This window comes from Chiloscyllium punctatum, chromosome 37 (assembly GCF_047496795.1).
Source record: "Chiloscyllium punctatum isolate Juve2018m chromosome 37, sChiPun1.3, whole genome shotgun sequence".
Lineage (NCBI taxonomy): Eukaryota > Metazoa > Chordata > Chondrichthyes > Orectolobiformes > Hemiscylliidae > Chiloscyllium > Chiloscyllium punctatum.
In genome coordinates this window covers 30,859,732-31,003,910 of record NC_092775.1, presented here as the reverse complement: position 1 = coordinate 31,003,910, position 144,179 = coordinate 30,859,732, and the positions used below count along the sequence as shown (strand labels likewise).

The window sequence follows — 144,179 nt, the reverse complement described above, 5'->3', positions numbered from 1 at the left end:
CTTGCTTATCACCAGATTCCAGATACTCAAAGAACACGTTGTGAGTTCTCTTAACTCTTTCCCACTCATTTTTTTAGAACCTTCTGGGACAGTGGTGATGCTGTTTGACATTTTCTTTTGTATTACATCCCATGTAATATGGATCACAGATAGTTAAGTTGTGCCTTGAGCTTATTTAGAATACTAATTATTTGCAAGGTTGTAAAGATTGGAAATTTATAGGGTTCTGCGCAAGGTGATCCATGGTGAAATGCATGGCAGAATTTACCAACCCTTCACAACCATTTCCACTATTCACTGGCAGTGTCACAGTGTCACTGGTACAGATTGGCATGCGATTAGCACTGAAAAGCTGAAGCAGGGGCACTCTGTGGAAATGGACAACCGCTCAGCTCACAAGCTGGGCTCAGCTTCATCTTCGGATTGTACACTTGCTCTTACTCACTACCTGTATGATCATAGCATCTTTTCTCTGCTGTGCTTCGCTGTGCCAATTAGTGCAGTCACAAAAACAGACAGTCTACCTTGCTGCTAAACAGTTTAGGAGATGTGTACTTTGTATATAGCAAGATGGTGGCAGCAGAGTAGGCAGACTCCGGTCTCTGAGTGCGGGGCTTGTCCACTCTGTTCCTTTTCTCTCTTTTCTTTCTCTTCTTTTCTCATTTTTTTTTAGTTTTTTTTCAGCTTTATTTAAAGTTTACCTTCTGGTGAGAGTTCAGTCATGGAGGTATATTCATATTGGGGTCTGGAATGTGACAGTGGCTGAGGTCTAAATGGGGACTTTGGCGCTTGGCGATGAGGTGGCTAGTGAGGCGGGTGGAACTCAAGTGATTGGTGGCATTCTGGCTGGTGAGCCTGGGTGACAGTTGGTGGCAGAGCAGCTGGGTCTGGGCGCGACTCTGGCAGTGGTTGGCAAGACGGCAGCGTGGGTGAGACATCGAGTCATCACGGGGAGTGTGAGCCCTCGTGGGGAAAGCCCAGCGTGGATCATCTGTAGACCCATGGTTAAAGAAAGAATATAATGCTAATATTATAACTTTCTTTCTTTATTTTTCTACTTTGTTCGAAGTTTGTAAGAAGATTTGTAGCTTGGGTGCTCGTTGTTGTGGTTCTTTTCGCCGAGCTGAGAATTTGAGTTGCAGACGTTTCGTCCCCTGTCTAGGTGACATCCTCAGTGCTTGGGAGCCTCCTGTGAAGCGCTTCGGTGATGTTTCCTCCTGCATTTATAGTGATTTGTACCTGCCACTTCCGGTTGTCAGTTCCAGCTGTCCGCTGCAGTGGTTGGTATATTGGGTCCAGGTCGATGTGCTTATTGATTGAATCTGTGGATGAATGCCATGCCTCTAGGAATTCCCTGGCTGTTCTCTGTTTGGCTTGTCCTATAATAGTAGTGTTGTCCCAGTCGAACTCATGTTGCCTATCATCTGAGTGTGTGGCTACTAAGGATAGCTGGTCGTGTCGTTTCATGGCTAGTTGGTGTTCATGGATGCGGATCATTAGCTGTCTTCCTGTTTGTCCTATGTAGTGTTTTGTGCAGTCCTTGCATGGGATTTTGTACACTACATTGTTTTTGCTCATGCTGGGTATCAGGTCCTTTGTTCTGGTGAGTTGTTGTCTGAGAGTGGCAATGTTGGTTTGTGTGCTGTTATGAGTCCTAGTGGTCACAGTAGTCTGGCTGTCAGTTTGGAAATGCTCTTGATGTATGGTAGTGTGGCGAGTCCTTTGGGTTGCGGCATGTCCTCGTTCCATTGTCTTTCCCTTACGCATCTGTTGATGAAATTGTGCGGGTATCTATTTTTGGCGAATACATTGTATAGGTGTTCTTCCTCCTCTTTTTGCAGTTCTGGTGTACTGCAGTGTGTTGTGGCCCTTTTGAATAGTGTCTTGATGCAACTTCTTTTGTGTGTGTTGGGGTGATTGCTTTCGTAGTTCATAACAGCAGGCTCCAATGTGGGGCTAGCACCCAAGTAAATCCATGATGCCGGTGAATGTAGCATACAGAATTAAAATCAGGGTTAGCAGCCTGCACCATTCACAACATTAGATTTTCATTCTCCCTCAGTCCAATATGGCAACAGCACATCAACAAGATGCATTGCAACAACTCACAGAGGCTTCTTTTACAGCATCTCGCCAAACCCACACCCTTCATCACCTATAAGGTCAATGAAGGCAGGTGAGTGGAAACACCACCATCATGTTCCCTTCTGAGTCATATAATCCCCGCAAGGAACAATAGCACTGTCCCTTCCTTATCAGGTAGGTCAAATTCCTGCAACTTCCACCATAATCGAATGCTAGAGGTGACTCTGCTGTTGTGTGTGAGGGTAGCTTTAAGTTGAAAGTGGTATTGTGGATAAGGATAGCCACCTTTCTGGTCTAACTACAAGAATCTGGTTGAGTAAATGGTGGATATTTATTACATTACTGCAACAATTTGCTGATTACGTGAATATGACATAAATTACTACAGAGAAACGGTTGGGAACACCCTTACCTTAGGTGTGTCTCTTACCAGGCCATTCTTTACCCTGACCAAATCCTTGTAACATTATCATGGTGCTTACTAGATTTAATCAAATATTAACTGTATCACAGCCTTTTAACTCCATGTACAAAATTAACCACATGGATTGCAGTAGAATAAGAAGCAGTTAAAAAGGGGCAATAAGTGTTAGCCTAAGCAGAAAGATGTACATCCTATGAGTAAATATCTTTTTAACAATGCCCTCTTAGGATCAGGATTAGCCAGAAGAAGCATTCTTAAGCTTTCTGCTGCTTCTGGCCCACTTAAAGGTAAGGTTAAAAAAGAGTAAATATACTTTATGTTGGCAGTTTCTAACAGTTACTGATTAGGACACTGTAGACATTAATACTCTGTCCTCTTGCACTAAATTTTAGAGAGTAATCCTAACACTGTGAGTAGGACCCGAATCAGCACCTTCATCAGCCTACCATCTGCTTCAAGTGGAATCTGCCCTGGAAATTTGAAAATTGCTGGATTCCAATTTGATGGTTGCTTTACACTGGGGAAGACCAGGTGTAAGAGACTGTCCTTGAATACTGGTCCTTTTAAGTTAAATTTACCACTCAAAAAAGGCATGATGGGAACCAATTTCCCGACATTAGTGCAAAATACATGCATTGTACAGTGACCTGTAAATTCTGTATATACTTATAGGTGAAACATCAATCAGACCCATTGCCCCACAATTAGATTATACACATGCTACAACAGCTAGAATGTAATGAAGCAAATACAGAAGGAAATATTGCAGTTCCAAATACTTCTGGGAATCACAACATATTTTGAACAATTTAGATTTTAAAACATTTTAAAGATTCTTTTCTTTTTCAATTTATTCTCTTCTCTCCCCACTGACTTCTTGATAAAATATAGTTCCATGGGCACATGTTATGCTTCTGTACCTTCCGTCAGTGATGACTATTCACATGTACATCATTGGGTGATTCAACAGCAGGCAACATTAGCTCAGTCTCACTTGTAACTGCATCATATGACCTGTGGTGGTGTGTTACAGATGATTCAGGAAGCTTCAGTTGCTGCGGTAACATGTGCATGTGTGTTGGATATGATGCTAGCTACTTCAACTTTCTTTCCATCACATTGCTGACCAGGAGATTCTCCTGCATGTGTTAGAAGGATTTGCAGGTTGATAATCAACTTGCTTGACTTCATTATCGATGCACCTACCTTGGCCATCAAATCCTGAGGTGGGATTTGAACCTACAGCTTCTAATACACAGAGAGCTGCACTCATGTTATTAAAATTACCAAATGAACCTTAATCCTCAGCAAAGAAAATATGACACAAAACAGGGTCTGGCACCTGCTGGTCTGCCCTAACCTGATTCAATTGGATTTGATAAAGCAACACTTGCTTCAGGCAATCTCTGATACCTTATTGATTAATGTATAACTTGCATTTGTTTTCTTTGAATTTCTCCTTTTGTGTTCGTAACTTCACAGGAAGTACAGTAGAAATATGGTTAACTTGCAGTAGAGTTTTAGTGACAAAATGAGAATGACTTCAAGGAAATTTTAGCCCTTTGTTGGTATGGTACTATATTGATTTTTCTGCTGCTGAAGTGTATTATACTAATCATTGGTTTGCAGTGGTGATTACAATATAGACAAAAAGAGAAATTGCCAAACAAAAGTATTGGAAGTCAAAGCACCCTGAACCACCTACAAAAGAACAAAAAAAAATTGCAAATTAGAGGGAAATTGACTGTCCCATGACTTGACTGGAGAATTCAGTGCTGAACTCATGGTTAATTGTCACAGTCTCTTCCCACAAATTACACATTTTCTAATTTAGCCATAAACAAGTTTAATTCTCAACCTGTCTATTAGAATTACACATTACCCAAACACTGAATCTTCACTTCATAAATCTCGTAGATTAGAAGTTGTTGTGTGCCTGTTTCTTTGTGTTAATTGTGTCATACCTCTGGTGGGATTAGCGCACTGGAAATCAAGCCCCAATATTCCATATATTTTCATGTGTAACGTACGAACAATTCAACCACGAGAAAGGTTGGTGCTTAACTCTGACTGCTATCTAAGATAAAAGAAACTCACACAAGACTCCATTAGTAAATAAGAAAGCAAAAACTTACTAATTAAGACAAACCCATTCGGTAACATGCAGCAGAAACAGATTACTAATTATTAATATGTAAACTTAAACTATAACCCCTTTAAATCCAAACACAGGCACATGTTGCTGGTAAGTTACATTTTTATCCCCAAAGACACTTGATGTTAGTGTCTCCCACAAAAAATATCTTGATCTAGCTTCCAGTAAAGTTATATATTGTTGTGTAACCATTAAGTTAAAATTCACACAACACCAGGTTATAGTCCAACAGGTTTAATTGGAAGCACACTAACTTTTGGAGTGATGCTCCTTCATCAGGTGGTTGTGCCATTGTAACCATTAAGTGACCATACAGTTCCACTTTTCCTTTGAGATGTGAAAAAAGAGTAACAAATAATCCAAACTGTCATTTTCCATTTTATATGTACAAATAAAATCTGTGTAGTCTTTACCGTTGACTTTACATGGCCTTAATTTGGAGGGTTGATGAATGGAATGGGGAGCGTGATTTACACAAGGGGGTAAATATCAGTAACAATTTCTACTTTTAATGGACATTTAGAAGCCATTAGCTGGAAGTAAGTAAGTGTATATTTTCAGTGATAACTTGACTATATGGACTACAATTGAAAGGCCAAATTAACTACTGAAATTATTAATTGAAATTCAATCTGTAGGTCAACACCCATAAATAACAATTAGGTAAATAAAGAGTGAATTTGCTTTGGTGGTCTTGATTTTGTCTTGATTTAATCCTTAACTCAGTTTGGTGGTGATAGGCATTGGGAAACTTCCCCTGCTCTTCTTCAACTTGATTTTTCTTACTTCTAAATTGAATAGGCAAACATGGCTATGATTTTGACTCTTAGCTAAAGGATGCCATTTGACATTGCAACATTAGTTCTGTAATTCAGCTGAATGATGAGTAGGATTTTGCATTATATTTTAATTTACTGCATATTTTAATTTACTTTGCATCAGTAGCACATGTAATGCAGAGTAATCAAAGTTTCATTTATGATCTTTGTTGTGTTCATAAGTCACTTGGAACAATTCTGTTATGTTTGATGAAAATCTAATAACAAATCTATCTGCTAATTTGTTATTAATTTCCAAGTGATTTAATATTGTTCAAACTCTTTGGTTTAGATTTATTTTGTTATCTTAGACTCATAAATTCAACCACTGATACATTTGCTGGAGAATTATCCTTAAATAGAATCAAATGAATTATTCTACCCTTATTAGGCATTATAAAAAGGATCTACGATGAAAAAAAATCACTAATGATATAATATACAAAAGAAAGAGACTCATTAAAAACCTAGAACTCACCCTCGATCATCATCTTTCCATAGCTAGGTGATAATAGTGTAAATTAAATGCAGTGATCTCTAAATCAGAGATGGAATATAAAAGTATTTAATCCTTGTAAAAATACTTTGACTGTAATTTCAGTGTGACTCAGTCTGATGCAGACATTATGTGAAGTGCATGATAAAATGACCTAAGGATTTAGGGTAGGCTGTAGTGTTTAGTGTAAAACATTGCTGGACAAGTGGCTGAATTGGCTTTTCAACTGAAATTTAAGCCTTTTTACCTGATTAATAACGTATAGGAACTATTTATTAAGTGCAGGCATATCAGTAACTGTGATCAAAGTTTCTGCTTTGCTGGCAATCAGTGAACATAATGCAAATTGAAATGAGTTTTTATTTCTCCTGAGTTTATACGCAAGTGCAGTTACATCACAAAATTAACTATAGAGGATGCAGACAGCATTTAACAATATACTATAAGAATAGAATTTTATTTCAAGATTATTTCTTGAGATCTCTAAATGCAGCAAATTGGTATGTTTGATTATACCAGCAAAAAATAAGCATTTAAATCACAGTGTCAATTTACTATCTGAGTTACTCAGTAACAGATTTTAAATTTCTGAAGTTTTGTTTTGACACAGATGGTTATTAAACAAGGCTTGACATGAAGAGACATTCGAGAGATATTGGAGCCAATGACTTTGAGTAAACCAATTTTAAATTCCTGAGGATGATATTTTAAAAAGACACAAAAGTATTTTCTAGTTAGCCAAGTACAGTTTGGTTAGTTTCACTTGATTCCTGATGAAGGGCTTATGCCCGAAACATTGATTCTCCTGCTCCTCAGTTGCTGCCTGACCTGCTGTGCTTTTGCAGCACCACACTCTTGACATAGTTTCACGAGTAAATTTTGTAGGGGAACAACTTCCTCCATCATGATAGATTTAAAGACCACACAAACTTGAGCTTGTGCTTACACAACTTGTGCTTAAAATTCCACAATCTTTTGTGCAAGTTATACTGGCATCAGGGAAAAACAACAATGCACTTGAATAGAACCTCAGACCACAGTGTTACTTTTATACTGACTGCATCAGCTGTGATTCAGCTAGTAGCACTCTGACTCATGAGGTTGTACGTTCTGCACATCAAAAGTACTTTATTGACTCGAATGTGCTATGAACATTGTTAAGCCTGTAATTACACGATTTTATTTAATTTCAGTAAAAAAAAGGACATGAATAAAATCATTATTAATCAGCCAATGGTCCACACAGCAGCTATACTTTACTGAACAAACATTCTTCTTTAAGCCACCTTTGTTTAAGCTATCTTTTTTTTGACAAATAAAAATAATTAGATTACTTACAGTGTAGAAACAGGCCCTTCGGCCCAACAAGTCCACACCGACCCGCATACCACCTAGACCACAGACAATTTAGCATGGTCAATTCACCTAACCTGCACATTTTTGGATTGTGGGAGGAAACCGGAGCACCTAGAGGAAACCCACGCAGACAATGTGCAAACTCCACAAAGAGAGTCGCCTGAGGCAGGAATTGAATCCCGGGTCTCTGGTGCTGTGAGGTAGCAGTGCTAACCACTGTGCCACCATGCCGCCCAGCAATTGTGATGAAACAAAAATTGCCTTGAGTAACTCTACACAAAGATACTTTTATTCATTTGCTAGTAACATAATTAATCAATTTGACAGAAATATTATACCATCTATCATCCAATGTATTCCATTACCTGGCCAATACATATTAGTACTTTAAATGGAGGCTTTTGAATATTCACAATTGCTACCAAACTCCAGAGTAAAATTATTAGGATCAGTTTTTCAGTCGTTGGCATTTGATGGTGATCTTGAAGAAAGAAGCCCAAAAAGATTTCTTTGTGGTGTTGTTTTGACCTTTCCAGATGGCTGTTTGTATTTGTCACGTCAAGAGGTTTCAGCAATAATATCAGCAAGCAGCTGAATAACATTATATTGAAGCATTTTTACACAGAAAAGTATTCAGTTAAAAGAAATTTTTATACAAATTTTCAGGTAGCAAAATAAATAATTAACATTAGGCTAAAATGGAAGCTGAAATGAAGATGAACACTATTAAGAAAGAATTTTCAAATATATGTGGCTTTTAAAAATGTCCATAATGCAGAAATGTCACTTCACCGGCATGAAATTGGATTCTCAGGAATATTGGCTGTGATCAGATAGTAATCCTTTCATCTGATTCACAAGGTTGGGGTTCAGAGTTTCACTCCCCAAGAGACCTGAGCATAAACTTCAGTCCATTGCTGAGGGAATGCTACAATGTTGGAGGTGTAGTCTCTTGGATGAGATGTTAAACTGAGACATGTCTGCTTTCTTAGATGCACATAAAAACCCATAGAACCGAAGACTAGTTATCCTTAATATCCAGGCCAATATTTATCACCCAGTCAACATCTCAAGAATGGATAATCTGGCCATAATCATGCTATTGATCTTTGTGGGAATTTGCTGTGGGCAAACTGGAAGCTGTGGTTCTGATATTACAACAGAGTCTGCACTTCAAAAAGACTTTATTTTGTGTAAAGCAGTCTGAAATGCCTTGTGGTTCGGAGATGGTATATAAATGCGAGTCTCCCTGTTCCTTTTAAAATAGAAGCTATAAATTTTGTACAATTAAAACCAGTTACACTTGGGCTAACTAACTCTTTTCACATACTAAGAGTTGAAATTCTCATCAATTTCATTGATTTCTCAGTGATCGCAATCTGGGAGTATGTCAACAACTTAGCTTATGTAGAAGTGTAGAATCCCAGGCAGCAATATTTGGAGTTCTGTGCATTGGCGGGCTCCCTCACTGTTGCTGTCAGCTTTGCTGGAGTAATGATAGTTGACACTGATGGTTTCACCAAAATTACCAATTCAAAATCTTGGCCACTTAGTGTGGGGGAATTATAAATTCCAGCAACCAAGTATATTGCCAAGTAAAGCAACAACTGAAAACCTAAATTCTGAGAGCAGAAAATAATACTACTAGTAAATTTTACACCTACACTGACAATGCATTTTAGTGATGTAAAGTGTATTCAAACACAGAATGTTCTAATGTTAATATTCTTAAGATTTCTTAATAATGAGAAACCTAATGGAAGAAGAAAAGTACATTACGTGAACTGTACAGGCTGAAAGAAGAAAGTTTCTTGCAAGTATTAATTGCATTGAATATTGTCATTAACAGGCTACAAAAACTTATTTGTGAACAGCAATACATTAGCATTAGGTGGATTTAATATGTACTGGTGACTCTCCCATAGACTTTAGGTTTGACAGGAAATCATAACTTTGCAAGTGAACTGAGATTTGCCATTCATGCACAAATTGCATTTTGAACATTGATCAACAATTTGACAGTTTTATTCAAAAGTTTTATTGCTTGTTAATAACTCTACCTATGACCACAAACATGCATGGGGCAGCATGTTGGCTCAGTGCTTAGCACTGCTGCCTTACAACACCAGAGTTTGATTCCACGGTTGGGTGACTGTCTGTGTGTAGTTTGCACATTCTCCCATGTCTATGTGGGTTTCCTCTGGGTACTTTGGTTTCCTCCAAAGATGTACATGTTGGTATCCAGGGATGTGTGGGTTTGGTGGATTAGCCATGGGAAATGGGGTTACAAGGATAGGGTAGGGGTAGTTGGTCCAGGTGAGATGCTATTTGGAGGGTTGGTGTGGACTTGATGGGCTGAATGGCCTGCTTCCACATCACAGGGATTCTATGATTCTAGAACATGCACTTCCAAACAACAGTCACTGTGTGATGATTGAGTGCAAACTAATATTTCCTCCTCTAAAGGTGGTCAAGGTCAATTGTAGAGACCCGGTTAAGGTAAGTTAATTTAGTACAGACAGGGTTAAATTTAGTTTTTTTTAATTGTAACCCCTGCTGGACAACTCATCACACAGCTAATATATCAGAAGACCCTGCAGGCATTAAGCCTTATGTGTGTAAATGAGAGGCTCATTTTGGGTCATATGTCCTTCAAGTGTCTTTAGGATACAGAGCATTTCCCCAAAATTGGGCCTCATTATATTCATTTTACAACCCACTATAAGGCAAAACAAGCTACAATTTCTGTCATGAAATCTCTTTTGTACACAGGTCTCTACAAGTGCTCATTTTGTGTTCAGCCTATATCCACATTGCTACTCACTTTTACAAAATGAAAGCATAGTGTATAGCATATAAATATTTCACCAAGTCTCACTGGAAAAGAAGAGTGATTTGTTAGCCTGTTGAAAGGGTCATTTTCATTTGTGACAAATCAGAATTATCCTGTCTTTTTGGTTCATTGTTCTAACTTGCCCAATAAACAAATTTTTGCAAGTTAACAGTTGTACTGCTTGAACCATAATTAGTATTTTTTGAAAAATGAAAAAACACAATTGTTCTATGTATTAATTTCCAAATGTTCCTAGATAATATGTTTTCTACAAAATATTCACATAAAATTGTTTCAAGATGGATAATTTATAGCAGGTGCAGTCAAGACTTTTCATCTCATCAAAATAAATTGCCAATTAGTTTTTATTTAATTATAGGAATGTATCCGTGATAAGGCAAATGCTTTCTTTAGCAAAATGTCTGCCATCAACATCTGGTATCCAGCAATATGTACTTTACATCTTTCATAGAACATACAGCTTATTAACTTTATTTTGTTATGACAGTCGCTTTTCACTTATCCTAATTTTGAGTCCACGGTACTAACAGCAGCTATCTAAGGAATTGGCTTTCTTGTTGCATCAGTAAATATTCCCAACATATGTAAAGAAACAATTTTAATTAGCTGAACACCAAATCATAACAATCAACTCTTTAATTTAAACCTCTAAGTGGGTTGTCTTGGGCAGTATTGAGACACTGCAAAGAATTACAATTATGAATTAAACAGCTTGTCTATTGCTCAGGGGAAATAAAGAACTGTTCCAGCCTGCAACTTGAAGTCAGTGTACTATGTATTGAATCATTTTGAACATGACACTCGAAGTAATTAACAGCTGCCTTATGACTGTAAAATGTAAAATGTTGAAAACAGCAAAGATATTTAATTTATAGTCAAATAGTTCAAAATCTACTTGTTAAACATAATCTTCTAATTAGGTCAGCTGTGGAAGAAGTACACATTTGCTATTGAAACTAATTTAACTTCTATTTAAAATGACAATTAAATTGAAAGTTTGATTGCTAAGCAAATAATATAAAATATTCAAGTATACAGTCAATCCCCGGGATGTGAACAGGTTCCGTTCTGCATGTCAATTTATATGCAAACTGAAACTTAGTGCAGGACAATGTAAAGGGGAGGTGATATCCTAGTGATATTAAGGCTAGACTATTAATCTAGAAACCTTACTAATGCTCTGATTTGTGGGTTCAAATACTGCCACAGCAGATGGTGGAATTTGAATTCTGGAATTAAGAGTCAACTGACAAACATGAAACGCTTGTTAGAAAAACTCATCCAGTTCACTAATGTCCTTCAAGGAAGGAAATCTGCCATCTTTACCTGGTCTGGCCTGCACATGACGCCAGATCCAGAGTAATGTGGTTATAATTCTGTCCCCAGAATATCCTAGCAAGCCACTCAGTTGTATCATTTGCTATGAGATCTCAACAAACAAATGAAACTAGATGGACCAATTGGCATTGACCTAGGCACTGGAAAAGATAATAGCAATAAGAGTCCTGTTGACTGCAAAGTCTTCCTTACTGACATCTGGGACACAATTGGGAGAGCTGTCTCAAGCAGTAGCCTGACATAGTCATACTCAGGAATCATATCTGACAGACAATGTCCCAGACACCCCCATCACCATCCCTGGATATGTCTTGTCCCACTGGCAGGACAGATACAGCAGAGCTGATGGCACAATGGTATACAGTCAGGAGGAAGTTGCACTGGAGGAATTCAATATTGACTCCCATAACGTCTCATGGCTTCAGGTTAAACATGCACAATTAAATTTCCTGCTGATAACTAGACACTGTCCTACCTCAGGTAATGAATCAGTAATCCACCATGTTGTGCAAAACTTGGAGGAAGTACTGAGGGTGGCAAGGGCAAAATGTACTATGAGCACCAATGGCTGAAACAATAACATGCGATTCTGTGTGTATTTCCTGCACCCGTTGAGTGTTCTGCTGGATTTGGTTCTTCATAGCAGCAGCAGTCAATCTGACCATCCAGACAGACAGATGCATGCATGCTGGAGCTAGCACAGTACTGATAACATTTTTGGCTCCTCAAACCTTCACCCCAGTTTCCCAAGTATATCTCGAACCTGCAGCTCGAGTGTCAGATTGTACAATTCAATGTAGTCCTCTCCTGCCTGAGGCAGAGCTGATGCCTGCTCTCCAATGTTCCCTGATGCCAGTGACTTAGTCACTTCTTCCATTGTGGACCAGTTGTGGACATGTGCCCGTGATCTTCTGACTAGATTGTGCTCTCAACTAATCTAGATAAAGTACCCATTGAGGTGGAAGTCTCTAAGCAGGAAAAAGCATTGCCAGTGCATGCTCTTCAGGGGTCTGTGGTTTCTTCCTCGGAGGTGGATGAGAAGTTGAAGGGCTAAGGGGCTGGCCTTTTTGAGATGAGGCTGTGATGGTGCTGCTGGTGCCTTCATAAAAAGAGAGGGAATTAGTAGTGGAATAGCAGTAGAAGTTTGAGCATGTTCAGAATATCTCCACAGTGGCGGCAATGGGAGATCACAGCAAAGCACAACAGAGTTCCAAAGACATCATACATCACTCAAAATGTTAATTCTGTTCCTCTGTCCATAGATGGCCAGCTTCTCCAGCAATCTGTGTTTGCTTCATACTTCCAACATCCGCAATATTTTGATTTTACTTGGAACATCTTTTGGGCAAAACAATGGTATACCTTGGGATTTAAAATGCATTGTCATGTAGGATTCCCTGAATAAGAGTTGACCAAGGTGCACATAAGGTCATGGACGCAATGTCTGAAAGACCCATGAGTCATGGAATTTTGAAAGAATTAACATGATTTATGATTAGTGTTAGATAACATTTCTATCAGGCAGTCAGAGCAGACAGATGTTAAGTTTAACAAATTCAATGGAATTTAATCATTCTAATTTCAGTATTCACATATGTAACTAAAGAAAGCAAGTTGCTTTTATGTAAACAAATATTATGAACTTTCAATCAATTACCAATATAGGTAATGCATTTTAACATACATTAACAACCTAGATTTTTGGGCATTATTTCTTGGATGATGTAATATTCAAATAAAAGAAGGAAAATAAAAAGATTTCAGAAGGATATAGACAGACTAATAAAATGGGTAGTATGTGGCAGGTTAAAATTTGATGCAGAAAAGTGTGAAGTGATACATTTTGGAAGGAAGAATGAGTGAGGCATTACTAAATGGTATAATTTTGAATAGGGTCCAGGGACAGAATGTTGTATGTGTTTACAGATTTGAAGGTGAGAGGACAAGCTGGTAAGGCTGTCGAAATATTTTATGAAATCCTTTCCTTTTTAATGGAACATACAGTACAAAAATGAAGAAGATCCTAAACCGCACTGGTATGGCCTTAGCTGGAATGTTGTGTCCAGCATTGGACATCAATTTGCCAAGGCCCCAGTCAGCATGCATTGGAGATTGACTAGATTTTATGTAGAGACTTAATATTCTAGGTTTATTGTTTTTAGAGCAGAAAATATTAAGTGACTCTTTAGAGATGCCCAAAACCAGAATACATTCAGATAGTGTAAGGCAAAACTCTTCCAACTGGCAGAAAGTCATGTAACCAGAGGACACAAATTAAAGGTAATTGCTGAAAAAAGGTTAGATATGTTCTTTTCAAATTATCGACTTGCAGTCAGAACAGAACAAGTCAAGAATGAACTATTTGTGTCTGCTAATAACACACTTTTGTTCACTCTTATATTTGCTTCCATGGGAACAGAAAAATAAGATCTGCAATTCTTCTTCCAGAGATGAATCACAGGGCCAAAGCTGACAATAGCAGTTATGTGCATTGGGGGAGTTAAGGAGATTGTGTTAGTGGAGGGGACATTTGTGATCGCAAAGGTAGAGACCCATTTATAAGGATGGGATGTTCGAAGATCATGATTACAAGATTCAGAAGGTTCCAATCCTGGAAGAAAAGCCAGATCTTGATTTAGGCTGGAAGGTGGTAGGGAGGTGTCTTGTTATGGTCAGAAAGTCATATGGCCATTGAGGGGAGGAACCAGACAGATCATGATGGTCAGGGAACGGAGGGAGGAGGTAGTGGTGTTAGTCTCAGTCTGCACATTTAATCCACCAAAGCCTGGGAAGACTAGCCACCAGTTTTTGATACTAAACCTTTTTGTTATCAATTCTTTCATAGGATGTGAGCATCGCTGGCTGGCTGCCAGCATCTACTGCCCATCCTTAGTTGCCCTTGAGAAAGTCTTCTTGAACCTCTGCAGTCCATTTGCTGAATGTAGACCCATAATGCCATTAGGGACAGAGATCCAGTCCCAGTAATATTGAATGAACAGTGATATATTTCTAAGTCAGGATGGTGAGTGGCTTGGAAGGAAACTTTAAGGTGTTGGTGTTCCCATGTTTTTGATGCCCTTGTTCTTCTAGATGGGAATGGTTGGAAACTTCTGGAAGTGCATCTTGTAAGTGGTACACACTGCTGCTATTGAGCATTGCTGGTGGATGTTTGTGGATGTGATGCCAAACACGTAGGCTGCTGAATGGTGTCTGGCTTTTTGAGTGAGATGACGAGTTGAAGATAGTTGGGCCTAGGACAAAGTTTGTGAGGAACTCCTGCAGAGATGTTCTGGAGCTCAAGTGGCTGAACTCCAACAACTACAACACTTTCCTTTGTACCAAGTGTAACTGCAACCCGCTGAAAGCTTTCCCCTGATTCCCACGTGACTCTACTTTTGCCAGGGCTCCTTGATACTAAATACGGTCAAATGTGGCTGTGTTGTCAAGGTCACTCTCACCTCTGAAATTCAGCTGTTTTGTCCATGTTTGAACAAGGTTGTAATGAGGTCAGAAGCTGAGTGGCCCTAGCAGAATCCAAATTGAGCATCAGTGAACATATATTTGCAAAGCAAATGCTGTTTGATAGCATTATTGATGACATTTTCCATTGCTTTACTGATAATTGATGGGCCAGTAATTGTCCAGGTTGGTTTTGGCCTGCATTTTTGCCAGGCAAATACTAGTGTTATAGCTGTACTGAAACACCTTGGCTAAGGGTGTGATGAGTGATGGAGCACAAATCTTTCACATTATTGCTGGAATGTTGTCTTGGCCCACAGCCTTTTAGTATCCAACACCTCCAACCATTTCCTGATATCCCGTGGAATGAATTGAAATGGCTACAGATTGGAATCTGTGATGCTGGGGACCGCTGGAGCGATCATGATAAATACTTCTGGCTGAAGATTGTTGTGAATATTTCAGTTTTATCTTTCACACTGACGTGCTGGGCTCCCCCATCATTGAGGATGGGATAGTTGTGGAGCCTCCTCCTCCTGTGAGTTGTTTAATCGTTTAAGACTTAATGTGGCTGGAATGCAGAGCTTAGATCTGATCAGCTGATTGTGAAATTGCTTAACTCTGTTTAGTACTTGCTGCCATTTGGCATCTAAGTAATTTCATTTTGTAGTTTCATCAGGTTAACACCTTAGTTTTATATAAGCCTGGTGCTGTTTCTGTTTTGTCTGCCTGTACTCTTCATTAAACCAAAGTTGATTTTCTGGCTTGATGGCAAAGTAGAGCTAAGGTTATGACAGGCCATGAGATTGCAGGTTGGAATAAAATTTTGTTGCTGTTGCTGGCCCAGCGCATCTCATGGATGTCCAGTCTCGAACTGCTAGCTCTCTTCATGGTTTGCCCCCATTTAGCACGGTGCCACACGACATGATATAAGGTATTAGTAATGAGAAAGTGAGACTTTGTCTCCACTTTCCAGGACTGTGTGGTGGTCACTCTTACTGGTACTGTCATGGACAGATGAATCTGCAGCAGGCAGATTGATGAAGATGAGGTCAAGTGTGTTTTCCTTCTCATTTGCTTTCTCAGCACCTGCCACAAGCCCAGGCTAGCAGCAATGTCCTTTAGGACCCGACCGGCCCAATCACGAATGCTGCTGCTGAGCCACTTTTGATGTTGGATGGTGGATGGTCAGAGTACATTCTCTGTTCTTGGTACCCTCCAAATGCTGTTCAACATTGGCCAGGGCAAGGGGCATGCTGGGACATGATAGTGCAACGTGGTAATCAGGAGGAAGTTCCCTTACTCCTGTTTGAGCTGATGCCATCAGACGTTATGGAGTCAATGTTGAGGACTCCCAGGGCTGCTCTTCCTGCCTGTATACCACTGTACCACCACATCCTGCTAGCAGAGCAGGACACAGTGTTAGATGGTGATGATAGTGTCTGGGATATTTGTTTAAAATATGATCTTGTGAGTATGACTAGGTCAGGCTGTTGTTTGATTAGTCTGTGTGACGTTTCTCCCTGTGTTGGCACTAGCCCTTAGATGTTAGTAAGGAGGACTTTACAGGCTCGATTGAGCTGTGTTTGCCATTGTCATTTCCAATGCCTTAGACAATGCCAGGAGACACGTCCAATTTCATTTGTTTTTTCCTTTTAGCAGCAGAGACAATCGAATGGCTATCCAGAGCATTTCGCAGGGCAGTGGAGTGTTAACTCTGTTCTTGTGAATCTAGAGTCACATGTAGGCCAGACCAATGCATGGCAATTTCATTGGCAAAAATTGGTCAAGTTTCTCCCAAGGGACATTCGAACATGTATACAAACGTATGAATTAGGAGAGAAAATAGCCCTACAGGCCAGTTCGACCATTCAGTAAAATCATGGCTGATCTGTTTGGGTTCTGAATTCCACAATCCCATCTATCCCCAAAAACCTTTTATTGTCTTGACTAATAAGAATCTATCTCTGCCTCCACAACCTCCTGAAGCAGAGCGTTTCACATACACTGGGCATAGAAAACTGTGACTAGCCTTGTAGTTACCTTCTTGAGGTCCATTTTGGATCAAAGCCAGCAGCAGAATATGCAACTGAACTAAGTGACAGACAATACCATTGGTATTAATAGAGTTCTCAACTCCCCAGTGCAGCTGATTTTCATTTCCATGAGTGACTGTCTTACATTGTATTCTTACTATGCCATCCCAACCTGTTTCTCACAACTGTTTTTGCTTCTGGATTACAAATAATCTTTGCTGCGTCTAAGAATCAAAGTCATTGCCACTGAAGTGTATCTTGCTCGAAACTAAGGAATAGAATGTGTCAGTGAAGAATTGAAGTGTCATCAATGAAGCATTTACAAAAACAATTCTGTGGCACAGACAAAGAAAATTTTCACAAGACTGGCACAAATCCCTGTTAAACAGGCAGCAACTAATTTTCAGCTATGAGCACATAAAAATTTATTCTTGAGGAAAATAATTTAAACACAGAATTATCAAATTTTTGAGGTAATTTTTGTTACTTGAATAAATAAACATCAGTAGTATTGTTTATGTTATACAGCTGAATGAAATCACTCAGTATATCCCTGCAGAAGTGCTGTTTTACAAGCTGCCTTTCCAAATTAAATATTTATTCATTGCATTTGGATTTTAAAATCATAAATGGATATTCACAATCAGGATAGCTGCTGAGGCAGTTTAATTTGCACAGCTGAAAAAACAAATATGGACTGAATACTGGACAATGTCTCCTGAGGTGATTTGCGCAAATGCACCAGAGGCAACATGAGGCAAAACTGTCTTTACATAGAGAATGATTGGGATTTGGAACTCACTGCCTCAGAGTTGGTGGAGGCAGATTTAGTGATAAGCTTTAAAAAAAGGAATTGGATAATTATCTGAAGAGAAAGGTTTTGCAGAACTATCAGGAGAAAGCTGGGAAGTTAGACCAGCTGAGTTGATTAGATTAGATTACTTACAGTGTGGAAACAGGCCCTTCAGCCCAACTTGTCCACACCGACCTGTTGAAGCACAACCCACCCAGACCCATTCCCCTACGCCTAACACTACTGGCAATTTAGCATGGCCAATTCACCTAATCTGCACATTTTTGGACCGTGGGAGCAAACCGGAGCACCCGGAGAAACCTACGCAGACACGGGGAGAATGTGCAAACTCCACACAGACAGTCGCCTGAGGCGGGAATTGAACCCGGGTCTCTGGTACTGTGAGGCAGCAGATGTCAGAGATGCTGAGCTGAATGGCCTCCTTCTGTGCAGCACGAATAATTCTATCATTCTTTGATCTGCAAGTACAAAATGACTGTAATCATCGCTGCCTTTGTAATTCAAAGTAACATCCCCAAGGGTATTTCAATGATGGCAGAGCTTTTGGATAAATGACTTGCATACTTTACCAATGCTTTCATGTAAAAATACTGACAGATGATGACCTTCATAATCTGAATCACAACCAAAACTGATTTTATCACATTAAACAAAAATCTCTAATACAAAATAATTAGAACAGAAGCTGGTAAAGGAATGTTAAAGATAGGAGACCATATGTTGATATGAGTTTTGTTCTGATGATTAAGGATTTTAAGCATTTCCACTGAGTGATTAATTGTTTGACTGATTGATTTATTTCACAAAGTATTAGTAATTTGGGGCAGGGACCAATGGACTGAAATTCCAAATCAGGCCTGCAGACTAATAGGTTATTAGTTTAGCATGGTAACGACTTATATTTCACAACATTTTTGGTTATTAAGATGTCATTGGGAACACTGAACCTTCCAAAGAGTAAGTGTTAGTCTCATCATACAACAATATCTGTATAAATACATTTCTTCATTGAATAACTTCCCTATCCAAGAGGGGCATTTTACAATCACAGTCCTCAGCTACTGAAATTTCTGAATAATTTCTCAGGAATTACATTGTTGTGTATGTCCATACACTTAGATCTTGGGGAAAAAGAAATACTTTCAGTTCCAATGAAGTAAATCTATTGCATTTCATTTTCCTTTTATTTTATTTGGGATTGGAATTTACTTTTCAAAATATCGACCAATTTGAAATACAGCACAGGGAAACAAAACACGGAACAGTTTATTAAAGACAAAGGAGAGTTTAAAATTTGCTCAATGGAGTGAAACAGGAAATGTCTAAATAAAGACCCCTTATTCAGAGTGTGAAATCAGATTGACAGCAAAGTTATTTGGGCAGTACAAGTGCTGTTTTGTGTCCAAAATTGTGTCCAAAATATTTAGATCAAGTCACAGAGGACACCACATTAGTGAGTGTGTGAGAGTGGTGTAAATAATTGCTGGTAGTATGCAGAGTCAGCAGATCATGCCATCAATCAGCATGAACTCTGATTTCACACCAGCATTGCCATTTTGGAGCTCAAAGCTCCAGCTAACACCTATCTTCACTTTATCTCAGACATTTGAACATGCATTCAGCAGCAGATAGGATATCCCACCAAACCATTTAAAGAGATGATTAACTACTTTCAGATTAGCTGCTGATTGAATCATTCTGGTTGTTTCTTCAATCCCACAACTGTTTGATGCATCCTCTGTGTGCTTTAAGTGGCAAAAGTTCACTAGACATGGTGCAGCAGAGCTTTAAGGATTTTTTGCTTATAACAGTGCTTCTGCATCAAACCAGCTTCTGTCTGATATGAGTGCATTAGTAACCATTCTCCTGGAAATGAAGTGTAACCTGGAGAATAAACAGCACCACAAGCTTTTCGAAGTGGGAAGTGGAGGGGAGAGAAAGGCTCTCAGCAGGAAGCCATGCCCTCCCAGGGTATTCAAGGAGCAATTCTCGATTCTGAACATCAGAGAGGAACAGTATATATAATATTTACTTTTCATAAAGAGGTGCTTCCTAAAATTGGTCAATTGTTGTAGTCACACTGCCGAACTCTGAGGTGGGGAAGAACAGCATTGCCAACAGATGTGGCACTGATGAACTTATATGAATAGGCCTCTTGCAGGCCTTGGAGATATTTGTAGCACCTCATAGTTGTCTACGATGTCATTAGAGGGGTATCTCATGCTTTGCATTCATTGACGACTGCTACATTTCATTTTGTCTTATCAGAAAGAAGCAGCTAGAGAAAGCACACAACTTGGTGAGATTACAATTTTCCCAACTATGTGGGGTGCAATTGACTGCCTGGACATCATTTTGCAGATTCCACCTATCAACTCCATCCTCCATTAGAACTGAAAATACTTTCATTTTTTCATGGTCCAGTCTATATGCAGCAAATCATACAGTCCACATACAGTATACTGTATACTGGCAGCATCTGATGATTTCTTCATTCTGCAGTAGTCCACTGTGCTGGCTGTATTTGAGCAACACCAGGAAAGGGTGACTGTTGGGCAACAAGGGATATCCATTGACCACATGGCTGGTGACCCACTATATGATTATAACAAATGTAACTCTTTCAAACAAACTGTGATAGAGCACTATTAGCGTGCAGCAAGATTACTTTGTACTGCCATGATTATGCTGCAGGAATCCTGCAGGTCTCGACCAGGGACACAAACCTTAGACTTCATATCCATGAGGGGTCAGCCCTTGCCAGCAACATTATGGGGTACCTTTGAGCAACTGGAACATGTGGAGGAAAAAGGAGAGAAGAAGACATACCCTTTCTGTTCATGAAAGTCTTATCAGAGTGTGATACTGATAACTGTTGCTCCAACTTTCCATTTACTTTAATCCAGCTCCTTTTCTTTGTCATTGACCGTCGCAACATTCTATACTCAGGACTATGGTGAAGCTGCTTGTGTGACATGACTCTGGCCATCAGATGCCACACCACAGCTGGATTTGCAAGTGAGGGGACGAAGTTGACTGCCATTATCATGCTGAAGAGCATGGGCTTCCAGATTTGTACATATACTTGGATTCCTCCATGCTAATGAACACCAACCACAGACTTTCTGACAGCTTCCCAAAGGGAAAAGTACTGAGCCATGCATTTTCAACAGTGTTCTTCTCTTGTTTGCCACAACATGGTCTTCATCCGAAACCTCTACTGCAGAACTCATCTGTGACCTGGCCGTAGGACATGTTGACAGGGGCATCCTTGTCGCTTGTCTTTTGTGTGTGCCACTCATGTCTGTTGTCTCACCACGTGCAGATCCTGCCTTTAATCTATTCTCTAAATTAATGCAATGTCAATAATTTAACTGTTGGCTGTGACTGGGAAATCGAGTGATGATGTGCCTTCACAGTGAGGGGGTAGAAAATGAGAATGTATATAAAACAAAAGTATACTATTATCTGTATGGTTTTAGCATTTGTCTCCATGATACCAGCAGTGGATGTCCCAATAACGACCAATCCATCTCCTCTATGATACTCAGGACTGGCTGGCAATCTCCCCATAATAAAAATGTGGATTTGGACTCTATTCTAAAACATATAAATTTTAGTGTATAACAAGGTAAAGCCTATGAATGCTTGGTCTGAGTCTTAAAAGATGAGGATTGCTGGTGGGTAAATGAATGGACTGTGGTAAGAATTACACAATTTCTGAGCTTTGTGTTCTAGATGGTTATTTTTGACATTTGAGGGTGCATCCACTGACCTTGTGAGGTTATTGAACCATTGTGGTGCTGCACCTAGATCCTTGGGGGCTGCTGTCATTGGCCCTCTCCATCTGCTCACATTGTCTTTGAGTATTTGACTGGAAGGACTCTGCGGACACGGACATATTTCCTTTCCATCACTTCAGGCAAGGTTCCCAGTACAGCATCTGCTAATCTTGGAAATTATAGTTATTTTAATCAACATGTTTGAACATGTTCTGACACACATTTGATGTAGATGAGACTTGAATCTGAATATTCATGTCCAGGTGTAGGGGCACTATCAGGGTCACAAGCGCCCTGTCCTTGAAAATTGTAAACTCTCCCCTGTGCTTTGCTTACAGGCCCAATTTATTTCAGAATGATTCTTTCCAGTCACAAAGCATGTCTCCTTTAAGCAGTGCAGCCAGCTGTAGCCGGGCCTGGTAACACCTGCTTATAACAGCTCCCAGTTAATCAGTGGTGGGACTAGCACTGGCCGGATGCTGTAACTGTTCAAAGCTGCATGCAGCAGGGAGTTGGCCTGGTGCCTGTCATACAATCAATGGATAGAGTTTCATTGCACTTCAATATCCCATCCTCTTGATGTGACGGTATTGACCTTAAACCTCCTACTAACTTCCTTCCTCTGCTTGCCCATCTGAGTTTCCCTTTCATGCAATAACTAATCAGATGCAACATATCTGTGACTGGTTAGATAGTATGTTTTACACCATTTCCCCAAGTTACAACTTCCCCCGGGTATGATCACTGAGTACTTTGGGATATGTTTGCTTTCCACGTTAATATTAATTACTAAATTGGGCAGCAGTAGCGAATCTTTAATTTTCAGTTGTAAATTTCAGAGATGATAAAAAAGCAATTTTAAATGAGGTAAAGAACATTACAAAATTGATTTGTGCAAATGATTTGTTGCTGTAAAACATGTATATGGTCCAGTCTTAAAGTTATGCCAATGCTGCTTATAGCAAAATCATTAGTAATGGATATTAGTCTCATGCTTTGTGGAATAGCAGTGTAAATGTATCACCACATTAAAATAAAACAATTCCTGTATAATTAAAGTTACATTTAATTGGTTATTTTAAGGTGTGACATTTGCAACACTATGGAAACACAAAATGAGAAAGAGAGGGTGAAATGTTGTATGGTCCTGAACAAAGTATGGTGAGAAATCTGGGAGGCTTGTGCAAGAAATCTAATAAGGCTGTTCTTGGCATTGTGAGAAACTCTTTGTATTTTTTTAATTAAGTTCCCAACATTGAAATGAGAGTCTCACTAGGCAGCAGCATGTTGTATATTAAGTAGGATTACTGCTTTTTAATGACTTTATTAACTGTAAATCGTGCCACATTAATACCTATTGATAGCTTTCCATTGTATTCTCTGTGAGCAAACTGGATGGCAACAAGTCTCTATGTGGAAGTCAGAGTAGGTGCCTGGTGACTCCAGCTCACAGCACGTTGCAAAGAAACTCCATGTTGGTCACCAGACCCCAACATCTCAGCACACGCTCCATGGGCATTGATCAACACGCACCTCACATCTACAGGCATTGTCAGCTGACATTGCCAGCCTCTAAGAACCCTCATGGCACGTCTCCAAATTACATACTGCACATCAGTGCTGAACCTTAGGCTGCACTGGTAACTTCCATTATAATGCTGCAGCAAGGACACTTTGCTCTCACGAGCACGCACCTAGCTCATGGAATGGTCCTTGTTGCATTACAGGGCAGTTTGCTGGCTCTCTTATTACTCACTCACTTTGAGCCTAACTCAGTGCTCATGGCATCCCTAGCTTGCCTTGATTTTTTGCAACCTGTCCCTCAGTCAAGGATATGAGACTCACATTTATCCCTGTATTATCAAACTGTTTAGTACAGACTCAAGACCTGGAGCTTGCCATGGTTGTCAGCAGTTCTCAGTGATGTCAAGAGAGATAGCTCTCAGTCAGGTGCTCCTGGTACAGCAAGTTTGAACCAGTGTCTGACAGGAATCCAGCAGCTTGGGTCTAGTCAGTCAGCCCCCTCAGGCTGTTCATATAAGGGCTGAGAAGCTGAATGTTAGGCTTCTCCTTTTAACTATTTTTGCCTTATGGGAAACTGCTTCTTTTTGGAAGGAGAGTGAGGCAGGTTTTAAGGGAGATAAAAACAGGTGGCACAGCTAATACTTTTGATGCACATGGGAGGTGTCCCAAGGGGGCAGGCGGCATTGAGGGCATGCATGTCAGTGTTAGGGAGGGTGATAGAGAGTGAGGAACAATGTTGCAGGCAATAATGAGAATGGTAGAACATAAGCGGCACGGTGGCACAGTGGTTAGCACTGTTGCCTCACAGCGCCAGAGATCTGGGTTCATTTCCCGCCTCAGGCGACTAACTGTGTGGAGTTTGCACGTTCTCCCTGTGTCTGCGTGGGTTTCCTCTGGGTGTTCCGGTTTCCTCCCACAGTCCAAAGATGTGCAGGTCAGGTGAATTGGCCATGCTAAATTGCCCGTAGTGTTAGGTAAGGGGTAAATATAGGGGTATGGGTGGGTTGCGCTTCGGCGGGGCGGTGTGGACTTGTTGGGCCAAAGGGCCTGTTTCCACACTGTAAGTAATCTAATCTAATCTAATCTAATCTAATCTAATCTAATCTAATCTAAGCCTTGCTGGGAAGTTGGCACTGAGGCAGAGATAAAGTGAGCATGAGGTATCAGAGAGAAGAAGGTGGCACTTAAGCTGGCACCTCCACTGCTGTTTTTAGGGGAAAAGTATGACCTGTTTGTGCAGCACTCTGCCAGAAGTGCCTTTAGGTCCCTGTTCTCAAAGGGACCAATTTTCCTTCCTCTGTCATGTCTAGAATGAATGCCAGGAACCACACAGGGCAGCTACAAATTGACAGCGCTTGTCTGGGTGCACATGGGGATTTTAAAGATCATGGTGGCACTAGGAATGTTGAACCATCCTTGGGATTCCCGGCAGTGGTGAGTTGTGGCGGGTATGGAAGGTGGTAGAATTGTGCTAGACAGACACAAGAGTGCCAAAGGGGCAGGATAGGTAGGCAATAAAGGACAAGTTTGTAATATGTAGTAAAAAAAACTTCACAAACTGGACACTTAGTGAAATTAATTTATAATCAGACCTGTGAGAAATATTGTTCTGATGCATACCAAACTCCCTCATAACTTAGTGCTCCTTACTTTGAAACTTAAAATATCATTGATGGAACATTTAATAGGAGTCACACAACATTGGTAACTGCTGTTTAACTGGAGTGTACTCCATCCAAACAAAGGGATCAGGACTCATTATGAAGTCAAGCAAGTAAGGCAGATCTGCATTTAAACAAGAAGAAATGTGGGTGACATTTCAGGAACTGGGGTCTCCGCATAGTCTTCTCTACTGCTGCCTCATGGGCTCCGCAGTCACTACCAGTCTCCAATATTAATCTGTCAAGGATATTATTCCCAAGCTCTCTCAGCTTTAAGGGAATTTTTGGCACTGACCCCTGAGAGTAAGATGATTCAACATGATATAGATTTGGCAATGAAGGGATTGTTGGGTGAGGACATAAGTCAAGGGAAAGAAAGAATACAGCTGCCAGTAATAACACACTATGAAAAAAAAACGGCATTCCACAGAGGTGCTTGGTCGAAGGTGCATTTGTTGCTTGGAGCTTGCTGCCAGTACTTGCCTCTCTAACTGGAATTAGAACCTTTCACAATGTGAAATTACACTTACTAGGAGCTTTGTTACAGTTCAGGGATATGATCCAACTCTCTTTCACAATGAAACAAACTACAGAATATTAAAAGTATTGAATGTCTTGAATGACCATAGCTTATGTACATACTCAACATCACAGGGTGCTCACTCAGAAATTTGTACTATATTCATGGTCAAGCAGCATTGAGCAGCTGCTATGTACTTATTGCTAATTAATTCTCCTGAATTTACTTTCATTGATCCTTATTAATTTGTAGCATTAAGTTGTATAATTCCATAATAATCAACAGAATTCCAGAAACAGCAGACACTATGCATGAAAAATTGATTTAACTGAACGGATTTTTAAAAAAAGTCAGAGAGGAATATGGCGTGAGTGTGCCATGGAACCAAGGCTTCACCATAAACTTGAATTCATCCAAATCTCGCTGGTCTTATCCTTGCTCAAAGAATTTTCAACACAGCACATGTGATCCTAATGGGAAAGAATGGATGTACTCCTTGAATCAACGTTGCTCTATTTCCCTTTGATTCTTTGGAGCTGTTACCAACAAACTTCACAAGAACACAAACTTGATTTTAAAAAAACATTCCAAATGAAAGGAGACATTAGGACTCGAGTAAAAGCTTAGTCAAAATAGATAGATTAAAGGGAGATCTGTGGATAGGTTTGGTTGTGAATCCCAGAGTTTAACACCTAGGCACCTGAATTATGTGACTGGGAAGTTTAACAGAGATTAAGAGTGGTTAACTCCTAAGGAGATTTGATTACATGGATTGGAATTTTAAATTTAGTTTTGAGCCAGAGGTCAGAGAGCACAGTGATGGGACTCAGGCCAGATAAAATATTGATGCACCTTGAGCCATTCTGTTAAGTCAAAGGCATTATATAAGTTCAACTTATTATTGTACATTAAAACATTCTTATCACGTGATTTTGGATTTTGCAGAAAAATACAGCTTATGTAGATCATTGATTTATAAGGTGCTTTTCTTCAAGTCCATTACCATGTTAGTTATTACAAATTTTGAGAATCATTTATATTTTTTGCCATTTCTAGTCTATTGTATCTCTCTGTGTAGTGAAATTTAAAGATTTCATTTTCTTGTAACTGGTGTATAAATTAATAAGGATCAATGAAAGTAAATTCAGGAGAATTAATTAACAGTAAGTACATAGCAGCTGCTCAATGCTGCTTGACCATGAATATAGTACAACATTTGCCTGCAGCTACATCCTCTGATAATTAGATTTCCGACAAAGAAGGCACAGAATTTTTACTTGGCAGTGGTTACTGGCAAAAGAAAATTAAGTTGACAGCATTCGCTTCCTTCCCAATTTCCTGTTTGTCATCACTGTGCACACTTTGTACACTCTTGTCCTCCCTACAATTCTTAATGTTCAGCAACTGTTATTAAAAAGAGACACCTGCAGGGATCAATTTTCAAACCAGACGATAATCAGAGTGTAAAGAAAAGATATTATTATAACATGTCTAATTCCTGAAGCCACGTTGGTGTACTCTCTGCAGCTGCTTAATTGCTAGGCTTTAAGGATTGGACCCCCACTAGGAGCCTTAAGCTTTAGGGGAGGACAGAGCAATTCAAGGCCTAAGGAAGATTTCTGCATCTGTATTTTTCAAGCTGCTAATCACGTAGAAGTTCCTTGAAGGACTTTTATAATCGAGTGTTAAAGTCTGCCACATCGCACGTATTAGCATTGAATTGTCCTTTCACGCAGAATACAGCATGAACTTTCAACTCTTATCAGATTAATTATTTCTGCTTTAACAAAAACAGAAGTTGCTGGAAAAGCTCAGCAGGTCTGTCAGCATCCGTGAAGAGAAATCAAAAAGTTAATATTTCAGGTCTGGTGATCCTTCCTACGAAAAGTAGCTACCACCAGTTCTGGGGAAGGGTCACCAGACCCGTAACGTTAACTTTGATTTCTCCTCAAAGATGCTGCTGGACCTGCTGAACTTTCCCAGCAACCTCAGTTTTTGTTACTGATTTACAGCATCCACAGTTCTTTTGTTTTTTATTTGCTTTAGTTTTGTTCTAGTTCTCAGATATACCATTAGGGGGAGGTAGAGAGCAAAGGTGAGGCATTAAAGTTTGACAAGTTGCTAAGCAAGTTCCGGCAAGGGTGCACTCTGGGTTACTTAGCAACTGGTTACTGTAGAATTGGCAAAAGGATGGAAGATTGCTTGCTAACTTTCGCAGATGAAAAATGGTTCATGATGCAGAGGGAAAAAAGAAAATAACAGAGTTGAAGCTATATGATAACACTTCATAAAGCTTGACCTAATTTCTAAGAGAGGCGTTTGACAGATATGGTGCCCAACTAGGGGAGAGAACAAGGGTATTCTAAGGGCAGACTTCTCAAAATAACTACAGCTATTAGTATTTTTAGTCTCCAGAATGATAGAGTGCAAAAGGGTACCAAAAATTAAACACATTTAGTGTACTGTTCAATCAATTAATTCACTTGCTTTTGCTGTAATAAATTAGGTTGGTTATTAAAGGAAAGTCACCTTTTTTTAAATTAAGAAGGAATACAAAGTCATTGTAATTAAGTAATAAAACCTTTTTAGTGGAAGTGTAACAATGGTTCAAGCACATTATTTAAGCTATTTAGAAAAATACATCAATTTAATTCCATTGTCTCCATGCAAACATAGTCTGCCATGTCACATAATTGTATACTTTTAAAACAAATCTAACTGCTGTAAAAAAATCAGTAGTGATTATGCCACCTTATCACAAAGAACTGTAGTGTAGAATTTATCTTCAACTGCTGGATATCGGAAGTCCCTTGCTGTATCACTTTAGCCCTGTAATTCTTTTCCTTTCAATTGTTCCCTTTGAAAGTTGCTATTGTAATTTCAACAATCCCCCTTTGCAGGTAATGCATTCCAGATGACAACTCGCTATGCAACAAATTGTTTCCTGAAGTTATCTTTAATTGTACTTGAGCAACATCAAGGAGGGAGGGACAGTGACTGGACTCTGTTAGGATGCAGATATTGAGCTAGATGTATGTATTAACAAAGAAAGGACAAAATCAGTGTATTTTGGGTTCAGTGAAAGTTATGGGAACATTGAAGAAAATAGCTGAAGAAATTGAAATCATATGGCCATCTGTCGCAGAGTAAAGAAGAAATATGGCAAGTTGGGAAAAAGCTGCTACAAAGAAGAGGAGGAAGGCCTAAGACTAATATAGTGGTGGGAAATTTAAATGTAGCAGTATTGGACGAGGAGCAGGAGACCAATAGGACAAGATAGTTAAGTATGATCAACTGGTATTGTGGTGACCCCAAGAAGAATGGAAGAAGCTCAAAGAAGTTACCTCAGTTTAGAACAGGATCTTGACCAGATGGGCCAATGGGCTGAGAAGTGGCAGATGGAGTTTAATTCAGATAAATGTGAGGTGCTGCATTTTGGGAAAGCAAATCTTAGCAAGATTTATACATGTAATGGTAAGGTTCTAGGGATTGTTGCTGCATAAAGAGACCTTGGAGTGCAGGTTCATAGCTTCTTGAAAGTGAAGTCGCAGGTTGATAGGACAGTGAAGAAGGCATTTGGTATGCTTTCCTTTATTGGTCAGAGTATTGAGTACAGGAGTTGGGAGGTCATGTTGTGGCTGTACAGCACATTGGTTAGGCCACTGTTGGAATATTGCATGCAAATCTGGTCTCCTTCCTATTGGAAAGATGTGAAACTTGAAAGGGTTCAGAAAAGATTTACAAGGATGTTGCCAGGGTTGGAGGATTTGAGCTATAGGGAGAGGCTGAACAGGCTGGGGCTTTTTTCCTTGAGGGGTGACTATGAGGCAACAATACTGACCACTGAGCCAGCATTTTGCCATAGTGCTTTAATGATTTAACGTAACTTCCTTTCTTTTATGCTCAATTCTTCTATTAATGAAGCCAAAGATCTTTTGTTTGCAGATATACCAGTATATATAAAAATATTGCAACACATTCTTTTTTTGAATTTGGAGATGTCAGTGTTGGACTGGGGTGTACAAAGTTAAAAATCACACAACACCAGGTTATAGTCCAACAGGTTTACTTGGAAGCACACTAGCTTTCGGAGGGTCGCTGAAAGAGCAGCGTTCCAAAAGCTAGTGTGCTTCCAATTAAACCTGTTGGACTATAATCTGGTGTTGTGTGATTTTTATCTTTATTTGAAGATATCATTCAACGATCATTGATAAGTTTAAAACAATTAAACTGTCTATTTCTTTTGAGAAGCACATGAAAACAGTCACTTTTCAAAAGTGATTAACTTAGTTTTGTCATGTGTTATAACATGTAGGTCAGAAAAGCAAAAGCCTTTCTTATCCTGCGTTATTCTGACAGCTAAAAATACTGAAGTTGAATAGCTTCAGTTATTTAGGGATATCTCTGCTCTCAAGACCTGATGTTCTTATTATCTTCTCCAAGTTGAACATCTTTCCTGTCCACTTTTTATTTTAATTTCTAGGATTGAGAATATATTGGAACCTGGCCTTTATGACAAATGGCACTCATTTTTTTTTTGAGTACATGTACTGGAGGTTTTGATGATAGAGGTGCTAAGAAAATGTCTCATATAAGCAGGAGGGATGGATTCACAATCCAAAGGCAGCAAGATAGATAGCTGTGAGAGTCTAGGTGAGGCCTAAAGGCAGGAGGCGGTGAGGACTGCAGATGCTGGAGATCAGAGTTGAGAGTGTTTTGCTGGAAAAGCACAGCAAGTCAGGCAGCATCCAAGGAGCAGGAGAGTTGACATTTTGGGCAAAAGCCCTTCATCAGGAATGAGGCTGGAGCCTTGGGGGTGAAGAAATAAATGGGAGGGGGATGGGGCTGGGGAGAAGGTAGCTGAGAGTGTGATAGGTGGATGGAGGGCAGGTAAAGGTGATAGGTCAGAGAGGAGGGTGGAGTGGATAGGTGGGAAGGAAGATTGACAGGTGGGACATGTCCTGAGGGCAGTGTTGAGCTGGAAGGTTGGAACTGGGGTAATGTGGGGGGAGGGGAAATAAGGAAACTAGTGAAGTCCACATTGATGCCCTGATGTTGAAGGGTTCCAAAGCAGAAGATGAGGTGTTCTTCCTCCAGGCATCAGGTGGTGAGGGAGTGGGGATGGAGGAGACCCAGGACCTGCATGTTTCAGCAGAGTGGGAGGGGGAGTTGAAGTGTTCAGCCATGGAGCAGTGGGGTTGGTAGGTGCGGGTGTCCCAAAGGTGTTCTCTAAAGCGCTCTGTAAGAAGGCGGCCAGTCTCCCCAATGTAGAAAAGACCACATCAGGAGCAACGGATATAATAAATGACATGTGTGGAAGTGCAGGTGAAACTTTGATGGATGTGGCAGGCTCCTTTGGGGCCTTGGATGGAGGTAACCTTATATGATTAGTGAAGGTCAGTGAATTAAACTTCAAGTGTTACATTGCACCTCTGAACAGTAATGTGATTCTGAACAGTAACAGTGATTGGAACCAAGTGGATCTTATTGACTATGCGATCCTTGATTTGGGTTGTTAACCTGGGCCAGGAAGCCCCGGCTGACCAATACAACAGAAGATTCAGAATTTCCTCAGTTCAGGGACTGACTCCAAGTCAGCCAGTATATTGTGCACATGTAAATAAAGGGTGACTTGGTGATGGGATATTGGCCTCTGTGCAGTTATTTCAGGGGACAAAGTTTGGTGCTGGAATCATGGAAGTGGCGAGGTTGATGTGAGGTCAGGTCCTTTGACTTACAAAGTTTGGGTAATGAGGTGGTCCTGAACAAACATGTGGATCACCTGAAAGCTGCTACTTTGCAAATTGGGCAGGAGCAAAACCTGTCTAGCCCCTCAGAACAGCCAGAAGGTCTGTCAGAAACCATGGGTTCTCCGGTATGTCTAGTGTTGAGGAAACCTCAAAGTCCAAGATGGATGCAGCCTGAATACCAGAAGAAGAGGGGGAAACTCTCCCGAGACACTCTGGATGCAAAAGACCGACTACGGTCCAATGCACACCACCTGTGTCGGAGTCCAAGTCAGAGGAACTGGACCTGGGGTGAAAGTATCGAAGGAAAAGCAAAATCGAATATCAAATATCAAGCTAAAGACCAGGCCTACATTCCCGGACTTAATGGGGGAAGGATGTAGTGATTGGAACCAGGTGGCTCTCATTGACTATGAGATCCTGGATTGAGATTGTTAACCTGGGCCAATCAGGACTGACTCAGGCCAGTGCACTGTGCACATGTAAATAAGGGAGACTTGTCCACCCTGTTCAGGGAGGCTAACCAGAGAGTGACAATGAAGACACAGTGCTTAACTTCACACTTGCCTCCACAAGCTCAGACACTGATGCCGTGTGTATCAAGCAAGTTTAGCTCAGAAGGATTGCAGAAGTGCAGGTGTAGCAGAGTGCGCATCTTCCAAATCTGTGATTCATTGAGGCAACCCACAAAAGAACATTGATGGTTCTGCATAATGAAATGCTTGAAGCATTGAGAAGCTTACTAGAAATTCAAAGAGCAAAGAGAAATATTGAACTAATGTAGCACAAAGTTTGGAGCTCATCTTTTCAGGTATGGCAGTGTTGACGATTACCAGCAGCAGATGTTTCAATCAACACATGATAATAGTGTTTGATCAGCATTGTTGTAGTTTCCAGTGCAGCACAGGTGGTTTCTACCCAATATCTGGCTGCTTCAATGGATACTCAGACTGAAGTAAATTTAGGCTACTACCATACCATGTTAGCCTACTGCTATTGTGACTGTAGATTAGTGAACACAAAAGAGCTTGCAGAGTGCACATCAATCCTGTAGGTAAAATCAATGACTGTAGATGCTGGAAACTAGATTCTGGATTAGTGGTGCTGGAAGAGCACAGCAGTTCAGGCAGCAGCCAAGTAGCTTCGAAATCGACATTTCAGGCAAAAGCCCTTCATCAGGAATAAAGGCAGTGAGCCTGAAGCGTGGAGAGATAAGCTAGAGGAGGGTGGGGGGTGGGGAGAAAGTAGCATAGAGTACAATGGGTGAGTGGGGGAGGGGATGAAGGTGATAGGTCAAGGAGGAGAGGGTGGAGTGGATAGGTGGAAAAGAAGATAGGCAGGTAGGACCCACCTCACCCTAGTTCTAATCTTCCCCCACCTCACCCTAGTTCTAATCTTCCAGCTCAGTAACTGTCCCCTTGACTTGTCCGACCTGCCTATCTTCTTTTCCACCTATCCACTCCACCCTCTCCTCCTTGACCAATCACCTTAATCCCCTCCCCCACTCACCCATTGTACTCTATGCTACTTTCTCCCCACCCCCACCCTCCTCTAGTTTATCAATCCTGTAATCTGTCTGCCAAATGGCTACTGATAGTTCTGAGATGCCATCTTGGGGGAGTAGCCATGCCTTTGGATCACAATCCTGCTTTCCTTCAGGAAGACAGTATTCATACTCCTATTTGTACTGCCATGCAGTGTCCTCGCTGCATCTGACAATCAATCATCCCAGATTGCTGCTGCCTTTTCTGAGATGGTGCAGTTTAGAGATGACCTTTCTAGCATGGAACTACTCAAGGGTGTCTTGGAAGACCATCTACAGACTGGTCAGTAAACATGATGATTCACCAGCTGTAGCTACTGAGATAGCACAAAATAGGAGCACTAGATTAGGTAAAACTAATGGAAGACAGGCACAAGGGAATTGCAGAATGGTGATGAGTTGACTTTTGAATGTAATTCATTGGTAAGTTTGTTTTTGGAATGGTATTTTGTTCCAGTTTTTACTTTTGCTTTGTAACAATGGGATGTTGTAATGGTCAGTGACAAAGAGAAGGTAATAAATAAGAATCAAACCATAGAATGCCAGAGAAATTCAGCAAGTCTGGCAGCAGCTGTGGAGAGAGAAACAGAGTTTACATTTCAAATCTGGTATGACTCTTCGTCAGAACTTGTGAATGAGAATGTTTGTAAATAAAGAGCTAAGTTTGTACTTCATTTGAATTATTTCTCCTTTTCACACTTTCATCTATACCCATTTTACATCTCTATTACACTTTCACCATAGTTATCAACCCTTATGTCGTTTAGTCTGGACTCCCTTGCCAACTGTTCTGCTTGCTCCTCCTTCCCTTTTATAACAGCATAGAAACCACAATTTTCCAACTAGTTTGAAGAATTATATCAGACTCAAATGGATACTGGCAGACCTGCTGCATTTGTTTGTTATATTTCGGATTTCCAGAACCTGCAGTATTTTACTTTCAATTCCAACGATCTTTGTCATATTTGGTTTTGTGATACCAGTCATTCGCAGCTTGTGGCTCGGGTAATTTGATACCACCAACTGAGTCCTAACAAGATATTGGCATAGCGGTATTGCCACTAGGCTCAAACTGATGGTCTGAGGCTAAGTGTTTAAATCCCGCAATGGCAGCTGGTGGAATTTAAATTTAACAAAAAAATCTGGAATCTAAAACGCTAATATCAGTATTGATAACCATGAAACTCTCATTGATTTTTGCAAACATTTATTTGATTCACTAATGTCTTTTAGGGAAGAAAATTTACAGTCCTTACCTGGTTTGGTCTGGTATAGATGTGATTTTGACCAGCAGCATTGTAGTTGATTCAAACTGCCCTCTGATTTAGGAAGTCATTCAAGGCGAGGGAAAATAGGGATAGACAACAAGTGTTACCTGGGGGCTCTTGTGGTGTAGTGAAAGTGACCCTACCTCTGGGGCTAGCGGGTCTGGGCTCAAATCCCAACAGCTCCAGAGGTATGTCAGGTTGGTTGAAAATAAAATGCTGCCATTGTCAGTAACATCACATCCCATGAGAGAATAACAAGTTCCTTAAACAAGATGTGGTGTATTGCATGATAGCAATCGGGTACAAGTTACATTCGTAAAAATAAACGTCATCAGTAAGACTACATGAAGATGTATGTATATAGGTTTGCACTCCACGAGGTCATAAATTGTTTTGTCTTATCCCTCCACAAACCCGTACGATATCTCACAATGGGTGAACTTTAATATGGTGTCCAACATTAAACCTTTCAGAACTATGGTACAACAATCTGCAGCTCCAGCCTGGAAGATGCCCAACATGTAAAAGTTGATTGGCACAATCCCCTTTCCAGCCATTGGCAATGAGGCCATTGCTTTGCTCTGAGACTACAATTGTGGCTGCAGAAACTAGCAGGTAATATCTTTAACTGACATGCAGCCACTGCACATGGTATTCTGAGATGATACTCAGCTAGAAGAATTGCTCCCTGAAAGTCTGAATTGTGGATAACGTCTTCTCATTTTCCTTTCTCACTCTCTTATCCCTCCATCATCTCGACATTCGCTGTGTGGGTCTCTAATCATTTTTCAAATCATACGATATTCCAGGAGAATGCCTGCTAATGTTTGGGAGTAAGTGGTCTCTGAAGAAGCCTTGAAGGTCAGCAAAATATCCTTCAGCACTTGTCACACTACTCCCTACATACTTTGTAAACTGAATCAACTGTGGAAAGCAGCGAATGCAGGCAGTAGAAATCAATCAGCAACTAAGCTGTACGGGTTGCTTATCCTATTGAAGAGAACTGGTGAAGGGATCTTTCTGTTGTTGAATGTGTGTTGAATTGTGAATAATTAAGAAATGGTCAAGGCTGGAGCTTAGTGTTCCACTGATGTGGGTTGACATCTTAATCTGTTTGCTCTGTAGAATGCTAACAGACACTCCTTGCGGTGCCCTAGTAGAGGCAACAATATGCATTTACCCTATAACGCTATACTACAACTCTATTATTGAATCTTGTGACATTGTACTTGCAGTTTTATGTGCAGCTTTTGTCCCCTTACAAGGGGCAAGAGTATAATTTTGGCAGAGAGTGCAGTGGGATTCATCAGACTAATTCTCAGAATGCTGTGACTGTTTCATAAGGTGTGATTGAGCACTGTGTTATTTACAATTTAGAAGTATTAGATGTGATTTGATTAACAGCATATTTTAAGAAAATAGTTGCAGAAGGGCTGTCTCTGTCATTTTAAGTCTGACACGAGGAACATAGAACATAGAATATTACAGCACAGTACAGGTCCTTCGGCCCTTGATGTTGCGCCAATCTGTGGAACCAATCTGAAGCCTATCTAACCTACACTATTGCATTTTCATCAATATATTTATCTAATGACCATTTAAGTGCCTTGTGAGTCTACTGCTGTTGCAGGCAGGGCAAAGAATTTCTTCACTTAGACGTAGTCAGTCTTGGAATTGTCTACCCAGAGAGCTATGGAAACACAGATTTTGAGATTGCTTGGAACAGAGATTGATAGATTTAATGATACAAATGACATCAAGGGGCTGAATAGCCTGCTCCTGATCCTATACTGTTATACTGTCTGAAGGCCTAATGGTACTAATCACACCCAAAGAAAACAAGCATGAACAAGTTCATTTTCTCAAGTAATAGAAATATTTAAAATTAGTGATGATTGAAGTAACATACCTTTCAAACCCTTCAGTCGCTTGATTTGTTTTTACTCATAAATGCCGATAAGTAATTTGCCCTTAAGTACATTCCACATGGACTCATATAAGATACTTATTGTCATCACAGATGCTGTTCACAGGCTTTTCCATTAAGCAGCAACTCACAAAAAAAAATTCTGACAATAGCTTTCATCTTAACTTAATAACTCATGCAAAACAGACTGCTGGTATCAGTTGACATTGATATCTGCTCAGAGAGGCACAGGGACCTAAGATTCCAGTTTCACTACTGACACTACTGACACTAACTACCAGCCAACAGAAATAGTTCTGCGTTTGTGTGCTCATATGTATCTAAAGCCAACATTGATGTCTAAAACCAAGCCGTGCCATTCATGGATCTTTGTCCAAATGTGAAGATAGAATTATACCTCAGCTTGTGCTTGTGCAAAGGTGAAGGTAAAAATGAACAGCTTTCTCAAATTTGATTTGTTTTCATGATTTACATGACACAGATTAGATCAAAATTAAAATTGTTTTGCATTGATTTCAATTGTGTGGTGTATCAGGTAAATAAGAATCTCGACTATATTGAAACAATTTGGAGTCACTTTACCTTGGATTGTTGTTATAGCTTTTTGTTTTATTAATTAGGTCATATACCAAACGTGCTGGCGAATTAACTTGGTTATTCAACTGAGAAGGGCATTATCATTCCAGTAATGATTTTGCTTTTCACAGGCTGTATGCAATATGGATTCAGAGGTTTTAACCTCAGTTTCAATATTCAGTTTCAAAAGACAGAGGAAAAACAGCCTATTTGTTCGGATAATGATCTGGTTTTTACATTGAAATTAGTTGCCAATTCGCTGACAGGAGCATTGGTCAATGCTACAGATGAAGGATTTGATTTTATGGTAAATCTTGAGTCTTGTACAAGTTGGAAATTGAAAGTAACCCTTTCAAAATCATTTTCAGAATTATTAATTCTTAGATGTGGGATTCAAAATTCCATCAGCTTGGTCCTGTAAGGGTTCACCCAATTTTACCTTTTTTTTTGTTCTGGCAGATGTAGGGTTATTGAATTTTCAATCACTCAGACTTATTATGCAGTATCACAAAACTTTAATATATCCTTTGCACTGAACAGTTTCATTAATGTGCACTGAAATGTGGTTCCTTTTCTGTCTTTAAGACTAGTCAACATTCAACCCATAGGAACAAATCATGTATTCACATCTAAGCACCTAAAACAGCTGTTACAATATATATCCTACTGACCTCAGCCAAATCTATGTAATACAACCCATTGTGTTTAATGATTGCCTGTCTCAAAGTATGCCAGTGTATAATGATTACTGCAGAATTAAAATAATTAAATGTTATATTTTACATATTATTGATGTTTGACTCCTATAGTTTCTACATAAACTAGCTTGACACCAGGACTTGTACTTTTAAATTACTGCCAATATTCAAGTAACGGTTAATCTCATGTGAAAGCCTAACTTGTCCCTTGACTTTTAATTAAAAAACTGCAAAATCTATGTACTTACCACCCAGTATCACTTTGTCCTTTTGTAAACCTACTGAAAAGAATCGTAAAACACTGTACCTTTGAAGGTAATTGTTCAGCTCCTTTCGTCTGTGCACATACCTTTGGCTCTATTTGCTCTAAGGTTTGGCAGGAATAGTCTCCAACCTGTCAGCTCTGTGGTATCAAGTTGAGGGAAAAGGATGCATTTCAACCTCTCTAAAATGTCACTTGTGTAAAAGTCGAGTTTTAAGACTAACCTTTCGGCCAAAAGTAAAATGGGAGGGGGGGGCAGGTGGCGCAGAGGTAGATGGGGAAGGAGCGTAGTATGACTTTTACCCAGGTATATAAGATAGAACTCAAAATTACAAACAAATGCAGTTGATCTGTGAGTTTTTGGGAAAAAAGTTAAGGTGTCAGATGGAAACCATTTCTCAAAATAATTGTATTTTTCTCTTCTGCAATGTTAAATCTTGTTTATATTACCAATGAATTGTTGTATTACACGTCGATAGGATAATGGAAGGACAATCACTCACCAGTTATTACAAACTATTTACCTTTTGGATTTTAGAATACTATCAACTATGTTTAAACAATCTTAGAGATAAAGTTATGTCATAAATTCCAATCATCAGTAGGACATTCTTCCAATCCCATAAAAATACCTCAGTCACTGGTCAGTCCTGAGTTAATTCGTCTATCTGAAATGTTACAATTGATTTCAGTCCTTCAAAAATGAAAAGGGAGTAAAACAGAAACACATTGTCCAGTGTTACATTTAGTGAACTTTGCTACAAGCTGTGACCCTCAGCTTTCTCTTCCAGTCAAAAGGTCATAGTTTAAACCCTGCTATCCAGTCCTAACACGAGTACCTATGAAGTATCAAGACTGGTAATTGCAGTGTTGAGAGAACGTAACATTTTTACCACACCCTATAAGGCACTGTTTTGTCTTTTATGGCAGACAGAAATTCCATGGGAACACCATGGGAACATGCATAAATCTGGGTGAGATGGTCTTAGGAGGTTTGGTACAAATGCAAGGGCCAAATAGCCTTTTCTGCACTGTAGGAATTCTATGATTCCATGAGTTGTTCCACTATGCAGCCTTTGAAAGGTTATCAGTTACAATGGCCTCTTAGCATGGTGTTCGGCCGTCTGGGCTTCCTGGCTGACAGGATAGGCTAATGGCAGTCGTGAAAAGATAGGGACAAGACTGGCAGCATTGGCATTCAGATATTCCTGCTCTGTGATGTTTATCATAGTACATAGGATTTCAGACATCATTTTTAACATATCAAGTGTGATCCTTTATTCAGTCTTGAAAAATACACTTAAGAGACACTGGAGAGTGTTTAACAGCTGTTAAACCACACTCCAGCAAGGAATCAGTGTTATAGGAAAAAATTGGAGTGGGGAGAAAATACTAATAGAAATAATAGATACATATACAATTAAACTAATTCCATAGACATTACAGTCTCTGGAATCCATTTGTAGTGGACATGAACAGTAAAGTTTCCAAATGTGTCAAAATTAATTCATGCTTTGTTGGATATCATGATCAGGAATGTCAGTTGATCTGCAAATTTCTTTGATTAAATTATCTATAATTGCAGGAAATGAAAAGTGAATTAGCCCTACCATGTCTCTATCAGGAATCATTTTTCTCCCTATGGTGTTAATCAAACGATGCATGTTTATCTTTCAGAGATTTTCATCTGCATCTGTAAGCAGTAATTTGTGGTTTGTCATCTCATGGTTTCACAATTCGTATCTGACACGAGAAGTCAAGATGAGAAAAAAAAACTAACAAACAGCTACGTGAGTGGACTTTTAAAGATTTTGAAGAACTAAAACCAACAAACAGCACATCTGGTTACTTATCTTTTTTTGTGGGATGTGCTTTGTGCAATTACAAATTGTGTTTATCTAATAATAATTACAAAATTTCAAAAGTGGAGAAGTAATTGGGATTGTTAAAACTGCTTATACAAATCTCGACCCTTTCTCTTTTAGCCATGATAACAGTCATAACAGTCTTTTCCATAGCTACAGCAGGTACAGGCTACTCCAGATAAAAATCAAGGAAGGTTGCATGACTCCATTAAACAGGCTTACTTTCAACTGTGCCTGAAAGGTAATATAGTGAAATGCTGAGAAAGTTTGATGAGACATTCTGGGCTAATAATATATATATACTATGAGAATCCTCTCACATTGGCAGATCGCTGACAAAGATAGCATTTCTATTCATGTTGAGTTGATAAACTGCTTCAATCCAGCTATTTGTTCAGAGAAGCCACCAGGATAATTGCATTGCTGTTGAAAGAAGGTTCAAAAGGTCATTGCACGATAATATCCCAGAGATGTGGAGAAGAGCAAGGCAGTTATTCATCAGCATTCTATTGTTTCACTACTTTTCCGTATATAAGAGCCCATTTATACATGAAAGTGAATGTTGAAGAAAACTGCCACTTAATGAGGTGTTTTTTGGGCATAGATAAAAGCTAGAGACCAGAATAGAAATGTTAGCTAATGCCTTGATTCTTTCTGGTTATTGGTGCAGGTTCTGACTTATGATTACATTGGTATTGTATTGATCTCACTATTCACATTGGGTGCTTTATCTTTTGTTGAAATGTGGAATGTCTATGCATACAACCGGGACTATCCTTCAAAAGTACCTAACTATTTCTGAGGAGCTTTGGACATCTCAAGATGATGAAAGTTGTTGCATTATTATATGTTCTTTCTTTGTTTGTTCTTGCGAACATTTGTAAAGTTTGGAAAAGTGACGCTATTTCTTACACAAAAATGAAGAGTAATGAGCAAGTGTGCTATCTATGACAACTTGTCTTTTTTCAGAAGACTTTTCAGACACCTGAAGAGTTGCATTTATAATGATTAACATATTTAAACCTCACAATGTCATGGCATGTAAAGATTTTTGTCGAAAGTGTGGTGCTGGAAAGGCAGCATCCAAGGAGCAGGAAAATTAACATTTTGGGTAAAAGCCCTTCATCAGGAATGAGGCTGGGAGCCTTGGGGGTGGAGAGATAAATGGGAGGGGTGGGGGTGGGGGGAAGGTAGCTGAGAGTGCGATAGATGGATGGAGGTGGGGGTAAAGGTGATAGGTTGGAGGGGAGGGTGGAGCGGATAGGTGGGAAGGAAGATGGACAGACGGGATGGGTCATGAGGGCGGTGCTGAGCTGGAAGATTGGAACTGGGATAAGGTGGGGGGATGGGAAATGAGGAAACTGGTGAAATCCACATTGATGTTATGGGGTTAGAAGGTCCCGAGGCAGAAATGAGGCTTTCTTCCTCCAGGTGTCAGGTGGTGAGGGAGCGGCGATGGAGGAGGCCCAGGACCTGCATGTTTTTGGCAGAGTGGGAGGGAGGGTTGAAGTGTTCAGCCATGGGGTGGTGGGGTTGGTTGGTGCAGGGATCCTGGAGATGTTCTCTGAAGCGCTCTGCAAGTAGGCGTCCTGTCTCCCCTGTGTAGAGGAGACCGTGTTAGGAGCAACGGATATAGTAAATGACGTGTGGAAGTGCAGATGAAACTTTGATGGATGTGGAAGACTCCTTTGGGGTCTTTGAAGGAAGTGAGAGAGGAGGTGTGGGCACTAGTTTTGCAATTCCTGCAGTGGCAGGGGAAGATCCCGGACGTGGAGGGTGGGTTGTGGGGGCCTTGGACCTGATGAGGTAGTTGCAGAGGGAATGGTCTTTGTGGAAAGCAGTTAGGGGTGGGGAAGGAAATATATCTCTGGTGGTGAGGTCTGTTTGTAGTTAGCAGAAATGGCAGAGTATGATGCGATATATATGAAGGTTGGTGGGGTGGAAGGTGAAGACGGGGGCATTCTGTCCTTGTTGCAGTTGGAGGGGTGGAGTTTGAGGGTGGAGGTGCATCATCAACCACGTGGGAGGTGAAATTGCAGTCTTTAAAGAAGGAGGCCGTATGGTGTGTTCTGTGGTAGAACTGGTCTTCCTGGGAGCAGATGCGGCGGAGGTGGAGGATTTGGGAATAAGGATAGCACTTTTACAGGAGGCAGAGTAGGAGGAGGTGTAATCCAGGTAGCTGTGGGAGTCGGTGGGTTTGTAGAAAATGTCAGTGTTGAGTCAGTCGCCGTTGATGGAGATGGAGAGGTCCAGGAATGGGAGGGAGTTGTCTGAGATGGTCCAGGTAAATTTAAGGTCGTGGTAGAATGTATTGGTGAATTTGATGAACTGTTCAACCTCTTCATGGGAGCACGAGGTGGCGCTGATGCAGTCATCAATGTAGCGGAGGAAAAGGTGGGGCGTGGTGCCTGTGTAACTGTGGAAGACAGACTGTTCCACATAGCCAACAAAGACACAAGCATAGCTGGTCCCATGCGGGTGCCCATGGCTATCTCTTTCATCTGGAGGAAGTGGGAGGATTCAGAGGAGAAATTATTGAGAGTGAGGACCAGTTCAGCCAAGCTTATGAGAGTGTCAGTGGAAGGATACTGGTTGGGACATCAGGAGAGGAAGAAACAGAGGGCTTGGAGGCCCTGGTCATGGTGGATGGAGATGTACAGGGACTGGATGTCCATGGTAAAGATGAAGCGCTGGATCCCAGGGAAACTAAAGTCTTGGAGGAGGTGGAGGGCATGAGTGGTGTCCTGAACGTATGTGGAGAGTTCCTAGACCTGGGGGATAGAACAGTATCGAGGTATGTGGTGATGAGTTTGGTTGGGGCAGGAACAGGCTGAGACAATGGGTCGGCTGGGGCAGTCAGACTTATGGATCTTGCGCAGGAGGTCGAACCGGGCAGTGCGGGGTTCCCAAACTGTGAGGTTGGAAGCTGTGGGTGGGAGATCCCCTGACTTAATGAGGTTGTGTATGGTCTGAGAGATGATGGTTTGGTGATGGGAGGTGAGGTCGTGGTCGAGGGGTGGTAGGAAAAGGTGACTTCAAGTTGACGCCTGGCTTCAGCAGTGTAGAGGTCATTGCGCAAAACTACCAGTGCATCCCCCTCGTCCTCTGGTTTGATGGTGAGGTTGGGGTTGGAGCGGAGGGAGTGGAGGGCTGCGCGTTGTGAGGGTGAGAGGTTGGAGTGGGTGATAGGAGTGGACAGGTTGAGGTGGTCAATGTCCCGGCGACATTTGGAAATAAAGAGATTGAGGGCAGGTAACAGACAGGCACGGGGTATTGGAGGTGTGGATGGTGTATGTTGGAGGTAGGCGAAGGGATCCTCAGAAGGTGGGCGGGAGTCTGAATGGAAAAAGTACGTTCGGAGGCGGTGGAAGAAGTGTTTGATGTCACAACGTGCATTGAATTCATTGATCTGGGAGTAGACGGGGATGACGGTAAGGCCTTTCCTGAGGAGTGATCGTTTGTCCTTAGTGAACTGGGAGGTCGGGGGAGCTGATGGAAACTCAGCAGGGCTGGGAGCTAGGACATTGTGTTGGGCTGGAGCTGGGACTTGGGGAGGAGACTGTAACTGGAGTGGGCGTGGAAGTGGGGGGAACAGGGGTGACATCATTAATGGAAGTGACACACACCCTGGGCATCGGGGGGCGGAGGTGGTGACTGTGGGATCTACAGGGGGCTTGTTGGCAATGTTCAGGTGAGTGGCATCAGTGGGGGCGGAAGTGGTTGTGATGATGGTGGCTGCAGAAGTGGAAGAGGCATAACAATAGCGTAGGTGATGAAGGTTTATAAAAGATGTAAAGATTTTTTGCAACATTCAGAGTGAACTGATATTGCATCACCAAATCTTTATTGTAGACTAGCCTAAAGCATAAGGAAAGTGATTTAAAATCCCCATCAGGGCCCAGCCAAAAAGCACCTAACTGCAATTGCAAGGTGACATACATTTTGAATTGGAAATTTCAAAGAGTTCCATTTAATATCCGAATATAAATTCCATTGTAGTTTAGTACTTGATGAGAAGCACAAATGTTATCTTTATGCACACTTAGCATCGAATTGCTGAAATCATGAGCTTTTTCTGTTCTCTACAAGGAATTGAGATATTTTTCTGGCATTTAATCTTCAGATTTATGAGAACCTCAGGTACAAATCCAAATTCGTTGGGAAGACATCCAATTTGAAAATCTAAATGACCCTATCTCAACAAGATCAAAATGAATGGTGTAGGTTCTGCCATGTATCTCTTGCTCTTGAAGAGGGACTGTGGAAATTCTAACCTCAAATGATTAGAAGATTTCTGTTTTTATAAAATTACTGCCAAAAGTAAACATCTCTACAGATTCTACTCTATACAGTTATGCATTCACGTTGCAATTATCTCCTCAGGTACAGACCATACTTAATGGAATTATGATATTAATAGCCCTTTCCTCTCTTCTGCAATGGTTATACTTTGTTCTTTATAAAAATAATATGTTTGCTATCAGAATTGTTTTATAAAAATTGTATTGAAGGAAATAAACTATCTGAGCACGGACTTGCGTTATCTGCTTGTAAATTATATTGAAATATGGTTGAACCTTATTACTGTAACTCATTAAAACTATTGATCAAAGGAGTCGGGTAAAAGAGAGGGTAAGAAGAATTGGGAAGTATTGAGAGAGATTATGCTTTTTTTTGTTATACAGCTCCAACTTGTACCTCATATGAAGACCAAAAGGAACAGGACCACCAGCATCAGCTGCATTCTCCTGAGCCAAATGCCACTTTAAGGGGCAAAGGAGAGGAACTCGAGATCCGGTACAAAGGAGGTGAGGCCTCCAACACAGCATCTGGGGTAGAGGATCAACTCACTTGATATTGAGAAGCTCCAAAGCCTCAGGAGGTACAGACTCTCACAATAGATCACTGCTGACATCTGCAGTCTCCTGCAGCAAGACCTACTCTGTGTGGAGCAGCTGGGTATGCACTGCCAGTGCCCTCTGAGATGCCTGTAATTGGAGGCCAACCTCACAGGGCTCTGGCTCTTCTCAATAATAGTGGTCTCCTTTTCCTTCAGAAGAAAAGTAGAGAGATGTAATTATTAGAAATGGCCTGTGGGGAGAGGAAGGAAGGACACTGCTGTGAAGGTGACTTTAAGGCATGAGTGTAAATGAAGACATTGTGTGAGGGAAAGCATGATTGCCAATTGTTGAAATAGGGATGGGAGGTGTCTCATGTCGAGTTGCAAGGTGTGTTATTCTAAGGAATGCTGCATAGGAGGATGGTGGAAGAGTTAGAATGTGAGGATTATCCATCAAAGGTGTTGTTTCATTCATCCTTCCCAACCTCCTGCGATCCTTGATCCTTGTGATATGCTGTTTCCAGGTTGTGGGAGAGGGAGGTGGGGAGACATGTGATACTTCCATCAGTGCCTTTCGTTGAAGATGTTATCCCCTTCCTCCAATCCTTGAGAAAGATCGACTCAGTCCAGCCCCTCAGGTCGCACAGCAGGACTTTAGGAAGTCCTCTCAGCTCTCTTCTTCATTACTGTGGTTACCTCAAAAAAAGCATGTATAAATCAGCGTTCTGACAATGCCGGCATCATTAAAATCCTCCTCTGACAAATCCAGTTTGTCATTGCCCCCACTCAACTCCCCCTCCCATCCTAGCCACCACCACACCCCAACGTACTTCTTTCCAGAATGGACAGGGATCTCCAAGATGGGATGCAATCATTGTGGTCAGCAAAGCCCACAGAAGATTCTAACAGTTTCCCAACTCAGTAATGGTTTCACCATTTAGCCAGGAATTATCAGTTGAAAATTCTGACTAGAAAGATGGAAGCAAGGATCAATTTCAAGAGAATCAATAAAGAAACGACATGAAAGTAAGGATTTGTTTGAAAAATCTTATAAGAATTAATGCACAGAAGAATTAGACTCCAAAGTTTCGATTTGTTACTTTTTGAGTTGAGCATTTTAAACTGCATTGTAGACATGTTAATCTCTTCTCTCTGTGATAACCTCAACAGGAAATTAACATGTAAATATGGCAATTTATTCAAATTTGCAGGGAGCTGGAGGACAAGTTATTGTTTTTGTAAGATTAATGGGCAGTAAGGTAAACCATCCAAAAGTTGTGGCAGTGTATAATTTATGGCATAGCTCTTTCTGTGCACAAGTTGCTGGATGAATAATGAGAATAATGAGAACCATGAAACTCACCATTATTTTGCCACAATGTTTGTACAATATTTTTGAACTCTTCACTATTGATTCACAATTATCTTTCTGATAATGAGGTTTTGGAATATGGTAAATTGACAAATTAGAAAATTAGTCTCATTAAACTGCAAATTTGACAAATACACAGATGTTAAGAGAAAATGACATCTGGCAATGTTGGCTATGGAAAGGTAACTGCAGAAGGAATTTTGAAATTAATTGTACATTTCCTCCAAATGTTGATGGTCATTAAAAAAAAACAGAATTAAACTGGTAATAAAAACGGTAATAGATGTGGCTTTCATATTGCCATGACCTTGGTTTTGCACCGTATAACAGAGAGATGGGAAAACATGGTTTAAAATCTTTATAGGTTTTCACATGATTGAGGAGAATCCCAAGCTTTTTTAATATATGTATGTAAAAGGCAAGAGGGTAGCCAGGGAATAGGTTGGCCCATTCAAGGACAAAGGAGGGAATGTATGTTTGGAGCCAGAAGAGATAGGTGAGGTCTTGGACGAATAATTTTTATTAGTATTCACCAAACAGAAGGACTTGGTGGAGGATGATCTCAGGAAGGGAGTGTCAAATTTCTAAGCCAAGTTGCTATTAAAAAGGAAGAAGTGTGGTGCGTCTTAAAAAGTACTAAGATAGATAAGTCCCGGGTCCTGATGGGATCTATCCCAGAATATGGAGGGAGGCAAGAGAACAAATTGCTGGAGCATTAACAGCCATCTTTGTATCCTCTTTGGCCACACGTGAGGCCCCAGAGGCCTGGAGAATAGCTAATGTTGTCTCATTGTTTAAAAAAGGAAAACAGGCATAATCCAGGAAATTACAGGCCCATGAATCTCACAGCAGTGGTCAGGAAATTATTGGAAAAGCTTCTCAGAGACAAGATCTATAAGCATTTAGAAGCAAATAGTGATAAATAGCATAGTTTTGTTATGGGGGAGGTAGTGCCTCACTAACTTGATCGAGTTTTTTGAGGAGGTGATGAAGATGATTGATGAGGGAAAAGTGGTTGATGATGTCTACATGGACTTTAGTAAAGCTTTTGATAAGGTCCCTCGTGGCAGACTGGTACAAAAGGTGAAGTCACATGGTATTGGGTGAGTAGGCGCGATGGATACAAAACTGGTTTAGTCATGAATTTGGAGGAAAATGTAGCCAATCTAATTAGTAAGTTTGCAGATGATACAAAGATTGGTGGAGTTGTGGATAATAAGGAGGATTGTCAGAGGATACAGCAGGATACAGATCAGTTGGAGGCAGGAGTGGAAAAATGGCAGATGAAGTTTAATCAGGACAAATGTGAGATGATGCACTTTGGATGGTCACGCACAGGTGAAAATTATGCAGTGAATGGTAGAACCCTTAAAAGTATTGATATGCAGAGAGATCTGGGTGTGCAGGTCCACAGATCACTGAAGATACCAGTAAAGGTAGATAATGTAGTAAAAAAAGGCCTATGTCATGCTTGTCTTAATTGAAAGGGGCATTGAGTATATGGATAGACAAGTTATGCTGCAGTTTTATAGAACTTTAGTTAGGCCACACTTAGAATATTGCATGTAGTTCTGGTCACCACACTACCAGAAGGATGTGGATGGTTTGGAAAAGATACAGGAAAAGTTACCAGGATGTTGCCTGGTATGGGGGATTTAGCTGTGAAGAAAGGTTGGGTAGACTGGGCTTGTTTTCACTGAATGTAGGAGATTGAGGGATGACCTGATAGAAGTTTGGTATAGAGAGAGTGGAAGGTATGATGCCTTTTTCCAGGATGGAGGGGCCAATTACTAGGGGATACAGGTACAAGGTGTGAGGAGGGGAAGTTTAAAAGAAATGTGCAAGGCAAGTCTTTCACACAAAAGGTAGTGAATGCCTGAAACATATTGCCGGAGGAGGTGATGAAGGCAGCCACAATAGCAGCATTTTAGAAGTGCTTAGGCAAATACAGGAATGGGAAGCAAATAGAGGGATATGGATCTTGTAAGTGAAGCCAATTTTAATATGTAAGAGCAAAATGTGTCAGTGCAGGCTTGGAGGCCTGAAAGATCTGTTCCTGTCCTGTATTATCTTTGTTCTTTGTTCTATTACAACATTTTGCATGGGAAAAGATAAAAAAGGTGTACTGAATTTTCATTCAGAATGGGTGTATTTACACGGAAGGACAATGCCAGCTGTTAGCATGATTGTTTAGAATGTGTTAAAGGAGAAAGTGAGGACTGCAGATGCTGGAGATCGGAGCTGAAAATTTGTTGCTGGAAAAGCGCAGCAGGTCAGGCAGCATCCAAGGAACAGGAGAATCGATGTTTCGGGCATCAGCCCTTCTTCAGGAATGAGGAAAGTGTGTCCAGCAGGCTAAGATAAAAGGTAGGGAGGAGGGACTTGGGGGAGGGGCGTTGGAAATGCGATAGGTAGAAGGAGGTCAAGGTGAGGGTGATAGGCCGGAGTGGGAAGGGGGCGGAGAGGTCAGGAAGAAGATTGCAGGTTAGGAAGGCGGTGCTGAGTTCGAGGGATTTGACTGAGACAAAGTGGGGGGAGGGGAAATGAGGAAACTGGAGAAATCTGAGTTCTTCCACAGCTACACTGGCACCACCCTCCATCTTTTTCTCCGCTACATCGATGACTGTATCGGCGCTGCCTCGTGCTCCCACGAGGAGGTTGAACAGTTCATCCACTTTACCAACACCTTCCACCCCGACCTCAAATTCACCTGGACCATCTCAGACTCATCCCTCCCCTTCCTAGACCTTTCCATTTCTATCTCGGGCGACCGAATCAACACGGACATTTACTATAAACCGACCGACTCCCACAGCTACCTAGACTACACCTCCTCCCACCCTGCCCCCTGTAAAAACGCCATCCCATATTCCCAATTTCTTTCGTCTCCGCCGCATCTGCTCCCAGGAGGACCAGTTCCAAAACCGTACAACCCAGATGGCCTCCTTCTTCAAGGACCGCAATATCCCCCCAGACGCGGTCGATGATTCCCTCCACCGCATCTCTTCCACTTCCCGCTCCTCCGCCCTTGACCCCTGCCCCTCCAACCGCCACCAGGACAGAACCCCACTGGTCCTCACCTACCACCCCACCAACCTCCATGTACAGCGTATCATCCGCCGTCATTTCCACTACCTCCAAACGGACCCCACCACCAGGGATGTATTTCCATTCCCTCCCCTATCAGCGTTCCGAAAAGACCACTCCCTCATCAGGTCCACACCCCCCACCAACGCAACCTCCACTCCCGGCACCTTCCCCTGCAACCGCAAGAAATGCAAAACTTGCGCCCACACCTCCTCCCTTACTTCCCTCCAAGGCCCCAAGGGATACTTCCATATCCGCCACAAATTGACCTGCACCTCCACACACATCATCTATTGCATCCGCTGCACCCGATGTGGCCTCCTCTATATTGGGGAGACAGGCCGCCTACTTGCGGAACGTTTCAGAGAACACCTCTGGGACACCCGGACCAACCAACCCAACCACCCCGTAGCCCAACACTTCAACTCCCCCTCCCACTCCACCAAGGACATGCAGGTCCTTGGACTCCTCCATTGCCAGACCATGGCAACATGACGGTTGGAGGAAAAGCACCTCATCTTCCGCCTAGGAACCCTCCAACCACAAGGGATGAACTCAGATTTCTCCAGTTTCCTCATTTCCCCTCCCCCCACCTTGTCTCAGTCAAATCCCTCGAACTCAGCACCGCCTTCCTAACCTGCAATCTTCTTCCTGACCTCTCCGCCCCCACCCCATTCCGGCCTATCACCCTCACCTTGACCTCCTTCCACCTATCGCATTTCCAACGCCTCTCCCCCAAGTCCCTTCTCCCTACCTTTTATCTTAGCCTGCTGGACACACTTTCCTCATTCCTGAAGAAGGGCTTGTGCCCGAAACGTCGATTCTCCTGTTCTTTGGATGCTACCTGACCTGCTGCGCTTTTCCAGCAATACATTTTCAGCTAGAATGTGTTAAAGTTTGATCTATTATTGACACTTACTGTACTTAGATTATGTTTACTTCCCTTTAGTCCTTTCAAAGTAGGGAAGTGATCCCAGCTGATGTTAATAGTGAACAAGTCAGAACCCAGACAGAAATCTAGCTAGCTGGATCCTATATTTTGGTTTTAATGAGGTGGTCTTTCACCAAAACACAAGCACAGAATGCTGCAGATTTTGTTTTAGCAACAAAAGGGAAGTTTGTTGTGCACAAATTATAAATAAAATTCAATAAGCCAAACTGTTTCCATATTACACAAATTAAAACAAAACTGTGAATACAATCTAATCAATCCCAAAATATCCTTTACAGTACTCCTACCAGAGAAAATTCCCCTTCTCTTTGACATCTATTGAATACAAGAGTCAGGACGTCATGTTGCAGCTTTATTAGACTTTGATTGGCCACACTTAGAGTATTGCGTTCAATTATGGATGCCACATTACAGGAAGGATGTGGAGGCTCTGGAGAGGCTGCAGAAGAGGTTTAGCAGGGTGCTGCCTGGATTAGAGGCTAAAAGGAGAGGCTAGAAAACTTTGGTTATTTTCTCTGGAGTGGTGGAGACTGAGGGATATCTTGATTGAAGTCTATAAATTTGTGACATGCCTAGATGGAGTTGATGGTCAGAATCATTTTCTCAGAGTTGAAATGGCTAATACTAGGGGACATGCACTTAAGGTGAGGGAGAAAGTTTAAACGAGATGTGAAGAACAGATTTTTTACACAAAGAGTGGTGGGAGTGTGGAATGTGCTGTGGTGAAGGCAGATGCAATAGTGGCATTTAAGGGACTTTTAGATAAGCAGATGAATATGCAAGGAATGGGGGGATATGGACCATAGGCAGGCAGAAGGGATTAGTTTAATTTGGCTTGATATTCAGCACAACATCGTGGGCTTAAGGGCCCATTCCTGTCCTGTACATTTTTATGTTCTATGTTCTTTCTATTGGCTTTAATTTAATTGTAACTTCAATTGCAGACAGGAGAATCTAGTAGCCTCCTGTGTAAACCTTCACGTTAATGTGCTTATATTTTCTCAGCTCGAAATAAACCTTCAGGGTTTTAACCAAACACTTCTGGCTTAGACTTTCAAACTAAGCCCTTATACTGAGGTAACCTATTTCTTGAAATTCTAAACCATTTCCTTTCATCAGGAGCAACTGGTTTGCACATCTCACTTTAGCAAAGACTATTTCAAAACTACCAAATAAAACTCAAAAAGGTTTTCTTTAAGCTTTGGGTTTTTTCATAATTGAAAGGAAAAGAATCTCCAACCTTCTAAACTGATTTCTCGGACCTTTGACTATAAGAGTTGGGATGTCATGCTTTCTGCCCATATTCGCCTTTCTCCTGCAATGTTACTACAAAATATCCACAGGGAATTGTCCCAAACTCCTAGCCAACAATCAGTCCTCAAGTAACACAACTAGAAGAAATTATGACACTGCTTTAAACCACTCAAAACATTCCATTTGCACAGTTAGAACAAGTTTTAGGGGTAAAATTTCCCTAAAAGCTTGTGGACCCCATTATTTGACTCAAATATATGTTAGAAGTCTGCGTTATTTTAGAAACAGTCAATTTCACACAATGGCCATTGGATAGTGGGTAGGCTTTTGAACATGGAAGACTAATCATGGCCTTTCTAGCTAGAAAGCAGCATCCAAATGACATATTAGTTCAAGGGAAAAGAAGTTAAAAATGGAAGTTCACGAGTTTTAAACTATTAGTGGCCTTTTCAGCCAAGCATTAAAATCACAAAATGAACTCTGCACCTGGAGTTGTTTATGGATTCTATGGGCTGCTGCCTAAATGACATGAATTGTAGCTACTGAATACAGAAGTTTAGTTTTTTTTGATCACTTGTTCAGACAAGTTATGAAGCATCTTCAAAGCAGATAGGACTTGAATCCAGTCCATCTGGTCCAGAGGTAGGGACGCTACCACTATATCATAACAGTCTACTAAACTGTCTCTGAATTATTAACCTGGTCCATATTTTTTTTTTGGAGAGCTCTTAGCTCTTTAGCTATTGATCCTGATATTCTAAGTCTGTGAGGACCTTTGTCCCCATTCGCTAAGCAATTCTTAATGGCTTGTCTATCTGCATTGGACACACCTAAAGCTACAAACAATAACTTTGTACATTGTTTAAACATGTTAAATTTTCTTCGCAAATCTCTGATGTCCTGATTAAAATTAGGACATTTTATGCAGTTTCAGACAATCTACTTTCAACATTCCTTTGTTTGCATTGATCCGGCACGCACCCTGAGTGCTTTACTTTCTCAAGTGAGTTAAACTGGGCACTCAATTAGGATTTATCTGCTTACTAGCAAGTTACATGTTCATCACTCTCGGACGCAGAGACAAATGGAGACATCACAGGTTGTCTCATGCACTTCAGCCTGATCTAAGACTGTTGACCACATGTTTTACCTGTGGATCATTTTGCTTACCGACTATTCAAGCATGATAGGCCTCAACAGTATGATCTTTCCATTGTTGTCCACCATGTCAGGTCATGATAATACTTTGACGATCCATCACTTACCAGAAATTGACTTCATTGATTAGCTTATTGAAAGCAATAAAATATGTTACAAGTCATGAAGCAGAACTAACTGATTTCTATGTGTGTAGTTTGAAAACCCAAAGCAGTCTGTTCAGGCAGAGTTCCAATATTGTATGCACAGAGCACATGCAGTCCTTAAAGATGAAATCTCTTAATGTCAAGATACACATATTAAAAATTTGCCTTCAGAACGAAATAATTCAGCTTCAGTGAGATTTATCAGGATAACCATTAATGTTTTTCAAGTGTCCTGACATAATGCACACTCTCTGCAACATTTTCCTCATGGTTTCTGATATTCTTGGGTCTTGATTTCTATCTCCATGGTAGGTTGCATTGTTCACCATAGCGCCAACCCTGTCAAAATTCTTGTGATGCTTTCATCTGCTACTTCCCCATGTTCCCAACCTATGCCACATAATTGTATTCTCTCTTGACCTGTCTCATCAATCCACTTCCCATGCGGAGCACAATCATTTGCCCTCTAGCCTGGTTGCTGATTTACCCCCGTCTTAGAAAAGATTTGTCATGTTCTTGGCAGCCATTCCGTTTATATATTTCATTTTATATTGCATATAGTATACTTGCTAGGACAGTAAAAAATGCTTTGCCATTGCCTTGTGCTGCAGGAATGAGATAAAGGTGGCAAAAAAATCAAGACTTTGCATTGATTCTAAAATTATCTCAGGTTTTTTTGCTGAGTTGGCACTGAAGGACTACCAGTGGTTTAAGCTGGTTCTTTTTAACATATGCAAGGGCATTGAAGTGGAGGAGATGGAGAAGTGTCCACATGTCTGGATGTTGTACTATTGATACTTTGCCATTCTAGTTTTCTTTAAGGATCTGCAGCAGAAGGCAGTAATAAGCTAAAAGTGACATCTGCTTTTGATGCAGCTTTGTTAAGCTTCTGGCTTTATCCTTTATTGTTCCATGTTATTTTTTGAATAAAGTATGTCTCCTGTGCCAGCGAGCGGAAGGTTCTTTTGAATCAAGTTCAAGTATTGTGTGGGATTTGTTGAGTGATGAGCCCTGAGTAGCAGCTTTTAAGTAAAAAAAATAAATCAACAGACGTTTGTTTCAATCATTTTGGTCCCAGTCACATAATTGGAGGTGTTTGTCATCCTGTCGTGTTCAAATTTAGAGAATCTTATCCAACATATAAGAATACATATGAAGAGGAAACCAAAAAACTGCATGTATCTCAGCCATGATAGTATTAACTCAACATTATTACAGTTATTAACTCAACATTATTACAGTTATGCAGCTCTTCCTTGAGGTTTTTCCTGGCTGATCAATGCTTTGTGAATACAAAGCTGAAAAACTATGTACATTAATAATTTTCAGCTTGTTGAGAAGGACTCAGGCCATAGCAGCAGAAGTACACTGGGAGAAAGGATAATATGCAATTGGAAACTAAAGTTGGATTGTGGAATCAGAGGGGTGAAAATAGATGATTACCTGGCAGTAGTTTCCATTTAGAGTAATAGAGTAATATACAGTACGGAAGCAGACCTTTCAGTCCAACTCATCCATGCCGACCAGATATCCTAAATAAATCTAGTCACATTGCCAGCATTTGGCCCATATCCCTCTAAACCTTTCCTATTCATATACCCATCCAGATGCCTTTAAAATGTTGTAATTGTACCTCCTCTGGCAGCTTATTTCATACACCCACGACCCTCTGCATGAAAACATTGCCCTTTTGATCCCTTTTCAATCCTCCTCTCAACTTAAACCTGTGGCCTCTAGATTTGGACTACCCCAGCCTGCTCAGCGAACATACTCAATCAAGTTTGTGAGACATGTTTTCCCACGCACAAAGCCATGTTGACTACCCCAATCAGTCCTTGTCTTTCCAAATACACGTAAACTCTGACCCTCAGGATTCCCTCTAACAACCTGCCCACCACTGATGTCAGGTTCACTGGTCTGTGGTTCCCTGGCTTTTCCTTACCACCTTTCTGAAATATTGGCACCATGTTAGCCAACCTCCAGTCTTCTGGCACTTTACCCATGGCAGTGTTACAAATATCTCAGCAAACAGCCCATCGATCACTTCCCTACCTTTCCATAGAGATCTAAGGTGCATCTGATCAAGTCCTGTGGATTTATCTACCTTTATGTGTTTTAAGACATCCAGCACCTCCTCCTCTGTAATAAGGATATTTTTCAAGATGTTGCTATTTATTTCCCCACATTTTCTACCTTTCATACCCTTCTCCACAGTAAACACTGATGCAAAATACTTGTTTATAATTTCCCTCATCTCCTGCATTCCACACGTAGATGACCTTGCTGATCATTAAGGGGCCCTATTCTCCTTTAGTTTCCCTTTTGTCCTTAACACATTTGTGGAATCCCTTTGGATTCTCCTTAACTATATATGCCAGGGCAATCTCACATCCCCTTTTTGGCCTCCTGATTTGCCTCTTAAGTATACTCCTATTGCTTTTATACTCGTCTAGGGAATCATTAACGTTTTTCGAAATAAGCAAAGTTTAACTTGGGTAATTATTAAAATAATAACAATTATAATAAGCACCATGATCTTTGTTTTTAGGTACCATTTAGTTCTATTGGTAAAACATATTAAGTGTTAATGTATTGGTATTTGTAACGTGTAAAAGCCTTATCACCATGAAGTATCTAGTCAGCTCAGTGGGACTATGAACAAAGGGGTAAAAACAATGACTGCAGATGCTGGAAACCAGATTCTGGATTAGTGGTGCTGGAAGAGCACAGCAGTTCAGGCAGCATCCAAGGAGCAGCGAAATGGACGTTTCAGGCAAAAGCTCTTCATCGGGAATAAAGGCAGAGAGCCTGAAGCGTGGAGAGATAAGCTAGAGGAGGGTGGGGGTGGGGAGAAAGTAGCATAGAGTACAATAGATGAGTGGGGGAGGGGATGAAGGTGATAGGTCAGGGAGGAGAGGGTGGAGTGGATAGGTGGAAAAGGAGATAGGCAGGTAGGACAAGTCCGGACAAGTCATGGGGATCGTGCTGAGCTGGAAGTTTGGAACTAGGGTGAGGTGGGGAAGGGGAAATGAGGAAACTGTTGAAGTCCACATTGATGCCCTGGGGTTGAAGTGTTCCAAGGCGGAGGATGAGGCGTTCTTCCTCCAGGCATCTGGTGGTGAGGGAGCGGCGGTGAAAGAGGCCCAGGACCTTCATGTCCTCGGCAGAGTGGGAGGGGGAGTTGAAATGTTGGGCCACGGGGCGGTGTGGTTGATTAGTGCGGGTGTCCCGGACATGTTCCCTAAAGCCCTCTGCTAGGAGGTGCCCAGTCTCTTTAGAGACTGCAATTTCCCTTCCCACATGTTTAAAGATGCCCTCCAACGCATATCGTCCACATCCCGCACCTCCGCCTTCAGACCCCACCCCTCCAACCGTAACAAGGACAGAATGCCCCTGGCGCTCACCTTCCACCCTACCAACCTTCGCATAAACCAAATCATTCACCAACATTTCCGCCACCTCCAAACAGACCCCAACACCAGGGATATATTTCCCTCCCCATCCCTTTCCACCTTCCGCAAAGACCATTCCCTCATGACTACCTGGTCAGGTCCACGCCCCCCTACAACCCACCCTCCCATCCTGGCACTTTCCCCTGCCACCGCAGGAACTGTAAAACCTGCGCCCACATCTCCTCCCTCACCTCTATCCAAGGCCTTAAAGGAGCCTTCCACATCCATCAAAGTTTAATTGCACATCCACTAATATCATTTATTGTATCCGTTGCTCCCGATGCGGTCTCCTCTACGTTGGGGAGACTGGGCGCCTCCTAGCAGAGCGCTTTAGGGAACATCTCCGGGACACCTGCACCAATGAACCACACCGCCCCGTGGCCCAACATTTCAACTCCCCCTCCCACTCTGCCGAGGACATGGAGGTCCTGGGCCTCCTTCACTGCCGCTCCCTCACCACCAGACGCCTGGAGGAAGAACGCCTCATCTTCCGCCTTGGAACACTTCAACTCCAGGGCATCAATGTGGACTTCAACAGTTTCCTCATTTCCCCTTCCTCCACCTCACCCTAGTTCCAAACTTCCAGCTCAGCACGATCCCCATGACTTGTCCGGACTTGTCCTACCTGCCTATCTCCTTTTCCACCTATCCACTCCACCCTCTCCTCCCTGACCTATCACCTTCATCCCCTCCCCCACTCACCTATTGTACTTATGCTACTTTCTCCTCACCCCCACCCTCCTCTGGCTTATCTCTCCACGCTTCAGGCTCTCTGCCTTTATTCCTCATGAAGGGCTTTTGCCCAAAACGTCAATTTCGCTGCCCCTATGAACAAAGGGGTTAAGGTCAATGTGATTCTTAGGGTCTAAAATAGTCCATGATTAATGGTAAGGTCAATAAAATATATAAAAAAGGAAGATAAATAATTGAATAACATAATTAAATAATTAATGAAAACACAGTTAACATGATAGGACAAGAAATGTGTTGCAACTGCAGCATATGGGCACTCTTGGATGACAATAGACAATAGACAATAGACAATAGATGCAGGAGTAGGCCATTCAGCCCTTCGAGCCTGCACCGCCATTCAATATGATCATGGCTGATCATTCCTAATCAGTATCCTGTTCCAGCCTTATCTCCATACCCCTTGACTTCACTATCTTTAAGAGCTCTATCCAATTCTTTCTTAAATGAATCCAGAGACTGGGCCTCCACTGCCCTCTGGGGCAGAGCATTCCACACAGCCACCACTCTCTGGGTGAAGTAGTTTCTCCTCATCTCTGTCCTAAATGGTCTACCCCGTATCTTTAAGTTGTGTCCTCTGCTTCGGCACTCCCCCAACAACGGAAATATGTTCCCTCCTGCCAGAGTGTCCAGTCCTTTCATAATCCTATACGTTTCAATCAGATCCCCTCTCAGTCTTCTAAACTCAAGGGTATACAAGCCCAGTCGCTTCAGTCTTTCCGTGTAAGGCAATCCTGCCATTCCAGGAATTGACCTCGTGAACCTACGCTGCACTCCCTCAATAGCCAGAATGTCTTTCCTCAAATTTGGAGACCAGAACTGTACACAGTACTCCAGGTGTGGTCTCACCAGGGCCCTGTACAGCTGCAGAAGCACCTCTTTGCTTCTATACTCAATTCCTCTTGTTATGAAGGCCAGCATGCTATTAGCCTTCTTCACGACCTGCTGTACCTGCATGCTTGCCTTCATTGACTGGTGGACAAGAACACCCAGATCTCTCTGAACAGCCCCTTTACCTAATTTGATACCATTGAGTTTGAACAAAGGCAATCATATCTGCCATCAATGTTTGCAGCTCATATTAATGAACTGGAGGTTGGGCTAAGGGAAAGGAAGCGAGGAGGATGTGCACGGGAGCCCTCTTAATAAAATATGTTATTATTTCAATAAAGAGAGATGATCTATGTTCAGGGAACCAGGATGTAGAAATAATTTGGGCAGAATTGTAAATTGATAGATATAGGAATTCATTTGTAGGGATGTTCTTCATGTCTTTAAACAGTAACCACAGAGCAGGATGAAGTCTAAAGAAATAATGGGAGTTTTTCAGAAAAGTACGATGATAATCACAGGGAATTTTAATCCACATATAGACTGGAAAAATCAGATGGACAAAAGCAGCCAAGATAAAAAGTTCATAAAATGTTTTCAGAATGGTTTCTTTGAACAGCATGTTCTGGAACCAATCATGCAGGAGGCAGTACTAGACCTGGTACAATGCAATGAGATAGCTTTAATTAACAACTTAGTAGTGGAAGGCCCTTGGTAGCAGTAATTAACAAAGATCAAAGAATCTTCCAGCACAGGAATAACCCCTTCAGTCCACCAAGCATGATGCCTTATTAGAAACCATTTGCCTCTGTGTGGTTAACACCCCTCTATCCCCTACCTACTCATGTGTCTGTCAAGATGCCCCACTTAAATGTTGCTATTTTATCTGCCTCCATCACCTCCTCTGGAAGTGCATTCCAGGTATTTACCACTCCCTGTGTAAAAAATAAATGGCCTCTAACATCTCTTTTAAACTTTCCCCCTTTTATCTTAAACCTATGTCCCCTAATAATTGACACTTCTACTCTGGAAAAAAAGACAGACTAACCATTCTATCCTTGCCTCTCATAATTTGTTAACCTCTATCAGATCACCCCTCTGTCTCTGATCTTAAAGTGAAAACAAACTGAGTTTGTCTAATCTCTCTTCATAGCAAATACCGTCCAACATTCTGGTAAGCCTTTTCTATACCATCTCTAAGACCTCCACATTCCTTCTGGTAGTGTAATGACCAAAACAGTACATAATATTCCAAATGTGGACTAATTGAAGTTCTATACAGCTGCACCATGACTTGCCAATTTTAATACTCTATGCCCTGACTGATGAAGGCAAGCATGCCAAATGCCTTCTTAATCACCTTATCCACTTGTGTTGCCACTTTCAGGGAATAGTGTACCTGTATGTTGAGATCCCTCTTTATGTTAATGGTGCTAAGGGTTCTGCCATTTACTGTATACTTCTTTCTTGCATTTGACTTTCCAAAATGCATCACCTCACATTTGTCTGGATTAAATTCCATCTGCCATTTCTTAACCCAAGTTTCCAGCCCATCTATTTCCTGCTATATCCCCGCCAATCTTCCTCACTATTTGCAGCTTCCTAATCTTTGTGTCATCCGCAATTTTACAAATCAGACTATCTACATTATGCCTTCAAAGCATTTACATATTTCACAAACAACAGGAGTCCCAACTTTGATTCCTGTGGAACACCATTGGTCACAGATCTCGATTTCCAGTCAGATAAGCACACTTCCACCACTACTCACTGTCTTTTATGACCATCCACCATGTCCTTCTTTGTAAATATTGATACAAAGTATTTGTGATGGTCTTCACCCACATCCTCCAGCTCCATGCATAAATTTCCTCCTTTGTCCTTGAGTGGACCTATCATTTCTCAAACTACCCTCTTGCTCCTTATACATGTATAAAAAGCCTTGTAATTTTCTTTAATCCTGTTTGCCAAGGTCATTTTATGGTCCCCTTTAGCCCTCCTAACTCCTTGTTTAGGTTATTCCTGCTTTCTTTTTATTCTTTGAGGGTTCTGTCTGTCTTCCATTTCCTAAACCTTGCGAGTGCTTCCTTTCTCTTTTTGACCAAGCACACAATTTCACTTGATATCCAAAGTTCCAGAATCTTGCCATCCTTATCTTTCACTTGCACAGGAACATGCTGGTCCTGAATTCTAATAAACTGGCCTTTAAAAGATTCCCACATGACAGATATGGATGTACCTTAAACAGCTACTCTCAATCTACACTCCCCACTTCCTGCCTAATGTTGTTGTAGGTCCATCTGATCAAGATCCCATCGTACTCTGAGGTAACCTTCTTCATTGTCCACTACACCTCAAAGTTTGGTGTCATCTGCAAACTTGCTAGCTATACTTCCTATGATCACATCCAAATCATGTATATAAATGATGAAAAGCTGTGGACCCAGCACTGATCACTGGTCACGGGCCTCCAGTTTGAAAAGCAGCCTTGCACCACTACCCTCTGTCTTCTAACTTTAAGACAGTTCTGTATCCAAATGGCTAGTTCTCCCTGTAATCCATGAGATCTAACCTTGCACACCGGTCTCCCATGGGGAACCTTGTCGAGCGCCTTACTGAAATCCATATAGATCATATCTACTGCTCTGCTTTCATCAATCCTCTTTGTTACTTCTTCAAAAAAATCAATCAAGCCCATGAGACATGATTTCCCAGGCACTAAACCATGCTAACTATCCCTAATCAGTCCTTTCCTTTCCAAATGCATGTAATCCTGTCCCTGAGGCGTCCCTCCAACAGCTTGCCCACCACTGATGTCAGGCTCACTAGTCTGTAGTTCCTTGGCTTTTCCTTACTACCTTTCTTCAATAGTGGCACCATGTTAGCCAACCTCTGGTCTTCTGGCACCTCACACGTGACTATTGATGAGACAAATACCTCATGGCAGATGGAGTTTAATTTAGATAAATGTGAGGTGCTGCATTTTGGAAAAGCAAATCAGAGCAGACTTGTACATTTAATGGTAAGGTCCTAGGGAGTGTTGCTGAACAAAGAAACTTTGGAGTGCAGATTCAAAGTTCTTTGAACGTGGAGTCGCAGGTAGATAGGATAGTGAAGGAGGCATTGGTATGCTTTCGTTTATTGGTTAGTGCACTGACTATAGGAGTTGAGAGGTCATGTTGTGGCTGGACAAGACATAGGTTCGGCCACTTTTTGAATATTGCAGGTAATTCTGGTCTCCCTCCTATTGGAAGGATGTTGTGAAACTTGAATGGGTTCAGAAAAGATTAACAAGGATGTTACCAGGGTTGGAGGATTTGAGCTACAGGGAGAGGCTGAATAGGCTGGAGCTTTTTTCCCCTGGAGTGTCGGAGGCTGAGGGGTGACCTTATAGAGGTTTATAAAATCATGAGGGGCATGGATAGGATAAACAGACAAGGTCTTTTACCTGAATGGGGGAGTTCAGAACTGGAGGGCATATGTTCAGGGCGAGAAGGGAAAAGTTTAAAATGGACCTAAGGGACAACCTTTTCACGCAGAGAGTAGTGTGTGTGTGAAATGAGCTGCTGGAGGACGTGGTGGAGGATGGTACAATTACAACATTTAAAAGATATTTGGATGGGTATATGAATAGGAAGGGTTTGGAGGGATATGGGCCAGGTCTGGCAATGGGACTATATTGGGTTGGGCTATCTGGTCGACGTAGACAAGTTGGACTGAACGGTCTGTTTCCATGCTGTACATCTCTATGACTCTATGACTCTATGGCCTTCGTCCAATTTAGTCTATTCCCCCGAAAACAAGTCTTATCTTCATACATAAGTAACTCAAAACTTACTGAATTATGGTTACAATATAATATATATTAGTATTTTATATTCAGTTTGAAGAACAGTGAGTGGCACGGTGGCACAGTGGTTAGTACTGCTGCCTCACAGCGCCAGAGATCTGGGTTCAACTCCCGCCTCAGGCGACTGACTGTGTGGAGTTTGCACTTTCTCCCCATGTCTGCGTGGGTGTGCTCCGGGTGCTCCGGTTTCCTCCTACAGTCCAAAGATGTGCAGGTCAGGTGAATTGGCCATGCTAAATTGCCTGTAGTGTTAGATAAGGGGTAAATGTAGGGGTATGGGTGGGTTGCGCTTCAGCGGGTCGGTGTGGACTTGTTGGGCCGAAGGGCCTGTTTCCACGCTGTAATGTAATCTAATCTAGATTCAAGTCTAATATTTTAAACTTAACTGAAGGCAACTATGAGAGCATAAAAGCCGAGGTAGCTGAGATAAATTGGCCAACAAAGCTAAGGGATGTATCAGCAGATATGCAGTGGCAAATAGTGGCATGAGATATTTCAGAATACACAGAATACATACATTTTGACAAGAAACAAAAAATCCAAGGAGAAAACCACATTCCATTATTTAACTAAAAAAGTTAAACGTTATGTTATTTTTGAAGAAACATCATATAATTGTGCAAAGATTGTGGTAGGTCAGAAGATTAAAAGGAATATAAAAGGCAGCAAAGAATAACAAAAAAGATTAATAAGAAGGGCGAATTAGAGTATGAGAAAAAACTAATGTAAAGACCATCCCAAGATGTGCAGGTTAGGTGAATTGGCCATGCTAAATTGCCCGTAGTGTTCAGGGCTGTGGAGGTAAGGTGCTTTAGTCAGGCGTAAATGTAGAAAAATCGGATAGGGCAATAGGTCTGGCTGGGTTACTCTTCAGAGGGTCGGTGTGGACTTGCCTGTTCCTACACTGTAGGAATTCTATACATCAAATTTATATTTGTGCTTTTCGAATGAGGCCTGAAATGAGAAAAGAGCTGTTTTAACAATGAAGAATTGCTGCATGTGTTAAAAGCAAGTTATTTGATACTCAGTGTGGAGTAGCTTGGGTTACAGCAATGTTTGTGGATGAACTGGAGCCAAAGGGTTGTGTACAAATGGATTTTTGGTTGGCAACAAGAAACTTTTCGCTTAAAGACTAATGACCAGTCATGACGAAGACCTCCTACCTTGCAGCAACCACACGATTGGTTCTCAGGTAACTGAACAGCTTGGGAAGAAGATACAGAGAAGCCATCAGATCTCCACCAGCCAGGAGCCCTGTCTCCATTTCCTGCAGTAAGTCTCTTTAAGCGTGAAGCACATCGGTTTATATTTCTTTCAGCAGCTGCTGTAAGCTGTGACTTTTAACTGAGAAGTCAGAGAACGTTTTTACGCGTCCTTTGAATCCTTCGAAGCACAAGTCAGAAGTAGATAGATAGTGTACATTTTGGACTATTTACTTTGAGATTTAAGACTATTTACTGAAGAATCCTGTGAAGAAATTGATATAGTTTGACAGAGTTTAATTAAGGTACAACAGTAGAATCTGATAAGTATTGTTTTTTCTTGATTAAATGATCAATAACGTTGTGTTGCACCCTTCCCTGATTCCTGTCTGCTTTGTCTATCTCACTATATAACATGTCTGATTGAAAAAAGAATTATTGCAAACTGGTCAAAGTTAATCAGGATACATTTCCCCACCTTTCTCTTTACAACAACTCCCTTGGATACATTTTCTGGGTTTGGGCTGCATATTCCTCCCATCTCTAGGAGAAAAATTGCTCTCAAGTCTAAAGACTTTTTAAAGGCTTTCCCTGAACTAACAACATGTAGGGTAACCTTAACAAAGTAAGATCAGGTTTTCAGAACCTCAGGGACAGGAAGCCCCACCTTTGAGAGCTTCCATCTTATCTGAATAGTTGGTATATTGATAGATCTAACAGTGTCAGAATGCAGTTGTGGGTGCTGCTGGGATTACAAGGGATTTTGATTGGGAAGGATCGGGAGCCTGGGGTTGGGGCAGTAATGTATCAGGTTGGAGAAACTATGGTGGGATTGATGAAGGGGAGTTTCTATCTTGGCAAGCTCTCCAGTTGGGCAAATGGGTTCCTGAGCTGGTAAAGTATTGGGCTGGCCACTTTCCTTACATCTTCCTTTGCACTCCTCTCCCTGTACCCTTACTCATGAATCCCTGCTACCCACATTGATTACCAATGGCCTGGGATGCTTCATGATCTGGGGATTCTTTCAGCCACTGTCCCCAGTGGTGCTGCTGAGCACAAGATCTGCTAGCCTCTGTTGCTGGTAGCTCTGAGTGGGTAAGATCTCTGTGCTTGGCAACTTGATTCCAGGTGAAGATATGCTAGTGGCCCTGCCACTGCTTGATTAGCTTCTAGTTTGGCAGGCATTTCTGAAGGAAGCCACACTGATCTCTCCCCAGTTCATCTGCTTTTAGGCTTGACCCATGATGCTGCAGTAACTCTATACTACTGTAATTTCTCAAATCCTGCAGCATCTTCCTATGTGTCTAATGCTTTAAAAAGACATTAAATGGAGCTGTTAGATTTACAAGGATATGGATATGCTTTCTACAGAAGTATGAATATTAACAGAAATATTTAAAATTATATTGCCAGGACTGCCAGAATATCATTTAATAAAAATGCAGTTTCATTTATTCAGTAACATTAATATGTTATATTTCATTAAATGTTAGAAAAGACCTGTTTAGCATGTGTAAAGATACATGTAAGCAGTAGCAATATTTAGAGGGGCGATTGCATTACATCCCCCCTATTAAGAGCTAATGGTCGCTGGCAGTCATAATATGATTCAGTCCAACTCTCAAGGCTGGTCTGCTCTGACACAATTGCTCTCCTGCCGACATCTTTGAGATTCCATTACTATTTGTGGAAATGTATTCACTCATTTCTCAGTGACAGTATTCTTAGCAATGGGTGCCAGATGGTTGCTGGCACCCTAGGAGCTGTGTCTCTGAATGGATTGGCACTTCAAGAAGAGCAGGGAACAAACTGGGAGAAGGAGCAGCTGCACACTGCAATGTGTGCTAATATTGCAGAAGAACTACTTATATTTTACATGTATACCCGTTAATAGCATGACAAATATCTTAGAATTCTGAGGGAAAATGCTGCTCTTATTCTACATTAGATGCTCAGTAAATCTCAGCTTTAGTTTATTCTTCCATTTGATTATTGTTTTCTTTATTTTATGATTTAACTTCAACCTTTGAAGTATAAATCACTATAAAAGACTGTTGATAAAATACCTGTTTAAATTTAGATATGTCAACTCCCATCTGTATGTTTAAAATAACATTAAAACAACATTTAACAAATTTAACAAAAATATTAAAGGGCAATTTTGCCAGAGGAAAATTCAATCTCTTTTGTGGAGAATCAGATCATACTTAAATAATAAAACTTCAGGCTGAAAAATCTGAATTCACCAATATGTCTGTGCTCAGTTAGAGGAAAGGAAAAAGAAGTAAGTGGAAGAAACAAGACTTTAAATATTGAAGTTTTGATTTGTTCTGAAGTTCAAGAACAGAACTGTCAAAGAAAGGAAACTTGAAGCAATGCATAACTTGAAAGAGGTTATACCTGATAAAAGCAAATGATTTTTTTTAGCAGCTTACATGTGTTATGGTCTACCAAGGCACTTTACAGGAGAATTTTAAAACAAAATATTATTGTGAACCATGTAAGCAGAGCAGATGACTGACAGATTAATCAAAAAGACAGGTTTTCAGGAATGTCTGAAAGGATGAAATCAAGATAGAGATGCAGAAAGCAAGTTGGATAATTAACAATTTAATGGAAAAAGAGTTGAGGGCACAGAAGGTGGTCTACATGAGTAAGACGAACTTGGAAAGCATGCAATGAGAGATAGCGAGAAACTAGAGAAGGATTTGAGTTCAGCTCTCAGACAGATAGATGGGGTACTGGGCTAATGGTCAGATACTTGGTAGTGTGGATGAGCAGAGAGATCTTGGTGTCCATGTACACAGATCTCTGAAAGTTGCCACCCAGGTAAATAGTGCTGTGAAGAAGGCATATAGCCTACAGGCTTTTATTGGTAGAGGAATTGAGTTCCGGAGTCCTGAGGTCATGTTGCAGTTGTATAAGACACTGGTGCGGCCGCATCTGGAGTATTGTGTGCAGCTTTGGTCGCCATACTATAGGAAGGATGTGGAGGCACTGGAACGGGTGCAGAGGAGGTTTACCAGGATGTTGCCTGGTATGGGAGGAAGATCGTATGAGGAAAGGCTGAGGCACTTGGGGTTGTTTTCATTGGAGAAAAGAAGGTTTAGGGGTGACTTGATAGAGGTGTACAAGATGATTAGGGGCTTAGATAGGGTTGACAGTGAGAACCTTTTTCCACATACGGAGTCAGCTATTACGAGGGGGCATAGCTTTAAATTAAGGGGTGGTAGGAATAGGACAGATGTTAAGGGTAGATTCTTTACTCAGCGAGTCGTGAGTTCATGGAATGCCCTGCCAGTAGCAGTGGTGGACTCTCCCTCTTTATGGGCATTTAAACAGGCATTGGATAGACATATGGAGGATAGTGGGCTAGTGTAGGTTAGGTGGGCTTGGATTGGCGAAACATCGAGGGCCAAAGGGCCTGTACTGCGCTGTATTTTTCTATGATCTATGTTCTATGAAGATAGGAGAAAGAATGGAGTTCAAGGAAGATTGGAACAATGGCTGGTGGAAGGGAAGGATATAACAGAAGTTGCCAATCTACTGGTCTTGATCTTAGTGACAAAGAAATATTTTAGATCTTTGCACTTACTGTTGGAAGTGAAAGTGGGGGAGAAATGGAAGCAGGATTATGAAATCGATTGAACTGTGTAATGCAAGTGAAGAAAAGCTTTCATAGAAAAAATTTCATTTGACAGTTATGAGGAAAAAGGAGTGTAGGGATAGATTCCTGCTATGTATGACAGCTTTACTGGTAATGTGATGGCAATGAATGCCAGAGCCTCATAACAGAGCAAGAATGTTCGAGTTCTCAAGATGTCCAATGTTTACTCATTGTTGAAAGGAGCTGAACATGAGTGAAGTTCGTGTGATATGTGGGTTTCTTTAATTCATTCCTTTCTTTTCCTCATTGGATAGTTGGGAGCTTTCCCTCCTGTCATGGTCAGGAATGCAATAAAAACCCTTATTTGTGACATCTCCTCCTCTGTATGTGGTATTTGGGGATAGAAGGATTTTGCTAACATTCCTCATTCACTTACTGCGTCTAAGAGTCTATTTGATATACAATGGTAGAAGAATATTCAGTTGTCAATCTTAACAAGACTCTGTGTCTCAACAAGATATAGTTTATTTTATTGAAGTGAATATCTAGAATTTATATCAGCTCGATAGACATTGTCATTAAAAGTAATGGGAGGCATAAATTACACATTTGTTCCTTCAGGATCCATATCTATTGATCTGATTTTCCCACCCAAGAATATATGGCAACATCAAATTTGGTGGAACTTAACATAGTTCCCAACATTAACCCTTTCAGAACATTACTTTATCTAAATTCTCCTCCCAAGTTCTTTTTCCTTCCTGTCATTAACATTTATTATATTCATATACAAAATTACAAAATTTACCATAACTTCATTTCCCTCAATGTACAGATTTGAAATATTGGTAGGTCTTTGGCTTGAGTAATGTTGCCCTTGATTCTGATCGTGACCATTAATGGAGGACCTTTTATTTCTCAGATGTCCTTTTGTGGGGACGTTGTTCTTGCCAACCCAGCTGGTTGGTTGATTAACTTATCTGGAAGGCCCTTAATTTCCTGTCTTTTTCAGAGGAACTCTTTGCTGCTAAATCAGTTATTTTCCCCATATCATTTGGGCGATATTGAAACTCATGAATTTGGAGTTTGCACATTCTCCCTGTGTGTAAATGGTTTCCTCCAGGTGCTCCAGTTTCCTCCCACTGTCCAAAGATGTGCAAGTTAGGTGAATTGGCCATGCTAAATTGCCCATAGTGTTCAGGGATGTGTAGGCTAGGTGCATTAGTCAGGGGATGTCTAGAGTAATAGAGGTAGGGGAATGGGCTTGGGTGGGATACACTTCAGAGGGCGGGTGTGGACTTGTTGGGTCAAATGGCCTGTTTCCACACTGTAGGGATTCTATGACTCTATGATACATCATGGAGGACAACTGCTTGATGGAAGCAAACATTTTGGATGCAGTATTCTGGATTTTTGAGCCAGATAATTTCTTCTCTTTGGCTGTATCTTGCATCTGTGGATGTTGGTTTGATTTCCATGGAGTTGTAGGAAGCCAATCTTCATTTTGTGCCAGCAAACCTTTATTCACAATTTGCCAATAGACCTGTGTTGAAGCATGTAAGTTGTTTGCTTCAACTGTTTGATTAGTTTGGGTGTTTTCATTTCCCCCACACTTTTATTTTACTGGCGCACAAGATAGTTTCTCATCTTCCATCAATGTACTGCAGGATTGCTGCTTAATTAGCATTCTCTCTGTCACTGTAACTGAGAATTCTGCTTTGGAAAATAAAGGATCAAAATGTTCCCCTTGAACACATTTTTTTCTTATCCACTAACATCAAATTCAAATCTATAATAATAACTTGCTCTGCAAACTGTTTTGTTGTCAACGTGACCTCAATTAATGATTCCTCAAAGAGATCTGGTGGGTGGTAGAGTTCACTCTTTTTGTCAGTATTTGCATCTACTCACAAACTCTATTGATTTCAGTCCTTTGAAGGTCTTTCTCCTGGGTCCAATGGATGTTTCACTGCTGTACCTTGTGTTATCGAACAATAATGTTCACCACTGATCACCATGCTGTATTTGGTATTGGATGGATTCTGCCACACTTCCTCTTTCCTTTATTGGATCTAATAGCCTGTCTGGTTCACAGTGACAGAGGAACAACTGCCATGGTGTCTTAACAAGGAAAGACTCTTGTCTTGATGAAATTCATTTTATTGCACAATAGCAGATAAGTGCAAGATACATTAGTTATTGGTGCTAACAATATTTAGAAACATAAATGACAATTCTGTCCCCTTCAAGATCCAATGCTATTCTGGTGATTTCTCCACTTAGTATTCAATGATATTGTCAGAATGCATGAGTTTAATGCAATCTTCAACATGCAAATTAGTCTTTGCAGCACTGATACCTTATACAAACTTCAATAGTGAGTTACATGATCTGTGGAAGACCCTCTTTGCTTCTGTCTCTCTCATTCTAGTATTCTGTTGTCTTCCTGTCTGCAAGGAGGGACAGACATACCAAAGAGTGGGTGTGATAGCATGTAACCATCCAATGAATAGAAACTTTTTTTCCAAGGGAGAAAGAAATGAAAGAAAAGGCAAGACTTAGCATGAGAATGAGGCTGAATCGAAGCAGTGGATGGATAGCTGGGTGTTTGAAATGAAACAAAAGGATGGGTGCTCCTGCAAAGGAATTTTATAGAGGAGTGGTGTGATAGCATGAATTTGTGAAGGCAGAGTGTGAGTGTGCCTACAACAAGATATTGGGGAATGTGTACTCACCTTTCTTCATCTGCTTTGGTATTACATTGTTTTCTGCACCAGATTCAGGAGTGTGGTATCATGCTTCTGTTGTTGAAATCCTCCACTGCCTCCGATGTCAACTTCCTGCTGTTGCTCAGGAAGTGAATCTCCCTTAGAATCCCTAGCAACACATCCAGGTACCTATTGGTGAAACAGGACACAGTGCTTACTCATCTGCACTCCATTGTAACTCTTCCAATTATCCAACCACCAAATTGAATTCTTTCAACTTCATGTTTGAACGGTTCCTTTAAATGCTGCAATTGAGATAGCGTCAGGAGGGTCCGCATCATGCCTGTTATTGCTGAATGGATGGGACACCTAAAGGTCAAATGATGAGGAGTCTGCATTAAAAAGGAAGACATATTGAAATTATACATGGGTTTCCTGCATGAGATGCTGCTCCCAGTCCATTCTAAGCTTATAATTGATAAATATATCTTAGGATTTCCACTCAAGGATGCATGAATCCCTATCTTTTTATCTGAAATACTTTAAATCAAAAAGGGAGTTGAATTCTTCAAGTTTTATTGATTTCAGATAACTTCCCAATTAAAACAGATGCTCCTTTTCTATTAATGGTGCTTCAATTCTAATCTCACTGCTAGACCTATCATTAACACCATCTGTGCCTCTCTTTGTTTAGAACAATGACTATTTGCAAGTCGGAATGTATCTTTCTTTTTAGATTTGCTGTACAAGATGTCGGATAGCTATATGAGTGATTTTAATTGAGTTGTTCTAAGCTTTATTAGATCTAGGAGCAGAAGGAGGCCATTCAGCCATCATACCTGCTCCTCTATTCAATGAGATCATGGCTGACCCAACAATTTTCAATTGAACTTCACTGACTTTTCACCATAGATCTTTATTTGCTTGCTTATTAAAAATCAATCCATCTCAACCTCGAATATATCTCAATGACCCAGCTTCTAGAGCCCACAGTAGTAAAGAATTCCACAAATTCACTACTCTTTGAGAGAAGAAATCCCTCCTTATCTCTGCCTTAAATGGGTGACCCCTTATTCTGAGACTAATCCATCTAGACCTAGACTCTTCCACAAGGGGAAGCAAGCTTTCAATGTCTGTCCTGTCAAGTCCCTGAGAATCCTAAATACATTGGATGTATTAGTGGTTATCTTCCATAATTCTAGAGACTTGGGAGTAGTTCCTGAAGATTGGAGGGTAGCAAGTCTAACTGACTATCTGAAAAAGATGGGGGAGTGGAGGCAGAAAATGGGGAAATGCAGACCAATTAACCTGACATCATAAGTGGGGGAGAATGTTAGATTACATTATAAAAGATCCAATAACAAAACATTGGAAACCATTAGTGGGACTGGACAAGATTAGCATAAATTTTATCAAAGGCAAATCTTCCATAATGAATATACTGCAGTTTTTTTGGGGAGGGGGCAGGGAATGTAATTAGTAGAAACTATAAGGGAGAACTAGTTGATATTGTATATTTGGATTTTCAGAAGGCTTTTGAGAAGGTCCCCCTTAAGAGGTTAATGGGCAATGTTAAAGCTCATTCAACAGCAGGTAATAAACTGGCATGGATTGAGAATTGGTTGACAGACAGGACACAGTCTGAAAAAATGGGTCTTTTTCTGAGTGGCAGGACTAGTTGACATGAGGGAAAATTTCTTCATGAAAGATTTCTTCACTCAAATGGTCATGAACCTCCACTGAAGAAGGCTGTGGAGGCCAAATGATTGAAAATATTCAATATGTAGAGATACATTTTTAGATATCACAGTCTTCATGTGATCTAGGGAGAAAGCAGAAGGATGGCATTGAGATGAGTTGTCAGCCATAATCATATTGAATTATAGAGCAGTCTTGAAGAGTCAAATGGCCTACTCCTTTTCCTGTTTTCTATGTTCTTTTTGGTCAATGCACATGAAGTTTCACTCTGAAGTTCAAAACATAGCCTGGAATTGAAGTTTCTGAACTTCAGTTATGAGATTTTCTCTTATCTATTTAAATGTTCCTGTCACTTCATGTCCATGTATTAGTTCAAATGAACTCATTGGATGTGTCATTAATGGTGAACAGTTACAGAGGAATCCTTTATCCCGGTGCACCTTGAGATTATGGGTAATGAGCAGAAGATGCGAATTCCCATTCTAGTCATCATTTACTTGAAAATTGGTGGTGTAAAAATTGAGCTTTAACCTGATTGTACTTCTTTGGGTAATCCATATCTTGTAAAAGAAATGTACTAATGTTTTCACCAACACCTTTGCAGTACTTTTTCATGAAGGTATTACTTCAGGAAATCTTACGAAAACATTTATAATAATGAAAACAAAGCGATTCCTGTTCCAGTTTTAGGCAGAGGCCCTACACAATCTGTTAAGACCTGCTAAACATCTCTTCAAAATTTCATATTAGAACAATTAACCTGTCAAGTTTAATTGATGGCTTGATTTTCCCACTCCCTGTCATGTATATCACGTCTGTCAAAGTATCTTTATGCAATTCCTTTTCAATAAAAATACTTTAATATTTTAGCCAATGTTTTTCTAATATCTGGGTGAGCTGGCTATGGAATATTGTGAGCCACTTAAAGATTTTAATGATGATATACCAGTGGAATGCCATTTGCTGGACCTCTGTCAATTGCTCATTGGTGATTTTTATATGGTCTCTATTTCCTCGTTAATACTTTGTCTTCTAAATAATAACATTTAGATGTTCTTTCTGACTCAATTAATGAGTAGGCTTTTTGTATAAACCTTTTAATTCTGACTTGATTTATTGTTGTTCTATTAAAGAAATAGGTTAAACATATCAGCTTTAACCAGGAAAGTTAATTACCTCTATCTTTTCAGTTAAATTTTCAGAACTTATATTCATTAACTAAACTTCCAAATCACCTCCCTCTTTCATTGACTTCCTATCTGAAACAAAGACCTCAGAACTTCCAGTGGTCTTATTTTCTTTGTGACCATTCAAAGACAAAGTTTCATGACTATCTTGGGCCACCTCTTCCTTGTTAGTACATTCCTAGGAAGCATGTTTTCTTTGTACTACTACTGCAATTTTAATACTGATTTCCTTCCCTGATGTCCTCCAATTTGAAGATTCATTAGGCATTCAATCTACTGCAATTTAACTTCCAGACTGGGTTTTGTTATATACAGTTTATTACAATGGAGGCAGTTAACTTCTTTATATCAATTTTTTGTCTTTTATTAATTTGACATCCTTCTGTCTGTTCTCTAAAACTAGTATCTCTTCCCACTGCAGATTTTCTTTTTGCCCAGTTTCTTTGTGGATTTCCATCTGGCCTGTAACTGTCAATGCAATATATCATAGATAACTGCAAGAATTGTGAATTTTCCATAGTCACAAATTCCCTCAGATTCATAACATTTACTCTAGCTTGAGTGATCCAAACCACTGATCCCACAAACTTTCTTTCTCCCTTACACACTCTACAATTATCTGATTAGATTTTTGTCTGGTAGTCCAAAATTTTACTTGATAAACGTTTAGGTATAAGCTCATAAGCATTGTGTAATGCCTTTCTGACAGCTTTGTACTTTGTACTTTCCAACAGATTGACATACACAGTCAAAGCTGTACCTGTCAAAGCTCTCTGTAACATTTGCGTTCAAACGTCTTTTGGCTACTTTATCTGTTCAGCTACAAATGGGAAGATGATGGTGCAGGAGTAATGTCATTGGGTTGATAATCCAGAACCACAGACTAATGTTCTGGGAACATGGATTTGTATCATGCCATAGCCTGAGGTGAAACTTGATTACAATAAAAATCTGAATAAAAAGCTCGCAAATTCAAGAGCTTTCATTGTTATGATTCCAGCTGATAAAACTAGATCTGGACAAACTGGATTGTAGTCTGGGTTCTGACATGTCCCATAATAACATGAGCTGGGATCATAACAAAGATTATTTCTTGCTATTCTTGTTCCATCTCCCAAAAAGCAACCCATCACCTTTTCTTTCCTTCAGTCTTTTTGAGAGGTCCGATGACCCTAAACATTAAATTCCCAGCTTTGATCTCCTTGTAGCCGTGAATCATAATGACTATAAGATTATACCCATCAACCTCTATTTATGCCATTAATGTTGCTCTGAATACCTTATACGTTTAAGTAAAGAGCCATTAATTTTGCCTTTCTTCCCATTTTTCTCTCTTTGACCTGATCTGTTATTTCTTTTATTAAGTTCATCTCAGCTCCATCTTGATCCAATCTGGGTATCATTACCTAAATAGCTGCCATGCAATGCTATCAGTTCCTTTTACTTTGTAAATCTATATATCCACTCCTCAGAAATCTCTCCAAATTGGGATGGATGATGGATGAATATCAATAATTGAGTAGCTCCTGGGTGTATGCTTTCCCCAATCAAAGCAATTTTTAAAGCATTAAATGTGTTACAAAGTTTTGCAGCATTCAAGATATAAAATATTGCATTTAATGTTTTAAAAGCAAAAATTTTAAAAAAGGTAGGAAGCAATAGGGAGGGGAGCCAGATAACACAAAATGGGTTGTAGGTGGTAGATGAAGGCTGAATGAGGGGTGTGATAGTGGAGAATGTGGACTTCCTGAGGTTGTGAAAGTGATGTACAAATGCAAATATGATCTTTTTTATATTTTTGACATTTGAATCTGGTATTGATAGCAGCTTAGGATTAATAGTTTGCTCAGTACATTGTGTTTTCTTTATTAAAAATGGATGGATAAAAAAACTGCTGTTGGGTACTAATTTTTATCAAAAAAATATCAAATCCTGGCTCTCCAAGCTGTACCATCTGTGCATGTTTAACATAACAGTGCTGTATTCTCACAAATTTTAAAAAAAAACATAAAGTGAGTCACAGAAACTGCCACCAACAGGTAAAGAAACAGCAGAATACTAAATGGAGCTGTTTGACTTTGAACATCATGGGATGGGTTTGTGAACATGTTCTGCAGAAGGGCCACTGAACCTGAAATGTTAGCTTTGCTTTCTCTCCACGATGCTTCTGGACCTGCTGAGTTTTTCCAGCAATTTTGTTTTTGCATGAGGTGTAGTTGTCCTCCTTTAACAACCTCCTCACAACAATACTGACAATGGCAAATAATTGTATGCCTTATCACTATACATTCACTAAGAGGGGAGCACTGTGGCTTAGTGGTTAGCACTGATGCCTCACAGTGCCAGGGACCCAGGTTTGATTCCACTCTTGGGCGACTATCTGTGTGGAGTTTGCAGTTTCTCCCCTTGTCTGTGTGGGTTTCTTCTCACAGTCCAGCGATGTACAGATTGGGTGGAATGGCCATGCTAAGTTGCCCATAGTGTGCAGTCTACATGGATTAGCCAAGGGAAATGCAGGGTTATAGGGTAGGGGTTTGGGTCTAAGAGGGATGCTCTTTGGAGGGTTGGCATGAGCCAAATGGCCTGCCCCCACACTGTAGGGGCTCTATGGCAGAAGCAAATTTTTCCCCATGTGTGAAATTGCTGCACACCATTCAGCTTTCTTGCCAACAGTAACTTTGAGCCTGATATAGCTAAAACAATGGAGACTAGGACTTTGCCAAGCTAAAGGTGGCCTCACTCACTGGTGAGAAAAAGGTCAGGGATCCCCAGTTATTTCCAAGAGAGTGACTCAATGGAATCAAATGACTTTTAGGTTCTTCATTGGCCACTGCTTGGCCTTACTCGTAGTTGAAGCTCCTAGCTGTTGAAATTCCACCTTTCGTGAGTTGCTGATCAGTCAGAGGCTGTGGCTGAAATCTAATGACGGAAGGTGGAATGTAGGTCTCAGACTGTGGTTGGAGTGGGGATAGATAGATCATAGGAGTGAGTCAGAAACAAGGGCTGGAAGCTAACTTTCAACTTGAACTCCCTGTTCAATGCCAAGCAAAGTCCCTGATAATGAGAGACACCCTCTCTCCACCCATCAGCCCTCCCTCACAACCTCAGGAGGCCACTGGCATGTTCCACACATACTATTCCATCACTAAGTCCTGAGTCTCATGGATAGTGGAGGTGATTTTGTGGAGGCTGCAAGAGTGGGGTGCCTTAATTAGACAGCATGCAAAATGTTGATTTCTCAGCATCTGGTTGAGATAGAATATAGAACATAGAACAGTACAGCACAGTACAGGCCCTTCAGCCCTCAATGTTGTGCCGACTTTTTATCCTACTCTAAGATCAGACTAACCTACATACCCTTCATTGTACTATCTTCCATGTGCCTGTCCAAGAGCTGCTTAAGTGTCCTTAATGTATCTGACTCTACTACCATTGCTGGCAGTGCATTCCATGCACCCACCACTCTGTGTAAAAAAAAAACTACCTCTGACATCTCCTCTAAAGCTTCCTCCAATCACCTTAAAGTTATGACCCCTCATGATAGCCATTTCCGCCTGGGAAAAAGTCTCTGGCTATCCGCTCTACCTACTTCTCATCATCTTGTGCACCTCTATCAAGTCGCCTCTCATCCTTCTTCGCTCCGAGAAAAGCCCTGGCTCCTTCAACCTTTCTTCTTAAGACATGCCCTCCAGACCAGGTAGTAACCTGGTAAATCTCCTCTGCACCTTCTTTAAAGCTTCCACAGCCTTCCTATAATCAGGCGACCAGAACAAAACACAATATTCCAAGTGTGGTCTAACCAGGGTTCTATAGAGCTGCAGCATTTACTTGTGGCTCTTAAACTCAATTCTCCTGCTAATGAAAGCCAACACACCATAAGCCTTCTTGACAATCCTTTCAACTTGGGTGGCAACTTTGAGGGAGCTATGGACATGGACCCTATGATCACTCTGTTCCACCACACTGCCAAGAATCCTGCCTTTAAACCCTGTATTCTACATTCAAATTCGACTTTCCAAGGTGAATGACTTCACACTTGTCCAGGTTGAACTCCATCTGCCACTTATAAGCCCAGCTCTGCATCCTGTCAATATCATATTGCAACCTATAACAGTGCTCCACACTGTCTACCACTCCACCAACCTTCATGTCAATGACGAACTTACTAACACACCCTTCCACTTCCTCATCCAAGTAATTTATAAAAATCAAAAAGAGCAGAGGCCCCAGAACCGATCCCTATTGAGCACCATTGGTCACCAAGCTCCAGGCTGAGTACTTTCCATCTACCACCACCCTCTGTCTTCTATGGGCCTGCCAATTCTGTATCTAGACTGCCAGATTTCCCTGTATCTCATATCTCCTTAATTTCTGAATGAGCCTCTCATGGGCAATCTTATCAAATGCGTTGCTAAAATTCATGTACACCATATCCACTGCTCTACCTTCATCAATGCATTTTGTCATATCCTCAAAGAATTCAATAAGGCTTGTGAGGTATGATCACAAAGCCATTCTGACTATCTCTTATTAAACTATCGTTTTCCAAGTAATCATAAATCCTGTCTCCAGTGTATCAAAAATTACAACAACCTGTGATGGTTTGATACATAGAATACATTCACAGGCCATAAATACTCATTATGATGAAACGGTTTTCAATAAGGTCCTGCCTTTAAGACAAAGTCAGTTGCATATGAGAATATCATGGCACCTGGTTCACTTCCAGACCTGGCCAAACTAAGGTACTTCTGACAGACAACTTAAATTCTAACTTCCATAAGTTTGTGATCATCCATAATTCTACTGATAATGTCCTAAGCCACACCAAATCCCATTTCAAGAGTAAACTATATAACCAACTGAAGTTATGCATAAATTGCACAGCACTTTGATCAGTCCATATGTTTGCTATTGTGTCTGTACCAAGTAGCCGAAACACAAGATCCAGGTGGAGTCAGTTCAGAAATAGCTCAGCGTGTTAGTGCTTAGAGTTTGAAACTTGAATGGAGGTAATGACTTCAGTGAGGACAGTTAATGTGCTAGCAAGCTGTACAGAAATGGCAAATCTAAGATACTGTTTTGAACTGAGCCATAGCAATAGACTAGGGCTTAATCTAAGGAAAGGCAACATGGGACTAATATCAAGGACATCTTGTTTTTACAGAAAAGTGACCAAGGCATGGATTTTCAGATAGTTACCCTTAAACAAAAAAACCTTGGATCATTAAAAAAAATTGACACTGTACAGGGAAACTAGTATCCTTGTGATAGTATGTAAGACCATGCTTCCTCAATCCATATCTATTTTTTGAATTAGAGAAATCATTCAGCTTTAGCAAGCGTAAGTATTCACCTTGGAGTTGTGGGTTAAAGTCTGTAGCAAGCCGAGTGGTACTTCTGGAAAAATGTAGATAATATTAATATAAATGTAGATAATGTAAATAATATAAATATAAATATAGATAAATGTAGATAGTTTAAATATAAATGTAGATAGAATGAATATAAATGAGAATATAAATATTCTCATCTGAGAAGCTACGTGAGTTTTATTTTGCATCTTCCTGATTTGGTTCACCAATTGTAAAGGAAAGATTTGCATCTCCCTTTCCTGTTAACAAACTCAATCAACTACAAAGTTAAAAATCACACAACACCAGATTATAGTCCAACAGGTTTAATTGGAAGCCCTTCTTCCTGAAGAAGGGCTGATGCCCAAAACGTCGATTCTCCTGTTCCTTGGATGCTGCCTGACCTGCTGCGCTTTTCCAGCAACACATTTTCAGCTCAATATGTTGAAGGGGCCAACACCTTGATTTACACATGAAGGAAGTGAAACTATCACTGTATTCTAACAGATGAAAGGCTTAACAGACAATCAATTTTTCAATGTATAATTTCAGTTACATCACACTGTAAATTTTTGCTATAAATTCTGTGTTACGATCAAGCCCGCCACAATCACCTGATGAAGGAGCGGTGCTCCGAAAGCTAGTGTGCTTCCAATTAAACCTGTTGGACTATAACCTGGTGTTGTGTGGTTTTTAACTTTGTACACCCCAGTCCAACACCGGCATCTCCAAATCAATCAATTACATTACACATATTTGCCATTGGCTTGGGTATTGTCAGCTAGAAGCTATATATGGTCACACTTACTGCCCTTAGTGTGTAATAATAATTCTTGTAGCTGATCATTTTCAACAGTAAATAAACAGTAAATACTCAGTCACCAATTAACAAAGGCTGGTAGCATTTGAAGTAGGTGCATTTAAAATCAAGGTAGAATACTGTAACACCTCATTTTCTTCATCAAGCATAGATAATACTGAAACAAGAAAATAAAGATTGAATGGCAGCCGCCACATCACGCTGTTATCACAGAGCAAATGGTCTGGGTTTGTCCTCAGGGGGTGTGGGACACGAGCCAGATTCCATCAAAGTAATTATAAAAAGAAACTGTGGTAGTTATATTTGAAACACCACAACAGTGAATTTCCCTAAAGATAGGAAAACTGCATCCAGAGAACAGTGTAAAATCGAAAAAAACCTTCCCTCATTCACACTTGTTCTGACTCTGAAAGATATGAAGCATTTTGTCCTGGGCTTTAAGAAATTGCTTTGAAATGAAAAGCCTCCACAGGAATTGAAACAACTTTATACGATAGCTTTATTTGCTTTATTCAGCTGCAGTTTTGCACTTAGAAAGGAAGCATATTGTATGTGTCTGTTTTGTTTTTTTTCTATAATTATCCCAAAAATAATTGGTAAATGACAAAAACGTTGTATCATGTATTTCTGGTATATTCTCAAAAAAAATTGCTGTAATCTTGTCTGTTATTTTTGCTGGTTACAGATGTATAGAGATAACCTGTGGAATGATTACCATTAGAAAAGGTCACTAATATAATTTCAGATCTGTGATAAATTGGTAGATTTTGGCTTTGCTGAGGTTTGGGACACACAAGCAGCTTTGGTGTTTATGTGCTAATAAAAGTTAAGAAAATACTAGCTGGAGTTTCTGCACTTGCTCATACCAACAATCTATGTTGGAAAATACATGTGTGTGGACATTAGATGAGGTGATGATCAGAGTAGGCAAAATGTCCTCCAGATCCAGCAGCCTACTGACCCGAAGAAAGATTTTGATTTTATACAAAGCCCTCCTGGCCTCAGGACACTTGAAAACATTTTACAGCATATGAAATATTTACAGTATAGTCATTGTTATATAATTGGAAACAAATAGTTCCTGGAAAGTAGAGTCGCAGGTAGATAGGATAGAACATAGAATATGACTTAGAATCTTAACATTAGCCCAGTACTCTATATTTCTGTTACTCCTTCCTAGTGATAGTGAAGAAGGCATTTGGTATGCTTTCCTTTATTGGTCAGAGCACTGAGTATGGAAGTTGGGAGGTCATGTTGCGGCTGTACAGGACATTGGTTAGGTCGCTTTTGGAATATTGCCTGCAGTTCTGGTCTCCTTCCTGTTGGAAGGATGATGTGAAACTTGAAAGGGTTCAGAAAAGACTTAAAATGATGCTGCCAGGGTCAGAGGATTGAGCTAAAGGGAGAGGTTGAGTAGGCTGGGGCTACTTTCCCTGGAGTATCGGAGGCTGAGGTGTGATCTTATAGAGGTTCATAAAATCATAAGGATAGGATAAACTGACAAGGTCTTTTCCCTGGAGAGGGCATAGGTTCAGGGTGAGAGGGGAAAGATAAAAGGGGCCTAAGGGGAAACCTTTTCATGCAGAAGGTAGTGCATGTACGGAATGAGCTGCCAGAGGAAGTGGTGGAGGCTAGTACAATTACAGCATTTAAAATGCATCTGGATGTGTATATGAATAGGAAGGGTTTGGAGCTATGTGGGCCAAGTGCTGGCAAATGGAACTAGATTAAGTTAGGATATCTGGTCAGCACAGATGTGTTGGGCTCAATGGCCTGTTTCCATGCTGGATATGTCTATGACACTATGACTCTAAAACAATCAAGTTAGGTACAGAAAGGTCCCACTGACAGCAATGAAACAAGTAACCAGATAAACTGTTATTGTTGAAAATTGAATAATGACCAATACACTGGAAGAACTTCCCTACTCTTCTTTAAATTGTGGTAGAAAGTCTTTTAGATACAAACTCCTAAGCAGACAGAGGAGATCTCACTTTAATGCCTTATGTTAAAGGTCCAATAGCACTGCCGAAAATGTAGCATTACCTAAATACTACACAGAAGTGTCAGTCTAGATTATACACTCAATTGTGTGGTGTGTGATAGTTCCATGACTTTCTTATTACATATAAGGCATGGTCATTTGGGCAAGCTACTTGAGTCTGTCAGCATTCTTGAACCAGTTTATGTTATCTGTAGGAAATGAAGGGAGAACTTTGGTAATTCAAAAAGCACCACTATATTCATTATTACAAAATTAAACATGGCAATGGCACCTTTGTTCCCAAAAAAGCATTTGTACTATACATTCCATAAGTCCAGTAATGCTGAGAAAATACACACTTTGTCAAAGTGGAAACATACCAAATGAGTTCCCCTTTCTCAATGGCCTTTTTGAGAAATGAGCTCAGTGGAACTGTGCTATTGCATATCTTCTATGATTTGCGCAGTAACTTTTGGGCCTAATCCACTTTAGGACAAAAATTCAGAGGATCTTGATAATTCAGCTTCATAGATCCTCGTCACAATCCATAGGGCTGGTGTTTGATGAAATATTTTCTATTTGCTCGGATGAATACAGCTCCAACAACACTTAAGATGCTCATTAGCAACTATTAGAGGCAACTGAGGGAAGACTGAGGGACACTAACACTTTGACCAGAGAACAAAATGTAGCCTTCACAACAGATAAGATTGACACATTCTGTGCCAAAAGGCTCTCTGTCCTCTGGTATCAAGGAGCCATCCAATTAACATGAATTGTATACTTTTTTTGTCTAATGAACTAGTGTATCATATCTAAATTTTACATCTTTATAAACCTAATAAACTAACTGGAAATTCCTTGTGAATGGCTGACCGGCTATATTAAATAACTGTGGTACCAATATGCAAGCTCATATTAATTTGCCCAAAATCTTCTACGTGGTAGATTCCGTTGGTGCAGCAGTGTCAGGGCTACCAGGACTCACAGATCTTGATACTATTACAGTAATTCTTTAATTTCCTACTTTTCTCTGAAGGTAATGCTTAACCTTTTACATTTTGTTTCTTTTACTACTTTGTACCTAAGTTTTTTGTAAGATGGTGCTGTGTATGGCAACATTATCCACTTTTCACTGTATCTTGTACGTCTTTACTTGAGCATGCATGACAATAAAATCTAAATCTAAAATTCAATTCACATAGTCTGTGGCGGAACAGATCACATGTGACAGAACTGAATTAGTCGACAATCTGCAAGGATTTGGCTTTGAATTAAGATGTAAGTCTGGTGCCAGGATGATTATATCTGCCACGCTCTGCAGCTTACCCAAATAACACAAAGACCAAGTTATCCATCCTGATGTATGTGTTAATGCTCCAGAATTACAAAGTTGAAGATGTTTTCAAGGTGGATTTGTTATCCTTTGGCCAGAGCCAGTGTGAGCTGTTACAATTGGCAACTGTCAAAGAGGAGAGACTACATGAGTTGGAAAAGATCATTATCCAAGGATTGCCTGACTGTATTAAAGAAGTAGCTGAGAAGGTTAATTTATTCTGGATATACAGGCACAAACCTGTGTGTCATTTTCAAGTCATTTATAAGGGCTGTCAAGTCCAAATACCAAAACCATTACATCAATATATCATGTCTATGTTACACCAGGGACACCTGGGTATTGAACACTCAGGGTAACTTAGTACATCAATCTGGGTACAGCCAGAATATTCAAACATGGTGCATTTGTGTAAGGCAAGTGAAATGTATCAACCTTAGCAGCAGAAGGATTCTCTATATCCACATAATCTTCCATTGACTTTTTTTAACAAAATTAGCATATGCTGATCCACAGTGCACAGAAGACATTACATCTGTGATAAATTTTGTAGCTTGGGTGCTCGTTGTTGTGGTTCTTTTCGCCGAGCTGGGAATTTGTGTTGCAGACGTTTCGTCCCCTGTCTAGGTGACATCCTCAGTGCTTGGGAGCATCCTGTGAAGCTCTTCTGTGATCTTTCCTCCGGCATTTGTAGTGGTTTGAATCTGCCGCTTCTGGTTGTCAGCTCCAGCTGTCCGCTGCAGTGGTCAGTATATTGGGTCCAGGTCGATGTGCTTATTGATTGAATCTGTGGATGAGTGCCATGCCTCTAGGAATTCCCTGATTGTTCTCTGTTTGGCTTGTCCTATAATAGTAGTGTTGTCCCAGTCGAATTCATGTTGCTTGTCATCTGCATGCGTGGCTACTAAGGATAGCTGGTCGTGTCGTTTCGTGGCTAACCACGTTAGCACGACAACAGACAACAGAACCACAACAACAGACATTTCATCTTTGTGACAGATTACTTCTCCACATTTCCTACTGCTCGACAAGCAAGATTGCTGCTGACGCAATGAGTAATTTAGTTTATTCAGTATCTGGAAAAGAATAGTGCCTGACAATGTACTGCAGTGTACTAAGTGGGGATTGACCCATATCATATCATTACTCCACCACTTATAATTAAATGATCTAACATTTATACTTAAATGGTCTACAATATGTACTATTAAATCTATTATTAGATTAGATTCTATTAAATTAGATTCCCTACAGTGTGATAACAGGCCATTCAGCCCAACTAGTCCACACTGACCCTCCAAAGAGTAACGCACCCAGACCCATTTCCCTCTGAGTAATGCACCTAACACTATGGGCAATTTAACATGGCCAATTCACCTGACCAGCACATCTTTGGACTGTGGGAGGAAACTGAAGCACGCAGAGGAAACCCACGCAGATACGGGGAGAATGTGCAAACTCCACACAGTCACCCAAAGCTGGAATCGAACCCGGTTCCCTGGCTCTGTGAGGCAACTATGCTGACCACTGAGCCACCGTGCCACCCATTAGTTAATTATCAGTAATTAATTATCAAACAAGGCAAGATTTTTCTATTGGATTGTGTTTTCATGAAACACAAATGGAGAAGAGATTATAATCTCCAACTTGTGCTTGGAAGGGTCAAGTTCGAATGATTTTGCCCTGTGGTTGTCGAACCATTATGATGCATCGGACATTCTTCTATGAAGGAAGAGAAAAATGAAAGAGTTCATGAAGAGAGAGCAGGTAGCGAACGAAGAAAACTACACAATAGACAAAGAATGCAAGTTAGAAATCCAAATTCAAGTACTTGGAATGATTTCTACTGGCTAGGATCAAACAAAGGCATTACTAATCATGGTGTTGTATTGAGAACTAACAGAATCTAGCTCAGATCACTTCAATCACTCATGAAGAGGATGAAGAAGAACACTTCATCAGTGATGATTGTGTGATGATGTTGAGTGACAGTAATCAGCAGCAAAATAATTAAGTTGTCAAACAAGTACAACAGAGAGTAATGTACATGTTTTCATACAGGTATACAATGACAAGGTCAGGAGTTATCTTGTAAATTCATCTTTTATCTGTTTGTAGTTATTTTAATCAATCTGTTTGGTCATGTTAGGAAGACCTTCTGGACCAGAGGTAAGGGCACTACCACTGTGCCACAAGATTCCTTTTCTTGACAAATTTCTCATCACCTCAGTCCTAAATAGCCTACCTTTAAATTGTGACTCATGACATCCCAGTCATCAGGAATATCATTCCAGCCTTTATTCAAATGGAAAATACATTATCGTGTCATTATATTTTTAAGAATCATGCTCATGATATCATCAGTGTATCAAAGAATGTACCCTGAATATGTAAAATATCATACTTAATCTTACATCAGGATCACTGACACATCAGTGGAAGCATGCTTCCCTATGCAATTTACTAACTTAATATTAACTAGGATATGATGTGTCTGAGGAATGTAATGATTGTACATAATTGTTAGCTGCATGGATGCTTCAGTGCCACAAAATTTCTTATGTTATAAAGAATAACCATTGTCATATCAAATAAGATACTGTGCTGGAAGTGAAATTTCATCACCTTCAATAATTGTGATTGCCATTTAGAAAGACAAGTGCATCAGCTGCATGGGAACTCTGACACCTGCATGTTCCCTTGCAAGTCCTATATGAATTTCAGTTGAAAAAAAAAATCAAGATCCTGGAACTCTCTGTTTAACATGCAATGTGAGAGTACTGTCCCCATATAGACTGCAGTAGTTCATGAAGGTGGCTCACCAACATTTTCTCAGTGACCTTTAGGAATGGATTTCAAATGCTCTGCTTGCACATCATGCCTAAAGTAAATAAACTGAGAAAAGACAGAGGCAGTCACAATACTTATGGTCACAATGATTGGAAATAAGTGCATAAACACTGGAATTGAGCACACATACATGAGATGAAAAGGGGAATTAAATGAAAGTGCAAAGAAACAAGTTTAGAAGAGTAAGATAATGTAGGGGCTGAAACAGCCAGAGGAAAATAAAGATTACAATCTACAAGGAAAGAGAAAACAAGCTTGAATTTTAACATTGAGTTTTATCCAAATGAATTGAATGACAGACTCTGATGGGTAGGCAATGAGCAACTGAGGTCCCAGAAAATCATATCAGTTAATTTAATAAAATGAGTCTTCAATAGGTTGGGAGGAATGCCCAGAATTAAATAAATTAAGGATATAATTGAAGCTGAGCAAGCCAAGTTGGCAACAATCTCCAGAGTATGTTGGGGAAACGTAATTATTTAGTGAATTGCCAAGTGGCATTAGTTGAGGTTGCATATTTAATACATTTCCAGCTGTTTCACTATTCACTTAGGCCAATACAATTGATTATGACCACATTTATTTATGAAATAAATTGGCAGCTGGCTGTTACTTGTATAGCTCAACTCCATCCTCTGAAAGGTATTTTAATCAGAAAGGGCCTGGAGGGGAGTATGACTGGGAAAGCTAGAGAAAACAATTAAATTAGAATGTCTGTGAAAGCTGATGGAATGCATTAAAATCACAGCGGGGTTGAGAACAATGAGCAGGGTTAAAGGTAAACATCAAAATTACACTGTGCTCAGAACTCTGAGTAAGGTTTGAGGGTAGACAGAGCAGAGTTTGTTTAAAAACACAAGTTGGTGCAAGTTTTCTTGCAGAAGAAATTAAGAGGTAGTAAAAGACAAATTTCAAACATTTTTTGACTAATAATTAACAATCTGTACAATACAGAATATCTGTGACAGAGTAATGAGAAGAAGAACAGAAAGATTTGAGCTAAATCGTAGAAATGGAGGAACTGAGTGACCGGCTGGACGTGCTGTATCCACCAGCTAGGGGCAGTGATAGGGTAATTGCTATTGCTATGTGTAGGGATTTCCAAATTCCTACACATATGCATTACATATTTATACATATAGCAGTTTAATAAAAATGTGGTCACAGGAAATAAAATTTTGCAGACAGGAAATTGTGTCCAAGCTCACGATAATTCTGGATATTGCAAGATTTTCTTTTGTGCAGAAAACACATGGTGAAAAAGTCTAATTTTTTTTTCAGATTATTGTTTTGGATTAGTTAAATTGAACATTCATAAATATAAATTTTCCTAGAAAATCACCCATGTTGACATTTAGCAGAAAGAAAATTAAATATTTGAAAGAAAGTTCTTGTGAAGCTTTTTACTTAGTGTGAGTCAGACAATCATAGTTTTTGCTCTAATCTGCATAAGCTTAAAGTGAGTTTCCCTTTCATTCCCTACCAAGTTAAGTTTAAATTTACAAAGGTTATCTTTGTAAGAAGTTTGCGTAGTTTATACATTGCAGATAGAAAAGTTATATCAGTTTAAACTTTTGTAGAAATCTATGATTTTTAGGCATATAAAATATACTTTGGAAAAGTAGCAATGTGTTAGCTCTAAATTTCGCAGAATAAATGCACGGAACTAAAAATGCATAAAAATTACAACCAAGGTATGTTATGTAATGATTTACCATTGTATTGACTTTACAAAGAATTTAGTGATGAAAATACAAAGAGGTGCAAAACAAATTGTACGTTAAGATCATAGAATCATATAAAAGAAGTTCTTTGGCTTATCAAATCTGCATCAACAAAAAGTACCCTATACTAGTTCCATTTTCCAGCACTTGAATCTTGTAGCGTCTCAGGCGCTCGACCAAGTACTTTTTAAAGATTGTGAAGTTTCCCACGTCAACTACGCTTCCAGGCAGTGCATTCCAGATTCCCACCAGCTTCTAGGTGAAAAATTAAAATTGCTCCAATCCCCTCTAAAACACCTGCCCTTCACCTTAAATTTATGTCTCGTTCAACTAAGGGAATAGATGCTTCCTATCCACACTGTCTATCCAGTTCTGCCACCTTCAGGGATCTGTGGACAAGCACACCAAGATCCCTCTGAGCTCCCTAATGTCCTGTCTTGTAAGGGTATGAATAAAGAAGATATGCAGAGTCATTACAGGAACATCAGCAATGATTGCTGCATCAGCAATTATTGAGGTAACATTTATTTATTTTCCAAATGTCAACATGGGTGATTTTCTGGGAAAATTCATATTTATGAATGTTCAATTTAACTAATGATGTTGAACTTAATTACTGAAATATCATGGGATTAGTTATAACTATGAACTTTATTGATTATTGGTACGTTTAAACTATTTTCAAACCTCTAAAGAGAATGATGTCCTGGAAAGTTTTCCTTTTAGCTCAGGTGCAGGTGACCACATGAACATGTGCCATATGAAACCTCATTTTATTGATGGTTTCTATCTTTACCCCAGCTGTTCCACCCCAAGGTAATTTTTTTTCAGTCAAACTTATTGTGAAGTTATCATGAATTTGGAGAGATTTAAATTAGTTTAGGAAGCATAGGCCCATAATTAGTCTTCCTATCTATAGGTTTGGTTCTAAAATGAAATGCCATCCCCTTTGGACTGAGTTCCTCATGCCCTCCCTCTTTGTGATAAAGTTCCCTTGATTTCCCCTTCATAACCCCAGATTCCCTCTGGTCTCTCTCCTGTTCAGAATGAATCCGCAATATCACTCTATCCTCAAATCTTCCATCCACCCATCTCTCTCTACCTCTCTCTCCTTATTCTCTCTGCTCCAAATTCTCTGTGGAATTTTCTCCTCCACAATTTTCCATGGATTCTTCCTGATCCCGAGTCTCCCCCACCTCAAGGTTTCTCCCGGATTCTCCCTCCTCTCCCATCAGATGTCCCCGGATTCTCCCACCACACCAAATCTTCTGCCCCTTCCCCAAAATTAGCCCCCTCCTCCCTGACTCTGTTTTGGATTATCCCTGGTTTCTCCCTTTCATTTTGTCCCCAGTTTTGTCCACCCAATTCGCTCCTGATTTTGCCGCTGATGCTAGCACCAATATCTCATTCTAATATCTGCTCCACTCTCGGTATGCAATGTGTTCTGGAATTGGAAGTGAAGTTACAGTTTCAAGTATTGGGCAAGTAGTTTCAACTGTAGAAAGTTCCTGATCCCCTGGAGCTACAGAGAATCACTGCAGAGAAAAATCAGACAGTACAGATTAAATTGGAATGCTAAAATCAGAGATAATGGTATTTATGATGGAAATTCTTGGATACTATCTCACTGTTTAAAATGGAGAGAGTGAATGGAAAGGGGTGTAAGAGAGACAGAGTGGGGAAGAGGGAAAGCAGAGGCTTTCTCTCCCTAACTATTCTGCCAAAGCATCCTTCACTATATGCTGTGCCCTGAGATGATCACCCTGATCTGGAGGATACGGAAACAGAGATGGAATTGGTTATTGAAGCAAAGAAGTGGTTGGAGAGCCATGTAGCAGATCGACACTGAGGCAGCAGAGCAAGAGGCTGGCAGCAGCAACTGTAGAAAGTGAGGCAATGAAAGAGGTGGAGATGGAGGCAGCAGAAGATGAAAAAAACAACAAAAAGAGTCCACAGTGGAGAAGGAGGAAGAAGTATCAGAGGAGCAAGTGGAGGTCAATACAACAGAGAAATAAGGGAAGCTTGAGGTGGAGGAGGTGCAAAAAGGGCATCATAGAACATAGAACATTACAGCGCAGTACAGGACTTCGGCCGATGTTACGCTGACCTGTGGAACCAATCTGAAGCCCATCTATCCTACACTATTCATGATAGTTGACAAGGAGGTTGAGGCTGCGCAGGCACAAGAGGAGTTCGACATGAGTTGACCAAACAAATACATGTTACTTTTGCAGGTTTGATGAGACAGAATGAAAAAAAGTAATGAGTGTGTCAGAGATCAATTGCATCATCTCAGTGCAGGCATGATGGGCCAAATGACCCCTGTCTGGGATGTACCTTTTCTATGGTTCCATGGTATCAGCAGCTGCTGCACAGACATGAATTAGCTAACCAGCATCCAGCACCACTGGTATCAGACAATGGGAGGCGTGCAGGTACCTAAGAATGGATTGGATCTGTATTTGGGATTTTTATGGCTTTTATTGTCCTCACCAGTTTTTTTATGATGATCATTAATTTTTATGATTCATATAATTTTTATTGCTTATTGTTTTTATACGTTTCACAGTTTTATAGGTTTTATGGTAGGTATTATAGAGAGACTTTTGCACTTTGTGAAAAGATGCATAAATTCAGAACTTTTCATCCTAACTTCCCAGTGCTTTTTCATTGTATGGTTCGCTGGTTGTGTTTGATGTCATTTTAATGCCTTTGAGAGCTTCATTTGGTACCTGGCAAAACTTCAATTTGATACCAAATGTGAGCTTTGATGCCAATTAAACAGTTTCATTTTGATGTCTTCCAGCACTTTGATAACTTTGTTCATTCCAAATGAAAACACTTGGTACCAAATGAGAGCTACATTATTTTTAAATGCATTGAAAATGTTGTCAAAAATTTCTGGGAGGGTTGTTGCTGACATTGGAAACATTCCATCTCAGGAAACTACCACCCTTCATCTTGATAAGCCCAGAGTGAAGAAAATACTGAAAGAAAATTAAACTTTCAAATAAATAGGTATTGAGCAAAAGTCTCATATTGAAGTAATAAACTATGGGACTGTGAGAAAAGTAAAACTGTGTTGTATTATTGCACAGCTCTCAGAATAGCACTGTACCTTTAAGACAGCTTGGTGATACCACAACATGTGATTCTTTGGCAGAAGAGATCTCCATCTTACTCTCTGTGGAATCTTTAGCAAGCAGTCAACTGTATACATAATATAATATAATATAATGTAATAAATAATATAATACAATATAACATTATACAAAATATAATATAATAGTAATCTAAGTAAGCATATAACCCTGACTGTATATTCAAGTCGAAGTGATGTCATATTAGTGCACACAGTTGATTGTTTATATTCTTAAAGATATCTTTAAGGACCTGAATCTTATGTAGTATATGTTATATGGCTTATATACAGAAAATCATATCATATCAAATTGTAATTTATTGGATAAATTGAGGTTGCAGAGAATGTCAAAGCTCATTTTCTTTTGAATGAATAGGAAAATGAAAAATTCCGGTGATTACAAGTTCAAGCATATTTAAATATGTCTGCACCTAATGTATTGAAAAATGATCAGTTTGAAAATTAGCAATATTTTGTTAGCTGAGAAGAAATTTGCAGAGTCACTCTGCAGCTAAACCATATGGTCATGGCTCATTTTGAACATGTCAGCAATGCTGTTCACAGTGGCATGAACCCGGGTTCACTTCCAGCCTCAGGCAACTGTGTGGAGTTTGTACATTCTACCCATGTCTGTGCAGGTTTCTGCTGGGTGCTCCAGTTTCTTCTCACAGTCTAAAGGAATCTATGTTCGGTGAATTGGTTATGCTAAATTGCCCCTAGTGTCCAGGGATGGTGCTGGCTAGGTGGTTTTGCCATGGGAAATACGGGGGTAGGTGGTCTGGGTTGGATGCCCTTCAGAAAGGTGATGTGGACTCATTGGGTTGAATGGCCTGCAGCCAAACTGTAGGGATTCTGTGAATCTTTACCACGACTACCATTTACCATTTAAGGGGAGCATGGTATATTTTTGGAAGAAGTAAAGCAGAGATTTTTCCTTACACACCCGAACTAACATCACTAAAATAGTTTAACAGTTTATTACATTTATTGCTGTTTGTAAAGCATTAATAATTGGTTGTTTCATTTCTCCACAAAAACACCAATCTTTACATTTTGAAGGTAATTCTTTGGTTGTTAGGTTCTTCAAAGCATTCCAATTATGTGAAAGGTGCTCCATAAATGCCAGTTCTTTGTTTGTTTAGAATTGAATCTTGAGTTTATGGGAAAACATTAAAATTCCAATCAAAGTTTGATAGGGTGTTTAGTTATATTGTATGAGGGAAAAAAAATAAGCCATCCAAATGAAGAAAGAGATTAGGAATTTGAAGTAGTCGAGAACTTAGTTAATAGAACAGATACTTTTAAAACAAGTAATTAAAATCACTTACCACTAAATTTAAATTGACAATCAAGAAAGATAATTTGCTTATCCTTGAGTTTGATCTTGTAAGATTATTCTCCAGTCAGGATCCTCAGACACCACTCATATCCTAACCCTAATTGATTTGGTTTACGTTACAACTTCCCCTCCAAATTCTGTCCTCCATCATCTCACAGGGTTGACTCTCTTTGTCTGATTTCACTCTGATCAGATCAGAGAGGGCCATAGAATCACCTCCCAATGGCTTCTTTTCCCATTCAAAACCTTTGGAGGTCTCCAAGGTTCTATCTATTTCTCATCAACATGCTGCCTTTTGGTAACGTTCTCCAAAGACTCAATATAAGATTCAATATGCTCACTAATTTGTCTCTGTCTCCACCAACTCTCTCAGTTCCTCCATTGTCTTGGATGGGCTGAAATATCCTCCAATTAAATATGAAGAAGATCGAAGACATCATCTTCCCACTTCTCAGCCTCCTGACAAAACCCATTCACTGTTTGCTAAATCTTTTCTTCACAATGGCGATAATTTCACATTGAATTAGACAATTTGCAATCACAGCTTCCGTTTTCACTCAGAGTTAAGCTTCCTACTTCACATACTGTCTATCACAAAGGTGGTCGACTTGTACTTTCACAATATAGTCCCTTTCTGTCCTAGCTCATCTGAATTGCTGAAACCCTCATCCATGAAGTTTGACTATCCCAAAGCTCTCATGTGCAGCTTTCCATCTCACACACTCCCTCAGTCTGAATTCTAATTCTTACCCAATGAAATTTCTCAGACCTGAAATGCTAACTCTGTTTCCCTTTCCAGAGCAGGCACCAAGCATCATCTGTTCACTAGTTACCATGTTTAAGATGTTGGGCATAATAGTCCTGTCCTGGAAGTGGTCAGGTGGAAGGACATTTAATTAGATGGGGTATTGGCATTCCTGAAACCAATTATCTTGTACCTTCCCTTTCCATCTGAGCACCAACTGAGGCAGTGAAGTGGCTGATTCTGAGACTCTTCTGAGACTCTCTAATCATCACTGGGATTAACCAAGCAGTGAGTGAGTATGCTAACAAGTTTTCCTGAAAGCAGCAATAGTGCAGGCTATTTGTTGGCTGCAATATTAGCAAACTTGATCAGAGGCGCTCAGTCCCAGCCCTTGCTTCTGAAGCCGTCTGTCAAATCTTTCCTCACAATCCTCACCTTTGAAACCCCTCTCCACTCCTTTCACCCAGGTAAGCCATTTACCTTACACTTGCACTGTGTGTTGCTTACCTGGCAGCAGACATAACTTTCTACATAGTGATGTTGAGCTTGAAACTATTGGTCTATGATTTGTTGGAAGCTTCTTTTGGAGGGGTGTTCTGCCCCTGGGGATTTACTTCTAGATGATGCCCTGCTGGTGTCCCTGGAGCTGTCTGATTGGTAGAGTTCCTGACAGGCCTCCTGAAGAGATACAGTGGCTCTGGTCTCACTGACTGTCCAGTTGGCAGGCAAGACCTGCATTGTCAAAATCAGATTCTGCCCATTATGTGGGCACAACAACGCCAACATTGCAAAAATAATTTTAAAGGCATTTGTGATTTCTTGTTATTATCATTATTTGGAAACTTGTATCTAACATGAACAAAACCACATATAACATTAAGTTTGATTTAGATTTCTATACTGTGTGGCTTAAAGAAGGAATGGACTTAGTTTAGTCTTTCAGTTCTGAGAGTGGTACTGAGGTATCTGGAAATGTGTTAACGTGCATTTAAATGAGGCTTTAAGAAACAGCGCTTGAGGTGAATTATCCAGTGCTTTGGAAAAACATGGGTGGAAGAGAACAAAAAAAAATTGCTATTTTCAAGCAACAAGGAGTCCTATGAGATAAGAGACAGGAATTAGTTGTCTTAGAAAGACATAACTATCCAGAATGTCAGTGAGTGTGAAAGTTTCTTTCAGAAAGTATGTAGGCTTATGTCAGACCTAATGACTTTATGGCAGCAAAGAGGCTTTTAGTTGACAATCACTAAAGTATTTTGGGCTGAAAGGACATCCAGAGTGTTTTAACGTAATTAAGAGCTCCAGTCACAAAAGGCCGAAGAAGGGGAATTTCTGGAATCCATGTTAAGAATTAGGTGAGCTGTGCTTGCAGTTTGTTTTAGAGTCTGATGAAGAGACATTAACTAAAGAAGTTTGCTGGAAAGAAGCCAAATGCAGCCTTGCCAAATGGACAAGCAGCTTCATCATGGACTTACAATAGATGACTCTCCGCTGAGGTTTGAGTACTGATAGGGTTGTACAAAATAAAAGGGTTGGATCATTATTTTTGATACTTGGAACAGTCCTTAATTGAGTTTTTTGAAGAAGCAAAGAAGGGGTTTGATAAAGGCAGAGGGGTGGTTGTGATCTATATTGACTTCAGTAAGGCAGTCGACAAGATTCCACATGGTTAGCAAGGTTAGATCACATGGAATACAGGGAGAACTAGCCAGTTGGATACAGAACTACCTCGAAGGTTGCAGACAGAGGGTGGTGATGGAGGGTTGCTTTTCAGACTGGAGGCTTGTGACCAGTGGTGTGCCATAAGGATAGGTGCCGGTTCCACTGTTTTGTGTCATTTATATAAATGATTTGGATGTGAGCATAGGAGGTATGATGTGTAAGTTTGCAGATGACACCAAAGTTGGAAGTGTAGTGGACAGTGAAGAAGGTTACCTCAGAATACAATGTGTTGTGGACCAGGCCAGACCCTCTCAAAACATATAAATAAGGTAGCCCAGACCCTAATATTTATTGTTTTTTAGGCAGATGTAAGGTGGATATCCCAGGAGTGATGCAGTTGGTCAAACCACTTGGCTTCAAGTCAAATATAACTTGTTTACTCACCACCAAATAAAACACAAACAAAAGAAAACAGAATTTAGAATCACAGCAATTTGAAAACCTGACCCACCCAATATTCCCACAACTTAACAAAGAGCTGTCCTAATTTCCTGCAACATCCCTTAAACATACCCCTTAGCAAAAAGGTAAATTCAAACACAGGTTCTTACAGGGGAGTGAGATGGTGGAGAGAATCAGCCAGGGATCATTTGCTGAAGCATGGAACCTCTTTTCACTCCAACAGCTTCTTTGGGTTAGTGGTGCTGGAAGAGCACAGCAGTTCAGGCAGCATCCAACGAGCAGCGAAACTGACGTTTCGGGCAAAAGCCCTTCATCAGGAATAAAGGCAGTGAGCCTGGGTCTTTTTGGAGGTGGCGGAAATGCACCTCCGCCCTCAGACCCCACCCCTCCAACCGTAACAAGGACAGAATGCCCCTGGTGCTCACCTTCCACCAAACAAACCTTCACATAAACCAAATCATCTGCCGACATTTCCGCCACCTCCAAAAAGACCCCACCACCAGGTATATATTTCCCTCCCCACCCCTTTCCGCCTTCTGCAAAGACCGTTCCCTCCATGACTACCTGGTCAGGTCCACAACCCCCTACGACCCACCCTCCCATTCTGGCACTTTCCCCTGCCACCGCAGGAACTGTAAAACCTGTGCCCACACCTCCTCCCTCACCTCTATCCAAGGCCCTAAAGGAGCCTTCCACATCCATCAAAGTTTTACCTGCACATCCACTAATATCATTTATTGTATCCGTTGCTCCCGATGCGGTCTCCTCTACATTGGGGAGACTGGGCGCCTCCTAGCAGAGCGCTTTAGGGAACATCTCCGAGACACCCGCACCAATCAACCAAACCGCCCCGTGGCCCAACATTTCAACTCCCCCTCCCACTCTGCCGAGGACATGGAGGACCTGGGCCTCCTTCACCGCCGCTCCCTCACCACCAGACACCTGGAGGAAGAACGCCTCATCTTCCGCCTCGGAACACTTCAACCCCAGGGCATCAATGTGGACTTCAACAGCTTCCTCATTTCCCCTTCCCCCACCTCATCCTAGTTTCAAACTTCCAGCTCAGCACTGTCTCCTTGACTTGTCTGACCTGCCTATCTTCTTTTCCACCTATCCACTCCACCCTCTCCTCCTTGACCTATCACCTTCATCTCCTCCCCCACTCACCCATTGTACTCTATGCTACTCTCGCCCCACCCCCACCCTCCTCTAGCTTATCTCTCCATGCTTCAGGCTCACTGCCTTTATTCCTGATAAAGGGCTTTTGCCCGAAACATCGATTTCGCTGCTCGTTGGATGCTGCCTGAACTGTTGTGCTCTTCCAGCACCACTAATCCAGTATTTGGTTTTCAGCATCTGCAGTCATTGTTTTTAGCTTCTTTGGGTCCCCAACTAAAACTAAACCAAACTAGAAAAATCCCTGAATTCGGAGAACTGGCCAATCCCCTTTCATTGTACAACTATTTTTTTTTAAGTCCTAAAAGCCTTTTCCCCAATTATTGCCTTGGGCAGTATCTGTTAGCCATTTGCAAAGGCCTGAGACCCCAGACAAATTAAAACCCCTGCCTTTTACAACTCCTCTGGAAAAGAAAAACCAAGCACAACATAACACTATTAAAGGGAGCAGCATCATCACAAATGGAATCTTGATCAGATGGGCCAATGGGCCGAGGAGTGGCGGACAGAGTTTAATTTAGATAAATGTGATGGGCTGCATTTTGGAAAGTCAAATCAAGGCAGGACTTACACACTTAATGATAAGGTCCTGTGGTGTGTTGCTGAACAAAGAGATCTTAGAGTGTAGATTCATAGAGATGTACAGCATGGAAACAGACCCTTTGGTCCAACCTGTCAACGTCGACCAACCCAATTTAGTCCCACCTGCCAGCACCCGGCCCATATTCCTCCAAACCCTTCCTATTCATATACCCATCCAAATGCCTCTTAAATATAGCAATTGTACCAGCCTCCACCACATCCTCTGGCAGCTCATTCCATACACGTACCACCCTCTGCGTGAAAAAGAGTAGGTTCATAGTTCCTTGAAAGTAGAGTCGCAGGCAGATGGGACAGTAAAGAAGGTGTTTAGTATGCTTTCCATTATTGATTGGTGCATTCTGTATAGGAGCTAGGAGGTCACTTTGCGGCTGTACAGGACATTGGTTAGGCCTCTTTTGGAATACTGCATTCAATTCTGGTCTCCCTTCTATCAGAAGGATGTTGTGAAACTGGAAAGGATTCAGAAAAAAAATTACAAGAATGATGCCAGGATTGGAGGTTTTGAGCTTTAGGGATAGGCTGAATAGGTTGGGGCTATTTTACTTAAAGCCATTGGAGGCTGAGGGAGTGACCTTGTAGAAGCTTATAAAATTATGAGGGTCATAGATAGGGTGAATAGCCAGAGTCCAAAACTAGAGGGCATAAGTTTAAGGTTGGGGGGGAAGATTTGAAAGAGTCCTAAGGAGGAACTTTTTCATGCAGAGGGTGGTGTGTGTATCAAATGAGCTCCAGATGTGGTTGAGGCTGGTACAATTGCAATATGTAAAAGACATCTGATTGAGTATAGGAATAGGAAGTGTTGAGAGGGATATGAGCCAAGCGCTGACAAATGGGACTTGATTAGGTTGGGATGTCTTGTTGGCATGGACAAGTTGGACCGAAGGGTCTGTTTCCATGCTGTACATTTCTATGACTCTAAGACCATTTCAGATTGTTCCTACATAGTGTTAAATAGTTTATGCTTCTTTTTTATTTGGTGTATAATAAACATTGATGTTCTTTTATGAAAAGTACATTGGCAGCCTCATGTGAATATATTAGTGATTGACCACTCCCATATTAAAAACTGAAAAAAAGAACTAATGGTCTATCTAGCCAGGTTTAACTCTTGTATCTGACTTGTTCAGCATCAACAGCAATTGGGATCATAACATATTGCACATTGAAATGAACAGGCTGCACATAATATAAGAGGGACCATTAAACACCACTCCTTTGTTTGCTGATCTATATCGGTTCCTTGTCTCCCAAAATAAATTGATTTTAAAGTATGTGAGGGATCTTGGAGTCATGTATATAGATCCCTGAAAGTATGCCTGTTAAGAAGGCATACGGTGTGTTAGGTTTCATTGGATTGAGTTCCAGAGCCGCAATATCATGCTACAACTATACAAAATGTTAGTGCAGCCACACTTGGAATATTGTGTACAGTTCTGGTCGCCATATTTCAGGAAGGATGTGGAAGCATTGGAAAAGGTGCAGAGGAGATTTAGCAGGATGTTACCTGGTCTGGAGGGAAGGTCTTATGAGGAAAAGCTGAGAGACTTGGGTCTGATCTCATTGGAAAAAAGGTGAAGAGGGGATTTGACAGAGACATACAAGATGGTCAGAGGATTAGAAAGGGTAGACAGTGAAAGTCTTTTTCCTAGGATTATGACGTCAGCTTGTACGAGGGGGCATAGCTACAAATTGACGGGTGATAGATTTAAGACAAATGTCAGAGGCAGGTTCTTTACTCAGGATGGTAAGGGCATGGAATGCCCTACCTGCCAATGTAGTCAACTCAGCCACATTAGACAGATTTAAACAATCCTTGGATAAGCACATGGATGATGATGGGATAGTGTAGGGAGACAAGCTGAGAATGGTTCACAGATTGGTGCAACATTGAGGGCTGAAGGGCCTGTTCTGCATTGTATTGTTCTATGTTTTAAATTTCTTAACCTCATGTTCAAAAGCCTGCATAGCCTTATCCTTAACAATTAATCTCCCAGCCCAACAACTTTCTGTGATCTCTACAATGTGCCTTGAAACAACTATTCATCTTAAAGATGTATGAAGATCTTGGGCAGAAAGCTGAAAGCAATCCCCCTTCCACTATTAGTCTAAGACTTAGAGTCATAGAGATGTACAGCATGGAAATAGACCCTTCGGTCCAACCCGACCAGATATCCCAACCCAATCTAGTCCCACCTGCCAGCACCTGGCCCATATCCCTCCAAACCCTTCCTATTCATATACCCATCCAAATGCCTCTTAAGTGTAGCAATTGTACCAGCCTCCACCACTTCATCTGGCAGCTCATTCCATACACGTACCACCCTCTGCATGAAAAAGTTGCCACATAGGTCTCTTTTATATCTTTCCCCTCTCACCCTAAACCTATGCCCTCTAGTTCTGGACTCCCCGACCCCAGTGAAAAGACTTTGCATGCTTACCATATCCACGCCCCTCATAATTTTGTAAACCTCTATAAGGTCACCCCTCAGCCTCCGACGCTCCAAGAAAAATAGCCCCAGCCTTTTCAGCCTCTTCCCTATAGCTCAAATCCTCCAACCCTGGCAACATCCTTGTAAATCCTTTCTGAACCCATTCAAGTTTCACAACATCCTTCCGATAGGAAGGAGACCAGAATTGCGCACAATATTCCAACAGTGGCCTAACCAATGTCCTGTACAGCTGCAACATGACCTCCCAATTCCTGTACTTAATACTCTGACCAATAAAGGAAAGCATACCAAATGCCTTCTTCACTATCCTATCTACCTGCGACTCCACTTTCAAGGAGCTATGAACCTGCACTCCAATTCTCTTTGTTCAGCAACACTCCCTGGGACCTTACCATTAAGTGTATAAGTCCTGCTAAGATTTGCTTTCCCAAAATGCAGCACCTCGCATTTATCTGAATTAAACTCCATCTGCCACTTCTCAGCCCATTGGCCCATTTGGTCAAGATCCTATTGTAATCTGAGGTAACCGTCTTCGCTGTCCACTGCACCTCCAATTATGGTGTCATCTGCAAACTTACTCACTGTACCTCTTATGCTCGCATCCAAAGCATTTATGTAAATGACAAAAAGAAGTGGACCCAGCACCGATCCTTGTGGCACTCCATTGGTCACAGGCCTCCAATCTGAAAAACAACCCTCCACCACCAGCCTCTGTCTTCTACCTTTGAGTCAGTTCTGTATCCAAATGGTTAGTTCTCCCTGTATTCCATGAGATGTAACCGTGCTAACCAGTCTCCCATGGGGAACCTTGTCGAACGCCTTACTGAAGTCCATATAGATCACATCTATTGCTCTGCCCTCATCAATTCTCTTTGTTGCTTCTTCAAAAAACTTAATCAAGTTTGTGAGACATGATTTCCCATGCACAAAGCCATGTTAACTATCTCTAATCAGTCCTTGCCTTTCCAAATACATGTACATCCTATCCCTCAGGATTCCCTCGAACAACTTGCCCACCACCGAGGTCAGGCTCACTGGCCTATAGTTCTCTGGCTTGTCCTTACCACCTTTCTTAAACAGTGGCACCATATTTGCCAACCTCCAGTCTTCCGGCACCTCACCTGTGACTATCGATGATACAAATATCTCAGCAAGAGGCCCAGCAATCACTTCTCTAGCTTCTCACAGAGTTCTCGGGTACACTTGATCAGGTCCTGGGGATTTATCCACTTTTACCCATTTCAAGACATCCAGTATTTCCTCCTCTGTAATCTGGACATTTTGCAAGATGTCACCATTTATTTCTCTACAGTTTATATCTTTCCATATCCTTTTCCACAGTAAATACTGATGCAAAATACTCATTTAGTACCTCCCCCATTTTCTGCGGCTCCACACAAAGGCCGCATTGCTGATCTTTGAGGTATTCTATTCTCTCCCTAGTTACTCTTTTGTCCTTAATGTATTTGTAAAAATCCTTTGGATTCTCCTTAATTCTTTTTGCCAAAGCTATCTCATGTCCCCTTTTTGCCCTCCCAATTTCCCTCTTAAGTATACTCCTACTGCCTTTATACTCTTCGAAGAACTCATTTGATCTTGTCTATACCTGTCATATACTTCCTTCTTTTTCTTCCTAATACTCAGTGACAAAAGATGACCACAAGGAAGTCTTGGTGAAGAGGCAAATCATGAAGAAAGGATGTAAAGCAGTAAGATAGAAAGTGACAGTAGAGTAAGACTAGATAACTACAAAACAAGGTAAATAATACTGTAGCAAGGTTTAAACTTTATCCGCTACAGAGTCTAACTGCAGACTGGAGCTGACTGAAGCAGATCATAGATTGGCTAGCTCCTCCCAGAGGCTGTCACTCATATGTCAGTGAACCCAAGCCATACAAATATTCCTTAGTTCACACTTACTAGCTAACTGCCTTACATAATATCTCCTCCAAAGGCTTTTTTCAGCAACATAAGACTAGGAGTAGGCCATTTAGAGTGTTCTGCCATTCGGTTAGATCATTGCTGATCATCCACCTCAATAAAGGCAAAATAATGCGGATGCTGGAAATTTGAAATAAACATGAAGAATTCTGAAGAAACTCATCAGGTCTGGCAGCATCTGTGAAGAAGGAAACAGAGCTGTTGAGTTTCTTTCTCCACAGAAGCTGCTGGACCTGCTGTGTTTTTCTAACAGTCTCTGTGCTTGTTCCATCTTCTATAGATCCTTTAAAACAATGAAATGAAACATTGAAGAATGATCCAAGTATGGATCTCTCCCAAACCTGAATGGTCTCTGTCTCTCCCTCTGTCTTGAGAAACTTTGGAAAACGCTAAGCTAGGGAGTTGACAAAATGCAATGCTGCTGAAACAAATTGCCTCCAGAACATTGTTTACGTGCAGGTGCTATGAAGTCAATAACAAATTACATTGTGGTGTGAGGAACACCACAGGCTTGCTTCAGCGTGCAGTGTTCTGAGTCATTGAGGGCATGGTGTGAAATTCTCACACGCTATGCTGTGTGCAGAATTAGCCTATTAGTAAGCACCAAAGGTCAAAACAAAACTTCTGAAATAAAATGCAAGAAGTGTTATGTTTATCTGGAGATGGTTGGCAGAATCCTGGGATTTAGGACTATTGTTCGCAGATCATTTTCACTACTAGTTACCAGCGAACTGCTGCTGCTCACTTTAAGAATGAGGTATACCATGTAGTTCTCTAATTTCAGGAAAGAAAGGAGTCATGCAAATATATAATACATTTCCATCCTGATATAGAACTTCTTCAGCAGCTATAACTATTTGCTCTGTTACTGTGAAAATGTTTAAATTTCAAGAAGAATGGATCTTAAAACCAGTTAATGATTGATAATGAAGGTATTTATGAATAAATCTATCTTTAAAATATTCTATATCCTTAACAATTCTGACAGAACAGCTTAAAGTTTTTATTTCTTCACTTGAAGATCTGATTCTCTATGTCACAGGCAGTGCACTTCAAAGTAATTAATTGCATGTGAAGTATTATGAGCCTCCTGAGGTATGTGACAAGGTAATTTATGAATGTTAGTTTTCTTTTTATTCATTTACCAGCCTCTTCCTAAGATAACAACTTCAACCTGCTCATACTTGACTAGGAAGTGCAGGCCTAGGACTGCCCAGCTGTCTCTACCTTTTCTCTGAGATATACCAGAATGTGGAAGTTGCCCATGTGGGGCAGGGTGGTGTACATTACAGGCACAAACTCGCTTTCTAGACCTCAGTGACAATGTATTGTTCAAAAATATTGAGACACTGAGCATTTTAAAATAGAAACTTAGAAGGAAAAACAAGCAAAGTTTGCGAATGATACTTCAGAATGAAGCTCCAATATAACTGGCACATTCACTTCCAATCTTTATATTTTTCAATGATATTTTTTTCCTCTGGGAAGATTTCTAAGATTTTAATTTTCTGTATTAGCATTTGAAACAATAGTTTATTGAATGAGAACCAGGGTAACTTGGTCAAAGGCATAATTTTACAGAAGCTGGAAATCTGAGCCTAATATTTCTGTTCCACCATTTTTATTTTTGTGCAATCCCTTATAGTCAATGCAAATATAATGTGCAATTTAAAGTATAAATTGCACTAGAGCAGCTCATGTTCATGTAATCTCCTCTGCTAAGTTTGACATTTGGCCCTCTATTATCACAATATATAATTTCTGGAGCTACTGATTTGGTCAACCACACCCTCATCTCTGCTTTTCAAACTTGCATCAAAACCATTATCCTTTCTCACTCTGGCTGATGCATCCAGTATAGGCCCCATCTTCCCACCTTTAAGTACAATGAAACAGATTGAATGGATATGATGTAATATTGGTGTAGCCGATAATCCTGGAATGCAAAGATAATTTCAACATCCTTTCTGTACTGCAAACTATCTTCTTAAACTTCTTTCTGCTGTCTCTCCAACAGCAAGTGCAAGGAGTTCATGGCCTCACTGGTCACTAAGATTAAAGTCATCCAATCAGTTGCCTCTGTAATTTTCCACTTTTCCCAGCTCACAGGATTGATCTAAGCTCTACTGTTTGAAGTTTTCAAATTAGATTCCTCCTACCCCTAGCTGCCATCCCGAATCAGCCATTATCAAGATCAAAAATACTCTTTTCAACTGTGTCAAAAGTTAATTATCTTTTCTCATTCTTCCCATCTTTTCTGCAACTTCTGAGATAGCTGTCTGCATCATCCTCTTACAACCCCTCTCATTGCTACTCAATGTGACTTTTTCACCTCATAATTTTTATCTACCTACTGGGATCCAATGAATCACTTGCACTAGCTTTTCTTTCTCCATCTGAACAGTTACTTCTGACTTTCTCCAAGAATCTACCCTAGAACACAATCTCAACTATCATCATCTACAATCTGACCCTTTCCGTATTTGTGCCAATGATACCCTTCTCTATGTTATCAGTACCTTTGTCAACTCCTCCCTTGCACCAACCCCTCTGTCAGGAAGCTGCATTTGCAGCAATTTCCTCCAAATAAATATTAGGAAAATCAAACTCATTGTCTTGTTTACCATCACACAATCTGTTCCCTGGTCACCAACTCCATCTTAGTCCTGACAACTGAGGCTGAACCAGATTGTTCACTTCCTTGGCATCATATTGCACCGAGATAAGCTTCCAGCAATATGTCCACACCATCATCAAGACTGTCTTGTTACTTGTGTAGCATTGTCCAACTCCAGCCCTGCCTTTTCCAATATGCTGCTGAGGCCCTCATTTTTTCATCGCTTTACTGCCTCTAGATTTAGCTATCCTGATGTACTCCCTGTCCAGTCTCCATATTTAATCTGCTGTAAATTTGAAATTATTCAAAACTCTGCTGCTGTGCCCTCATTTCACCAATCATCCTGTGCTCACTGGTCTGCATTGGCTCCCAGTTAATTCTCATCCTAACCTAACTATCAAATTCCACATTTACCATACTTGCCTGTATATCTGAAATTTCCATGAACCCTACAACTCTTAGATATTTTACTCCTACAATTTTGGCTGATTAAGCATCTCTGATTTTACTCACTCCCACGTTGAAGGTATACTTCAGGTGCCATGACCCAAAACTCTGGAATGTCTTTTTATACCTCCCTACCTCTCTACTTCTCCTTCCTTTCAATGTTGACCTCATTGACCAAGCTTCTGCTAATTGAACTGAGTAGAATCTTCTTTGAATGTCTGTCAAATTTCATTCAATAACAATCCTGTAAAGCACCATAGGATATTTTACTACAATTGAAAGCCTACAATATTGTAAATTATTATTGCATAAGTTAGGTTCTGTCATTTAAAATCATGTTACTCACAATATCCATTTGATGCTATGGATCAATATATCTTTTGACAGAACCAATTTTTGACTGTATTAACCAAACTTCTTAAAGTTGTTGCCAAAATATACCAAATAATGTTCTCTAAAACAAATTTGGAAAGAAAAACTTTGCAACACTCAGAGATAATAAATAAGTTTAAATGAATATTTGTGGGAAAGCAAGCAATGTCCAAAACAGGCACAACTTTGGATACAATGTTTGGTCGAACTAAGTAGCGAGCAGTGCATGTTGTGAAAATTCCCAGATTAAGAGTGGAAATTTCCAGGCCCATCCAAAGCTTTTAGAAGAACAGGTGGAAGTAAAGGAAAGAAAGTGGAGTTGACAGTCCAGCCATGGTCTCAGTGAGAGGAAATGGGCCAAATGGCCTCTCTGTGCTCCTACACCTTATGGTGTCATGGTCAAACTTAATTAAGTGAGAGGCAAGACAAATAAGATTGCGGGCGGGGGTTAAAGTTTTGGCATAAAGTTCTTAGAACCTCACAGGTGAGTCAGCTTTTCTGACCTTAATGGTTGGGAATGCTTTATTTTTGTATTCATTAGCATCTTTGAATATGCGTTAGCACTCCAACCCACAGGAATTATGTTAATGGGTGCAGTCTTCTTAGGCGCAAATGGGAAACGTGACTGTTACAAAGTTGATAGAAATGAGGTGTGTACATGATGATTTGGATTTCTTCCTCCAAGCTGTGGTGAGTCCAAACTTTGCTGACTTGGCTTCTTCATAACCAGACTTACAACGTAAGCTGTGAAGACTGACTGAGCAAGCACAGTCACATGGCAAATTCTTAAATACTTAACCAGTGTAACGGGTGAACGCTCAATGGGCCAACAATCCTGTTCAAGAGGAGCAGCCACACTGACTAATCACAGCAAACCTGATTGGGGCAGGAAAGCTGGGCTTAACTGAAAAAGGAGTTACAACTCAAAAGGTAAAGGTAGCTTCAGTAGAAAGGAACAGTAGGGAATAGTGTGTGATTATGAGGGGCACCAGAAGGATCCTGGGGAATGGATAGAGAAGTTGGGATGCAGAGAGGAGAATCATTGTGTTAAGGACAAGGGGAACATGGAAGCGTGAGCATTGCATATTTTGGATGGGAAAGGATGTGTTGGGGAAGGAGAAAGTACAGGTGAATTAATTAAGGAATGGAGTAAAGTTAAGGATATGGGAATCTGAGTGGAAGTGGGATCAGGAGGAAGAGCAGGAATATCAAATGAGATAGTGAAAGGGCTGATAGCCACAGATAAGAGGAAGATAGATAGAGGAGATGTGAAAGGAGAATGTCATCTACAGCGATGAATGAATCAAAATGAAAAGGTTACAACCACTATCTATCTCTTGGATTGTCTTGCAGAAGGAGACCTTGTGGAGAATGCATATTACGAATTGAAGGCTCCGTAGATCTGCTTGCACAAACACATCCACTTGAGGGAATTGAAACAGAAATCGAAGAATACTATTACTCAAGCTCTCAGTTAAGAACTTCTCACTGAAAGAAAGCACTCTCTTTAAAACAAAAGCAAATAAGCTCCATCAACTCCGAATACAACATCCCATGATTCATTTGGTTCTGAGAAAAAGGACACCTAAGACTCATCAGCAGTAGTGATGTTGTTGGCATACAGTCATGCAAGAGCATTCACAGGCTCTTATGTCTGAAATTAAAGGATATGAGGATGAAACTATTATCAGGCGGTAGATTCCAAAGTTGTAACGCAAGGGATAATGAAGGCCACCAAAAGCTAATTTGCACATGCATGCAAAGCAATGTAAAGGTTAAGTTGACAACAATGTTGCATGTGACAGAATGAAGAAGATGAAAAACAGTCACAGATCATAGAGGATGTATCTCACCATGTGAAGGTGGCGCAGAGCAGGCTTACACACAACATATGAGCAACTGATAGGAATCCTAAAGGTGCTCAACTGTGTCGAGAGCTCACATGGAAAACAAGTATTTCATTCTTCATATTTCTTCATTGATTAGTACTTCCATACTTCCACGTTTGATGTTTGATGAACATTTTAATATCAAAGCCACATTTGACCGTATGTAGCCCTTGCAAAGGAGCCCTAGCATAACAAGAGCCAATATAAATCATAGTAAAAACTCTCTGCTGGTTAGGGTCATACCTGGCGCAAAGGACGATGGTTTTGTTGGTTGCAGGTCAGTTATCTCTGCACCAGGTTTTCTCTGCAAGAGTTCCTCAGAACAATATATTCAGCCCAATCATCTTTAGCTGCTTCATCAATGACCTTCCCAACATCATAAGGACAGAAATAGGATTGTTTGCTGAGGACTGTACTATGTCCAGCCTTTATAGCTTTGCAGATATTGGAGCAGTCCATGTCTAACTACAGCAAGACTGGGACAATATCCAACTTTGTTCTGGATTAGTGGTGCTGGAAGAGCATAGCAGTTCAGGCAGCATCCGAGGAGCAGTAAAATCGACATTTCAGGCAAAAGCCCACCTAATATCCAACTTTGACCTAATAACTAGCAAGTAATAATTTGGCCACTCAAGTACTAGGCAATGACTATCTGAACAAGAGAGAATCTGTCCATTGCTGCTTGACGTTCAATGGCACCACCACCTCTGTATCCCCACTTGCATTGCCCTGCAGGTTACCATTGACCAGAGGCTTCACTGGATTAGCTATGTAAATACTGGGACTTCAAGAACAGGTTAGCAGCAATGGATCCTACAGCAAGTAACTGACATCCAAACTGCTCAGGAAGCTTAACACCATCCAGGACAAAGCAACCCACTTGATTAGTACTACATCTACAAATATCCACTCCCTCCACCACTGATGCACAGTGTATACTGTCCACAAGTACCATTTTTTAGTTAATGTGACAATTAATTAAACATGTCAAGAGTGTGTGGGGCTGGAAAAGTTCATCAGGAATTCCTGATGAAGGGCTTTTGCCTGAAACATCGGTTTTCCTGCTCCTCTGATGCAGCCTGACCTGCTGCGCTTTTCCAGCACCACACTCTCAATTCTAATCCCCAGCATCTGCAGACCTCATTTTCACCTAATTGATAAATCATCCCCAGTGGAAGGCAGGAGAGAGAAACCTTATCAAATACAAAGTACTGCAAGTACAATCCAGGTACATGGGCAATGAAATAAAGGGCAACTGACTCTAACTGATATACAGCAGTAGGAAGTCACTGCTTTTAACAAAGGAAGGAGATAACGTTGCTAAGTGAAAACTATCTGCACCGCCAACATCCTCAGTATGAAATATTTGAGTGGCTTTTTGATTTTCAAAACAGCATTTTCACAGATGTTAGAGGTTTAGTAATATTACTTGATGGAGAAGAGGGAAGACACATTTTGAGAACACCCATGATGTGCACTGTAATTTATAATTCACCTTTTCCCAGTTGTGCTTCCTGCTGTGAATCACGCTAACATTCTTATGTAGGCAGGGTTGCCATTAGTAAATCCAATCTTCTTTGAAATTTATTTCAATTAACAATGCACCTCAACCAGCCAGATAAATTCAATTTCTATCCAAATTTAGATTTAATGTCAATGTAATTTAGAAATTGAATCAAAAACACATCCAACTTTGAAAATTCACTTGTGCATGAAGCATAGAGTAATGTTTCTTCAACAAGGTAAATTCTTCAGTAACTTCTGAAGGCAAAGTTTTGACTAATGATGAATAGAACATCAAAAAGCACAAATCAGAATTGAAATAATAAATTATAGACCTAAACAGATCAGCAAGTATCTGAAAAAGTAATCAAACATTTTGGTTATCGAGTCTTTACCAGGATTTAAGAAGAGCCATTTCAAAGTTATGAAAATAATGTAGCGAGGTCATAAGTCAAAGGTACAAAATATCAACATAAAGCATAAACTGATGAAATTTATTTTTTGTAGTATCACATTTTTTTTGTATTTCAAATATATATTACTAATTCTATAATCAACAGTGTATTCTACTGTTTGTCCTAAAAACAAATTTTAGAAAGTATAATGATTTGGAAGAATAAGTAAATATTGCATATTGGTACTTATTCCAGTTATGAATAAGATTATAAAATGTAGGAGCAGAAGTAGGTAATTTAGCTCATCAGGTCTGCTCCACCATTCAATGATATAATGTCTAATTTGATAATGCTCAATTCTGCTTTCTTGTTTTTCCTGTTTTCTCCCCATAATCCTTGATTTCCTTACTAATTAAAAAACTGTCTAGCTAAACCTTGAGGATATTTCAACAACCAACCATTACAGCCTTCTGTGATAAAAATTCCACAGGTTCAATACCTTTTGAGAGAAGAAATTCCTCTTCACATCCATCATAAATGGGGACCTGTTGCTCCCACAAGGGGAAACAATGCTGGAGTAGAGTGGTGCTGGAAAAGCACAGCAGTTCAGGCAGCATCCAAGGAGCAGTAAAATCGACGTTTTGGGCAAAAGCCCTTCATTAGGAATACAGGCAGAGTGCTTGAAGATTGGCACTCTGCCTGTATTCCTGGTGAAGGGCTTTTGCCCGACATGTCAATTTTACTGCTCCTTGGATGCTGCCTGAACTGCTGTGCTTTTCCAGCACCGCTCTACTCCAGAATCTGGTTTCCAGTATCTGCAGTCATTGTTTTTACCTGGGAAACAATGCTGTCAAGTCCTGAATGAATCTTGTATTTTTCAATAAAGTCACTTCTCTAAACTCCAATGATTACAGTACCCTTACTAATCAACCTCTCCTCAGCAGTATCTTTCTGCATTTAAATAATATTCAGTTCCTCTAAACTTCCTGCATATTATTTTCCATCTGCCAAGTTTTCATCCACTCACTTTAATCTTTCTATATCATTCTACAGGCTCTCTGTAATCCTCACCATTTGCTTTCCCTCCGATTCTTATGTCATTTGCAAACTTGGCAATAGTACATTCACTTCCATCACCTAAGTCATTGATATACAGGTCATTCAGCTATAATGTGCATTTCATTAACACAAATTTGTTATAACACGATTGACAAATTAGGGACACTATCTAAAGTTTGAACTTTTAAAACGTGTGTTGTCTCTAACGCAATTACATCACCAATACTTTAAACGCTGTTTCTAAAGTATGATTTTTCTATAATGTAGGGTTGCAAAAGTATGCAACCATCATATTATTGAAGAACTATCTGTATATTGTAAAGAGTTGTAGGCTCAGCACTGATCTCTGTGGCACTCTACAGTTCAGATCTCTTTGTCGTGTCGTTACTTGAAAAGTTTTTGCTGGTTTGATATAATAATTCCACTTCTAAACAATAGTTTACCTTCTGCAGAATGACAGCAAGATTAATTTTCTTTTGTGTAGTTTGAATCTGATTTATCTTTTAGAATGCTATTCATCCCTAAAGGTAGGAGAATTTAAAAAAAAACAAGAAACTCCATCTCCTGAAGTCATAAGAAATGTCTTTTGTGTGCTAAATACAAAGCAAATTTTGTACTTCAGTACTGGTTATATGTTGCATATTGCATGTCATTCTTAGAAAACAAGAAAAATCCCATGAAAGAAGAAAAACTGAAAATTACATCTAGTACAGCTATAAAAGTCATCTCAATGTGGTTCCTATGCCTAGCTATCCTTCTCTGACAGAGGTAATTAAATGTGAACAGAAGCTGACCTGTAAATGGCCTTGAAGTTTACATGGAATAATTCTCCTGACACTGTTGATACAAGTGCTGGAATCAAGAGTCCACAATGCTTGCTTATTTCCTGTTTATTCTGTCAGAAATGGCAAATTCTCACCTTTTATAAAAGGTTGCTCCATTCACAAATAAACATAGATTTGATGTTTCTATCTTGTGATTTTGAAAAGAAATGATAGATGTGGAATCATAACCCTTTTGGGTATATAATAAGAGTTGGATTTCCATATGCTGATTGACTGGAGGCAGGTGATCAAAGCCCTGGTGTCATATGGTGGCTTTAATGCCCCACCTCCTTTCCCAGATTTATGAGGGTGAGAGGAAAGCAAAGAAAGGTTTGGAAAAAAGAAGTCATTCTTTCCACTAATTGGGAGCACTTAGCTAATTAAGGAGATCCTTAAGATGTTACATTCTAAGACACTTAAATTCTTGCCATTGTAAATTGCCTTTTGGAACAATGTACACTTCAGTGGTGGGTTAACGTCTAGAAATTTGTGATTAGAATTAATAGTCACGTGGAACAATGTAGGTTAATTTAGGATAGTCAGTGTGAACTTGTTAAGGGAAATATATGTCCAACTGACTTTCTAATGTTGTGAAGTGGTAGCAGAGAATGTTGATAAGAGTAAGGCAATTAATATAGTGCACGTGAATTTCCGAATGAATGTTTGACACAATACCTCACAACAGATGTGGCTGGAAAATTACAGGTCTTGCAGTAAAAGGAATTGTAGAACATGGATGCAAAATTGACTTAGGGCTAAGAAACAGAGAGTAATGATTAAGGAGCATTTTGTCCAATCTGGAGGAAGGTTTGTAGAGGGATTGTACTGTGATTCTTTCTTTTCCATTATATATATATAAATGATCCAGGATCTGATGTGAAGGGGATGTTTTCAAAGTTTGTAGATGAAATGAAACTTGAGAGAACTCTAAACTATGAAAGCAAAACTTCAAAAGGACATTTAAAAGTTGGCAGAGTGGGTTCATAGGTGACAGATGAAATTCAATGTGAGATGATATTTGATTAGATTACTTACAGTGTGGAAACAGGCCCTTCGGCCCAACAAGTCCGCACCACCCCGCCGAAGCGTAACCCACCCATACCCCTACATCTACATCTACCCCTTACCTAACACTACGGGCAATTTAGCATGACCAATTCACCTGACCTGCACATCTTTGGAGTGTGGGAGGAAACCGGAGCACCCGGAGGAAACCCACGCAGACGCGGGGAGAACGTGCAAACTCCACACAGTCAATCGCCTGAGGCGGGAATTGAACCCGGGTCTCTGGCGCTGTGAGGCAGCAGTGCTAACCACTGTGCCACCGTGCCGCATATATACTTCGGTAGAAAGGCTATGAGAGACAGTATGAAACAAAGGGTGCTATTCTAAAGGGTTTGCAGGAGCAGAGATATGAGTATATATGTGTAAAAGTCATTAGATGTGACAAGACAGGAAACAAGAGATGTTAATGAAGTATACAGAATTCTCGGCTTAGCGAATCGGGGCATAGAGGACAAGAGCAGGGATGTTATGCTTCATTTATATAGGATGCTGGTTAGAACTCAGCTGGAACATCATGTACAGTTCTGGGTATCACACTTTACAAAGGATGTGAATGTATTGGAGAGAACACATGCAATTCATGAGAATGGTTTCATGGATGAAAATTTCAGTAATGAAGGTAGATTGGTGGGGTTAGTACTGTTTTTCTTGGAAATGAGAAGGCAGAAGGAAGACTTGAAACATAGAACAAGACAGCACAGTACAGGCCCTTTGGCCCTTGATGTTGTGCCAACCTGTGAAACCAACCTGAAGTCCATGAAACCTACACTATTCCATTTTCATCCACAAATTATCCAATAACCATTTAAATGCACTTAAAGTTGGCAAGTCTATTACTGTTGCAGGCAGAGTGTTCCATGCTCCTACTATTCTCTGAGGAAAGAAACTTTCCCTGACATCTGTCCTATATCTATCATCCCTCAATTTAAAGCTATGTCCCCCTGTGATAGCCATCACTATCTGAGGAAAATGGCTTTCACTGTCCACCCTATCCAATCCTCTAATTATCTTTTATGCCTCAATTAAGTCACCTTCTCTCTAATGAAAACAGCCTCAGGTCCCTCAGACTTTCCTCATAAGACCTTCCCTCCATACCAGGCATCATCCTAGCAAATCTCTGAACATTTTCCAAAGCTTTCACATTCCTCCTATAATGCGGCTACCAGTACTGAACGCAATACTCCAAATGCTATCACACCAGCGTTTTTACAGCTGAAACACAACCTCATGGCTCTGAAGCTCAATCCCTCTACCAATAAGAGCTAACACACCGTATGTTTTCTTAACAACCCTATCAACCTGGGTTGCAACTTTCAGGGGTCTGTGTACATGGTCACTGAGATCTCTCTGCTCATTGACACTACCAACAATCTTACCATTAACCTAGTACTCTACATTTCTGTTGCTCCTTCAAAAGTGAATCACCTCACAGTTATCCACATTAAACTCCATTTGCCAACTCTGCAGCTTATCTGAGAAAAGGAACAGGAAGTGACTTCACCACAGGAAATGACATCACCAATTCAAAGAAATCCAAATATATAAATAGAAAGCAGGAATTTTCAGCATTGCTTAGCATGAGGTCCATTGAAGATGTTACCTAGTAAGGTAACAAAATGCCTGGAAATGAACCTTTCAGCTCAGCGAGCAAACCTACATCCACAGCTTTCTATCTCCCTCCGTAATCTGCAACATCCTTCGGCATTGTTCACAACTCCACCAACCTTTGTGCTATCTGCAAATTTACTAACTCATTCTTCTACACAGTCATCCAGGTCAGTGCCCCCAAAACAGATCCTTGCAGTACTCTGCTAGTAACTGAACTCCAGGGGAAACATTTCCCATCAACTATCACCCTCCTGTCTTCTTTCAGCTAGCCAATTTCTGATCCAAACCACCAAATCACCCTCAATCCCATGCCTATGTTTTTTGCAATAGCCTACTGTGGGCAACCTTATCAAATACTTTACTGAAATCCATATACACCACATCAACCACTTTACCCTCATCCACCTGTTTAGTCATATTCTCAATGAAGTTTTTAATATCATCAGGGGTCTGGACAGAGTAAGCAGTAAGGGGCTGTTCTGCTTCCAAAGGGATTAAGAACTGGAGGGCACAGTTTTGAAGTGTTCTGCAAAAGAAGCAAACATGAAGTAAGAAAAAACACAGGGTAATGGCAAATGGCAGGAGATTGGCACTGAGTTAAAATTCTCAGGGGCTGTGCAGCCATGATAAGCTGAATAGCCTCCTTCTGTTCTCTAACAGTTCTGAGATATAATAACTTATTTGGGTAAGCATTTCACTTTGTTATTCAACGTTATATTTGATTATTTATAATCAACCTATTTTGCTTTGGAAGTCTTTCTTTTCCAATATTTCCTTCACATTATCAAGTTCAACTCTCAAGCTTTTCTTTGCAACACTTTGTTGAATGAACCTTGTCCCAAAGAAACCAGTTATCCACATGGTATCCAATGGGTAGTTTTATTTTCTCAGATTGACCAATATATAGGATCTCTTTCAGAGTATTAGACAAGGATACTTACATATCAGTTGCTTCCACCAGTGCCAGTGTTTCAAAACACCTGAAATGTTTTAAATTAGTCTTTTTATTTTCTTAGCTTCTAAGGCAAATGGATGTTTATTATTTTTTTCCACCAAGAATAAGATAAAGGTTACAATATAAGAATATCCATCTGGAAGATTGACATATAAAGTAACACTGTAAAGTATCATTAAAGATTGAAAGATTGGCATCCTTAAGGTGACTAATCTCATATCTTCATGATTATCCAAGGTTGGAAATTTGTGTGTACCTTTCTGTGGATTTAATTTCTTCCATGAGTAATTTACTTGCAAAACCTCCTTGGCCATAGCGCATTTTATCATGATACTCAGGTCCAGTATTGCACCACAGGCATTGGGTCTGATTTCAGTACACAACTAGTAAAAGGATCTTCATTCTGTTCTGTTCCTACTTATATGACTGATATAGCCTAAGAAAGAACGTTGATCCAAGGTCACCCACAACATATTCTGATTGATATGTAATCCTATATAAATAAATGGCACATGGAGCCTGAATAGCAATCTGGGTGGCACAGTGGTTAGCACTGCTACCTCACAGCGCCAGAGACCTGGGTTCAATTCCCATCTCAGGCAACTGTCTGTGTGGAGTTTACATGTTCTCCGGGTGCTCTGGCTTCCTCCCACAGTCCAAATCTGTGCAGGTTAGGTGAATTGGCCATGCTAAATTGCCCATAATGTTATGTGAAGGGATATATGTAGGGGGATGGACTTGGGTGGGTTGCTCTTCAGAGGGTTGGTGTGGACTTGTTGGGCCGAAGGGCCTGTTTCCACACTGTAAGTAATCGAATCTTAAACCTTTTTTTACTTTATGCCTCACACATTCCTTGCTCAGTCTGGCGTGCCAGCCTCCCAGCTTGATGAGGTGGACTTTCAGCCCAGCACGGTGGACCTTTGACCCAGCACGGTGGACTTTCAGCCCAGCACGATGGGCCTTCGACCCAGCACAATGGACTTTCAGCCCAGCACGGTGGACTTTTGACCCCACACGATGGACTTTCAGCCCGGCACAGTGGACTTTTGGCTGGTACTGTGCATTTTCAACCTTGCACGATGAACTTTCTGCCCAGCACGATGGACTTTCAACCCAGCACAGTGGACTTTCGGCCAATCACGGTGGACTTTCAACCCAGCACGGTGGACTTTCGGCCCAGCACGATGGACTTTCAGTCCAGCACGATGGACTTTCAACCAGTCACGGTGGACTTTCGGCCAGTCAAAGCAGTTTTTTTGGCCCAGAGTGGCGGACTCTTGGCCTGCCGTGACAATCTTTTGGTGGTCCACTGTAGCAATATCTCCGTTTGGCATGGTGGTCTTTTGGCAGTATGCGGCAGTCTTTCAGCTTAGCATGGCCTCAGCATGGACCTCCGGTCTTGAGATGATTCCTTGAAGTGCAGTCCCACTTTGGCTAAGCACTATAATTAAGCACTTCTAATTAAAGCTAAAAAGTTCTGCAATGTGTAACTTTTAATCTTATTCTCTATGTTTTACACTATACTATACTTACTGCAATGTTTAACTTTTAATTTTGTTCTTTCTTTCTACCTTGTTCTTAAGATTCTCTGCCAGATGTGTGGCAACATTATACACTTTTCACTGTACTCCTGTACTTTTGTACTTGAGTACATGCAACAATCAAATCAAAATCAAATCAAATCAAATATTCAGTATTAATGATGTCAACTTTAAACTTTTTAAAAATTTTCTCGATCATATGTTGCTTGAACTTTGCAGAACCTCCCCACAGAAATTCATCAATATGCATCATAAAGATGCCTGCTAATTTCTCCTTGTGATGCCAATAAAACATGGCTGGGACTACTTTTGATTGAATATACAGTCAGTTCTGTTATATTGTGATAGTTCTGTTCTCGTGCAATCCTGTGTTATGAGAAAATAGCAGCACGATTTAAACTAAGGGTCTGGAATCACATTATAACCTATATATGCTTCAAAAGTTTGTGCTTTAGAAACAATTATAGCAAATTTGCATTAATGAAGCACACACTACAGCAGAACCACCTGTAATTCACTTCCAGCAGGATTGATCTAATTGAGAAATACTATACCTTGATGCATCATCCAACAGTTTCCCTATCTTATCGCTAACTCTTTAGGTGGTTTCAAATACCTTCTGTTTAAAACTTTTTCTTTGCATAAATTTAGGAACAATTTACATTCTGAGGAATATGTCATTAAAATTGTTAATACAAACCACAGGCTTTTCTTTAAAGTTGTACAGGAAATTAACACTTATATAGTGATCACCAAGCCTCTCTTCAAAACCCAAGCCACATTTAACCTTGTATCTAAAGTCAGGGAGCATTTTTCTCTACATACTAATACAGCTGGCTATTCTCTATCTGACATCTCAGTGTGTATTCAAATTCTGTCCAGCTTTCCAATTCGTACAGTTTGGCAACTTTTATCAACTTAACTTCTAATTTTTCAGTATGCACTAAAAGCTGTATTCCTGATGAAGGGCTTTTGCCCGAAACGTCAATTTTCCTGCTCCTCGGATGCTGCCTGAACTGCTGTGCTTTTCCAGCACCACTCTAATCTAGACTAAAAGCTCAAACTCAAGAGATTTTACTTCTTGTGGTATTTGTAATCCATTGCATTGTGCTTGTTCATAGAATTGTTGAGGCATAGAATCATACAGTATAGAAAATGCCATTTGGCTCATCAAGTCTATGCTGATGAAACCTTCTCTAAATCTACATTAGTCCCTCTTTCCAACACTTGAGTCATAGGCTTGAATGTTATGATATTTTAAGTGCTTATCCAAGTACATTTAAAAGATTGCGAGGTAGTCAGGCAGTGTATTCCAGATTCCCACCATCAACTTTTTTTCTTCAAACCACCTGTAATCTTCCTTACCTTCACCTCAAAGTTATTCCCTTCAATTAAAGGATCAGCTGCTTTTAATCCACCCTGTCCATGCCCTTCATAATCTTATATACCTCACTCAGGTTTCCAATCAGTCTTCAATGCTCCTAAGATAACAAATCGAGCTTATCCATCTTCTCTTCACAGCTAAACTGTTCCATCCCAAGCAACATCCTGACTAAACTTCTCTGCACTTTCTCCAGTGCAATCAGAGCCTTTCTTCAGTGAGGTGACCATAATGGCACACAGTATTCCAGCTGTGATCTAATCAAATTTCTGTATAAGTCCAACATGACCTCCCTGCTCTTATAACCTATGCCATGACTGATAAAGGCAAGTGTCCCATATGCCTTCCTAATTACCATGTTAACGTGTCCTGCCACCTTCAGGGATTTGTGAACAAGCATCCCAATATCCCTCTGTTCCTGTGAGCTTCCTGTTGTCCTGTCATTCTTGCTCTTGTCAAGCTATGACCTTTACTCAGCGGTCTCATTTTGGATATTACTATGATCAGAATTCCTTTCGCAAATCTATGGGTTTTGTTCACTTCCAGGTCCCATTTCTGAACCTCTACTGCATTTTCTGGCCTTCCACACCTATACCTTATTTTGCTAATCAGTCATTTTAACTTCTGCACCTCATCTTGCATATTTATTTGTAATTTGCATAGGTGGGTGGCTTTCCTGCTCTCACCATTATAGTGGCATCCCTCCATTTACTGGCAACTTTTTGAATCTGTTACTTTATGGTGACATTGTGTTGTTGCTTAGAGGTCTTTATAGTCCTAATCAGTGCTAACTTGTTAAATAGTCAGCCCTTCATCTATGTTACATATGTGTTTGTTTCCAATATTTGGGCACTTGATGTTTCTTTTCCCTTCTCTTGACCTGTCTCATGTTATTACACACTTCTGGAGCTCATGGGACTTGAACCCCAGTCTTCTGGCTCAAAGTTAGGGACAATACCACTGCACCACAACAGTCCTATCATCTGCCTTGATCTGCTGCTCATATGTCGACAATATGTGTATGTGAAATGCATGGTTCATCAATATCTATTAATTGTTCAACTTCTATAAATATTTAATCAGTGCTACTTAACCCTGAGGAATGCACCCCTAGCAATCTAATTGCCATGTTGTAAAATTACTGTTTTCCAACACTACATATAACCTTTCCACTCTTTCTGCTCTTCTCTTTTGTTAAATGCCATGTATCTGGCATTAATATTTATTATAACCTTTCAGAATGCTATAAGGCTTGCTGAATTTTCTCTGAAATCTCAGCCTCAATTATAGCCTTTCTTTATGCATACAGGACATTCAATTGCTCAGATGAGGCTAACTGTAATTCTTTTATAAAGATGAGGGATGATCAGTCATAACTAAGGAACTTTTGTATTCCTCCAGAAAGTGAATTGATATGGACTATAGGCCATACAATTTGCAAGAAGTTATTCATATGGACTGGCCATGACAGAGCACATTTTAGTTCACTTGGTTGGTTAGATGGTTGGGAGAAAGTGAGGACTGCAGATGCTGGAGATCAGAGTCAAAAGGTGTGGCGCTAGAAAAGCACAACAGGTCAGGTAGCATCCGAGGAGCAGGAGAATCAATGTTTTGGGCATAAACTCTTCATCAGGAATGTGGTGGGGTGGGTGCCCAAGGAGGCTGAGAGATAAATGGGAGGGGGTGGGGCTGGGGGGGGAGTTAGCTAGGAAGGTGATAGGTAGATAAAGGTGAGGGGATGATGGTGATAGGTCAGAGCACAGAGTGGAGAGGATAAGTGGGAAGGAAGATGGACAGGTAGGACAGTTCAAGAGGATGGTGCCGGGTTGGAGGGTTGGATCTGGATTAAGATGGGGGGGTGATGAGATGAGGAAACTGATGAAATTGACATTGATCCCGTGTGGTTGGGGGGTCCCAATGCGGGAGATGAGGTGCTCTTCTTCCAGGCGTCGGGTGGCTAGGTTTTGGCAGTGAGGAGGCCCTGGACTTACATATCCTTGGCAGATTGGGACGGAGAGTTGAATTGGTCGGTCACAGGGTGATGGAGTTGTTTAGTGCGTGTGTCCTGGAGATTTTCACTAAAATGTTCTGCAAGTTGGTGTCCTGTTTCCCTAATGTAGACAACACCACATTGAGAGCAACGGACACAGTAGATGAGATGTTTGGATGTGCAGGAAATTCTCTGCCAGATGTGGAAGGATCTTTTGGGGCCGTGGCTGAAGGTGAGGGGAGAGGTGTAGGTGTAGGTTTTATACCTTTTGCAGTGGCAAGGGAATTTGCCAGGAATGGAGAGTGGATTGGTGGGGGGACGCGTGGACCTAACAAGGGAGTCGCAGAGGGAATGATCTCTGCAGAATGCTGATAGGGATCGGGAGTAAAATATATCTGGTGGTGGGGTCTAACTGTAGGTGGTAGAAATAGCAGAGGAAGATGTGTTGTACCTGGAGATTGGTGGGATGGAGGGTGAGGACTGGGGATGATTCCATCCTTGTTGCGATTGGTGGAGTGGAGTTCAAGGGCAGAGGTGCAGGAAGTGGAGGAGGTATGCTGGAGGGCATTGTTGACTATATGGGAGGGGAAATTGAGGTCCTTGAAGCAAGAGGCCATGTGGGATGTTCTGGAGTGGAATTGCTCCTCCTGGGAGCAAATGCAGCGCAGGTGGAGGAATTGGGAGGAAGGGATGGCGGTTTTACAAGGTGGGTGTTGGGTGGAGGTGTAGTCCAGGTAGCTGTGGGAGTCGGTGGGTTTGAAGTAGATGTTTGTGTTGAGTCGATTGCATGAAATGGAGATGGAGAGGTCCAGGAAGGGGAGGGAGGTGTCCAAGATGCTCCAGGTGAACTTGAGGTCAGGGTGGAAGGTGTTTGTGAAGTCGATGGGAGCGTGAGGTGGCACAGATGCAATCATCAATTATTTCTTTCACAAATTTATTTATAAAGAGACTTCCTGCTGCCGTATCCATCACTACAATGTTCATATTCTCACAAATCTTTAAATTCATTGTCAGTGAGCAAGTTAGTCAATGGCCCCAGTTTAGTATTGATTCATTTCTGCATTATTCATTCAAAATCTCTAATTCTTTTGTTGTTAAATATTATGGTAAACTGGCTAATTCCAGTTGCTAGTTCTCAGAGTTACAAGATAAAGGGCAGAATCTTATAGGAGTCTGAGCGAGATGGCGAGATTTGTGGCGGAATCAAATGCAAAATCTGGTGAGGCCAATTTCGATGTCAGGGGTATCTCACCCCATCTTTTATCATTTTGATAAAGTGACAAGTTTCTTGCTCGCAGCAACAAGCTGCCAATTAAGGTGGATCAATACTTGTTATTGGCCCAACTCATCTCATGAGAACTGTATTCTGTTTACATCTTACTAAATTAGCCAAACAAACTAGATATTAAGAAAACTTGAGATGGAAATCAGAGTGAGTGCTGACCAATTCAGTACACAGTTTGCTCCGAATGATCTCCATGTTGGATACTGTGTACCAACATTTCAGGGCATTCACCATAGGCACCAGCCACACACACATCACATCCATGGACACTGGCATTTGATTTGTCAGCCTGTAAGAACGTTCAGGACATTTTCCTAATCCACTTACGGCTGCTTCTGCACTTCAATGCTGCATCACTCACCCAGTTTGACCTGAACTGGATACGTGCAGAATCTCTGTCTTGCCCTGCCTAGCCTTTTGCACTCTAACCCTTTAGCCAGAGACATCAGGCTCATGGTACTTCTGTCTTGTCTTGCCATTTAGCACATACACAAAAACATGAAACTTGCCATAGCCATGAGCAGGCCTCAGTCAAGTAAAGGGAAATAACCTCGGGTCAGAGGGTCCTGGTACAGTCATTCAAGGGCAGCCTCTAATACCAATCCAGGAGACACTCATAAATCATCTCTTCCAGGGTGGTCAGAGCCAGGGTATTCTCATGTAAATGATGAGGAGCTGAATGTCAGGCAGCTTACCATTATTTTCAGTTTTTTTTTCCCTTTTGCGTTTTTTTTTCTGAATGAGACAAAAGCTCGTATTAAGGTAAGTGAAAGGGTTGGTACAACTGTTACTTGGTGCAGTTGGAGAAGTATTGGCAACAGAGACTGCTCTCACCCAGTTAACAATCTTACACCAGGCTGGCATGGATGAGGGCAGTGGTCATGTATCATGGCTTCATCTGCTGGCTTTGTCTTGCCTCTGCAACACTCTCTCCAGCAGGGCCTCCAGTTTGCTGCTCAGAAAAAAAAGGGTGATAATATCTCCCTTCTGCCACATCTAGCACAAATCTCAACAACTCTGCATGCAGCTCCAGGCTGATTGGCTTTTAAAGAAGGCACATTTTAGTGGACACCTGTGAATTCCAGGACGTCAGCTAAATGGAAACTTATTCTGGAATGAGACTTGGTGAGATTGGGTCAGATTCCGATGTGATAAATGCCATGGTATGGGAGAACTAGTAAGCTGGTAAGATACAGTGAGAAAACGCATTAGGCCTCTTCACAAAAAAAATTAAAACCAACTCATACTAAGACATAGAAGTAAGAATCAGCCCAAAATGATTTTCTTTCCTTATTCCACAGCTTAAAGTCCATTGCCATAAGCTCTCAATCATGGAAGCCTCACTACACACTGTGATGGTTTCCTTCTACATGCTTTGCTTATATCACATTTATCACAATCTCTTCTGTAGGTTTAGTTTGCATGTTGTCCTTAATCTTGTGTCATTCAGACAGTTTTTAAAATTTTAGTGAAGATGCAGGGGCAAAATATCAATGTATAAGACAATCAGCCTGTTTTTCTTTTCAGCTATGAATTTGAAAACACTTCTTTGAGAGAAATTAGACCTCATTAAGGAAATACAGTATTGTCCAGATTGCATAAACTGTAAATCCACTGACTTCCCAAAAACAACTGCCTTTTCATGTTCCATTTCCAGCTTTGTTTGAGCTTTTATCATAGGCAATCTTATTTCTTGTTACTGAAGTGGGAGATGGCACGGTGACACTCAGCACATGGACACTCAAGATGGTCACTGAGCCATAAGTTGGTCACTTCACACACTAGATGGCCACTTGACCACAATATGGAGAAAGATAGCAGAGCAAACACAGACACTGCCTGGGGCTACCAGAATGCCAGCACAATGCACTCACAATCTAGTTGATTAATTTAAGGTGGGTGGGGGAAAGAATACACGAGTAGCATATACTGCCCACCGAAGTGTCTGGGTCCAGCCAACACCTTTCATAGAAATACTAATCATCTGATATGGACTCAATACAGACTGATAATAGAGCCACAGAGTCATAGAGTTGTACCACATGGAAACAGACCCTTCAGTCCAACCCATCCATACTGACCAGATGTCCCAACCCAATCTAGTTCCATCTGCCAGCATCCAACCCATATACATCCAAATCCTTCCTATTCATATACCCATCCAGATGCCTTTTAAATGTTGCAATTGTACTAGTCTCCACCACTTTCACTGGCAGTTCATTCCATACATGTACCATCCTCTGTGTGAAAAAGTTATCCAGTAGGTCTCTTTTATATCTTTCCCCTCTCATCCTAAACCTATGGTCTCTAGTTATGGACTCCCCCACCCCAGGGAAAAGTCTTTGTCTATTTATCCTATCCATGCCCCTCATGATTTTATAAACTACTATAAGGTCATCCCTCAGCTTCCGACGCTCCAGGGAAAACAGCCTCAGCCTGTTCAGCCTCTCCCTATAGCTCAAATCCTCCAACCCTGGCAGCATCATTGTAAATCTTTTTTGAACCCTTTCAAGTTTCACAACATCCCTCCGATAGGAAAGAGACCAGAACTGCATGCAATATTCCAACAGTGGCCTAACCAATGTCCTGTACAGCCGCAACATGATCTCCCAACTCCTGTACTCAGTACTCTGCCCAATAAAGGAAAGCATACCAAACGCCTTCTTCACGATCCTATCTACCTGTGACTCCACTTTCAAGGAGCTACAAACCTGTGTTCCAAGGTCTCTTTGTTCAGCAATATTCCCTAGGACCTTACCATTAAGTGTATAAGTTCTGCTAAGATTTGCTTTCCCAAAATGCAGTGCCTCTCATTTATCTGAATTAAACTCCATCTGCCACTTCTCAGCTCATTGGTCCATCTGACCAAGATCCCATTGTAATCTGAGGCAACCCTCTTTGCTGTCCACTACACTTCCAATTTTGGTGTCATCTGCAAACTTACTAACTGTACCTCTTATGCTCACATCCAAATCATTTATATAAATGATGAAAAGAAGTAGACCCAGCACTGATCATTGTGGCACACCACTTGGTCACAGGCCTCCAGTCTGAAAAACATCCCTCCACCACTACCCTCTGTCCTCTACCTTTGAGCAAGTTCTGTATCCACATGGTTAGTGCTCCCTGTATTCTGAGAGATCTAACCTTGCTAATCAGTCTCCCATGCCAGGGCTGTAGTAATCGTCCTTCTCAGGAAGAGCGATTAGCACCCATTACTACAGTGATGGACTTCTGTGCAGACATTGAAACTGACAATGTCTGTATTGAAACTGACAACGACTGCTCTGAAGTTAACAAAGACTGCACTGGAACTGACAGTGACTGCACCGAAACTATTCATGATTCTGCAATGTTTACAATAAACAAACTATGTTACAAACACAATAGCCCCATCACTGACCTATTACATCACAAAATGTATAAAAGTATCTTGACATGTGCTCCAGGTTGAGAGAAGACTCGCAGCTGACCACTGTGTCTTTCTCTCCTCGGAGCTCTGGTATTTCCTTGAACAATAAACTCTGTCATTGAATCCCGACTCTGACTCTGAGGCTGGTGATTTCCCCCATAACACAACAGTTGTGCTGATAGTACAGCTTACCACCATTATTTTACATGGAGTTGCCATTCTTTTCAAGTGTGTTGTTACCCCTAAACTTGAAACATGTGGAATTCTCAAATTCTGTGGCCTGACTTTGATCCTTATTAGTTTATGAATTTAGGTAACATTTTAACCAATGTATTCTATACACTGTGGATGTGTATCCACTGTCCAACACTGCACAAATGAATGAATCTGCAACTAAAACATTCATTACCATGCTGATATTTCCTGCAACCAGGAGAATTTTATTTTCCTGACAGTGTTTCTAACTTCTTATGAATCTTCTGTGTTGTGCATCGTTCTGTAAAATTTGTTACTCTGTTTTGCATAATTCATTACATAATGATATTTAGAGTTACATTTGAAACGCTTGTTGAACATACCATGGGAATCTTAGGGTTCATTCCTCTATAATACTTCCCTAATTCCTTCCACCTGTCATGGTGTCAAAAGTGTCTCTATTCAATCCTTCTCGTTATAATTCTTCTTTTGCACTGACCTTGCTCCCCTCATGTGGATGGTCTTGAAATATGATTAACATTAACTTCCATTTTTGTGTGTGACTGCTGAATGCCCTATTTGAGTCAGGAAGTTACCAGAATTGATTATTTTCCCAGAAATCTTTTCAGGCTTCTGACAAAGGTACCTTTCTTTCTGAAAATCCAGTTAATACTAACAGCATATCCATTCTGACACCTTAATTCCACTGAATAAATTAAAGGTAAGTACTGTGTTAGGAATCTTCAAACGTAAATTTTGCATTCTTGAATGTAGCCTCAAAAAATCCATGATATATTTGTCTATAGAATAATCATTCAGCTTTCAATACCTATCAAAGACTAACCATGCTTTGTATGTATTTAATAGATCATAATTTTTATAAACATTGTCCATAAATGTTAATAGAATTTCAAAATTTTCCTCAGTGTCCAAATGTTGATCTACATCTCTGAAAATATTTTACACATAATCCTGCTTGTAGTTGCAATTGATAGTGCCAAGTTCATACCTTATGTTTTTCTTTTGATGAAGATGTAATCTGTTTTCACATCCATTTCATTTTTCCACTGATTGCAAAGTGCAGCATTCAGAATAATATCCTAACAATTTTACCATTGGTTTCAGGCATCCTTCTCCAAAGTAATTACAAATACAATCTTCTTTGGATCGGTGCAGGCTTGGAGGGCCGAAGGGTCTGTTCGTGTACTGTAATTTTCTTTACTTTTTGTTCTCAATAATGGAAATCTTTATTTCAATTATTACCCTTAGACTCCATATTCACTACCACTGTTAATATATTCTATAATGGCTAATAAAACAAAAAACTTCGAAAACTGTTTGTCCAACACCTCTCTTTCCTAGTTGTAACTATTTCTCTTTATATATGTAAACAGCAATTATTCAATAATAGCTATTACTTGTTTCTCTGATAACTGTAACTACTTATATTATCAGGTAAGAGTTCTTCATTATTTGAAATTACTTTATTTCAGATTTTAGAATATCAGTCAACACAGATAAGACTTGCCTTCCACTGGTTTGAAGATTAAATTATTGTGTTACAGTGCCCTCATCTCTACAGACTGAACTCTGGTAATGATATTTTTTAATGGCAGTACATGTCAAGTCTTTAAATTAGTTGTTCCATATCAGTTTATTGCATAACCCTGGGAAAAGACATATTAACATTCAGTGCTGTAACCTGACATCTTAAATGCATGATTAAAAATTTAAAATGAAAGTTTATTAAATAATTTCACTAAAATTAAACATGTTTAATAATAATTTACCAGTAAATGATGCTACTCATTTATTCAGTCTTTTGTTAATGACATAGCCCGAGTTATTACATCCAGCTGAGCTTTTTTGGTTCAGGTAAAAAAGGAAAAATATGAAGCAAGTTTAGATAATTCTGCAATTTCATAAACGATTGATTGTACATAAATCAGTAGGTTTTCTCTTTCCAGAGAATCACTGACCTCTCATGTTATATCCAGCTGTCCCTTTTTTGTAATTTGCTCATGTGTTGTCAGTATCGCTGGTTAGACCAATATTTATAGCCAATTCATAACTACCCCAGAGAAGGCGCTGGTGAGCTGCCTTTTGAAGTCCCAGTTTAGAAACTCCCACAGTGCTGTTAGGAAAGCACTTCAAGGATTTTGACCCTGCGACAGAGAGGGAAAGGCAATATTATTCCAAGGCAGGACAGCGTGTAATGCAATGGGGAACTTAAAGGTTGTGCCTTGTTTCTTTAAAGCGGCCTGTAATGAAAATGTAATTTTCTTTTTGTGGTCATGTTGATTGGTGTAGCTAAAGTAATTGGTCAGAACATTAATTAATTCATAAGCTTCAATGTAAAATCAAATTAGCCAGCTTGTAAAAGAAATAGACTGCAGAGATCCCAGTAGAAGTGTGCTGGGCTCATTATCTAGAAATTGACAGATCAAAATCATCTGCTATTTACATTCTAATGGTCTTGAAGAGCAGTGGTAGTGTACCTACGTCTAGACCAGGAGGAGGTACAGGTTTAGATCCTGCCTCTCCCAGAGGAATTTCAAAGCAGTTTGATTAAACAAACCAAAAATATAATTTTCACAGTTATCTCACAGTTATTTCACAGGAGATTTTTCTTAAAATTACTGTTATAGTTACATCTGAAGATTATTTTTCTTGAGTAATCTTAAATATTTAAAACATAAAAGAAAGTTTAAAACAGAAAAAAATTGGAAATTTGTGACAATCTAATTTGAATGTGATGATACAGATGGCTGAAATTCTAATAATTCAACCAAACAACTTTCTCATTACTAGTTAACAAATGTAGCATTAAAACAATTCCAAAATAAATTACCTTAAAATATTAATAGACTAATTTGCAGGTTTCATAGAAGGATGTGTGGCGTCTATATTTTAACAGAAACAAAATTTTACCTATTCATTAATTTAAATTAGCAGTCCTGCTAATTCTTTACATATTATGTGGCATGGCACTCTGAGTGATATCAAACTGCAAATCCTACAACTCACAATGAAGCATGCAGCAGACCATCTGTTAGACTTCAGGATGGTTTCTGCCCGACAGCATTTTCTAGGCTCTGAGGCTTAAGTTTGCCAAATTGTTCACTTCTATTCTGTTTGGATTCACCCTCGTTGGTCTTTTGTACTTCCTTTCTGATCTAGCAGTGACCAAAACAGTACACCAACTCCATTCATGCTAATTGTAATTATTGTCAGAATTATAGGAATGATACAAAGCAAATGCAGCAAGGACCACGTTCCTTTGTCAGCTGCTCATTTTAGTTGTAAAAATATTGAAAATGCACCAAATAAAGTTACAGAAAATGTCCCATTTTTTCACAAGGATCATGTTCTTGACCCCTTTAGAAAAAAAAGCTATGCATTCAATATCACTCTGACATGTCCTCTGTTAAAGTGCACATTCTTTGCATACTTAGAGTAAAGGAGTTTGAATGTACCCACAGATTAGGTAAAAATCCATGTCCTACTGATTTTTAATGTAATTACTAGCCAATACTTTAGTCAGGGCTCATTTTTAAAAGCATCAAGCATTTTTTGTTTGGAAGCAGCACTAACTAAAGTCAACTTGTTTTTTGAAGCTGATAGTCAGGTTTTGCTAGTTTTCCGTTAGGGTCTATGTTCATCCAAGTATGATCTGAGAATACATGTCTGTATGCATGTTATTTGATAGCTCATGCTGAAACTTACAGCTTTATGCACAAGATTAGACATTACAACCCAGTGCATCACTGTGATGCTGGTTTCCATTAGTTACCTAGCAACAACACCAATCTGGATTCCTTTGAAGTTGTATTGCATCAGTCAGGAATTAATGGTGGCATGAAACGTGTGCTTGAAAGGGTGTTTTTGTTTCTTATCTTATGGCAACATGAGGTCAGGTCATGTCATTTGGCTGGGATTACACTGCTAAATTCATGCTGGATAGCTGTAAATTCCAGATTGATTTTCTCACAAACTTGGCAATACTTGAAGCAAGGGACATGTTTCTGACTTTATTAGACAAGGCAAGCTTTGTAACAGCCTGTCACAGTGAAAAACACAAATGCACTATCTGCATTGTCTCCTGTATAAAGAAAATAGGAATTATTGTTCTGACACTGGATGATTAGATCGAGATTGTATAGTCTTCTATCACTTGCTAGTTGTTATTCTTCATCAGGTCCTGAGAGATGGAAATGAGTTCACTTTTCTATGCTTTTGAATCTTATAAACTTAGCTTTGCATAGTGAGTATACTTAAAGACCTTAACATTGTAGAATAAGCGGTATTTGTGCTGTTGCATCCATGCAAACCACAACACAAAATTAAATGATTTTGTTTGTTACACACAATTATTACAATGTTGGGGCTACATTAATTTTGGACAATGGAATTCAGCTGTTTTTAGTGCCTCTGATAGTTTTCATTAAAGAATGCCATACAATTTGTTTGTGCATGTGGACAGAATATGAAGCATTTATGGAGTTTGAGCAGTTGTGCTCATGGGCATAGTTCAAGTTGTTATGTGCCTAAGAATGGGAACACATTGACCCATTACCACACCCTAATATTAAATGGTAAGTAAGAAAATATACCTTCTTTTGTTGGGTATGAAATAAGTATGAATATCTGTTAATCAATGTTCAATTTGCTGTTGAAACTATATCCTGTGAAAGCACATGTGCTTTGGGGTGGATGTGGTTAGCAATGCTGACTAACAGCGCCAGGGACCTGGGTTTGATTCCAGCTTCGAAAAACTGTCTGCGCGGAGTTTGCATGTTCTTCCTGTGTCTGTGTGGGTTTCCTTTAAATGCTCCAGTTTCCTCCCACAATCTAAAATATGCAGGTTGGGTGGGTTGGCCATGGTAAATTTTCTCAAAGTGTCCAGGAATGTGCAGACTAGATGGACTAGATAGGAAGTATAGGATATGGGGGGGGGGGTGGGTTTGGGTAGGATGGCCTTTGAAGTGGCGGTGTGGACATGATGGGCCGAATGGCCTGCTTCCACACTGTGGGGATGTTATATGAATCAATTAATTTCCTTTCATGCAGAGTGCTAAATTGGATTATTAATAATTTTTCCTTCCCTAACAGGTACATGTAGCAGCAGGAGTAGAGCATCGAGTCTGCACCACCATTCAATTAATCATTGTTGATATTCTATCTTAATGCCAGGTATTGAACTCAACAATGAAAGAAGACGTTCAGCTTGCCCTAACCGGTAAGAATCTTGTATGCTTCAGTTTGACCATCTTTCACTCTTCTAAACTGTAGAGAATGCTTTATGTGTTAAGAAATCTTCCTGTGTTTGACCACTGTAGTACAAAAGTGAGGTTCTTTATATCAATGTGTTTAAAAAAAGTGACATTATTTCCATCTGCTGCAATTATTTTACAGTATAATTTTCTTTCAATCTAGTACAAGTTACATTGTCTTCATCTGTTATAGTAAATGTGTATGCATTAACACCCACAATGTGTAACCTTAAGAAGGAATAAAGTTACGAGATAATTATAACAACTGTCTTATTCTTAAGTTTTTTACATAAAATATGGTTTGGATTGCTTAATATGATCCAAGAGAACTAGTGTGGTGCAGAAATTCTAGAAACTCATGTAACAAAACAAACTTGATATATTGTGTCTGCAGAGAAGTGGCCCTGACTAAAACCTGCAGTGGGGGCAAGATTTTGTATTGTTGATTGTCGTGTGAAATTTCAGCATTTTTGTTGGAACTACTTAGTAGCTCTTGTGTTTTCTATGTAAATAAGATATCACTCAAGTCTACCATTAGCATTATTTATTTAGTGGCATCTTTAAAGTTAAGGAGCAAAAAGATTGCTTTTAGTTTTGAAGGTTGTAATAATGTAAAGACAAGAAATTTCAGAATGATTGCATAATTCACAATCACTGTTGAGACAAATTTTAGCACACAAGTTACAACCTTAGTAGAATATTTGAAGACATGAATAACATTCCAAAAGCACACAACAATCAAAGGGAAAAAGAATGAGAAAAGATAAAACAAAAACTTTCACGAGAGAAAAGGCATTCAGGAAATTAATGGGGCTAAAGATCAATAAGTTCTGGAACTGATGGGATGTATCTTAGGTTTTTAAAATAAGTAGCTGCAGAGATAATGCATGTACTGGTACTAATCTTCCAGAAGTCAGACTCTGCAAAAGTGTCAGAGGATTGGAAACTCCTAACATAAAATCTTTATTTAGAAAGAGTAGGAGACATAAAACAGGTAGTTAAAGGCCAAATATTTCAACAATGTTGGAACCATTAATAAGGATGTAGTGGCAAAACATTTAGGAATACATAATGTGACCAACAGAGTTAGCATGGTTTCATGAGGGGAAAATCAGGCATGACACTTCTATTAGAATTCTTTGAGGAGGAAACAAGCAGGATAAATAAAAGGAAAGCTATGAACCTAGTACATTTGGATCCTCCGAAGACAATTGTTAAGATATCACATGTTAGGCTCCGTAAAATAAGAGTCCTTTGTGTTGAATGTAATGTATTATCATGAATAGAAGGTTGACTCATTAGTAGGAGACAGAGAGTTGGGTCAAAAGGCACATTTTCAGGATGACAACATTTAATAAGCAAAGGGCCACAGGGATCAGTGCTGGAGCCACAATCATTTATAATATATATTAATGACTTTTGTTGTAGATTAGATTCCCTACAGTGTGGAAGCAGGCACTTCAGCCCAACAAGCCCACACCAACCCTCCAGATAGTAACCCACCCAGACCCATTTCCCTCTGATTAATGCACCTAACACTATGGGGAATTTGGAATAGCCAATTCACCTGACTTGCACATCTTTGGACTGAGGGAGGAAACCCACTCAGACACAGGGAGAATGTGCAAACTCCACACAGACAGTCCCCCAAGGCTGGAATCGAATCTGGGTCCCTGGTGCTGTGAGGCAGCAGTGCTAACCACTGAGCCACCATGCCACCCTTGGATGAATAAAGTGAATATGTTGTAACCATGTTTACAGCTGATAAAAAATGGGTGGGAAGACAAGAATTGAGGATGATACATGAGTCTGCAGAGAGATAGAGATGAGTTAATCAAGTGGGCAAAACATGGGAATTGGAATATATTATGGGAACATGTGAATTAGTACTTTTGCAGGCTGAATAGAGGGGCTGAATATTATTTAAATCGAAAAAGACTGCAGAAAGTTACAGCACAAAGGGATTTTGGAGTCTGTGTGTGTAAATCATTAAAAAAAATACCCAACTTCAGCAGGTAATGGGGAAGGCAAATAATATGTTGGCCTTCAGATTAAAGGGAATGGTCTACAAATATAGGGAAGCCTTGCTAAAACTACTAAGCACTAGTCAGACGACATCGATAATACCATGAACTGTTTTTAGTCACGTTATCTGATGTAAAATATACTGGCATTGGAGGCAGTCCAGAAAAGATTCAGTCCAGAAAAGGTTTACTTGGGCATGGAGAAATTTTCTTATAAGGAGAGGTTGAGTAATTACTCATTGCAGTTTAGGAGAGTGAGAGACAGCCTTGTTGAAACATATAAAAGTCTTTGGAGAACTGGCACAGTAGCTGCTGAGATGTTTTTCCTGGTGGGAGACCCTAAACCCAGATGGCATAGTAAGGGGTCACTTAGATGGGACAGAGAAGAGGAGGAATTTCCTCCCTAATAGCATCATGAATCTGTAAAATCTTTACCTCACAGCACTGCAGAGATTGGGTTGTTAATTATATTCAAGGGTGAAATCGAATTTTATTCAGCAAGGGAATCAAAGCTTATGAGGAAAAGGTGGGAAAGTAGGGTTGCAACCATCAGATCAGCGATGATTTCATTGAATGATGGAGCACTAATGATCCTTATGGTCTTATGGTCTTATCTGATAACTTGTGCTTGGTGGGAGCCCATAGGTTTAAACCTGCTTGTTGAATACTAATCTCAGAAGAGTAGTAAAAGTATCAGTTTTTGTGTTTCTAGGAAATTTTATTCATAATCTAAAAATAAGATCAATCAATCAAGTCTTTCAACCAGTCATTAGATTTTGAAATAAATACAAAGGTAGAAAAACAACCCAGTGTTGGGAAACTGGCCTTCTGGCCCACTATGACTACACATTCAATCCATTCTAGAACATTTTATTCCTCTTTATTCATTCCCCACAATAGCACTTCCTCAGCACTGCAGTGATGTGTCAGTGCAGATCATCTGCTTACTTCCTGGAATGATTCTCGAAGACACAACTGACTCAGTGGTGACTGCTACATCCCATCCAGGGCTGAGAAAAGTTTTGAAATCAAGTTTTCCTCTGTGCTTTAAGAAGTAAAATGAATAGCAGCAAGAAAAGTAACTAGTTTCCATGGATTGCAGTAAATGAGCCAACAAACCATTGCATATAATTAATAGTAAAGGTAATTTATTGTATTTAAATTTCAATATGAATTTAATTGAATTCCAGTAATGTGATAACATGGACAAAGGCTTCCATGAATGGGAGTACAGGCTGTCTTGTGATCAAATAGGTAATCTGTAATCTTTCTTTGAGTAACTTGCTTTATCCTTACATTTCAATCAGGTTGAGGGAACTGGAAAGCTGAACAGACAATTAATTATAGAATCAATCCAATATGTTGCTAACACAAATTGGGAATCTACAGTACAGCAATTTAAAAAGTGATAATTAAATTGTGGAACCAGTTCTCATTAGGCTTCCTATCTCAGCACTAATTATTTTCCAGATTTTTTGAATAAATCTTGTTACCATGTTAACATTGGGAGGATGTAACCACAATGCCAACAGCTCCATGTATGTTGGCATGGAAAGGAATTCGTTCCACTCTAACTAATCTCACTGAATGTTTATTTTATCAAAATCTTATTTGCAGTATTACTGTAACTTGACATTTTTCATACTGAAGAATGACAAAAAAAAAATCAATTGTAGGAGGACTAACTAACTTACAGTTTTCCATGTTAAATTTTAGCAAGCTTCCAGTAATAATTGAAGTAGCTTTAAATATTGATTTAATTTTTATTAAAATTATTAAATATTTATTTTTAAAATTGGAATTAATATTTATTGAACTCAGTAATATCATAGTTGAATGGAGTTTTCATTTTATCATTGGCACTTTATGGTGGAACGAGGACAAGATCATAAAGAAAAAAGGAAGTGATGTCTGCTAATTTTGCCTTGAGGGATATGGTTAGTAACATAACAGTTTAATTTCATGTCAGCCTCACCTCATCCTTTTGATGTCTGTTTAATGCATTGATAAAAAGATTGATGCTAGCATTTTATATTTAGTAGTACCAACACAGTTGACATGAAGAGGCTCAATATTTTCATGTCTTTCTTCAGCAGCAAAACCAATTTATTGGTGATGTCTTAATTTTGAGATCAAATGCAGATCACATTGTGGAACACCAAATCTCTGTTCAGAGGAATAAACTAGTCTCCAGTTGCTTGCCATTTCAATAAACCATCTTCCTCCCACTCTAAACTTGCCATCCTCTCCCAGCAAAACTCAACACAATCTGGAGAAACAGCATCCCATTTTTCTGTCCCGGGCATGAGAGCTGGTAAGATGCAACATTAAGTTCAGCAATTTCAGAGCATAACCCCTGTCCTCCATTTTGATTGCAATTACCCAAGTATCTCCCACCCCATTGTGACAATGCTGCTCCTTTAACAAGGTCTTGTTGTCCTTGGTTTTTTTTCAGAGAGGTCATAAAAAACATAGAGTCCATTAAGTTGAAGTTGAAGGATTTTAGGTCCAGTTTGACTCTAGCTAACAGAAACTGCCTCAGGCAATGGGCTTTCAAGTTTTTGAAAATAAACACTTATACAATGAAAGGGAAGTAGCCAGTTCTTCCAGCTCAGCTTTTCTCTGGTTTGGTTTTAGCAGTAGTGTTTTGAAGTCACTGGACCCAAAGAAGTTGGTCCAGGGTGGTACTCTCTCTCTCTCTGACTTCTCTTCTGTAAGACTCTGTGTTTGATTTTTCCTTTTGTTCCAAAGGGTGTTTATGGGAATTGTTGCAAGTATTTTTTTTAGATTATATTAGATTACTTACAGTGTGGAAACAGGCCCTTCGGCCTAACAAGTTCACACTGACCCTCCGAAGAGCAACCCACCCATACCCATTCCCCTATATTTACCCCTTCACCTAACACTATGGGCAATTTAGCATGGCCAATTCACCTAACCTGCACATTTTTGGACTGTGGGAGGAAACCGGAGCACCCGGAGGAAACCCATGCAGACACAGAGAGAATGTGCAAACTCCACACAGACAGTTGCCTGAGGCGGGAATTGAACCCGGCTCTCTGGTGCTGTGAGGCAGTAGTACTAACCAATATGCCACCGTGCAGCCCGAAAAACATGCTACTTTTTTAACAATCTGATGGGTTTTCGGATGTTTAAGTTATTCTGTATTCTATTTTCTTTTGTTTCTGTTTCATTTGGTAATCTTGTAAATAAATTCTATTTTTGTTTAAAACTAAGTGGTTTGATCAGCTGCATCTCTCCTGGAATATCCACTTTACACCTGCTTAAAACAACTAGCAAAGTTAGGGTCTGGACTACCTTTTTGAAATGTCTTGAGGACTTTGGCTAGGTCCATAACACCACCCCTGGCACCCTCAACTTACTCATGTGTTGCCTATGTCCTGTAGCCTTGTTGACGCAGAGCAGACCCATCTTTTACTCCTTTTCATACCTACTATTTACATCTGTTTTACATCCCAATCACTCCTTTACCACCATTAGCACTCCCTTTGTCTTTTGCTTTGGGTATTTCCATCATCTGTTCCAATTGCTTGTCCTCCCCCTCTATCAACAGCACAAAAAGAGTTTTGGACTCAATACATTGATTCTGTTTTTTTCTTCACACATGATACCGGTTCTTTAAATAATGGCAATCAACTCTCTGACAACGCGAGAACAGAAGTACAGAGAGCAATGCTTTCTGTGATGCACTTGTGGGATGTAGGCATTGTTGACTGGACCAGAATGTTTAACGCATCCTAAACTGCCCTTGAGAAAGTGATGGTGAGCTACCTTCTTGATCTGCTGCAGTCCATGCACTGTCAATAGACTCAGGGAAAGAATTCCAGGATTTTCACACGTGACAGTGAAGGTACAGCAATATATTTCCAAGGTGGCATAATGAGTGGCTTGGAGAGGATCATGGCAAAGACAATCAGGTACCTACGCTTCAGGTACCTAATGGCTTCAGCTGACAAGGTGAAAAAATCTGACAAATGTTCGACTCTATAGCAATGACAGGCAACATCCTTCACAGGAAGGGCATGATCCTGGACATAAGGAGGGTACAGGAGAGAAAAAAATGGTAGAAAGATTATAGACGACAAACTGTCAACAGCTGAAGTTGGAGCTACATGGAGATGGAGCAGGAAGTTGTGAGTCTCCATGTGGTGGTCACAGACACCTTTCCTGTCATATCAAAAGATCAGAATTCTAAATTGCTATGAATGTTTCAATTTCTGAAACTTGTTTTTCAAAAAAACGGCTGAATCAACTAAAAATATGAATTAACCATCTGCCTGGAGAGATAGGCTCATAGAATATCATAGTAAAGATGCAAAGGAAAGGGGTTAAAAAGTCAGTTTCATCTCTACTAGAGTGTGCCTATGGGACTAAGATCGTCCTGTCTGGCAGAGGGCAAAGATACCCATGCAGTCTAGTTTTTAGTCTTAGTGTGGTGTGAAAATCATAGTTGGAGAAATATCCTCACATTTTTAGCATTAGAGGTCAGCTAACTACAAGTCAGACAACAGAAACCAGGCCAACAAACAGAGTTTCTCTCACCCTGACTTTGGCACAGTTGAAAGGAATCAGAACAACAGAATCTCAGCCAATCTGAAAGCTATAAATCTTTAAATGAACTACTAACAATAACTTCCAGTGCAGCAGCAGCAACATTCAATTATCCACTCTTTGCAAACAATTCAGAGACTGATCCATATCCATAAATTGCTTTGTTTTAAAAATGTTAATTTTGTACTTAATCTTTTTGTACTTATTCTTGTGTGTATGTGCGTTGTGTTATTAATTCCTTGCGTGCTTAGTAATTAATAAACACGCTCTTTGTTAACTCAAGAAACCTGAAAATGACTCATTTTAAAGCAAAGTTCATTTAGGTCTGACAGAAAGGTATTCTAAGAGAAGGGATGCAGTTATAAACCGACCTTTTGTGATTAACTAATGGGATAGATGAATAAAGAAGCAGAGCCAGTTCATCTCTTCTCACAAGGAACTTAACAACTTGGGTTATCCCTGTCTACAATTGTAACAACTTTGGGAACTACACCTGGAGTCTGATCACCAAGGACCTCATAACCTGCAGCACTGATTGCCATGATGTGCCAGTGACTAAGAAAATCACTACAACTTTGAACTTCGTCACCTTTGCCTCCTGCCAAGGAACAACTCCAGATCTTAGTGACCTTTCAAAACAGCTGCACAACATTGGATCTCGCTGGTTACTGATGGCCTGTTTGTCAGCTAATAATTTTAATAACAAACACAGCCTTCTTGGTAGACAGGAAAATAAGCTTCACTTCGAATGATAGATTCCATCACATATAGGTCATCATCGAATTTACCCAGGTGCCCAGGAACTGAACAGTGAGATCGTCAATGGTAAAAGCATCCACTATCTCAACGTCCAACTGGTCTGTGACTACAAACAAGAACTTCCTCCATGCTTTCACTTATGTTCCTAGCTGTTGCCCTGACTCCTTTATTCTTCGTTAATTCACATTGCCTCAGATCTTCACTCTGATCCTCAAGGTGCAGAATTTGATCCCAGGAACGAAGAAAGATCTGTACTGAGGGCAGCTTTCTGACCACCCCCAAAAAAAAAATCTGAGGTGGAATTCAAAACACTGACTATACTTTGTCAGTGGATGACAGAGTGAATTGCTAAGAAAGATGATGGGAAACAATCAAGCTGCTTGGTCTTGAAGGTGTTTTAGAACGGTGTTTCCAGGCAAGTAGAAAGCATTCCAGCACAATCCAGACCTGTGCCTTGTACACAATGGACAGGCTTTGAGGAGACTGAATGTGAGTTACTCACCTCAGAATTCCAAGTTTCTGACCTCCCTACTGTACTCACAATATGACTGGAAGTACAGGGTCAATTGTTAGATGCTCGGTCTTGGAGATGATCTTTGTCTGGAACTTGTATCATGCAAATGCCACTTGCCACTTATCACCGTAAGCCTGGATGTTGTTCAGCTCTTGCTGTGTACAGACACAATCTGCTTCAGCATTAGAAGAGTTGCGAACGGTGCTGAACATTGTGCAAACATCGGTGAACATCTCACTTCAGAATATATGATGAAGGCATGGTCATTGCTGAAGCAGCTGAAGGTAGTGAGGCTTAAGATGTAACCTTAAGGAACTGGCCTTGTGGGGTGCAGTGGTAGGGTCCCTATCCTGGACCAGGAAGCCTGGGTTCAGGACTTATCTGCTCCAGAGATGTATAAAAACATCTCTGAACTAGTTGATTAGAAAAGTAGGTTAAATTTTTAAAAAGATCCAAAGACTGTCCTGAAGTAATAACTGGGATTGAGGTAAATGATTTCCAACAACCATAATCATCTTCCTTTGTGCTATGTATGACTCTAATCAGTGTACATTGTTTGCTTCTGATCATGATTGACTCCAGCTTTGTTAGAGCTCCTTAATGCCACGCTCAGTTAAATACTGCCCTAATATCAAGGTCAATTACTCTCTCCTCAACTCTTGCCTATTTCAAATTCCCCATCCCCTTTCTATGCTCATGCCCTCTTAAGACCCCATGTTCTTCCTATGCCCCTGCTTGTCCCATGCTTCTAGCAACTCCCATGTCTATTCTACAGCCCCTGACCCAAAATCCATAAAATGGAACTGATTAAAGTACAATTTTTATTGAGCTCTCATTCTAATGCACTTCACACTGAAAATAGCTTATTTATAAAATCCATTTGAAAAAATTTAATTACCCTTGAGTGGTGAAAATGTTGTAAAAACAAACTTCTATTTCACTTACCACATCAAAGACAGTTAATTATTTAATGACCTCTTAACACTTATTCAAAATGCCTCCACAATGCCTGCCGAAATAAATGATTCATCTGCTTTTGAATTGCACTCATGAAAGAAAAAGAACAAAATGTACTCATGGCATTCATAATGGTTTCTGCTATAATAAGTGTCCTTCGAAGTCTGAACAATGGAGTCTATTGAAACTGAAAATGCAAATGGCCTTTTTTCTAAGCTATACCAGAAGGTCTGTCATTTGAAACAATCCGAAGGTACATAGGAGCATTTTTTACTCCCCACTAACTGAAAATTGTTGGAGTTTTGTTTTCCATTTTGCCAGGATTTGGGGTATTTAAATTCCCTACTTTATTATGTTAATGATTCCAATGACAACAGTAAAAACGCATCTAATTTGTAAAACATCATCCTACTATTGAAACTGATCCTCACATATATTACAAATTCTGTCAACACAAGAATTCCAGAAGCAGGTGACTGATTTTCTGATTGCCCACTTGAGACTTGGATTCCCCTATGGTGGACATCTCTTTTGAGAGACTGTGAACTGTACTTACTCACTGAAGAGACCCAACTCTGAAAGAGGGCTGGCAAGAATGGTAATGCTGCAAACAGGTAGGCTACCCACATCATAACCCCCTGCTAGGAACTTGTATCATGCAAATGTCACTTGCCACTTATCACTGTAAGCCTGGATGTTGTTCAGCTCTTGCTGTGTACGGACACAGTCTGCTTCAGCATCAGAAGAGTTGCGAACGGTGCTGAACATTGTGCAAACATTGATGAACATCTCACTTCAGAATATATGATGGAGACATGGTCCACCATCATCATCATCATCATGATCATCTGCTACACATATGAAAAGCAACCTGTGATAATGGAGCAAAAAAGATCAGCATGTTAAGATGTACATTCCCTAATTATATGCACTATGTAGGCCCTTAAACCTATCTCATTTTGATGTGAACAGAGTTACTTCCTTGTACTGAACTGTCAAATATCACTTAATAAACCTGTGTTCATTATGCATTCTATTTTGATTTTAGGAAGTTGACACATGTGAACTAGCTTGTCCAGTCTATGTTGTTAAGATCACTTTTTAGTATAACTGTTGTTTTTTTAGAAAACCTTCCAAACATACCACGGGAAGTCTTTTGAGAATGGAGGCTATCACAAGGTCTGTGTGAACTGATAATCAATAATGAAAACAAAGCTACCAATAGGTCCACTAACAACTGGCTTTTCATATATTATGTGACGTCATTACAATGCTGATTGATCCTTCACCATCTTTGTTGATGTCCACCATCACCTTTGAATTTGCCATCAGTTTTTTTTATTATCACATGCCCTTCCTATTGCTAACACTCTTTATGTGGGATGAGGGCTGTCATTAATACATGTGGACTTGCCCACAACAGTGGTTGGCTTCTTCCAAACTCAAACTCAAAGCATTCTGACTTAGAGGCAGGGTTACGAATGATATCTAAGCCTTGTTCAATAAATTGAAAAAGTCCTCTGAATTCCAGGAATTCAAAGGATGTAATAAATTAGCGAGACTAGAGGCTAAAGTTGTCCGATGATAGTTACAAAACACTCAGGTTTAGCTGGAGTAGTTAATGAGCATCTTGATGGCTTAGTGTTTCAATTGATTTTTGCATATAAACTTCAAAGTGAACTTTTAAAGAGGTGAGCAAGTATCTGTGAGAGGTGGGGACAATAATTTCAATGGACATGTCACTGTCTGAAGTTTATTGTAGATGAAGAAAGGAGGTTAAAAGGAAATACAACTCTAAGAGCTTAGGTATTGAAAATTAATTAGCAAATCAGGTTGAATCAGTTTGGAAATTCTGGTTCCCATTTAACCCTGATGTATGGATGCTGAAAGGGATGCAGGGGAAAGTCCTCCTCACTGTGATACCCGGAAAGGACTTAATGTCATTTCCAGAGATTGCTGGTCACATTCCTGAAGGATAATGAACTCACTGGAAACAATCCACAAGATGCAATGTTTCACAGACTATTGTACAGAACTTCTAATGAAGAGTCTTGAAACATTAACTCTGCTTTCTCCCCACAGATACTGCAGACTGCTGACTTTCACCAGGAATTTCTGTTTTTGTTCCACAACAGAACTCGTTTCATTTGAAATAAGAGACTCCCCACCAGAACATGGACCCATCATATCAGAGAATCATAGAGATGTACAGCATGGAAACACACTCTTCAGTCCAACTCGTCCATGCTGACCAGATATCCTAACCTAATCTAGTCCCATTTGCCAGCACTTGGCACATATCCCTGGAAACCCTTCCCATTCATATACCCATCCAGATGCCTTTTAAAATATTATAATTGTACCAGCCTCCACCAATTCCTTGAGCAGCTCATTCCAGACACGCACCACCCTCTGTGTGAAAATGTTGCCCGTTAGGACTCTTTAAACTTTCCCCCTCTCACCCTAAACATATGCCCTCTAGTTCTGGACTCCCCCACCTCAGGGAAAAGTCCTTACCTACTTACACTATCCATGCCCCTCATGATTTCATAAACCTCTATAAAATCATCCCTCCGCCTCCGACGCTCCAGGGAAAACAGCCCCAGCCTATTCAGCCTCTTCCTCTAGCACAAATCTTCCAACCCTGGTAACATCCTTGTAAATCTTTTCTGAGCCTTTTTTAGATTCATAGAATCATAGAGTTGTGCAGCACGGAAACAGACTTTTTGGTCCAACTCGTCCATGCTGACCAGATATCCTAAATTATTCTAACCCATTTACTAGCTTTTACTCTATATCCCTCTAAACCCTTCCTGTTCATATACCCATCCAGATGCCTTTTAAATGTTGCCATTGTATCAGCCTCCACCACTTCCTCTGACAGGAATCACCCTCTGCATGAAAAGGTTTCCACTTAGGTCCTTTTTAAATCTTTCCCCTCTCACCTTCAACCTATGCCCTCTATTTTGGTATCCCCTACCCTGGGGGAAAAGACCTTCACTATTCACCCTATCCATACCCCTCATGAACTTCTATAAGGTCATGCCTCAGCTTCTGACATTCCAGAGAAAATAGCCCCAGCCTATTCAACCTGTTCCTACAACTCAAACTCTCCAACTCTGGCAACATCCTTGTAAATCTTTTCTGGACCCTTTCAAGTTTAACAACATACTGAATGTAGTATTCCAAAAGTGGCCTAAATAATGTCCTGTTTAGCCGTAACATGACCAGCCAACTGCTATACTCAATGCATTGACTAATAAAGGCAAGTGTACCAAACGCCTTCTTCTGTATGCTGGCTACCTGCACTCCAAAGGATGGTGGTACAAAATTGCTTTTTGGACTGAAGGCCGGTGACCAGCAGTGTGCTACAGGGGTTAGTGCTGAGTCCACTGTTTTTTGTCATTTATATAAATGACTTGGATGTGAATATAGAAGAAATGGTTAGCAAATTTGCAGATGACACTAAATATGGTGGTATAACGGACTGCAAAGAAAGGGACCTTGATCAGATGGGCTGGTGGACTGAAGAGTGGCAGATGGAGTTTAATCTAGATAAATGTGAGGTGTTATATTTTCATAGGGCAAATCAGGGCAGGTCTTATACACTTAATGGTAAGATCCTAGGGAGTGTTGCCACTTGGGGTGCAGGTTCATAGTTCTTTGAAAGTGAAGTCGCAGGTAGACAGGATAGTGACGAAGGCATTTGGTACATTTACCTTTTTTAGTCATTGCATTGAGTATAGGACTTGGGATGTCATGTTGCAGCTGTACAGGACATTAGTTAGGCCATTTTGGAATATTGTGTTAAGGTACTAACTATAGGCCATTCAGGAAATAATTCAATTAACAGTAAAATGACTGATAAGTTGAATTCCAGTGGCTGGGAGGGAAGGAGGATACAAGAAGGCTTACGACCACTCTCGGCAAATGAATCTGCAGAAAAAGAAACCAGGACCAACCCTCCAGAAGACGTCCAAAGTTGAGACTTCACGAGGAGTACCCCTTGCACCACTCCTGTTCAACCTGAGCACAGGTGGTTAACATCACAAACTAAACTGTTCTCCAATGTGTGTACATATTTTAAGTTGGACACATAAGTTGCTTTTAGTGTATTAAAGGATTGTGATTATTCAAGTGGCCACTTGTTTCTCAAGGTTGTTACTCAATTACTTGATAGAAGTGTACAAGATGATGAGAGACATAGATAGCGAGAACAATCAGAGACTTTTCCAGGGCAGAAATGGCTATCACAAGGGGGCATAATTTTAAGGAGATTGGAGGAAGGTTTAGATCAGGGGGTAGGTTCTTTAAACAGAGAGTGGTGGGTATGTGGAATGCACTGCCAGTGGTCGTGGTAGAGTCAGATACATTAGGGACGTTTAAGCAACTCTTGGATAGGCACATGGAAGATAGTAGAATAAAGGGTATGCAGCTTAGTTTGATCTTAGAGTAGGATAAAAAGTCGGCACAACACTGAGGGCTGAAGGGCCTGTAGTGTGCTGTACTATTCTAAGTTCTATGTTCTTCTCTGTTCTATCACTGGCAACCAAATGGATCTACTTCCGGACACAGGTCAACACCATGGTCGTTAATGTTAAACATTGTGATCCATTGCTCCCTTTTAACTCGCTGACAACAATGTGCTCAAATTATTATGATTATTTTGGTTACATTTATTATGTCCTCAGTGAAATTTTACCCATAGAACACATATAACGAAACAAAGCAAGACACATTTCAAAAGCTAATGTATTTACAAATATAAAAACAGGAGCAGGAGTAGACCATTTGATCCTTAAGGCCAATTTTTTTTTAGATTCGATTACTTACAGTGTGGAAATAGGTCCTTTGGCCCAACAAGTCTACACCGGCCTGCCGAAGCGCAACCAACCCCGACTCATTCCCTTACATTTCACCCCTTTACCTAACACTACAGGCAATTTAGCATGGCCAATTCAATGAATCTACACATTTTTGGACTGTGGGAGGAAACCGGAGCACCCGGAGGAAACCCACACAGACACAGGGAGAATGTGCAAACTCCACACAGTCAGTCACCTGAGGCAGGAATTGAACCCAGGTCTCTGGCGCTGGGAGCAACAGTGCTAACCACTGTGCTACCGTACCGCCCAAACCACTGTGCCACCGTGCCACCCAATCATGTGCAATCATTACCTGGTTCCATGGACTGAGCTTATACATAAAAATATCAGTCAGTGATTGCAGCACTTTAACAGTCCAATTCAGACTGCAGAGAGAAGATAATAGAGCTTTGCCACATCAAAAAGTAAAATAGTCTATTCTAACAAATTTTAAATGATTGCTGTAATTCAAATTCTGTCCTTCAATGTTAGACTTCTCAGTACCTCACTGTTATCATTCTTCAAAATACAATATCTTTTCTTTTCCTCCACTCACTATTACCATGATAAAGCACCCAGCCAAAGCAAATGGATCCCATTAGCTGCATATTGACTTGTATTAAACTACTTTCCTGAGTGAGGTTTGTTGGAGAAAATAGGCACTTTGTTTTTGTGGTAATTGCACCAATTGTGAACATCACTAAAACCATATCTTTGAAAAACTGATGATCAAAAATTTGCAGTACTAAAGGTTCTAGGTTCAATTCTATTTGATAAATCTCTGATTACTTCTTTAAGGTCATAGAGCTAAAATAAACAATGTTTTATTTTGGCTTTATCATACTGTGGCACCAAAAAGTTTTAGTACACCCTAGAAAAATTCATTCACTAATACTGTAGCAATAGTTCTAAGTTTATATCAGAGTATTTATAGCATTAGTGGAGTTTTTTCTTGTAACAGGGCTTTCATAAATGTAGTTGCTAAAATAACAACTTGCACTAAATAAAGACTTAATAAAATATCTCAAAGCACTTCACAGGAGTGTTAAAGGAAAAATTGATATCAAACTGAATAAGTTTTGAAACATTTCACTCTTTGTAGATACTCCTGACCTGCTCTGTATTTCCAGCATACACTGTTTAAATTCCATGCAAGATGATGTAAGGGTGGATGGCCACGATCTTAATTTAGGAGACAATTTTTAAGAAAAGCCTTGAAAGTGGAAAATGAGGCAGAAACATAGAGAGATTTCAAAGGCAATTTCAGAACTCACGATCTAGGCAGTGAAGGCACCGCCACCAATGGTAACGATTAAAATTGGAGATGCTCAAAGTCAGAGTTATTAAGCACAGATTTCTCAGATGGTTGTGGGAAGAGAAGAAATTATAGAGATAGGAGAGGTGAAGGGCGCAGGTGAATAGATGATCTTCTTCTAATTGGGTGAGGACACAGAAATCAGGAAGCCTCCCGCTGATTATTTTGTGCATCAGCTTGACTTGCAATGAGAAAATGAGAAGTGTTGAGTGTGATCGGGATGTGTTCATGTGCATCTGATGAGAATGCATAGCCCTGCTTGCTTAGTAATCCTTCCCCAGTAAGTAAGTGGGCACTGGTCCCTGGAAGGCATGAGAGGTTTGATATTATGAGGTGTGTGCACGCCTTTCAGAGCACACCATGCATGCTATGGTGAACTCAGCATACTCTTGTAACATGGCTGTGCAGTAGCATTTAGACTGAGTCTCAGGAGTGTGAGGTTACAGAGAGAAGATGGTGGCATTTACCTTGTGTAGCTTGCTCTTTCTGCATGGGGTGCCACTACTTATAGACCATAACACCATAAGGAGCAGGGACAGAAATAGGTCATTCAGCCCATCATGTCCTGCCTTTGTGTGACCTGATAGGAGACCGTCTTTCATGCATGAACAGGAAGAAGTCACCCAGTCTAGCCAAGACAGCCTAGAGTAGAGTGCCCAAACAGATTCTGTGAAGCAGGGAGCTACATTCTGGTGCATTGCAGCCAGTTGCAAGGGTGAGGGAAGTGGGAGCAATGACTACAGGCCATTGTTGAGCTTTCTTTTAAGTATGGCACCTGAAAGATCCTGGGGACAGACAGAACTGATGCCCATCAGAAGTGATATACCATTTCAATTACCTGAATGTGAAGTAAGCTGAAAAGTGGATGAAGACTCCAGAAAGACACTGTAGACCATAGCAGACGTAACAGCATCGAACACACCCACCAGCATACTTAACTTCAAAATGGAGATGAGTTACTCACAACACAATTCTAAAGCTCTGACATAGTTTTGAAGTCACAGTATTCATATTGCTGGTTTAATTAAGTTTTTCATCGTTGGTATTGCCTTAAGATATTGATAGCATTGGATTCAGCAATCGTAGATGTTGAATTTTAAAGGGAGATTGTCAGATTCATTTTTGTTGGAGATGGCCATTGTCTGACATGTTACTTGCCACATATCACCCCCAAACCCGGAGGAGGTCCATATCATTTGACAATGATTATTCCAGAACCTGAGCAGCATCAGCAATCATCCCTGCATTTTGCTAAAATAATGCAGAGAACTTCATTGAAAAAGTAACTGCTGATGATTGGCCTACAACACTACCACGATCAACTCTTACAGAGATGTCCATTAGACCATAACACATAGGATGAGGCCATTTAGCCCATCAAATCTGCTCTGCCATTTAATGAGACAATGGCTGATCTACTAATCCTCAACTCCACTTTGCCTTTCCCAATAAACCTCAATTTTGTTGTTGGTTAAAAAATCTATCTCAGCCTTAAATATACAAAATGACCCAGCCTCAGCAGCCTTCTGAAGTAAATAATTCAATAGATTCACTATCCTTTGGGAGAAGAAATCTTTCCTCATTTTTGTCTTAACTGGATGACTGTTACTCTGACACTATGTCCTCTGGTGTTAAACTCTCCCACGGGGGAAACAACCTCTCTGTATCTACTTTGCAAGCACCCCACCCCCACCACCTCCAATCTAAGAATCTTGTATGTTTCATTAAGTTTGCCTCACATTTTTGTAATGTCCAATGAGCACAGGCCCAGATATTGAATTTCTTACTCATAAGAAAATCCCTTCATGCTTGGGTTCACAGTTATGCACTACATCCACTACCAGTTTTTCTTTTCTTAGAAAAGGGGACCAAAATTAATCACAGTATTCTAGCTGTGGCCTAACTAGTGCCTTGTACAGTTTTATTAAGACTTCCCAATTGTTTTACTCCATTCCCTTTGAAATAAATTCTGTATTAGTGGTGCAGGAAGAGCACAGCAGTTCAGGCAGCATCCAAGGAGCTTTGGAATTTCGAAGCTTCTTGGATGCTGCCTGAACTGCTGTGCTCTTCCAGCACCACTAATCCAGAATCTGGTTTCCAGCATCTGCAGTCATTGTTTTTACCTTTGAAATAAAGGCCAACATTCCGCTTGCCTTCCCTATCACTGCTCTACATGTATGCTAACTTTTGTGATTCATGTATTAGGACACCAAATCACTCTATGCTGCAGCTTTTTGCTGTCTTCCTTCATTTGTATAACATTCAGCTCCTACAAATGTACATAATCTCATATTTTCCCATATTGCAACGTTTTCACCCACTCACTTAGCTGGCCTACAGCCCTCTGCAGATGCAATGCTTACCTTCTTATTGATTTTTGTGTCATCTGCAAACTTGGCTACAGTATATACACAGTCTTTATCTAAATCATTGCAACTGTAAATAATTGTGGCTTCAGCACTGATCTCTGTG

At 40.3% G+C, this 144,179-nt stretch overlaps 2 long non-coding RNA genes across 2 annotated transcripts; one reads left to right on the top strand and one right to left on the bottom strand.

The window, feature by feature from the left end:
• Positions 1 to 36,023: 36,023 nt before the first annotated feature.
• On the top strand, positions 36,024 to 139,626 carry LOC140462966 (uncharacterized). The gene is made up of 5 exons (XR_011954564.1): positions 36,024 to 36,232; positions 39,021 to 39,133; positions 43,894 to 44,016; positions 126,622 to 126,667; positions 137,610 to 139,626. It is a non-coding gene; the product is annotated as an uncharacterized lncRNA (long non-coding RNA).
• Positions 68,111 to 123,463, bottom strand: LOC140462967 (uncharacterized). The gene is made up of 4 exons (XR_011954565.1): positions 123,408 to 123,463; positions 88,489 to 88,580; positions 68,445 to 68,606; positions 68,111 to 68,159 (listed from the first exon to the last, which is right to left on the bottom strand). It is a non-coding gene; the product is annotated as an uncharacterized lncRNA (long non-coding RNA).
• Positions 139,627 to 144,179: the final 4,553 nt, after the last annotated feature.